Source organism: Eleutherodactylus coqui, chromosome 13, assembly GCF_035609145.1.
Source record: "Eleutherodactylus coqui strain aEleCoq1 chromosome 13, aEleCoq1.hap1, whole genome shotgun sequence".
Lineage (NCBI taxonomy): Eukaryota > Metazoa > Chordata > Amphibia > Anura > Eleutherodactylidae > Eleutherodactylus > Eleutherodactylus coqui.
In genome coordinates, this window is record NC_089849.1 from 66,017,568 (window position 1) to 66,161,746 (window position 144,179).

The 144,179-nt window shown below is 45.0% G+C and overlaps 1 protein-coding gene and 1 pseudogene across 3 annotated transcripts; one reads left to right on the forward strand and one right to left on the reverse strand.

The window, feature by feature from the left end:
• The first annotated feature begins 561 nt into the window (after positions 1–561).
• Positions 562–108,723, forward strand: TNRC6C (trinucleotide repeat containing adaptor 6C). 3 transcript variants are annotated; one of them, XM_066587460.1, is made up of 22 exons: positions 562–1,000; positions 16,516–16,615; positions 17,050–17,071; positions 42,110–42,427; positions 72,839–75,382; positions 83,918–84,124; positions 89,423–89,583; positions 89,680–89,760; positions 90,353–90,410; positions 90,770–90,915; positions 93,536–93,709; positions 93,896–94,042; positions 95,036–95,155; positions 95,527–95,610; positions 96,551–96,782; positions 99,875–100,045; positions 100,448–100,639; positions 100,783–100,926; positions 101,030–101,224; positions 101,446–101,516; positions 102,624–102,763; positions 104,226–108,723. In XM_066587460.1, the coding sequence occupies exons 2-22, from the start codon at positions 16,553–16,555 to the stop codon at positions 104,584–104,586; spliced, it is 5,631 nt and encodes a 1,876-aa protein (XP_066443557.1). In that variant the 5' UTR covers positions 562–1,000; positions 16,516–16,552; the 3' UTR covers positions 104,587–108,723. The 3 variants fall into 3 exon arrangements, with proteins under 3 accessions (XP_066443557.1, XP_066443558.1, XP_066443559.1); XM_066587461.1 differs by having other exon boundaries at positions 93,560–93,709; XM_066587462.1 differs by lacking the exon at positions 83,918–84,124.
• A 23,409-nt stretch (positions 108,724–132,132) lies between these two features.
• LOC136587791 (ras-related protein Rap-1b pseudogene) lies at positions 132,133–133,170 on the reverse strand (annotated as a pseudogene).
• Positions 133,171–144,179: the final 11,009 nt, after the last annotated feature.

The window sequence follows — 144,179 nt, forward strand, 5'->3', positions numbered from 1 at the left end:
CAAAGCCCAGGATCACTCATTCAACTCATTTACAACCAGTTTCCACATGACATTTAGACTGTTAGGTCAATTGTGATTGGTTACTACCAACAGCTCAACTATGATGGGTTGTTACAAACTCGCTTCTCATTTGAGACCCTATTAGACGCCCAAGTCTGCGGCCAGCTTTATTAGACGTCGGCGGTCCAATTCTTCCAGTGATGAGCTTTCATTCCCCCCTCCCTCGCTGAATTGTTATGCGCATGCGCGCTGCGCCATCTGTTAAAGCTGTCAACTGGAAAAAAACATAAACAACCCCAGAGCCCGCCCTTTTTTAGGCGGGAATTGGGAGGCGCCGAACAGTCCCCACTTCACAACCTCCTCTCTCGTCACCGCCCACATTCTGACTGTACTTGTCAATCATCCGGACACGCCTCCTCAGGCTCTAGCATGGAGTCAGCGACGAAGACACGCCCCACTGAGAACCTTCCACCCAATGAACGCTTAGAACGACCTGGCAGCCCAGCAACTCATTTGCGTGGCCGCGCCCCCTCTCTTGGCTTCTTGTCAGTTACCAACAAAATGGCCGCGGCTGCCCGTTTTCTGCCTCCCGTCAGCGGAACCGCGCGAGCGCTCTGAGGAGGGAAGAGGAGCCGAGGAGAAGAGCGAGCAGCTGCCGCCCTTCCCGGAGAGGAAGCCCTCCCCCCTGTGCGCCGCCGGGCCCCGCACACCCCTGGAGGAGGTGACAGCGCCCTGTGGAGGGAGCCTGGCCGTGTCCCGGGGGAGAGGCGCGCACTCCCTGTCACCATCCGAGCCCAAGACAGTCCGTGTCCTGGCGCCGCTCCCCGCCCGTCCTGCCTCCCTGGAGACTGCCCGGTGTCCCCGGAGCCGCCGCCTCATCAGCCGCCTGTGTCCTCTGAGACTGACGGTACAGCAGCCGGCGAGTGACAGGAGGGAGTCGGTGGACGAGCCGCCTCCGGTACCAACACTGCCAGCAGGAGCCGGGGGGAGAGGAGAGCAGGTACCGGAGGATGGGGGCGGTGGGCACTGGGGGGTCATCGGGTGTGCAGGATGGGGGCAGTGGGCACTGGGGGGTCATCGGGTGTGCAGGATGGGGGCAGTGGGCACTGCGGGGTCACCGGGTGTGCAGGATGGGGGCAGTGGGCACTGGGGGGGGGTCACCGGGTGTGCAGGATGGGGGCAGTGGGCACTGCGGGGTCACCGGGTGTGCAGGATGGGGGCAGTGGGAACTGCGGGGTCACCGGGTGTGCAGGATAGGGGGCAGTGGGCACTGCGGGGTCACCGGGTGTGCAGGATGGCGGCAGTAGTACAGTCACTGTGGGGTCATCGGGTGTGCAGGATGGGGGTAGTGGGCACTGCGGGGTCACTGGGTGTGCAGGTGGGCGTAGTAGTATAGTCACTGCGGGGTCATCGGGTGTGCAGGATGGGGGCAGTGGACATGTGGGGTCACTGAGTATGCAGGATGGGGGTAGTAGTGCAGTCATTGCGGGGTTACCGGGTGTGCAGGATGGGTGTAGTAATGCAGTCAGTGCAGGGTCACCGGATGTGAAGGATGGGGGCAGTGCAGGGTCACCGGGTCTGGAGAATGGGGGTTATAGTACTGTAACTGCAGGGCCACCGGGTGTGCAGGATATGGACAGTGGGCACTCGGGGGGTCCCTGGGTGTGCAGAATGGGGGTTGTGCGCACTATGGGGACAGTGGGTCCTGCAGGATCACTGGGTGTGCAGGATGGGGGCTGTAGTACAGTCACTGCAGGGTCACTGGGTGTGCAGGATATGGACAGTGGGCACTGCGGGGTCACTGGGTGTGCAGGATGGGGGTTGTAGTCACTGCGGGGTCACGGGGTGATCAGGATGGGGGTTGTAGTACAGTCGCCCTGTTTGTGTGTAGTCACTACAGACGCCACGACCATTTTTCTTTTTTACAAAAATCGTTAATGATATTGTTGGGATTGGCGCCGGTTTCCCCTTAAACAGTGCAAAAATCGAATACGTATTGCGTTCCTTCCGACCATTTGTTGTCGCCCGTTGCGTTTGTTACAATCTTAAAGGGGTTGTCTCGCGGCAGCAAGTGGGGTTAAGCACTTCTGTATGGCCATATTAATGCACTTTGTAATATACATGGTGCATTAAATATGAGCCATACAGAAGTTATTCACTTACCTTCCCTGCGCTGGCGTCCCCGTCTCCGTCTAATTTCAGCGTCTAATCGCCCAATTAGACGCGCTTGTGCAGAAGGGTCTTTTCCCTTCGGCTCGGTCCGGCAGCAGCTGCGTTCTGGCTCCGCCCCATCACGTGTGCCGATTCCAGCCAATCAGGAGGCTGCAAGTACGCCCCTCATTCCGTATTTGCTGTGTGCTCCTGTGCTGCAGAAACAACCTCCCGCTACAATGTAACTGCTGCGCTCCAGAGAAAGTAGCACATTTCCTACTGTGTCAATGTTTTTCCGGTGGCCACAAGATTGCAGACGGCTTTCTGTCTGCATTGTGGTATAGAAAATCTATGTTCTGATGGCCTGATGGTGATTCTTGATTCAGTCGCGGACACCGCTGTCCCTGAAGGTGTCGCACGAACCAACGAGCGTCCAGATTACAGGCGTTCGTTAGTTGTCTGATGAGATGTCATTCATAAGGGCATCTCCATGCTGATGTGCTTGCTAGTTGTTGATGTCACGTTAGATGACTTTTGACCAACCAGTGGCTATTTTTTGTGTATTGCCCGCCCCCTGTTGGTGGCCATTTGAGTTGGCTCTTTCAGGCAATTATTCGGCCCGTGTGAAGGTCCCTTTCCTCAGAGTGCTTACAAAGAGCTGCTGCCTGGAGGACCCGACATGTAGACAGAATATTTCAGTACTATTTTTCTATAACTTCACCCGTAGTAGTTCTCTACTTAAAGGGAAAGTCCAGTTTAGCAAATCCATTTTTACATATACTATTAGGGAATTGTGAGCCATGTCCAGGACCCCTTTATCTTCTGGCTGGGGTGGACAGCGGTCCTCTAGAGGTCCTGTCCATACAACATGGAGAAGCCATGCTACATTTTCCCTGCGGTGGTTGGAGAAAAACTGAGCACTTGCTGCCGGGTTTCCTCGCGGATTACTGTCCGCCTGATCCACCAGTTAATAGTGATGGGACTCCTCTAACAACAGGGATTGTGAGAAGAGAACTTTTTTTTTCCTCCCCCCCCCCCCCCCCCCAGCCGTTCATCACTGCATCGTTTTTGTAAATCCTAATGTAAATGTTGTGCCGGAATGAGTATATTACCTCCTAATGCTCCTTAAAGATGCCGTATAGACCTGTATGTCCATGTAGGAGCTCCCCCTCTAAGATCCGCCCTCCCCGGATGGTTTATCTGTGGTGTCTGCGGGGGATGTGACTGTTTGGATCTTAATCCCAGCATTATTGGGTTAAAGGTTAATGGGCATTGTACTCTCACATAAACCCGCACTGAATGGATTGGCGTGACGGGGTAAGGGTGGCGTAGATTTCACTCTAGCCGTGATCTTCCAATGTGACCTGTGCTCTTCATTATAATCATTTTTGAACCTAATTGAAAAATCAGATTAATATAATCTGACGGATCGCTCTTGTAATTGCATGATTAATTCTGCGTCTTTTGGGTGTTTGTCTCCTGCTTTTCATGATCCCCCACCCCGACGGAAAACTTCCTAGTTTGTAGAGTTTGTTCGCAGGTACTGAGCGGTGTCCTTTTTAAGTATAAACTAGGGGCAGGTGAGGTCTGTACTCGTCTCGCCCCAATGCAATAAGTGACCCTCGTCTGCCTGCTGGTAAATCTATCACTGACTACATGAAGAATCTCCGCTCGGTCTATGACTGAGCCGGCATAAGACGTCAGCTACTTATCAGGAACTGGCACTGGAAACCTATGCCGAAAATGTAACCAAAGGAACAGCAGAGCTTTCCCATAGCAACCAATCAGATTCAACCTCTTTCAGAAGCATGCTTGAAAATAAAAGAAGGGATCTGATTGGTTGCTGTAAGAGCTTCTCCACTTTGCGTTTATGATAAATCTCCTCTATTTGTATTGAGGGGGGAGGGGGGTCAGAGGATAATTCACTCTAGTACAGTAGTTCCTCAAGAATTAACTAATCCCAAGGATGTGGGTGCCTGAGATGTCATAGGAGACTAGACCACCTGTGGGAATCTGGCCAGGGACCCCCCCAGCTAGAAGAAAGGGGCGCAAGATGCTCTTAGAAATATGTCCTGTTCTGCTGGACTCTCCATTGACTTTCAGTTAGTTTTCAGTATTGTGGCTTTTGGGATGTGGGGATGGAACAAACCAGGTAGTTCCTGTGTTGAGATGTAACGTCCTCCCTTATCCTGTGGATAGGGGATAACTCTCTGATCACAGTGGGGCGGACCGGTAGTACCCCTACGATCCCGAGAATGGGGGTCCCGAAGGTGCCAGCATGAATGAAGCGGAGGTTGCGCATGTGCGTTGCTGCTTCGTTCATTTCACTGGGAGCGCTGGAAACTGCAAGGTGCTCGTACTTGACCATTTTGTGCGCTTTCTTTCATGCGGGGCCCTTGTGCCCCTGGGTACAACTTTATATCTTGGCATAACCCCTCTTGATGTATTTTACGGTCTAGTCCTCTCTCTGTAGTGAAAGGCTTGTCATGAGCCAGTTTGTGATCCTTGCAGCTACCCTACAACCCCCGGGCGGTTCAGCGGGCTTACAACCTATACTGACAGGCAGGGCTGTAGATCGCGATCTCTCCCAAGCTTTGGGCCTCATACTTTATACACTGTTGCTGGCTGAATCAATCTGCTGCATCCGCTTTGGCTGCAGTATAGACTTTGGCTTGGACACAGTCAGTCCTCCCTTCCTGGTTTGGACGCAGAACTTTAGGAATAATAGTAGTTTGTGCTTTGTGTTGTTGTTAACCTAATTGATTCCATGTCTGATGTGGTAGTCTGTTGGAGGCCACTTTCAGTAATTAAGGCTGACAAATGTTTATAGGGATGTTGTGTTTCTTTCAGCCTTTTGCGGATGCACATGAAAACGGAGCGCCTGTCCGCAGCATTAATGGATCTCGGGGTAGTTGTAGTATTTACTATGGGAGGACTTGGTTACTGAGATCTGCTGTGAGACGCAGCTCTCCGCTTCATGTAGGTCTTGGCGAGAGAGCTTTTCATTAGCGGTGTGGTTTGTGCCATCTCAGCCAAACCTCCCATACACTTACATGCTGGGTTCAGTTGTGAAGTCTGTTGGCAAACGCTTCTAGCAGCAGCTTATCTCCTTGAAAACCCCAAAAATTGATGAATTGCAACTTGTCCTATGCTCATCTCCCCCAACATCTATCATTGTGGGAAGGTCAGTAGGCTTCCCCCCACACATTAGACAATAGGTGGGATTGGCCAATATATGACTAAAGGCCCTTTTAGACACAATGATTTTCGCTCAGCCATCTGTTGAGCGATAATCGTTGTGTGCGCTGACATTGTACGGTTTTCGTTAAGCCGTCGCTGATCGCTCATCTTTCAGTATGCTGAAGGATCAGTGATTCGTTATCAGGAATTCACAGCGGGACATAGTTGATACTGTTTTTCCGCTGTATCCCGCTCCCTGAAGACAGGCGGGTTATGAGGAACACAGCTGTGTTCTTCATTCCCCGCTCATAGAGCTCGGTTGTATAACAGCCGGGCGCTCTTTGAGGTGGACAGCTGGTTGCAGAAGACAAGCGGCCCCGCTGGTCTTCTGCATCCCCCGCTTGAAGCGCTTGCCTATATAACAGCCGTTTCTGCGGGCGGGGAACAACTGCTGTATAACAGTCAGGCACTCTGAGCAGAGAACAGCTGAATGCAGAAGACAAGCGGCCCGCTTGTCTTCTGCATACCCCACTCGGAGTGCTCGGTTGTATAACAGCCGGGCGCTCCGAGTGGGGGACAGCTGGCTGCAGAAGACAAGCGGCCCCACCTGTCTTCTGCATACCCCACTCGGAGTGCTCGGTTGTATAACAGCCGGGCGCTCCGAGTGGGGGACAGCTGGCTGCAGAAGACAAGCGGCCCCACTTGTCTTCTGTATCCCCCACTTGGAGCGCAAGGTGATCGCTCAACGTTTGAGCGATCACCTTGCGCTGTAAAAAAAAGCATGCAAAAGATTTTTTGAGCGATAATCGTTGTGTCTAAAGCAAGCTTAAGGGCGGCTGCACACGGCTGGATTTGCATCGCGTTATCTGTAGTGGGGGTCTGCCTCTGGATTCTGCAGCAAATGCTGCCCGTAGCATGCTACGGAAAAGTGTTTTTTACTCCATACGGGTGGAAATCGATTGCTTTTTCCGCTCGCAGAAGAAAAATCGCAGCATGCTCTTCTTCAGTGCGGGTTCCGCACAGACTGCTTCCATTGAAGTCAATGGAAGCTGTCCAACCCGCAGCCCTTCCGCAATGATATTGTGAAAGGTCGTGTATATCCGCGTCATCACCTAGCGATGACGCAGGAAAAGCAGGGATTTAAAAAAAAAAAAAAGCCAAAAACTGAACTGCGCATGTCTGACGGCTCGCCATGTGGACCATCCGCAGTACAGAAAAAGAATGCCAGGTATACCCGGATGCCGGCCAGGCACAGGGTCAGATTTCACTTCAGGCTCCTGCATGCAGAATCCGACATGGTGGCGTGCAGCCGGCCTAATGTGTATAGCTGGCCGTAGGTAAGATATTCCAGCTTCAGCAAAGACAGCTAATTTATTGTAGAATGAAAGATTAGGAAATGTTGTCATCCTTTCACCTGCAGACATACAGCGTGAGCAGGCGGGTAATGACCTGTATGATGAAACGGGGTTCACAGGAAACCACTTATTCAGTGCATCAGTTCTGACTTGGGGCTCATTCACATGGGTGCGTATTTCAGAGCCGTTTATGCGACTGAAATATGCATATTCTTTGATGTTTTTTTTTTTTCTTGTTCTCCTTAAATCAATGACCCCGTTGATTTCAGTGGGCAATTGATTTTTAATATGAGCTCTTGTAGTGCGTAATCTGCACCAAAGCAGGGCATGATGTGTTTTGTTTTGTGCAAAAATATGCACTTTGAATAAATCAGTGGATCCTGTTCACTGCGTATTACGTGGCGTATTTGTGCCTCATTGAATGAGCCCTCAGTCCTGTTATAACCTAGTCAGGGAAAGGGACTAGAGATGAGCGAACCTACTCGTTTCGAGTAATTACTCGATCGAGCACCGCGATTTTCGAGTACTTCCGTACTCGGGTGAAAAGATTCGGGGAGCGGGGGGAGGTGTGGCGGAGCGGGGGTAGCAGCGGGGAACAGGGGGGAGCCCTCTCTCTCTCCCTCTTCCCCCCCCACTCCCCGCTGCAACCCCCCACTCACCCACGGCGCCCCCGAAGCTTTTCGCCCGAGTACGGAAGTACTCGAAAATCGCGGTGCTCGGGCGAAAAAGGGGCGTGGCCGAGTAGGTTCGCTCATCTCTAAAAGGGACCTTTCACACTGAACAATCATGGGTTAGATTCTCGCTGGCTCGTGAGGATCTGAACAATCCTTTGGTGTAAATGCTGGCGGCAACTAAACAATAATTTGCGCGTCGTTCAGGTTAGGCAGGCATAAAAGGCAAATGATGATTGGCCTCTGTAGGAATGACTGCTTGTTTACTGAATGGAGGTGGGTGATCAGGAGTAGTGACTGGCCTGTTCTGCCTCCGTTCATGGATTATCGCTTTTGTGCGAAAACATAGTAGTGATAATCGTTGGGACGCTTGTTGGGCGCTTTAAGGGAATCCTACGCCTACTTCTAGCCCTATAAGCTTGACCTACTGGCTGAAAGTAGGTGACCCGTGGAGTCTGGGGATGTAAGTGTTAAGCTAATTTCCCAAGGAGAATGCGATATCGTGCTCACCAACATGCGATTTCCCCACTGTGTCAAAGACGCCTCACATCACTTCAGGGAAGCAGCGATCCGTCGGCCCAGCAGACGGGATCAGCAAGTATTTCCCATTGTTTTCAATAGGAAACCTCGCTTTGCACTTGTGTGCACCTCGTACTACACTTTGCCTGCCCCATTGAAAACAATGGGTGATGCCTTCCGAGGGAACACCCAAAGATAAGACATGCCGTGATGCGGGGATAAATCACTCATGTATATGACCCCATTCAAAAGAATAGGGTTCATATTGGTGTGTCTTGTAACTCACAAATCTCGTGTGACTTTTCGCGGCTGTCTGAAAGCGGTCTTATATTTGCCTCCCCTGTCATTCCTGCGGTGTCTTTGCTGAAAACGCCACTCAATGCATTGATCAGCGCTACAAAGTTGGTGCAGAATGGACCCCATTGACCATTACTGTACTATTTATGCTTGCAGGGCATGGGAGCCCCCCTGCCCATGGGATTTAAAAGGCTATTTAGCCTAATGAGGTCCAGATGTGTTCTTTTCCCAGCGGTTTTGAGCAATATTGCGTGTGCATTTGCACACTCCCCATAGACTTCAATGGGACCCTTTGATGTGTAATTGCTACAGATAATTTTTTTGCGCATGCACAAAAAGGAAATGAGAACAAACCCATTGCAATCAAGGAGTACAATTCTCTGCATCTTGCGTAAATACATCAGTGTATTAAGGAGTTGTCTCATCGCTGCTCCTGGAACCAATGGCAGACAGCTGTTTTTCACAGAGGAAGCCACAACCATCCTACAGAGCGAATCCTTGTTCCAACTCAAGAAGGCAGGGCCCAATGTGAACAGGGATGATGCTCCTAAGACGACTTGTATAATGTCAGGCGTTCTGATGAGGGTCTAGAAGCTACATGGTAGTACGGACTAGTTTGTAGGACTTTACTGTAGTGAACCACTTTCATGCTTTTATTCCATAAGTACATTGTGCCCATAGAAGCCTCATCACATTGAAAATGCCCTCCAAGCTACAAGCAACATATGATGGAGCAGGAAGAGCTGAGCAGATGGATATATACTGGTGGGAAAATAAATAATTCTACAACATGGACACCCTCCTTTTATCAGTCTGCTTTTGTTTGATTGACCCTTTGGGCTCAGTACAAAATTCTGTCCTTGGACCGGATGGGGAATATCTGTAAACTTTGACAGCTCTCCAGTCTGCTGCTTATGGGTCCAGTTTTACAAGTTGGCAGCTGCAATTTTTGAATTGCCCAATGCCCACTGCTCTCTGATTGGTCAGCACTGATCACGTGAGCAGCCTTGGCAAATCAGAGAATAGGTAACGTGCATTGGTAGTCTAACAATACCAAACTAGCAATGCTTGTCTTTCCCTGTAAGCAGTCTATGTTAGGAGCCATGTAACAGTGTCATACAGACCCGAGAAACTGGGCAAGTAACCGCACAAAGCCCCCTCCACTTTTTAGAAAAGTGAGGCTGTTTTCACACCTGCATTGGGGCTCAGTTCAGGGTTTCAGTCTCTACGCTCCATTTTTTTTGAAGAGCGAAACTGAAATAAAATGGATTTTTTTTTTTCTATTGACTTCAATGGAGTTTCAAATTGAGGTTTTATTTTTATTTTTTTTTTATTTTTACTGGGAAAATAGCGCAGTCTGCAGCATTACTTTTCTGTTCTAAAACAACTGAAATGTGACGGAATGGAAGCGAACAGAAGCTGTTGAAATTGACGAATTTGACAAAATCAAACTGATCTTTTTTATTTTGGTTTCTTTCCTCCAAAAATGGAGCAGAGAGATGGAAACCCTGAGCCGAGCCCACGTGGCGGAATTGGGTCGGTTCCGTACCAAGATCTGCAGCAGGTTTTTGTGCTAATGCTCGCCAGGATCCATGTCAAAATACGCACCAATGGCGTGGGCTTTGATCTTGGTGTGGATTTTCGTGGTGGAGTATTCGCACTCATTCCTTTGCGTATGAACTCTCTGAACTCTCACTTGAGCTTAATGCCAATTTTATTATATTTTTTTCCTAAGTAGATTTTTAAAACCGCCCTGCCTGAATACACCCTCCGTCTGTAGTTGCTGAAAGGATGTTGTCCACCAGCTTGTCGACAACCATGTTTGCGTTGCGACATCTTGCCATCCGTTAATGGACGACAGCTATTTAGTGATGCCAGCTTTACATTTCTTGCTCTTTGGAAGCCACTGTCTTTACACCGGAGTGGATGGTTTTGGCCTCCGGGTATTGAGGGGTTGGAAGAGTCTTCATACGCAGATTTTGAGGTGTTCAGTATACAGAGAAGCACTTTGGGTAACAATGGGGTAACTGTTTTTTCTTCTAGTACATGGGGCGACTCTTATCCCCAGTCAGCATGTTAACAATGGCGCAGCTGGATTATTGAACGGTTTGATGAGATTCCAGGACAGAAGATGAGAACCAGATGAGGCACGAAGACTCTGACAACTCGGCACTGGATGTTACAGAATCCAGTGGACACTGTAGTCCAGCACGGTGCATGGGACGTATTTTCCCAGAAGTCTTTGTAATGTGCTGCATTGTCTCCCTATCTCTGGATTTTTATTTTCTGCTATTGACCACTAAGGCAGCCCCCAAAGTATATGTCAAATGTATCCATAGGCTGTCATTTGCCCAGCGGTGGCCAGGAGAGTGTCCTTTTGGCCCACATTGGGTGGGTGGATGTCGGTATACCCAATTTCTATTTCCTTTTTTTTTTTTTTTTTTTTTTAAATTCAGCTTTGCATCGAAAATTGTAACTTTTTATTTTTTTTTTAATTTTTGGACTCTAGTGCCCCAAAAAGACAAACGAGAAGATATAAAATTGCAATAATTGCTGTTCCTCTATAGGGGGTTGTCTGCAGGGCCACTGTTGTAGTATTTACTTGATATATACAGGTCATTTTTAAAATGGGACATTACCAATGGAGGGAATATGAATGAGTTTCTACCAAAAGCTTCCCCTGTTCATACATGGAATTTTTGCCTGTAGGAGAACGTGCTGTAATTAAACCCTCAAACAAGATGCCTAATGGTCCAATACTTTTTAGTTATGCCCTTTTTATACAGGCCAATTTCAGCAAGCGATGTTCAATGAGATACAAGTTGATTGGAACTCATTTTAAGGGGCCTTCACGTAGGTCGATACAAACTGTGAGGGGGCCGGAGTATTGTTAGTCGTGCCCCCACCCAGACACTGTCAGTATTGTCAGCTGCACTTCCCCCATTTAACACTGGGTGCGCTGCTGACAAGTGATTTTTCTGGCCCCATAAAAGATGTCATAAGCCAGCAAATGGAGCATTTGCTTGTCTGTTTCTCTGCCCCGTTTACACAGCGAAGTGTAAACAAGCATTTGTAGGAACCTTCATAGAGTGGATTCCTGAATGTGGTTGCCCGGCCTTGGCCCTACTGTGTGCGTTACTGACTCCTAGACCCGGCTAAGATTTGTCTAGGCCTGCTAATCTGATTGCGTGGATAAAGCACATTGCAGGACTGAGAATCCAGTATCCGTCCATAAGCAGCTAGTATTTGGATTGTAGCGAGGGCTGGGATTAGGAGGCTGGCTCTTTCTGTGCTGGTTTACAAGCACGAAGTACCTTTGAGAGCAGGAGAAAGCTATTTGAGCGGCCTTATGGCATTTTTATGGCTCGCTGCCCAGATTGGATTCCCCATATACTGCACTGTAGTCTGCTGATTGCTCTGGAGGGTTGCAGAAGGTGCAACTTATTTCTTACCCTTTATTAGAAGCAAAGACAACAAAAGCATTGTGGGGCGGTGTACCACATGACTCTACTCATGATGTGCGGCTGATGCGTTTTTTTTTTTTTTTTTTTTCATATCGCCATGTTACATATTATGCTTTAATCCCTAAAATGTTGCAAAATTACAAGTTGCATAGAATTGGCTTCAATGCAATATGCACCGTATACCTGGTTACTAAATGCCACAGGAGGACTTGTCCTTTGGCACGGCACAGATTGCAGTGTAGCTCTGGCTTCATTGGGTTTTCTAAAATGCTGCAGATTGATTTTAATGCTTTCCCATTTGCCGGAGATGGCTGATTGCTTATTTATGTATCTTCTATACTGCTAACATATTGTACATCACTGCATACACTGCCATCACTGTAGTGAGCTTCATATGCCGAATCCCCTCTCTCAAGCACGTAGATGCAGTGTGGGAGGAAACCGGAGTACACAGAGGAAACCCACAGACGGCACATATAATCCACACAGATGTTCCTAGGACCGTGTATAGTCCTTCCTATAGACAGTGGCTCATATGTCAGACAGCTATGCCTTTGTCGCCTCCGCTGGTCCCTCCAAAGACCTGGCTGGGATGTATTGGGTAATTAAAAGTTGCACACCATTGTTCTTACCGTTTAATTAAATTCCAGGACCCCTTCAGGACAACCTCTGTCCATATGTCAGGGAGCGTCCCGCTCTGGATCCCCTTCAGCAACAAGCGGCTGTAGCTCCGGCACACTTCAGTGGTTCATCTATTATATGGATGGCTACTCGTCTGTATAACCGCCATGTAGTGCTACAATTCTCCTGCAGGAGACGTCTGGCAGGCAGCAGCATCTCCATAGCGATATTTATTTTTTTTTTCGTCATGAGCTCCCTTTAAGACCTCATGGTACAGTCTGAAGCGTTTGCAGGTCCATGGTTAATTTTAAGGTTGTGCAAGATCGGTCAGTGTCCGAAATGGGCAGAACTTGTACAGAAAAAGAACCTGCATGTTTTAATTCGCACATGCAATTTTTTTTTCACTCCGATTGGATGGTTTGAAAAATCGCTGCATGTTCTATTGAATCGCTCATTATATTCTATGGGAGAGTTCAAAAAAACAGATCGCGCTCGCATGCCGTGCAAGGGTTACCCTTGACTAACCCAAGTTACTATGGAAATCGCATGCAAAAAAAGAACAAGTACCTTGCAAAATTTCTCTTTTACACATGTAAGACTACCTCCACACGGGCAAGCAAGATATCGGGCCGAGAAACTCAGCCCAATACCGCGCTCCTGAATGTGCGTCTTACCCGCGGATGTGAGACTACAGTCAAATCTCATTGCATCTGTGACATTTCGATCCTCCTGTGAGTTTCACACACAATGGAGGATCACAGTGTTTCCCATTAATTTCAATGGGAGACCTCGCATGCAAGAACCATGCGATGCATTAAAGGTCCCATTGGAATCAATGGGCGATGCGTTCCGAGGGAATTCATTGCTCATGTATATGACTCCATTCAAAAGAATGGGGTTCAAATTTGCGTAAGATTTGTGCGTCGCGTGAGTTTCTCGACCATGTGAAAGTGGCCTAAGACTGGAATATTTGGTAGTGGACCGGGTACATCTGATTGGCGTTTTCTGCTGCATGTGTGTGAATTTCTGCAAGCCCCATTCGGATAAATAAGCCAGTTGCATCTGCTTCCCATCCGATTGACACATGCCCCAAGCATCCTCCTGATCTCGCCCAAAATCCTTGGTGTAACGTCATCACACCAGCCTGATGTGTAGTTCTACAATGAAGCCAGAGGGGGACTTGTGGGCACGGATATTTGCCAAATGGTGCGCTGAATGCGCCTGCACAGTGCGGGTAACTGTGACTGGCAGGAGAGTGCCAGATTTCTCTGTAGTCAATAATGCTCCGCGGACTCATCTCTGCTCATTACCATGCTGCACAGGGAATCTTCAGGGACACATTGGAGAGGTACAAAGGCTCCTTTACACACGATTGGGGATCTGAGGCTTAGTATGGGGATTTACACTTAATATATTTGATCTGGGTGTTAAATCTCGGTGGCAAGTTCTCTTTACATGCATACATCATATATCTAACATTCTTAAAAGGCAAAGTGTCAAACTGCTCTAAAATGTCACAACACTTTACCAGTATGCATTGTTGCAGTCCAAAAGGGCCACTCCAGCAAGAACACATTTTTCCATCCCTAGCCCCCTCACATGATTGCCGACCTCACTCTTAGGTCTCCTATGTGTATTGCAGTTACTTCATGCAGTGCAGCATCCTGTCTGATGCTTAACAGGCACCATCTTGATATTGAGATTTCTCCCTTGCTTTCTCTTTCACTTTTCTGTGATTTTTCAGACCCATTTGCATCAGCACTTCATGAGCAGCTAGAGCTTGTGCCATCTGTGTCTGCTGGGAGGACACTGTAATTATCACTAGCCTTTATACTTGTCAAAATAAGCTACAGATGCTAAGTATACAGTCATGAAGCTGAAATATTCATTATAGCTGTGTGACGAGAGCCTCTATTCAGTAATTGTGATTAGGAGTGTTGTGTCCCCCCCCCTCTAAAGAGCTTGCGTGGTAGGGTCCATCACACAGGAGTTATGAAAAACTGACCTTTTTGAGAACACATAAAGCCAAGTAAATCTTAGCTCGTCAGAATGAGCTCACAACACAGATCACATGATACCCCCGAGGATGAGGCCTTCAGGAGGTTGCAGATGAGATGGAATGGAATACTAACCTAAGTAACCATAGCTAAATTATATACACTGATTGGCAAAAAAGAAACTATCCCTCCTCTAGAAGTAGTTGTTTAAATGAAACTTTCTCTGTGTGATTATAACACTGATATAAGTAAGTGATCACAATATCAGAGCAAAAGGAGAATTTATTGTGGAAAACTGAACACTTGAAGGAGGCTCTAGTACCCTGTTGGGTCGTCTCTAGCTTGGATACATGATGTGTGATACGGGTGGGCATGGAGGCGCTAGTACTCTGTTGGGCCGCCTCTAGCTTGGATACATGATATGATACGGGTGGGCATGGAGGCTCTAGTACCCTGTTGGGCCGCCTCTAGCTTGGATACATGATATGATACGGGTGGGCATGGAGGCTCTAGTACCCTGTTGGGCTGCCTCTAGCTTGGATACAAGATGTGATACGGGCGAGCATGAAGGCTCTAGTACCCTGTTGGGCCGCCTCTAGCTTGGATACAAGATGTGAAACGGACAGGCATGAAGGCTCTAGTACCCTGTTGGGCCGCCTCTAGCTTGGATACATGATGTGATACGGGTGGGCATGGAGGCGCTAGTACCCTGTTGGGCCGCCTCTAGCTTGGATACATGATATGATACGGGTGGGCATGGAGGCTCTAGTACCCTGTTGGGCCGCCTCTAGCTTGGATACAAGATGTGATACGGGCGAGCATGAAGGCTCTAGTACCCTGTTGGGCCGCCTCTAGCTTGGATACAAGATGTGATACGGACAGGCATGAAGGCTCTAGTACCCTGTTGGGCCGCCTCTAGCTTGGATACATGATGTGATACGGGTGGGCATGAAGGCTCTAGTACCCTGTTGGGCCGCCTCCAGCTTGGGTACATGATCTGATACGGGTGAGCATGGAGGCTCCATTAGCCTGTTGTACCCCCTCTAGCTTGGATACAAGATGTGATATGCGGGGCATGGAGGCATACAGGTTCTATATGGTATCTTGTTGGCATATCGGTCCACATTTGTTGTAACTGAGCTTCCAGATCACGTAAACCCATAGGCTGTTGAAGTTGGTGTCCCAGAAGGTCCTAGTCATATTCTATTGACAAGAAATCTGGCTGCAGGATGTACTTAACGTATTGCTGAGCTGTCATTGTCCCCCGTACCACTACTACGGTAGAGGTGACCGACTGTCGTCTGTGATGGTTCCCCAGACCAGCACACCAGCAGTTGGGGTAGTGTGCTGCTCCACAGCAAAAGCAGGATTAAGACGCTCACCCCTAGGTCTCCAGACACAAACACGCCCGTCAACAGTGGCCAAACCTTTCCTCTGGATTCGTCGCTGAAGACAACCCGTTTTCAATCCGTAGCAGTCCATTTTTGTCATTCATGACACTATTGAAAACACTGGTGATGGTGGATATCAATGTGCCTGAAAAATGGTTCTGACATACATGGGGGCCTGTATCGGTGGTGTAATCCTCTCTACTGGTGGTCTGTCAAGGGCACCCTGCGCCCGGTCGCCTGTGTGCAATCACGCATCCACTGGTCCCAGCACCTCCTAACAATCTGGTCCGAACGGTCCAGGTCGTGGGTAGTTCGTCTACACAACCATCAACTTCTCGCATCCCAATAATGCCCCCTCTCAGACTTTGTTAACCGCGTTAAATCTCTGATTGCGTCAGAGGCGTCTAGTGGTCAACAAGCTCTACACAAGTGGGAAAGTGAGGTCACTACCCACAAGGAGCCTCTGGGAGCCTTTATAAGCCAAGGGTGAAACCTCTTTTAGGACCTCACCGTTCATCTAATCATGCCACAACTCTCCATTTGTCTATCTGCCTGAGATGTAACTGCATGCCGAGTTTTGCATCAAAACAATAACTCTTTTTAGGCGCGGGATTTTTTTTTTCTGTAAAATAAAAAAAAGGTGTATTCTGGGGTCTAGTTACCAAATAAATGGGGAAAAAGTGGCATTTTAAATACTTAAAATGATATTTGTAAAGTAATAACTCTTGTAAGAACTTTTTTGTGCTTCCCTATTCACATGAGCTCAGTCTCATGGGTATGAGTGTAATCCCTTTTAATATACCTATTAAAGCAGTTGTATGGCCTTTGCTCTTCATGGTAGATGTACAATTATATTTTTCTCTTCTCAGGGACATAGAGCCAGAGACTCAAAAAGAGGAACATTTGATGGAAGAAAAGAAAAAGAAAAAGCAGGAAGAAAAGAAGAAGAAGGAAGGTGCCCAGAAAAAGGTCAGAGTATTTTCTTTTTGGACATTGTATGTGACAAGATTTGCCTCTAATTAAAATCCCACTTGGCTGATGGCGGAGGCCTGGACCTGCGAGGAATTTGTGGGAAACGCTCTCAAGATGCTGTGAATGTTTAAAGTTCTTGAATTTATAAAGCAGCTAGGAGGCAATTAGCAGCAAAGTGGTCATTGTCTGCCCTCTGAGTTGGACTGGACGGTTTTATCTCTCCTGCTCGCTCCTGTCAGTCTGTTCTTCTTTTTACATGTTTTATGTCTTTTCCATATTCCCTTTTCTGTTTCTCTCCTGGTCTTTCCTCTTATTCTCCCTCATTCTCTTCTCATTCTTGTGCTCTTTCGTGTTTTCTCTTTTGCACTTTTTCCCATAGTGCGTTTTTGACCTTTTTAATTAAACACTTTCTTTTTTTTTTCTTGTTTCAGGCTGCTGAACAAAAAACCAAAGGTTAGTGAGAATCTGCCTCCTTCAACATTCATATCGATGTCTTGTGAGTTCCCTAGCTGCTGGATTTCAATCTTGCTGCCTGCTTGTCTGACACTGCTGAGAATGGGGTCCCTGCCCTCATTGAAATTCAGTGCCAGTGTGCGGATGGTGAGGGTGCCTGCAGCCTTCATGCTTGTGTGGCTGCCATCCCCTCCTGTACGAGGCCATCCATCTTCCTACACAGTTCATTCACAATGAACTTCGGGCCCTATGTTTATTCTTACCGGCTATTGCAAAATATCTGTCTACATCTACCGTAACGATCGGCTGGAGAATTAATGTTTGCCGCAGTTTGCTAAAAATTTAGTTTAGATCAGAAATTGATACATTATGTTAATCCACATTTTGTAAACGAAATTTTTATCCTTGTAGTTTCCCTTAAAATCTATTAGTGTTTGTTTTTAGCAGTATGGATTTTTCACTACAGAATGCAATGAAAGATGCGTTTTCGATGTAGTAATATACTGAATACATTTCTATAACGCTATTAATGGCTTTCACAAATAGAATCTTAGTTTTAGGACCTTCAGCATAGATCAGCGTTAATCTTGATGAATCGGTTGTTGGCTTAAAGGGACAGCACTACTTAATAAAGGGAAAACATACCGGCAACACCCATGCAAATCCTATTTTCCCTTACGTGTTTTTAGGGTTAGACGGGTACTGGATTTAAAACTTAAAATACATTTAAAAAGACCTGTAAGATTTAATTTTTTGGGTAAATTTGCTCTTTATGAAATATCAGTTCTGGGGCAGCTGTACTTATATTATCGCTTTGTGGTGGTCTGCTGGTATTCCTCCTGTAAATGTATGAATTAATTGACACATGAGTTCTCCTATTCCTCTTATTAGTTGGGTACATCTTCTTACTCTATTGACAAGTAGAATGGTAACGTCCAGTTGTGAATTTATTCATATATTTACAGGAGGATAACAGAGGAACAACACAACGTAGAATTCTAAGAAAAGGTGTCACTTTCATGGGGACTGTACGAGCTGTCGAATCCTTGTCAAGGGGGTATTGCAGGACTTTGCTAACTTTCTCTATTGATGACTGACAGGTCAATCAATAGATCAGTGAGGAACCCCCAACTCTGATCCTCGCTGATCACCTGATTCCTGGTGCCACTGACTCTGTCAGCGGAGGAACTAAAAAGTGCGGACTATAACAGTGGTCCGAGTTTGTATTGCAGCGCAGCTACCATCAGCTGATTGAGGGAGATCCGAGCAGCGTGTCCTTGACAGATCATATAGTGATGGCCACAGCCATCGATACGGAAAGTAAGCAAAGTCCCGGAATATCCCTTTAATAGACTCGCCTTATTAATTATGCACTTTTGGCTTGCCACTTCTTACCGATCCACAGTATTGGGTTGATATTGCTGGTGCAGCTCCCTCTCATTGCAGGCAGAACCAGAAGCAGACAATCAAGTCTGTATTGCAGCGACCCGGTTTGGTAATACAGGCGTAGTTGCCATTGAATTCACAATCCTCTTAAAGTCGTCTCTCACACACACAACGCAGGGGTTCCATCCCAGTTTGCGTCCCTGTGCAGTTTTCTGCATAGAATATGTAACCCCAGACTGAACTAGTACTGGAGAAAAAAGCCCATTTGAAAAAGAGCCTTACGTGCAGCTGACATTGTGCATTAAACCCTTTAGATGCCATAGTCAACAGCGATGGTTACTTGCCTCCTCAACCCACTCCTGCCCCCCCAATGTATGTGATTGTCGTGCGTTGATTGGTTGCAGGGCCCATGGGATGCTATCGGTGGGTACCTTACAGCGAAAAACTGATGAATGAGTGTGCTTACATGTAAATGGGAGTATAGGCTTTTGTATTTACTTTGTTTTACGTGTTTCTTTTTGCTGCAGTGAAAATGGCAACTGGAATAACCTCTTTTGTATCGTACAGTGAATTGCGGAAACACAAATTAAACACAAAAAGCTAAATTGGGGGTTTCTAAGCACTACCCCCTCCCCCCATCCTCCAAGAAAAAATAATATATTTAAAAAATGGTATTTTTCAAGAAATACTCAGTAGTTTTAATAGAAGAGAAAAGTTATGGATGTGGCAATGTGTTGAGTCAAATGAACAATTTCCTATTTCAGTAACTACTTGCTTTTCATGCAAGAACAATTCTGGAGCATTTTCTATTAGAGACCCTACTATGTATATTCTGTTCCTCCTCCTAGAAATGGATGAATAAACTAGGATACCTTTTATCTCCCAGTTCCTGTTGCTCACTCCTGTCATTTCACACACCTTCTGATAAGTTATTGAGACATTAGATTGATTTTCAACCGAATAGTTGCGCTGATCAGAAATTTGACAGGCCCTATTGTTCTAGCCATTGGTAAGGATGTTAGTGGGAACTCTCCTTTCTACTTTGCTAGGTGATCCTTTATCCATCACACAAGCTGCTTCCACTTGGGGCTTTTTTATTTCATGATACTAAAGACAAAGACAGCTGTACCCCTGGTGTACCCTGTTAACCAAGTGCCTACTTAAAGCAAATGCCCTGGAAGGCGGTGGCCACAACTTCTAAACTACCTCTACATGCCTCTCATTTTGCCCTAGATGCAAGGTCACATGATTACTGCCGCAGTTTCCCCCAAATAAGACACTGTCTTATATTAATTTTTGCGCCAAAAGAGGCACAGTGTCTTATTTTCGCAGGTTAGGTTACACTCACCTGGCCCGCAGCAGCTGAGTCCCTCGCTCTGGTCTCCGGTGCTGCGTCAGACTTCGGTGTCATCTGCGCTGACATATCAATGTTTCTGGTGACGGGGCTTTGAATACTCCGCCTCCAGCAAGCAAGTGCTGTGATTGGATCATGAGCGCTATTTCTCAGCCAATCGGAGCTGGCGCTCGATGAACCAATCGCAGCCATTCAGTGATGTTATCTACTGAATGGCTGTGAATGATCGAGCATCTGCTCTGACTGTCTGGCGCTCGATCCAATCACAGCACTCGCTTGCTGGAGGCAGAGTATTCAAAGCCCCATCACCAGAAAGAGAGTGATATGTCAGTGCAGAGGACACGGCAGTCTGCCGGAGACCAGTGCGAGGGACTCGGACACCACAGGGGTAAGTATTGATGTGGTGTTTTTTTTCATTCAGTGTAGCTAGGGCTTTTTTTTTTTTTTCTTTTGGGGGTGGGGGGCTTATATTTCAAGCGCCCTGAAAATCGGGGGGTAGGGCTTATTTTTGGGGAAGGGATTATTTTCAGGGAAACACAGTAAATGGAATAGCTAGATATAGAGAAAAAAAATGGGCAATAGATCTACCACCAAAAGAAAGAAAAGGAAAGAGACCACATGAAAAAGGTCTGTATTATTTCTACAAGAAGTGGCAGCGCTGGTCAGAGGCATCAAGATAACAATGCCAAGTAATTGGGGTCAAAAGGGTGCTGATTTCCTTTCATTAGTTAACATTTTGAGCACCCCTCGAGTGTAATCACAGGCGCACAGTACCGAAAATCACTATCGTACCGTCAAAACATTGGTAGTCACAGACTAATCTTAATGCCCGATGTGACACAAGATTAATGTAAGGTCAAATCCTAACACAAGAACTATCAGATAAAGATGAGTAGTGAGATGATGTAACCCACAAGCTCCACTGCTACTACAGACCAAGCTTCTGTGAACACCTCAACCTCAATGTGGTGAGCGCTAATAAAGTGTAGCTCCCTGGTGGTAGCACCCGTAATGGTGCATGGTACTTTATAAATAGGTGCAAGATGTTTACTCCTAGTTCCTTTCCTTCTGGCCATGTGAGATGCCAGTGTTGTAGGCAATTGATAATACTTCTTCCTCTTCACATGGCATAATGATGGCATTGTAGCAATATGCCCAATAGCCCAAGATGGAGGCGGCAGCATAATAAAATCTGATGCATTCGCACATTGCCAAATCGGGTTGCACAAACTATGTCACCGCATGCACCCCTTTCATCTGAGGCAAAATTAAGGGGTATTTAGGAGTAGTTTGGACGTTGGCGTTGACCATTTTGGGGTGAGTGCTGTGAATAAGTAGTTGGTCATTGGGGCACACCAGGGTAAAATTGTGTTCTCCTTCTAGCACACAGGTGAGCAACACAACCCCCCCTTATCTCCGCCATCTGTATGCACTGACCTGTACGCATTATAGACAGCGAGGGCAGAGGTCAGCAGACTGCACTGCCACCACTGGACTGGATCTGCAGGCTAGGTGAAGGGAATGCCTGCCTGGCCCAAGGCCAATGGGGAGGTTGCTATCACTTTTGGGAATACTGTGGGGGGTCACATTTTTCACTATGGGGGGGTCACAATTTGGGTTTGTTCACACAGGAGTGACCGCATTTTGGTCACGCAAATAGATGGCGTATTTGTGTGACTAAAAATTGCTTACGCCTGCGTTTTTCAGCAGCACCGGTATGAATCTATGTCCTCAAATACACTGTATATTGATGCACGCAAAAAAAAAATGCAGATGGGCCTATTCACGGTGTATGTGTTGGTCCATTCACTGCAATGACCTATTGCCATGTGTAATTCACATCAAAATAGGTCATGCCATGTATTTTTTCACGAGAATGTACATTACGTGAAAATATAGATGCACTCGTAAACAAAGTAATTGAAATCAATGGGTTCTGTTCAATGCGTATTGCGCACGAAAAAATTGGTTTGTGTGAATAAGCCCTTACTATACAGTTTCCCAATGTGCCCTCTGAAGGCAGCCATAAGCATGATGTGGCCCTTGCACACTCCTCTTTTAGTGTCACGGTGGTATCTGGTCTTAAGGCCCTTTTACACATAACGAGCGTCGTGCAAACGCTGCCCGACACTCGTCCCCGCATGCACTCGCTCCCATGCTGTTACACAGGAGCGAGGATTGCTGACAGCAGGGAGGCGGAGCGGCTGGAGGAGAGTTCTGTCCCCGCTCTCCCCCGCCCCTCTCCATTCACTGTAAGCAGTACTGAACGACTGCTGTTTACACTGAGCGGTGTGTCGTTTAACATGATTAAAACTGAACGACTGGACGATTCTCCTCCATCTATTCAGTTTCTGCATGCTGCTACACGGCACGATTATCGGGAGCGCGGGCTTTTGAATGACCAGAATGATAATCGTCCCATGTAAAAGGGCCTTTATGCTGGGGTTTCCATGAAAGCTTTGGCCAGTTGGTAAACTGCAGTGATATAATGGCTTATTTTCATCTGTGCCATCCGATCGCTGTAAGTGTAATGGAAACAAACCATAGAAACATGGTGCCCTTCTCTGATTATTTCCATGGTTACAGATCTTCGCTCCTGGAGGTCAGCCCTCAATCTGTGAAATATAGTTTCCTTCTCAACAAGTTTACCAACCGTGGGTTCTTTTCTGAACAACTTGGAAAAAAATCATGAATGGGCAAATTATGATAACATGACCTTTGCAATCGCCCCAATATTAACTTTTTATTTTTAAATAAAGGAGAACTTTTATGTATTTTATAAAAGTCTGAAGATTTTAGATTTAGGCAACTTGATTGCATTACCTGCCGCAGTGCATATCACAAGAGTGCTTCTACTGCTGCCCGTGATGCCATCCTGTGCTGCCATCTGGACACAAATGCTTGTTTATGTTCAGGAGTTGTTCAGGAGTTGACAGACAAGTACAGCTATCTCTTGGTCCCCCAGATATCAGGAGAATACAGTCCATGATCTGTTTGGCAAGCCAAGGAGTATAAGGCTGGGTTCACACGGGATGGATTTGCCGTGGAGTTTCTGTGCCGCAAATCCACCTGCGGCTCCTAATCCGGGATTAGCCCGCCATGTGGACAAGATTTTGCAAAAACCTGGGCGGAACCAGTGATTCGCCGTGGAATTGAAAGCGGCAGCATGTCAATTTTTTTTATTATTTTTTATTTTCGTTGCAGCCTCACTCCTCTTTATGGGAAGAGAAAGCCGCAATGGAATGCTGGCGGCCGAACCCCTCCAAAGCCCGCGGCGAAATGTCGCGGGTTTTGAAGCTGCAGTTCTCCTCTGCAAATCATGCGGCCAAGCCACGGGATTTCCGTCCCGTGGGAACCCAGCCTAAGGGTTGTATATGCATGCTGCTCTCTCCATTGTAGTTCATGGGAACTACAATACCCATAATCCTCAGTGAGGAGAGTTGCACACATGCATGCTGATCTCCTCTGACATGCTGACTGGGGGAGAAGGGTGATCCCATACTAGGTGGGTGGGAGTCTGGAAAATGGAACCTATGTTTTATATTAACACATGTCTTTATATACTGTAAATGTCTCGGATGATGATGCCCCTTTAGACTTTATTGCAGGTCTCTGGAGTTGTTCAGTATGGTAATGGGGCCCTGGAGACAAAAGGTTGTTCACCTCTGAGCTACATCACCAGATACAGCCACTGATGTCATTGTGCTGCTGTAGTAAAGGGGCTGTGGTGCTCTCACAGATCACACAATGATGGACTATCCTAAAGATGGACCCTCAATTGGGTATCACAGAAATTCACTTCATGGCCCTAAGAATGAAGGTTCCTGCAGGCAAATCCCTTTACAGTAGCCAAAAAGTTGAGTAAGCTTTAAAGAGTAGTTCTCATTTTCAAGGGTGGCTTGCAGTATGTATTTTATGGACCTTGGTTGTTTCCAATGTAGTGATTTATTTCTCCCCCAGTATGTGAGCTGTGTTCTGGCAATAACCGCTGTTCTCTTGTGATGTAGGTGGTGGGACCCCTTGTAATCTGCCAAGCATATGGGATGCTTACTCCAAAAACTTTTGCAAAAGTAGCCAAACCCTTTTTACAGATTGACTCCTCCTCATAAGTGTCCTGAAACTATTGCTGATGTACTAGTCTGATTGAAATCACTCCCGTTATGAGCTGGATCTAAGATATAATCTGTATCCTCATCATCCTGTCATTTTTTAATGAAGTTGTCTGGTTAAAGAAAAACTATGAATATTCTGTAAGCACATTCTGAATCAATTTGGGGGGACTCCTTCCTGACCTCTAGCAATTAGCTGGAGTGCTTCTTCTGGAAGAACCAACACACAAATACACTAGACACTGCGTAATTTTAATTGGAACAGTGTAATACTTCATTTAGCAAGGGAGAGAGGGTCTTAAAGGACCAGTCTGGCGAAAACACGTTTTCCATCTTTGCATCCTGGACCTAATTGTCACACTCTGGAGGTTTCCTATGTATATTGCAGTCTCTTCCGTGCAGTGCAGCCACCTGTCTGATGATTATCAGGCACCATCTTGATGTTGACATTTCTCTGCTGGTCTGATTCTTCCCGGCTTTGAATTACAATGCTGCAGTGCTGATGTGCCTACATACCATGTGACAGCTGCAGTCCATCACTGCCCTTAATAGTCTTGTGCTGTATACCGATTAGCAGAGGTCGGTGATTGGCTGAGCAGTTACGGGGATATGACCACTGCAATTTGGAAATCTAGCCTAGTAGGGAGGACTTTTCTTCAACGCTCGGCAGGAAAAATTGATGGTGAAAAGAAGAAATAATGTGTGACAACCCTTTTGAAGTGCAACTCCAGGGATTTTTTTTTTTTTTTTACATTTTCATTCATAATGTAGCTATGCCCCCTAGTGTTACCTACATTGGTTGGTTCTTTCAATCTAAAACTGCTGGCCACTTTCTCCTCAAACGGTCACGTGATCTCAATTCTGAGCTGCTCAGATTTGTTTGAGTTTATGCTGTCTGAAACTAGTCAGTTTCTCAGGCTCTGTGATGCTGTTACATGGACCCCACCACAGAAACTGCCTAGAGGGGGTGACTAACACTCCTACCACAGTTACTGATGATGATCGTGCAGCTTCTGCCACACAGTTATAATTGAAGAGATCCCAGCTCAAACTGTTGTGTGTGTGTGTGTATGTATATGCCTTTAAACTGTCCGCCTAGCAGACAGAAATGGTATAACCTCTAGCTAATGTGCTGATGCATCATGAGATTTTGTGGAAGCAAAATTTTCACCATAAAGATGGTGCCAGATAAGTATCCGACAGGAGGCTGCACTGCATGCAAGTGACTTATAATACATAGAAGAGACCTCCAGAGTGTGACGGCCAACTAGGTGAGGGGAGCTGGGATGGGAAAAATGTGTTTTTGTTTTTTTTTTTTGTTAGTGACCTTATAATTTGCAGTGAAGGATCTCCTATGTCAAAATAGTTTAGTGGAGAAAAATGGTTATCTGTCCAAACTGGGTGAAGCTTTAATTTAGTTGTACCACAGATTAAGAATGAAAGCTGAGCTCTCATTGCTTTTCGGTAACGAGTATTTTTTTTCTATTTGCTAAATTGATATGCCATGTGTGTATATTCTGTATATCCGGTGACACTCCGGGTGCCTTGTGCTGCCGGGCAGATAAGGGGAGTAATAAAGGCTACTTCCCATCGTTAGTCGCCTCCTCTAATTCCCTATAACAGTGGTCATAATGAAGTGTGATTGACTGGGAGTGGCGTTTAATTAGTAGGATTCAATTTGGAGATGTAACCATATTAGACATTCGCACATAAAATCGCCCTCTCCCAGTCATTCCTCATTGGTGACACGCAATAAGTTAATTTAGCTCTGCTTTTGTGGAGACATTTGTGAGTGGTGGCTTAGAGGTTGCCATAGCGACGGGCTGACGAACGAGGGCTGTCAAGCAAGGCAACGAATACTGGAGCATAGCTTAGCACACGAAGAGGACGCCCGTCACTCTGCAAACACTGACAGATGGGTCTTGTTTGTCAGACGTCTGTATTCCAGGCTCTGCTATCTCAAGAACCTTGCCCTAGACTCCTCGGGCACCTGAGCGCCAGCTTTATAGGGTGGTAGACCGTGCTCGCGCCTGATCTGCCTCCTTATCCCAGCACTAGATTTAGTTTTGTGTTGCAGTAATTACAGTTTTTCTTGGCAGATGTGTAGTTGACCTCCAGCCTCTTTATGCGGCCGCTGTAGAGTCTATTACATGGAGGCAGTATTGGGGTCTTTTATCCGAGACCTCGCATGTAAGTCTCTCCAAGAATGCCCGTACATGGCCAGTCTTCGAAGCCAAATGTAGGCGTGGATCCGAAAGGTGGTCAAGTGCATCGTTTTTTTTTTTTTTTTTTTTTCTTGAGCTGATGGTTATCTTGTTGAAGACATGGACGACTATCGCTCAAAATTTGTTCAAACTAATAAAATTGAGCCATAATCCTTCCGTGTAAACACAAAAAAAATCGTTTACTATTTAGCGGTGACATCGCCATTTGCGCAGTCGTTCAGATGACTCGTTCTGGCTAAATGAGACATTAGGCCGGGTTAACATTTGAGGAAGGTCTACTGATAGCAATGATTGAAGTTGCTGTTTTAACCCATGAAGGACACGGCTAGTTTTAGCCGTATGTTGACACGTACCAGAAATGCTGAGCACTTTCTGTGTGGATTTGCGCATAAATAAATCTCAGCAAATTCAGTACCAGTTTGAACAAATCTCATCCACATGCTGCACAGTTTTTCCTATGTGCAAATTGATCTAGAGAGTAGATTTTGAAGTCTGTAAAATGTTATAGGGGTAGTGCAGTTGTAAACTATTGATAGCCTATCAGCAGGGGTCTGTCATCCCAGACCCTGCCAATCAGCTGTTCACCAGACCAATGCGTTTATGTACGGAGCTGATTTCTGCAGCAAGCAGACAGCTCTGTTCCCTTTGCAGTGACCAGGCTTGATATTGCAGGCAAAGATCTCATTGTCAGGAATGGGCACTTTGTGTGTAATACCAAGCCTGGCCACTGCAGTGGGAACAGAGCTGTCTGCTTCCTGCAGAAATCAGCTCAGTGCACAAAGCCTACCGGCCTGGTGAACAGCTGATCAGTGGGGGTCCTGGGTGGCAGACCCCCTGCCGATCTACTATTGATAGCCTATCCTCAGGTTAGGCTGTCAATAGTTGACAACTGGACAAATCCTTTTAAATTCTGATGCTGAATTTTATAACTGATTTCACACTCTTAATGTAGAGGGAATGAATATGTAGATGTTTGGACCAGGCCTAAGGACGCAGTGATACCTCCCTGTTCATTGCATTCCAAGAGCCATAATGTTTTAATCTTTCTATTTACATAACTTCACAATGGCATGTGTTTTGCTGAGTGGGTTGTATTTTTATTTACATTTTTTTTTTTTTTTAAGAATTGCATTTTTTAGATGATGGGTGGGAAAAACATTCCTCCACATTTTTGTGTTCTATTTTTACGGCGTTCATTGTGCGATATAAACTACGTATAAAAATGGCACCCCATTCAAAGGTTCATAACTAGTCTGTTTCCGTTACTGGGGCTGCATGGGGGCTTGTTTCTTGCAGGTTGACCTATGGTTTTCATTAGGACAACTTTGGGCTGCACACACATTTTTTTTAAATTTTTTTTTTTTTTTTTGGAGGTGGGGAGGAGGCGACATGAGCGGTGCAATTCTGGCAACCTTTTTTTTTTTTTTTTGTTTCACGGTGTTCACTGTATGGGATAAATGTTATCAGAAATCTTAGGCTGGGTTCACACAGGGCGGATTTGCCGCAGGAGATCCGCCCGCGGCCGATAATCTTGGGATTAGCCAGCCATGTAGATGAAATTTCTCAGAAATCTCGTCCACACGGGACGGCTAATCCACTGCGGTAAATCCGGTTGAAGCTGCGGCCGCCGCAGCCGCGGTTTCAAAAGATGCAGCATGTCTATTTACTTTTTTTTATTTTCGTCGCGGCCGCGCTCTCCTCTATGGAGCGCCTGCCGCAACGGAAAAGCAAGCGGCCGGACTGCTTCAAAGCCTGCGGCGGTTCTCGCGGTTTTTGCTGCGGCCAAACCGCGACATTTCCGACGGGAATCCGCCCAGTGTGAACCCAGCCTTATAGTTGTTAGCAGTGCTGTGATATAAACATATAGTGTATTTTTTTTACAGAATAAACAAGTTGCTCTTTTTAGCCCGGACTCAGACGGCCTAATTTGCTACATGCTGCCCATAAGAAACATGCATGTGGCACGCAGCAAGTACACAATGACATTGCATACTTGCTGTGTGCCGCCAATCGCCATGCGCTAACTTGGCGTGTATGTGCGTGTAATACACTCCAAGATAAAACCTCCTAGATTGTTCTTGCGTGTGTATTTCGGCTGAGCGACAACCTGGCTGCCTATATCAGATTGATACAGCATATTCCGTGTGCGGAATACACTGCAACAATATGTTTATGTGAACTCTGCATTAGGGCTCTTTCACACGAGCGTATATCGGCCGCCGTTTTCACGGCCAACTGATATACGCTACGATCTGATGCATTGAATTCCAATGCATCAGATCACATGGCCGTATTCCCCGCGGCATGAAAGTGCCTGGCCGGGCCAATATAGTGCCGGGTGCTTTCATGCCAGCCTGGAAAGATAGTCCTGGAACTATCTTTCAGGCTGGAATACGTCGGCTGCTGCAGGAAATCCTGTGGGAGCCAATGACAGCGGCTGGAGAAGGGAATTGGGAGGGAGTTTAGCAGCGTGACTGCTAAACTCCCTTTCTCTTCTCTCCTCCCCTCCGGTTGTTTACAAGGGGAGGGGGTGGAGCTAGGCTCCGCCCCCTTCCATTGCTAGCTGCGGACAAGGGGTGGGAGCTTGGCTCTGCCCCCTCTCATTGCACACAGCCAGACGGGAGGAGAGAGGAAGTGAGCCGGTGAGGGAAGGGAGGCCCAACGGAATTGTGGGTTCGTCATTGTGGGCACAGGGTCCATGCTGTCTGAACGGGTGCACAAACATTACATTTGTGTGCCCGTTCACGCGTTTTTACAGTGCTGACGGGCGCACATAAAAACACGTACGGCGTGTGAAAGAGCCTTTAGGCTGGTCTGACACGACTTGATTTTAATTGCGGATTGAGGCATTAATGGCATATGTGGGTATTGAATGGCATGTAGTTTCAAAAGTTTGCTATACACCTGCGGGTATGAATTGTGTATTCCGCAAGCGGAAGAAAAATCACAGCGCGCTCTATTTAAGCCAGATGGGCTTCTTGATGTGTGTGCATATGGGCTGTGGGTCGCATGCATCCAATTTACACAGAGAATATGAATGAATGAATGAAAAATGCATGCATACATGACAATTCACAGTTCATTTTCACCATCACTTCAAGGTCTTCCGCTGCACATATCCGCAAGCTGAATCCGCCCTGTTTGTGTGAGCCCGGCCTCACTCTGATCTTTAGTTATTTATACATCGAAAACCTTTTTTTTTTTTATTAGGGCTCATGTCCACGGGCAAAATGTGATTTAAAATCCGCAGCGGATCTCCCGCGCGCGGATCCGCACCCCATAGGGATGCATTGACCACCCGCGGGTAGATAAATACCCGCGGATCGTCAATAAAAGGCATTTTAAAAAAAATGGAGCATGAAAAAATCTGGACCATGCTCCATTTTCGTGCGGGTCTCCCGCGGGGACGGCTCCCGCGGGCTTCTATTGAAGCCTATGGAAGCCGTCCGGATCCGCGGGAGACCAAAAATAGGAATTTTAAAGAATTACTCACCCGCAGCGGGCCGTGAAGCTCTTCTCTTCCTCACGGCCGTATCTCCCTTGCTTCGGCTCGGCGGATGTGCCCGGCGCATGCGCGCGGCACGTCGACGACGTGCCGGCGACGTGCCGCCGGCGTGAGGAATTCATCCGCCGGCCGAAAATGAAGATCCGGCCGTGAGGAAGAGCAGAGCGTCCCCGCCCGCTACGGATAGGTAAATGCTTTTAAATTGCTATTTTCAGCGCCCATGTCCGCGGGGCAGGAGGGACCCGCTGCAGATTCTACATGGAGAATCTGCAGCGGATCTGATTTTCCCCGTGGACATGAGGCCTTAATCTTTTAGTTTCTCAGGGGGACTTGAGCCTGCGACCCTTTGATCCCATACATAACACACTGCACTACTTCTGTAATGCAACGTGTTATGATTGCCTGTCACAGGCTTTCATCCATGGCAGATGATGATGTGTAGACAACATATTCTACTAGATGGAATCACCTTGTTGGTGCTCGTCACACAGCACTTTTACATTAAGGAAGGTAATGCCGTGGGTAGCTAGATATTGCAGATCTGTCACAGGAAATCTGGTCTAGATAAGGGAGCGGCCTTTTGGAGAGGTGTGACTGTATATTGTATACTGTAGTATTCAACATTTGGATGAGATTTGATACAATAAACATGATTTATTTCGCTATCTGTAGTAAAGAAACCTTAGGATATCCTGGCCTTGGCGGCTGCGTATCCCCAGATACAGGGTGATTCATGTAGCACCACTGCCCCTCGGTGGCCATCTGCATTCATCGCTCCATATCGGCAGTTGCTAGGTCATGCTAAAAATAACTGCTGTAAACCAGTTGTGAGTACATAATCTACATATAATGTAACCAGAAATGTGTGACCCCGCTCATCTTCCCCTCGCCCACCGTGTTTGTCCCTTGCAGAGATTCGGCTGGTAGATATTCCACGGGTGCGACTTTGCAATGGAGGGTGCGTTTAATAGCGTTTGTCAGCTATTACTACTTCTGAATTCAGTTGTCTTACAGTTTTATCACAGAGTTGTGAGGAGGGGGTAAATGGCTCATCTCTTGGGGCACATATAGAGGAACCCAATAAAGCATTCCCAGTTTTGATTGTGTTTTGCCTTACTGCGAAGGAGGGGGAAGCTAAAGGAACAACACCTATAGCAACAGTGTTACCATGACATGGCCTAAAGAATGAGTCCGTTTCCCAATGCTTTACATGTAATGTAATATATTTTGTGCTAATATAGGAGCGCTTACACAGGGTATTAAATGGGAAAAACTATTGTATCCCCATTTTTCTCAGTATCTGCCTTTTGTGACCCTACATGCATTGGTGAGATGGCCTTTTTACAGATCAGTCCCATATAAGTGAACTAAATGAACAGTGCTGTGCCTGGTATAGAATTAAGAGGCTGCGATGCTTGCCAAATTACAAGCAGCCTCTTCAAACAGCTGATTGAGGCGCTTATTATTTAGAAGAAAAAAGAAAAAAATATATATGTGCACATTTAAAGTCTGGTGCTGAGTAATTTTCCTGGTCTACTTCTTGTAGCATTTGAAGTGCAGTCAGTGTTAAATGATACAATTTTGTCACCACTAGAGGGAGCTAAGGTGCTGTGTACGGTTGATATGTTAAAGGTGTATTCCCATCTTGGGAACCCCATTCCAGTGTGCTGCAAATGGGGTTACACATAATTGGCAAGTGCTCTATTTTTGCATTTGCAGCGCATTTGGAATGGGGTTCCCAAATGGGAATACACCTTTAATATATCAACCGTACAGTCAGCACCTTAGCTCCCTCTAGTGGTGACAACATTTTTAAACTCCGTAATAACACTCTATGCCTGATGGCAATACAATGTTGTCATCTCACACCGTGGCTGTGCAGAGGATTTGGAGCTCTGTATCAGAAACGCTTTGTAGTGTTAGGCCTCATGTCCACGGGGAAAATCGGGCCCGCTACGGATTCTACATGGAGAATCCGCAGCGGGTCCCTCCTGCCCCGTGGACATGAGCGCTGAAAATAAGAATAAATAAGAATTTACCTATCCGTAGCGGGCGGCGAAGCTCTGCTCTTCCTCACGGCCGGATCTACTTTTTCGGCCGGCGGATGAATTCCTCACGCCGGCGGCACGTCGGCGACGTGCCGCGCGCATGCGCCGGGCACATCCGCCGAGCCGAAGCAAGGGAGATGCGGCCGTGAGGAAGAGAAGAGCTTCACGGCCCGCTGCGGGTGAGTAAATTCTTTAAATTCCTATTTTAGGTCTCCCGCGGATCCGGACGGCTTCCATAGGCTTCAATAGAAGCCCGCGGGAGCCGTCCCCGCGGGAGACCCGCACGAAAATGGAGCATGGTCCAGATTTTTTCATGCTCCATTTTTTTTTAAATGCCTTTTATTGACGATCCGCGGGTATTTATCTACCCGCGGGTGGTCAATGCATCCCTATGGGGTGCGGATCCGCGTGCAGGTAATCCGCTGCGGATCCTAAATCATATTTTCCCCGTGGACATGAGGCCTTAAGGTGAACATTCAGCTGGCAGTTGGCGCTGTTCTGGAACAAGTGCCCTTCACCCTCCCATCGTGGTATATTGGATGGTTTAATTCCATCTGCTTCTCTCCTACAAGGCCTTGTGACTCCAGAATGGGATGTTTTAGAAGCAGAGCTATTTCAGCTTCTCCAGTGAATGACTGAGCGTGTTTATAATAGCGAGCGCGGAGACGGCGCGTTTCATAGCCGGTTATTTATAGATCGCTTTGGAATGGATTTCTGCAAGAATGTCTCAATTGACACTGACGTATCTCACATATGGAAAAGGACAGTCGCTTGCCAGTAGGAAAATCCCAGTCGAAAATGACAAGTGTGACCTCCAATATTCATCACTTTGTATGATTTAAGCCATCAATAATGCTAAATTACATACACTATTCACTTGTGTGGGGATTCTAGTTGATGCTCCAGGATATATTCCATCCCCTGTGACAGTGGCTGATTGTTATACCAAGGCTTTTGCTATATGCTGAGGGCTGGCTCACATAAAGTGTAGCTAAATAAGCCCAAAACAACTTTATATAATGCGTATGACTGCCTTAACAGTACTAGTACTAGATTGCATTAGTACTATGTTGGTTCTTTTAATAAAGTTAAAAAAAACAAATATATATATATATATATATATATATATATATATATATATATATATATATATATATATATATATATATATATATATATATATATATATATATATATATATATAAAATTTTTTTTTTTTTTTTTTTTCATATGCAAGTTAGACAAGGCCTGTGCTGTAGCTTCTCCTTTAAACACCAGCACTGTTTCTCCGCCAGATGTATTCAGTCTGCCATATTAATGTATGACATGAGTGGTATACAGATGTTTGGAATATATGCAGAATATACTATAAAAATGGGTCTTAACAAAACCTTGTGTCTCTGGTGATTTCCTGATGACATCCAACCCTCATTTGAAATGTTACGGTATATCCGCAGTGCAGGTCAGTTTATGCTGTGGCTTTTCTCCACAGCTTGTGGCCAGGATGTCTTAAAATCACGCACACAATGCTTGGACTGTAAATGCTGCAGACCTGCTGATGATGATGATTTCACTGCAGAAGATCCTCAGCATTCCTGTCCCTTCTAGTCCTACCCTTATTGTTTTAGGGTATATACATAATTTGGTTATGGAACTTTAACCTCTTTGTGACCGCAGTATACCTTTTTACTGACCTCACTGACGGGCTTTAAACCTGCACATACATCTTTTTAACCCCTTCATGACATGGCCTATTTTGGGCTTAAGGACCAAGCCTTATTTTTCCAATCGGACATCTGTCACTTTATGTGCTAATAACTTTTGAATGCTTTTACTTATCAATGTGATTCTGAGATTGTTTTTTCGTGACATATTGTACTTTATGTTTGTGTAAAAATTGCATCAATAAATTTTGTCTTAACTAGGAAAACAAATCGAAATTTACAGAAAATTTGGAAAAATTGACAATTTTCAAACTTTGAATTAAACTTTCTGTAAGACAGATAGTCAAACACCACAAAATAGTTAATAATTAACATTTCCCGTATGCCTGCTTTATACTGCAATAATTTTTTAAGCGTTATTTTATTTTTTTTAGACTCCACAAAGTATATAAATTTAGCAGTCATTTTTCAAATTTGCTAGCAAATTTCAAAATCTGAATTTTTAAGGGCCAACTCAGTTTAGACGTGGATTTTAAGAGCCTGTATACCAGAAAACCCCCACAAATCACCACATTTTAAAAACTGCACCTTTCAAAGTATTTAAAATGGCATTTAGAAAGTTTATTAACGCTTTAGATGCTTCACAGGAATTAAACAAATGTGCATCAGAAATTAGAAAAATTCAATTTTTCTACAGATTTTCAATTTAAAACCATTTTTTCCTATAAAACAGCAGGAGTTAACAGAGAAACAAAACTCGGGATTTATTACCAGGATTCTGCAGTTTTTAGAAATGCCCCATATGTGGGCGTAAACTGTTGTTCACGCACATGGCAGGGCTCAGAAGAGAGGGAGCGATATTTGGCTTTTTGAATGCAGATTTTGCTGGAATAATTTTCAGACCCCATGTAGTGTTTGCAGTGCCCCCGAGGTACCAGTACATTTGAAACCCCCAAGAATTGACCCCATTTTGGAAACTAGACCCCTCAGGAAATTTATTAAGGGGTGTAGTGAGAGGTTTGAACCCACAGGTGCTTGAGGAATTTTTTTAACAATTTGAGTTGAATACGAAAAATTCCATTTTTTCACATAATGTTTAGCTTTAGGCCCAGATTTATAGTTTTTACCAGGAGCAGAAGGAGAAAAGGTACCCCATGATGCGTTACCCAATTGCTCCCGAGCACGGAAATGCCCCATATGTGGGCGTAAACTGTTGTTCACGCACATGGCAGGGCTCAGAAGAGAAGGAGCGATATTTGGCTTTTTGAATGCAGATTTTGCTGGAATAATTTTCAGACCCCATGTAGTGTTTGCAGTGCCCCCGAGGTACCAGTACATTTGAAACCCCCAAGAATTGACCCCATTTTGGAAACTAGACCCCTCAGGAAATTTATTAAGGGGTGTAGTGAGAGGTTTGAACCCACAGGTGCTTGAGGAATTTTTTTAACAATTTGAGTTGAATACGAAAAATTCCATTTTTTCACATAATGTTTAGCTTTAGGCCCAGATTTATAGTTTTTACCAGGAGCAGAAGGAGAAAAGGTACCCCATGATGCGTTACCCAATTGCTCCCGAGCACGGAAATGCCCCATATGTGGGCGTAAACTGTTGTTCACGCACATGGCAGGGCTCAGAAGAGAAGGAGCGATATTTGGCTTTTTGAATGCAGATTTTGCTGGAATAATTTTCAGACCCCATGTAGTGTTTGCAGTGCCCCCGAGGTACCAGTACATTTGAAACCCCCAAGAATTGACCCCATTTTGGAAACTAGACCCCTCAGGAAATTTATTAAGGGGTGTAGTGAGAGGTTTGAACCCACAGGTGCTTGAGGAATTTTTTTAACAATTTGAGTTGAATACGAAAAATTCCATTTTTTCACATAATGTTTAGCTTTAGGCCCAGATTTATAGTTTTTACCAGGAGCAGAAGGAGAAAAGGTACCCCATGATGCGTTACCCAATTGCTCCCGAGCACGGAAATGCCCCATATGTGGGCGTAAACTGTTGTTCACGCACATGGCAGGGCTCAGAAGAGAAGGAGCGATATTTGGCTTTTTGAATGCAGATTTTGCTGGAATAATTTTCAGACCCCATGTAGTGTTTGCAGTGCCCCCGAGGTACCAGTACATTTGAAACCCCCAAGAATTGACCCCATTTTGGAAACTAGACCCCTCAGGAAATTTATTAAGGGGTGTAGTGAGAGGTTTGAACCCACAGGTGCTTGAGGAATTTTTTTAACAATTTGAGTTGAATACGAAAAATTCCATTTTTTCACATAATGTTTAGCTTTAGGCCCAGATTTATAGTTTTTACCAGGAGCAGAAGGAGAAAAGGTACCCCATGATGCGTTACCCAATTGCTCCCGAGCACGGAAATGCCCCATATGTGGGCGTAAACTGTTGTTCACGCACATGGCAGGGCTCAGAAGAGAAGGAGCGATATTTGGCTTTTTGAATGCAGATTTTGCTGGAATAATTTTCAGACCCCATGTAGTGTTTGCAGTGCCCCCGAGGTACCAGTACATTTGAAACCCCCAAGAATTGACCCCATTTTGGAAACTAGACCCCTCAGGAAATTTATTAAGGGGTGTAGTGAGAGGTTTGAACCCACAGGTGCTTGAGGAATTTTTTTAACAATTTGAGTTGAATACGAAAAATTCCATTTTTTCACATAATGTTTAGCTTTAGGCCCAGATTTATAGTTTTTACCAGGAGCAGAAGGAGAAAAGGTACCCCATGATGCGTGGCGCAATTTCTCCCGGGCACGGAAATGCCCCATATGTGGGCATAAATCGTTGTTTGGGCACATGGCAGTGCTCAGAAGGAAAGGAGCACTTTTGAATGCAGATTTTGCTGGAATCATTTTCAGCCCCCATGTAGTGTCTGCAGTGCCCCTGACGTACCAGTACATTTGAAACCCCAAAGAATTGACCCCATTTTGGAAACTTGTCCCCTCAGGGAATTTATTAAGGGGTGCAGTGAGCGTTTTGAACTCATAGGTTTTTCAGGAATTTTTTCAACAGTTTGAGTTGAATACGAAAAATTCAAATTTTTCCTGTAATGTTTAGCTTTAGGCCCAGATTTATAGCTTTTACCAGGAGCAGAAGGAGAAAAGGTACCCCATGATGCATTACCCAATTTCTCCCGGGCACGGAAATGCCCCATATGTGGGCGTAAACTGTTGTTTGGGCACATAGCAGGGCTCAGAAGGAAAGGAGCACCTTTTGAATGCAGATTTTGCTGGAATAATTTTCAGACCCCATATAGTGTTTGCAGTGCCCCTGAGGTACCAGTACATTTGAAACCCCAAAGAATTGACCCCATTTTGGAAACTTGTCCCCTCAGGGAATTTAGTAAGGGGTGCAGTGAGCATTTTGAACTCATAGATGTTTCAGGAATTTTTTTAACAGTTTGAGTTGAATACAAAAAAATTCTAATTTTTCCAGCAATGTTTAGCTTTAGGCCCAGATTTATATTTTTTACCAGGAGCAGAAGGAAAAAAGGTACCCCATGATGCGTTACCCAATTGCTCCTATGTGCAGAAATGCCCCATATCTGGGCGTAAACTGTTTGGGCACATGGCAGGGCCCAGAAGGGAAGGACTTGGCATGTGGGTTTATGTACAAGCTGTGCGAAGTACATCGGGGTAAAACGTCAGGGCAACAGTCAAATTAAAATTTCAGGGATGTGTGGTATGTCTTAAAACAATTTTTTATACACAGGCCGGGTTGTGTGGGGCACGTTTCGCAATGATGTATGGTGTCCTTTCTTATCCCTTGTTTATAGCACACTCTGCACTTTTTTTGGGTCCTTCCCTTCTTCCCAGTGGAGGGAATTTCACTGGGAAAGTGCTGCCCTGGTACAATCCTCGTGGCCTCGCTTCCAGAAGTACTGGGCTGCTCTCCCACCTCCTGTTCCCCAAATATTAGGGCCTTGATAACGTCTTCCTGAAACTCGAGGAAGGTGCCCCTCTGGCCTGCACCCCGATACAGCACGTAGGCATTGTACATTGCCATCTGTACGAGGTGCACAGCCAGTTTTTTGTACCACACCCGTGTTTTCCGCATGGCATTATACGGCTCCAGTACCTGGTCTGATAGGTCCACACCTCCCATGTTCTTATTGTAGTCAAGGACACAGTCTGGTTTGGGGGTTTCTGTACTGGTACCTCGTACTGGGCAGGGGGTACTACTGTGGCCGTGGATTGTGGTCAATATAAGGACATCCCTCTTGTCCTTATACTTGACACACAACATATTGTTGCTGCATTGGGCCCGGCTCTCACCCCTTCTGAGCAGTTGCCCAAGCAGCGTTTTAGGGAGGCTTCTCTGATTTTTTCGGATGGTACCACATGCCACTGTTCCTCTGGAAGCGAGGCACTGAAACAGGGGGACACTGGTATAAAAGTTGTCCACGTATAGATGGTAACCCTGGTCTAATAGTGGGTGCACTAGTTCCCACACTATTTTCCCTGTTACTCCCAGCACGGGGGGGCATTCTGGGGGCTCAATTTTGGTGTCCTTTCCCTCATAAATGCGGAATTTATGCGTGTACCCCGATGCACTTTCGCACAGTTTGTACAATTTCACGCCATACCGTGCCCGCTTACTGGGCAGGTACTGGCGGAATTTAAGCCTCCCCTTGAAGTGCACCAGGGACTCGTCTACTGCAATATTTTTTTGGGGGATATATGCCTGGGCAAATTTAAAATTAAAATGTTCCACTACTGGCCTGATTTTATATAAACGATCATAATTGGGATGATCACTTGGGGGGCACTCTGCATTATTGTTATAGTGCAAAAATTTTTGGATCATCTCAAACCGTGTCCTTGACATTGCCATGCGGAACATAGGAGTGTGATACAAAATGTCAGTACTCCAGTACGCCCGGATGGTCGGCTTTTTCACTAGACCCATGGTTAACACAAGACCCCAAAATTTTTTTATTTCTAGTGGATCCACAGGGGTCCACATATCGGGTCTTGCGTAGCTGGAGGTGGGATTTTGCTGTATAAAATGCTGGGCATACAAATTCGTTTGGGTCACTATGTGTGCAATAAAATCATCGGGAAAAAAAAACATAAAAAAGTCCCTCGCTCTGAGCCCTTCAGTATCAAACTGAATCCCTGGGTTGCCATGGAAGTCAGGGATCTGGGGTCTAAAATTTTCAGGAGTACCCCAACTAACATCAGGTGTATTGGGGTCCACAGTAGTGGCGGTCCTTGGACGCCTTCTTGGGGGTACAGGTAGTTCAGATTCACTAGATGAGGATGAAGATGAGGAGGAGGAGAATGCGAGAAAAGTCGCGTCATCCCCACTAGCAGAATCTGAGTCAGAGGCAATAATTGCGTACACCTCCTCAGCAGTATATCTCCTGCGGGCCATTATAAAAGTGTAATATGCACTTCAGAAAAAAAAATTTATTGTATAGGACACTGCGGGTTCACTGGGATGGGGTGACCAGCGAACGGGGGCAGAAATGCAGAACAAACTTTATTTTTATTTTTTTTTTTTAGACTGACAGATATGCTGACAATACACGAACACACTACGCTGACAAACTATACACTACGCTGACTAACTTCACACTACGCTGACTGATGACGGGAAGGGGACTATAAAATGGGAACACAAAAGGAACTTTTTTTTTCTTTTCTTTTTTTTTTTACACCGACAGATACACTGACTACCTACACACTACGCTGACAAACTATACACTACACTACACTGACTAATGACGGGAAGGGGGACTATAAAATGGGAACACAAAAGGAACTTTTTTTTTTCTTTTTTTTCTTTTTTCTTTTTACACGGACAGATACACTGACAAACTGCACACTACGCTGACAAACTATACACTACACTACACTGACTAATGACAGGAAGGGGGACTATAAAATGGGAACACAAAAGGAACTTTTTTTTTTCTTTTTTTTCTTTTTTTTTTTTACACGGACAGATACACTGACAAACTGCACACTACGCTGACAAACTATACACTACACTACACTGACAAATGACGGGAAGGGGACTATAAAATGGGAACACAAAAGGAACTTTTTTTTTTCTTTTTTTTCTTTTTTTTTTTTACACGGACAGATACACTGACAAACTGCACACTACGCTGACAAACTATACACTACACTACACTGACAAATGACGGGAAGGGGACTATAAAATGGGAACACAAAAGGTTTTTTTTTTTTTTACACAGACAGATACACTGACAAACTAATGACGGGAAGGGAGACTACAAAATGCGCTACACTACTATACTAATCACACTGCACTTCAAATCCCAGCTACACTACACTACAGATCACACACTGCACTACAAATCCCAGCTACACTACACTACTGATCACACACTACAGATCACACACTACACTACAAATCCCAGCTACACTACACTACTGATCACACACTACAGATCACACACTACACTACAAATCCCAGCTACACTACACTACTGATCACACACTACAGATCACACACTACACTACAAATCCCAGCTACACTACACTACTGATCACACACTGCACTACAAATCCCAGCTACACTACAGATCACACCTCACTACACTACACACTACTGATTACACTCTCACTACACTGCTTATTACACTCTCACTACACTGCTTATTACACCTCACTACACTCTCACTACACTACACTACAGATCACACCTCACTACACTCTCCCTACACTACAGATCGCTATGATATTTTATTTTTTACACTGCTATATCGCTCTCTACAACCGCCGGAAGCACTGTGAGGCGATTGCAGAGAGAGACTACACTATAAACAGCGGGCTTTCTGCTGCCGAGCTGTGATTGGTCAGTGAGTTCTTCACTGACCAATCACAGCGATCGCTGGGGCGGGACCACTGTGATTGGTCCCTGGCCCGCACGTAGTGATTGTCTGCTAACGATGTTAGCAAACGTCACTACTGTGTCGCCGCGATAGTCACCGCGGCGACAATGTAAGTGCAGGACGTAAGTTTACGTCCAATTGCGGGAAGTATCCCGCTGCCAGGACGTAAACTTACGCCCTGCAGCGGGAAGGGGTTAAGGCAATGGCTTGAATGACTGACAGCCAGGCTCCTGCTCTAACTGCCAGGAGCAGAGAAACCTCAGATCCTGGCAGTTTAACCCCTTACATGCCACAATAAATAGCTTCAGCATGTAGGCAGATGACGGGAGGAGGAGTGCTCAGTCAGCCATCAGCACACTGCAGGGCGATCCCAAGGTACTATGGCAGCAGGAAGCCTGACAAAGGCCTCTGTCTGCCATGTAACTCAGCCTGCTATGCTCTGCCTCCTACAGAGCCTGATAGGCTGCTGTCATAGGCTTAGTAGAATGCACTATATAAGTAATGCAGTGTCCTAGCGAAGCGATTGAATGTGGGACTAAAAAATAGTGTTAAAGTTTAACTGAAAGAAGGGAAAAAAATTCTCTACAAAATCCTGTCTTAAATAGATAAAATACAAAAAAAATTAAGCAAGCAACATTAAGTATTACCTTGTTTGTAAGAACCCAGACAATGAAAATATTTTATCGCACATGGTGAACGCCGTAAAAACTTCTAAAAGTGATGGCTGAAATGCTATTTTTCTTGTTTGCCTCCTAAAGAGAAACGCAACAAAAGAAGAACCCAAAAGTCATATCTACCCCGAAATCGTACCAATAAAAAATACAAATCTTCCTGCAAAAAAAAAAACAAGGCCTCACATAGCAACTTACTGCGGTGTGGATCCGCGTATAGTAGCAATTTTTGTCTGCGTATGACAGCGTATCTCACGCATGCTGCCATGCACGGGCTTCCGGGTTCAATTTTTTTTTTTTTCTAAGCTGCTGGCTCTGTCGCTTAGCGACGTTGCATATGTGCGGCGTTGATATGCAACATTATTGCGTATGTACAGCGCTTTGTCCGCACCCATACAGAAGTCATATAGAACATGCTGCATTTTAGTGATAGTGTAACTGCGATATCAGTTTGAATTACAGTGATGTACTGTGTATATCGTGCATTTAAAACGCAATTCAAATACGCTAGTGTGAGCCTGGCCTTCGAAGGTGCGAAGCAGATTCAATTGTTTATTTTTAAAAATGTGTTTTGTGCAAAAGTAGTAAAAAAAAAGGATTTAAACCTGGTATCGCAGTAATCATGATGATCCAGCTAGGTTATGCCTATTTTTACCAAATGGTGAACGCTGTAAAAGCAGCCCCCACCCCAAAAAATGTAATAAATGTTGGGCTGGGTTCACATGGGATAGAATTGCACAAAATAGGCTGGTCACAAAGAGGTTAAAGACTGGAAGACAGGGTTAAATGGTTTATCCAGATATAAACTTTGATGGCCTATTCACAGTATAGGCTATTGGTAGTAGATCAGCCTGGGGTCCCCACCAATCAGGTGATTGCTCTCGTACTGAGCTAATTTCTGCAAGAAGCTGACAGCTGCTATCCCACTGCGGTGGCCAGGCTTGGTATAGTTCCTATAGGAGAGAGCTGCAATACCAAGTCTGACCACTGCAGTAAGAACAGAGCTTATGTGTTTTCTGCAGACATTGTCTCAGCGCATGAGTGCAACGACACGGCAAACAACTGATTTGTGGAGGTTCCAGGTGGTGCTAATCTACCACTGATGGCTTGTCCTGAGGATAGGCTAACCCCTTTAAAAGAAGAAAAAATAGTAGCTTTTTTTGTTTCTTTTCCAGAAATTAATGCCTTTCTTTTGTCTTTAGTGCCAGAACCAATCAAGATCAGTTCCAACCAGCCCCAGTCTGCTGCTCTCAGTACTTCCACCAGCACTGTCCAAAACAGCAATGGCAAGCGAGCACCTGCCAATGGCCAGCAAACCGCGGCCTCCCGTTACCTGCCACGAGAGGTGCCTCCTCGCTTCCGCCAGCAAGAACAAAAGCAATTATTAAAAAGAGGACAGCCACTGCCAACTGGGACACTGACCAGTGCTAATACAGGACAGGATACTGGACAAACTGGGGCAAGCCCACCTCCACAGCAGGGGGCCGGTGGAGCTCACCACCCCACAAAGACACACTCTGGTAAGAATTACCTGGTTCTCCCACAAAAACAGATGCTTGCGTAATGTGCAGTTAAATAAGTGCCCCGGTAAGCACTTTGCCTTGACACATTCTTAACTTGCACATCCAGATCTTCCTTCATCTAACGCCTTAAAGATGAGGAGGAGGAGGATGATTATATTGGAGAATTGCATAAATAATAGTTGCCTTTTATAATGTTGTTATCGCTCTGCTCAGCTTAGCTGCTGGAGGGATCAAATAACCTGCTGGGATGCAGGCAGCTCCAGCTTCTCTGTTCTTACCCCAAAGGACCTCTCTGCAGAATAGTCTTATGACAGCTTGGCATTGCAGTCTGTCAGTATATGTTCTACAATAAGTGGCAGCTTGTATTCAGCTGATCGTTTTCTCCTTTGATATGACAGAAGTTCTCAAGTTCTAACCAGAAAGCTCCTGCAGACGCTCTTAGCAGTAACATTGTAATGGGTAATGCTATATATATAACTTACTAATATACCTTTTAACCCATTTAGAATGTATGGCCTTGTATACCATATTTTGTGGACTACAGAAGCACTAATAATTAGACGTATGAAGGCTTCAGTGTCCCATCACTATCGGAGAGCCTTGCGGTAGCCCCTTCCCTGAACTTACAAGACGGTAGCAGTATGAAGAGGCAGGATTTATTGGGGATGGATCTGCTCTTTGTCAGCACTTTAGAGAAGAGCTGCTTGGCTACTCCTCATCCAAACATGGGGGCCTGGCTGGAGGGTCCTGTCCTGGCAAAAAAACTGCAGAAATCTGCTATCTGTTCTTTGGAAGCCAGAGATCTGACTGTTCAGTAGATGCAACCACAGTCCATGCTGTTCCCCAGCACTATCTTAGGCTGGACTCACACAGGCAGACCGGATTCCACATGCAGGCCTGCGGTGGATTCCGGCTGTGAGCCTGGCCGGCGACCCTGCATGCCTTTTCTTGTAATGCGAATTACTGCGGCGGCTCGCCATTGGTCATGCGCAGTACGGTGTTTTTTTTTGTTTTTTGTTTTACATAGTTTTTCCCAGGTCGTCACTTAGCGAGGACATGGGTATCCGCACCCCAAGACTCAATGTTAATTGCATATGGGCTGCAGGTCGGACGGCTTCTATGGACTTCAATGGAGACTGTCCGTGCAGAATCCTTGGCAAAATAGAGAATGCTGAGATTCTTTTTTTTTTCTCCTCTGCTCGCGGAATACGCAATTCGTATCTGCGAGTGTGAACGAAAAAACAAATTTACATGCTTTTGACTGTCTGCGTTTTGCTGTGGATGCCGATCGCGGATTCCGCAATTGTAATCCGCCCATGTGCGCCATGTGACAGATCTTCCTGCATTTGGACAATTTGAGGCCAGTTTACACTGGATGAATGTCGGACAAACGATGCCCAACACTCATCCCCACATATACTTGCTACCGTGCGATCACACAGCAGTGAGTATCTCTGGCTTGCTCACAGAGTGACCAGCAGGGACCCGGGGTGGCTGGAGGAGATATCCCCCCTCGCTCTCCCCCGCCCTGCTCCATTCACTTAACACAACGGCCACTGTGTTAAGTGAATGGAGAGGGGCGGGGGAGAGTGGGGAGAGAAATCTCCTCCAGTCAAACCGGCCCCCTGCTGGCCGCTCTGAGCAAGCCAGCAAAACTCGCTCCTATATGACAGCATGGGAGCGAGTATATGCCGGGACGAGTGTTGAGCATAATTTGCCTGACATTCGTGCAGTGTAAATGGGCCTTTAGACATGCTAGCAGATTGTTGAACAGGGATAAAAAAAAGTGCATCTAATAGTGAAAAATACAGAATGTCCTAAAACAGGATTATTTCACATAGGTGTGTGTGTGTGTGTGTGTGTGTGTGTGTGTGTGTGTGTGTGTGTGTGTGTGTGTGTGTGTGTGTGTGTGTGTGTGTGTGTGTGTGTGTGTGTGTGTGTGTGTGTGTGTGTGTGTGTGTGTGTGTGTGTGTGTGTGTGTGTGTGTGTGTGTGTGTGTGTGTGTGTGTGTGTGTGTGTGTGTGTGTGTGTGTTTTATTCTTTTTAACAAAATAGCCAATTGTAAAGCAAGTAAGTGTAAACTGTGACACATGGAGTTTAGGCCCATTTAGACACAACGATTATCGCATAAAAGATGTCTTTTGAGTGATAATCGTTGTCATTTACAGCGCAGGATGATCGCACAAATGTTAAGAGATCACCTTGCGCTGCGAGCGGAGGATGCAGAAGATAAGTGGGGCCGCTTGTCTTCTGCATCCAGCTGTTCCACGCTCCGAGCACCCAGCTGTTAAACAGCCAAGCGCACTGAGCAGGGTATGGAGAACACAGCTGGACCGCTCTGTCCTTCATACCCAGCCTGTCATCAGAGAGCGGGATACAGCTGAAACAATAGTATCAGATGTATTCCGCTGTGAATCCCTAATAATTAACGATGAGCAGCGGCTTAACGAAAACTGCACGATTTCAGTGCAGTTACAGACAACGATTATCGCTCAAAAGATGGATTTTGAGCGATAATCGTTGTCTAAGGCCTCATGTCCACAGGGAAAATCAGGCCCGCTACAGATTCTCCATGGAGAATCCGCAGCGGGTCCCTCCTGCCCCGCGGACATGAGCGCTGAAAATAATAACTTACCTGCAGCGGACCAGGCAGGTCTTCTCTTCTTCACAGCCGGATCTCCTTTCTTCGGCCGGCGGATGTACTTGACACGCCGTTAGCGTGCCGCGCGCATGTGCCGGGCACATCCGCCAGGCCGAAGAGAGAAGATCCGGCCGTGAAGAAGACAAGACGTGCCCGACCCGCTGCGGGTAAGTTATTCTTATTTAGGGAGACCCGCATGAAAATGGAGCATGTCACGTTTATTTATTTATTTTTTTTCATGCTTCATTTTTTTAAAATTCCCTTTTATTGACCATCCGGGGGTACTTATCTACCCGCGGGTGGTCAATGCATCCCTATGGGATGCGGATCCGCATGTGGGTGATCCGCTGCGGATTTAAAATCATATTTTGCTCGTGGACATGAGGCCTAAATGGGCCTTTTAACGTGAGTTGTAACAAGTTATAATAACTTTGATGCATCTGTACATCTACCTTAGTTCCAAGAGCACTGAAAATGTGGTTGGTAAAATTGACCTGTGACATTCACTGAGGAGGATTGCTGCTAGTTTGATATCACTGAAGCAGATCACCTGGAAACTCCATTCATTCTGAGAAGTGTATATATCACTTATGTTTATATTCCCCTGGGCTGCCTGTAAGCAAAGCCCTGCAGTGCCTGTTCAGCCCTGGCTTTTTTTTTTTTTTTTACATGATCATACAATTTTGGCCCTAGATGTTGGGATACATGTAATACTCTAACGTTAGATGTCAACAATAAATATAGGTCATTCTAAATCACTTATCACACTACCAAGTACAGGAGAAAAGGAATAAATGTTTTTTGGATTCTAAATCCAGTTTCTTAGGCCGCCCTCTCACATGGCGGTATCGCTGCGGATCTTCTGCGCACAGCAATTCCAAGGTAGCCAAATCTGCACCAATATGGTGCAGATTTCGTTATGTTTTATTTGCGGAACATGTGCGCAATTCAACCCTCGTATAGACAAGATGTGAACTTATTGCACAAAATATCTGCATAATGTAAAAGTTTTTTTTTTAATCCCTTCCCCCATGCTTTGTACTCTAAATACGATGGCATTTCCACAGCAATTTTGCAAGCGAAATTTTTGCAGCAGATCCTATATGTGTGAAGGCGGCGTATAGAGGATTCTTGGCCAATGTATTTAAGGCTGGTCATGTAGTCCAAATGGTGTCTGAAAGATACAGTAGGTTGCACAGCAGATCAGACTAAACTGACTATAAGTTACATGTCCGGTTTAGACAACAGAAAACAGGAAAAAATATTTCATACGACATGAAATGTCTCTGGGGATTTACCAAAGTGGAGGGGCTACCTTCATTAACTTCAGGTTTAATAGGAGATGACTGTTAACTATTAACCCCTTTTTTCCTATACTAATTTGTCTATTCAAACAATGGCCGAAGCACATACGTTGACATTATACGCACACACGCCTCAGCTGGCATGTTAAACACTGATTTTATTACCAGTAAATCCCAACACACATACATGATCCCCTCTGCCTGCTTCCTGTTCACATGGTTGGGACATCATTAAATGTACTGCTACTTCTGTACATACAAGGACAGACACTAGCAAAGATCAAAGGTCTTGCAGTAAGAAGAGCACCTGCACCCCGGGGAGACGTGTGATCTACTGAAGGGGGCTGATCCGGTAGGGAGAGGGAGGACACTGCCGCCACTATCAGCCCACTGCTGGATCATTAAAGCAGCGATCAGGGGTCTCTGGATCTGTCAGACCCCTGCCTCTGGGCTATAAGGTGCGGACACTTTTCAGCAAGCTTTTATCTTGATGAAAACTGCATCTTGTCAGAAAAATACAGTATCTTTTGCTTCAGAATTCAGGGCTACTTGGGGATGGCACATCGGCTTGGTAAAGTGGAGTGACAAATGGGCCTGGCATGCTGCTTGTCCAGGCTGTCTACACAGCCATGAAATGCACATTTCCCTCCGACATCATGACAGCATACACCTGGAGGTTGCTCACCTGCTGACCTGATGGGACAGGAAGAGGCAGAACATAAAAGGCACCTCCCCTCCACCAAACACCAGTGCTTTTCCTGTCCCTCCAGGACAGCAGCGGCAGAGCTCCAGCGATGCTGTCCCATGCCGGAGGTTCCAGGACTTACCGGTGAGCGGCGGCATCTCTTCTGGCAGCCCTAGTTGCCCCAGTGGGAAGTACCTCATCTGGGAGCTAACCGGGGACTGCGTGGGCCTGGGTCCAAGGACGGGCTTTCCGGCACCACTGCGGCCGTCAACCAGGCGGTGGCCGCCATCTCTGGGTCCTGGCTGTAGTGTGACGCGAGACGCTCTGCAGGAGGGCGTGGCCTCGACGGGGCACACAAAGGGGGCGTGGCCTAGTGCGGCTTGGCGCCAGATTGAAAATTTAAAGCCCCTGCACCAGGAGAAGTCGGCTGGTGTGTTTTCTTTTCACACTGGGAATCAATTCTAAGGACAGGAATGGATCCCAAAAGCGCAGGATGTCGGCCAAAAGAGGACCCAGAGAATCTCCAAACTGTAAGTGGTCCTGTGGGCCAACCTACAGACACCTGCACTACACTTCCCTTACTAACAGAGCTCTCCCTTGTCATGTACGACAGGGATACTCAAAAACCTAGGGAGGCTAGGAGGAGAAGTAAAAAGCGTCCAGTATGCTTAGCAAAACTTGACGACTCCTATTCTAAAACGTTATGCGCTTCCTGCTCAGCGAAAATGCTGCAGGAAGAAAAATCTTCCCCCATGTCCGAAATCCAGTCGGTTGTCAGTGAAGAAACAGTCCTACCTCTCGGACCTCCAACCAGGGCCCTTAGGGGCCACAAGAAGGTCTGCTCCGGCAGTGTTAGAGTCCGACTCTGACATGGCGGAAGAATTCGATCTTGAAGATCTTGGGGAAGTGTCGCAGGGGGAGAAAAAATATCTTGTTTTCGAAAAAACACTAACAGAGAAACCTTGCACTGTGCAGGACGTCATGTTGCGAGTCTGCTTCCACAACGTAAATCTACATTCCCTGTAAATGCCACACTTAAACAATTAATCCTTAATGATTGGAATTGTGTGGATCAAGCTCCGTTAATTTCTAAAGAATTTTCGGAGCGTGCTTTATTTGCAGACAATGAAGTGGCTATCCTTGAGGAGACGCCAAATGTTGACACAGCTATCTCTATGGTGTCTAAAAGAACTGGGTACCATCTGAGGATACGTCCCACTTAAAGGACTCCATGGACAACAAAGTAGACATGACCATGCGTAAGGCTTGGTCCATGTCCAGTCTCATTATAAAGCTAATATTGCGGCCACCTTGGTGGCTCGCTCTATGGCGGTTTGACTGGGTCAGCTTCTACGGTCCGCTTCGGAGCCCGCGGGGCGGCTAGTCATCAGACTCCGCAAAAAGCGACTTTATTCCATGTACCTCGTCTACAACGTACGTGGGGAAAGGAAAGACCGGAGGAAGGGGTAAGGCTCTTACTGTTGTCCCTCAACCTGCATCTTCATGCCCGGTGAGCAGAAGATTAGTTCATTTGTGCACTAGTTGGAGAAACATAGCTACTGACGGTGCCTACCACACGCTGGGAAATGATCCTAAGGACAGGAATCGATAGATTCATTTTAACCTCAGGGGACTGTGTGGGCCTGGGTCCAAGTATGGGCTTCCGATTCCACCACGGCAGTCATCCAGGCACCAACCCTAGAGCAGGCTCTACTTAAGGGTGAACAGATCATACTGGATCTCGGTGCAGTTATCCCCATCCCTAAGGGGGAATGGGGGGAAAGGGTTTTTACTCCCCTCTCTTTCTGGCTCCCAACCAGATGGCTCCTACCGATGGAGACTATCAGAACCCCAACCCCCCAGATTGGTAGGGATAACGTTATGGCTACGATTGACGTAAAGGATGAGTATTATCACATCCCCAATTATGTCAACTCACAAAAAGTTCCTAAATTTGCGCTGAGAATGGCGCCTTCCCTTTGCAATCTCCTCTGCTCCACGGATCTTTTCCAAAGGGGTGATTGTGCAGAAAGGCTACCATTTCAATCGCGGGATTATCATCGTCCCCCATCTGAAAGGGAGCACAGCTCAGTAGATGGTTCCCTGCTGGTGGCAGATTCCCTCACTATTCTGAGGTCACACTTGGGGTCCACGCTTCAGCTATTTAAGAGTCTGAGCTGGATCACTAATGATTTGAAATCCAACATGGATCCGGACACCAGGAAAAATTCCTGGGAGTCATTTTGGATTTTTGTCTCCAATGTCCGTCCCTTCCTCCTCTAAGGAAACAGCTCATTCTAGAGAATGTTCTGCTCTTTATAAAAAAATCTACAGTTTCAATAAGAGGCGATGCGGATCCTGGGGATAATGACTTCATGCATTGGAGTGGTCCCCTGGGCCCAGTTCCACAGCTGTGATCTCCAGACACTTATCCTCCAAAATGGGGACGTCAGTCCTCACTTGACAGGACAATCCCTATTTCCACTAGGGCTAGATCCTCACTCCGCTGGCAGTTGTCCTCAGACAACCTTTTAATGGGGACCCCGCGATATCGGATGCCAGCGCCAGAGGGGTCACCTTTGAAGGTGGCCATATACAGGGTACATAGGACCCTCATGAGAGATCCAGGTTATCTAACGTTAGAGAACGTAATGAGGTTTGGGAAACCCGACGTAGCCTGCAAACCGTTTAGGGATGAAGCATGTGAGGATCTTCTCCGATAACATGATGGCAGTGCCACTGATTCACCACCAGGGTACCACCAGGAATACTCTACTTCAGCATTTGGCGGGGAGGATCCTTCAATGGGCGGAACTCACAACTACGTCACTGTCGGCCTTCCATATAAAAGGAGCCGAGAATTCAGCCGCGGGCTTTCTAAGCAAGAAGAAAGTGGACGCAGGAGAGTGGGGACTCCATCCCGAAGTGTTTAGCCTACTCGGGACAAATAGGGGGTACCAGAAATAGTTTTGTTTGCGTGAAGCGCAAATACCAAGTGCCGTCTTCCCTTTTCCCGAGACTCGGAGAAACAAGCCTTAGGCCCCCTCTCACCCCTGGGTTTGGGACTTAGCTTACGCTTTTTCCCCTTTACCCCTGATTCCGCTCCTCCTAAGAAAATTACTGCGGCCAAGGCTGTCAGTAACTTTAGTAGCGCCTTATTGGCCCAAAAGACCTTGGTTTCCTCTCCTGAGATTTGTCAGTGGGAGAGCCTCTCCATCTTCCGCCAAGACTGGACCTATTGCTGCAGGGTCCTCTCCTCTACCCGGAGGTTCACAAGTTCAGGCTTAGAGTCTGGATTTGAATGGGTAAAATTCTTAGAAAAGGGTCTATCATCTAACGGGGTTTCCACTAATTGCGAGAGCCTTATGCCCTCGACGGAAAAGATTTATTTCAAAGTCAGGAAAAAATTCTCAGAATGGATGGGTCAGGACATCCAATCAGACATTCGTAAAAATTTTAAATTTCGTCCAGGCAGGCCCGGATAAGGGTTGAGTCCAGATTCCCTCAAAGCCCAAGTAGTGGCTTTGAGGGCATTCTTTGATCTCGCGCTTGCTGAGCACAAGGGGATCAGGAAATTTCCTAGAAGGGCGAGTAGAATGCATCCATTTTTAAGGCTTACGGCGCCCACACTGGGATCTGACTAGAGTCCTTCAGGTCTAAAAACCTATCCATCGCCTTGCTGATGTACAAGGTAGCCCACCTTGTGGCAGTTATGTCGGCTATGTGTGTGGGTGAAATCCAGGCCCTTTCTCAAAGGGCCCCATATATGACTATGCACCCTGATGAGATCATATTCTCCTTAGACCCTTCCCTCCAACCCAAAGTCTTGTCAGACTTCCACGGAGGCGAGCCAATAGTCATTCCAGCCTTTGTCTAAATTTAAAAAAAGAAAAGGAGCAGATGCTCCATAATCTTGACGTTAAAAGAGCTGCACTAGCGTACTTTGAGGCAACGGAAAGTTGCAGAAAGACTGACAAACTTTCGTTCAGTTTCAGGGGCAGGCCAAAGGGAAGGCCACTTCTAGAGATTCAAAAGCCAGGTGGCTCAGAAGAGCCATCCAGGAGGCTTACAAGGCCAAGGGCATTCCTCCCCCAGAAGGTTTGAAAGCCCACTCTACTTGGGCGGTGGCATTTTCCTGGGCAGAAAGAGCGCACGCCTCAATCGAACAGATTTGTAATGTAGCCACGTGGACTTCTAGTCATACATTTATTAAACCTTATAGGCTGGACATTAAAATCTAGTGAGGATGCAACCTTCGGGAGGAAGGTGCTTCAAGCAGTAATCCCTCCCTAAAAAAGCCCATGCCAGTTATTTGGTATTCCTCCAGCGTATGCTGTCATGATGTCGGAGGGAAAACGGGAATTTTTCTTACCGATAATTCCCTTTCTTGAAGGCATCATGACAGCATACGGGCTTTTTTCCCCCCTACCGACATGGTTACCCTTGTTTGTCTAGCAAATGAGGTAATGTGTATGCTTATGATTTCTTTGTCTAAGGTGTGTGGTGCCAATAAAAACACACCTTCTGGTTAAGTATACTGTCACTGTGGTTATTTGGAACGCACTGGTGTTTGGTGGAGGGGAGGTGCCTTTTATGTTCTGCCTCTTCCTGTCCCATCAGGTCAGCAGGTGGGCAACCTCCAGGTGTATGCTGTCATGATGCCTTCAAGAAAGGGAATTATTGGGAAGAAAAATTCCCGTTTTTAATTTAAAAAGTAAAAAAACAAAAAAAACTCTACACACGCAAGTAAAAGAAGGAAAAAAAACCTCAATTTTGCCATCCCAGAAATGGCACCACTCCAGTCCATGGATTTGTCACTAGTACCGCATTGCAAGAAAGTGAATGGGACAGAGCTGCACTACCACACATGACCTGTGCATACATATGGCACTCTTTTCTAGTATAAAGTAGTCCTTTTTTTTTCTAATCTTGGCCACACCTTTAGGGTGAATGCACAGGGGTGGATTTGAATTGCAAAATCTGCAGTGGGCGACCGCCTCCGGATTCCGCAGCAAATACCACCTATAGCATGCAATGCAAAAGTGATTCTTTATGCACACGAGCGGAAACCAATTGCAGTTTCCGCTCATGGATAGGAAAATCACAGCATGCTCCATTCCTGTGCAGGCTCCGCACGGACGGCTTCCGTTGAAGTTGTCGCCTAGCTCTGGTGCGGGAAATTCTGTACTGCTCATGTGAGATGGCACGACGGCCAGCCCGTTTGCAGGACACCGGTCGCGGTCAGGGCCGGATTCCGCTGACTGAATCTGGACCTGCCATGTGCATTTGGCCTTAATTTAGACAAGAATGAAGAATAGAGACCCTGTGAGCCAATATCAGTATTACAAATGTGTATACTATTGCACATTACATAGCTTGCAGATTCGTACATGTCTCTAAACGCTGACTACAGCTATTCCTGAAAAAAGGCCATCCTGCCGCTAGTCGTGGCTTGTAACCTATTGGTTGTCCTGTCCGTACAGAGACGTTGGAGCACAACATATGTACTGCAGCTGTCTGTACAGATCAAGACTATCCCAGGCCACAGACCAAGTGCATGGGGAAGCCAACGTTTGCTGTCTGTTCCGCTCCATGTATATTCTCTCAACATTAAGTACTGTTTCTGAAGTAATTCCATGTAAATCTATTCTTCTCCTCATCTGTTCGCAGGGCAGTTTTGCACTTTTTGCATGATACGGATTTAAAGAACCCCTTTCACATGTAAAAAAGGCTACTTTGTCCTAATTTTCTGTTTACCCTAGGGTACAATGGTTAATATTGAGGAGGAGGATGGGAGGGGGCCGCGTGCCGCCTGTTGGGTCTCTCTGACTGCTGATGGTAGTGAAATATAAATCTGTATCTGGGGACGTCTGTCCTTGCCAGGATACTGCCTGACATTCTGTCAGAAAGCAATACCAGCCTGTTGGATGGAGCATTATTAGTTCTTTTACTGCCCACATATAGAAAAATACAATTCTACAAAAGCTAGTTTTTTATGGGAAGAGTAACATTTGTTAAAGTAATACTAAAAGTGGAAAAAGCATGCACAGCAAAAGTAACAGCGCTTCTATAGCCTTCCCTTGTGTTACTTATATGCTTACATAGACAGGGGGAATACAGAAAGACAAAAAATTACAGAACCACGGTTACAATCGTAATCAGTTGATGGAAACAATAGGGGTGCGGGTCCTGCTCCAAACGAGCTTACATACTACAAGTAATGGGGTGATACAGAAAATAAAATGACTGGAGATGTGCGCGGTATGGCGAGGTGGAGAGTGAGGGATGCTATATACAGACAATGGTCAGACATTTAGCCATGTGACGGCAGGATCAGTATGACTGCAGGAGCCGTTTATGACGGCTAGCAGGGATTGCAGTCAGTAGGTCAGGAAGCATGTTATCAGGCGGAGTACCGAGGAGTTTGTTTAGAGAATGCGGTATGCCTCCCTGAAGAGGTGCGTTTTTGGAGCACGCCTGAAGTTTTTCGAGTCCTGGATTGCCCGGGTATCCTTTGGTAGTGCGTTCCAGAGGACTGGTGCTGCTCTGGAGAATTCTTGGAGGCGGGAGTGACCTGCACCAGCATCCACATGTGCAAAGCCTTTTGCCCTTTGGGCAACCTATGGCCCTAGGTTGGATATAGGATCCGGATGAAAGGGAAATGTTTTTTTTTGTTAGGTAGTTGTGTGGCACTGCCTGTAAAACTTTATTATAACCACTGGAAGGGTTAGATAGGATAGAAAACCACCTGGAACACCATCAAGGGGGAGCACAATTTAAGGGACGAAAAATATATTTTTTGCCTTTTTTTTTTAGTACATACAGTTGAAGTAGTTGATGTAGTGATTTGGTTAGTGTCCTCTGCACTCTTCCTTTGTCGCCTGTCACGCAGAAATGGGTTAATTTGGCTCAATATTGACAAATGCACGTGTGCAACGGACTGGAGGGGAACGCGGTCAGTGTGTTATAAGTAACGCTGCAGATTTGAGGGGGAGGATAGTGGGCACGGGGGCAATTGATAATCCAGCAGCTGTCATGCTGAATTTCAGGAACAATGGGGTGAGGGGAGCGACCCTTCTGCAAGTTGTAACTGGGGCACGAAGTAAGCTTGTCCCACCCTGGCGTGGAACGGCGGTGGATAATGTTCTGCACCGCTCTTACTAGAAAGGTGTCACTTGGCCAGGAAGTGAAGCTGTTGGTAGGCATCATAAACTAAAGGGCAGCTGTAAGCTATAAAGTGGGCGGAGGTCCCGAAAAGGCATGTGACGCAGAGGGTGCCATGAAGTTGGCCGTTATAAATGAGGCTGGCAATGTGCGCAGTTGGTAGTTTCTACTGACGGTATTTCAGCCTCCTTTTTCCGAATCCACTTTTACTTATTTATAAGCCTGTCGGCGTTCAGCTTTCATTTCATCTTTTGCTAAATCGAGTACAAAAGCCAAACAATGGAGTGCAGTCATGAAGAGGTTCATAAAACGTACCGCTCGCTCTCATTTGGCACCAAACCTGCCACTTTTATCCTGGTCACAAGGCTATTATTATTTGAGGAAATAGCTGACTTTCCCACTTTTTTTTTTTTTCTGAAGAGGCTGAAAAGAGATGGAAATTCTGACAGGACTGCAAATAAAAAGGCCAAGGCAAACAAAGGAGGCCGTGGCGATGGTTTTTATTAGAAAGTCTCGCTCCAGCAGCCTTGCAGAAAAGGCAGAGGCCGGCCTGCAGCGACTTTAACGGAGCAGTCTGGAGGCTGATTACCCCGAGACACTCGCAGCATCCTCCAAATACTGATAGGAAGTGTGTCAGCGACGAGGGGGCCCGCTGGGTGGGCCCAAATTATTAATACTTCATTGACTAGTTTCCCTAAATGTGTTATACATGTTATATTTCTGTATATACAATATATAGTATATAAAGGATAACTTCATAGGTTGCAATTAGCAGCGCAGCGTTGCTTATTAAAGGGCCACTCCGGTGATTGATTTTTTTTTATTCATTTATTATGTAGCTATTCCCCAGTGTATATTGGCTAGTGTTAACTTGGTTAGCAATTTCTTACTCTCTGAAACTATTAGCCTGTTTTTCCTTGGATGGTCATGTGATCCAAGTTCTGACCAGCTCAGGTGTGTGTGTGTGTGTGTGTGTGTGTGTGTGTGTGTGTGTGTGTGTGTGTGTGTGTTATGGATTCATTTTCTAGTCAGTTTGTGTGATACATGGATTGCTTAGAGGGGGACACAGGCACTCCTGTCACAGTTACTAATGATCACACCGGTATAATTGAGGAGATCACAGCTCATTCTCCTGACTTGACTGTATACTTGTGCTCTGCAGCTTATTTAAGTGAGAATAGATGGTGGTGATTATTAAACTGTACCCTTGCAGGCATATAGGGTATAATCTTAAGGTGCGTTTAGACACACAGATGATCGCTCAAAAGATGGCTTTTGACCGATCACTTTGCATAATCTACAAATCGGTACTAATGCCTATTAGTACCAATTAGCAGTGTGTGAGCTGCTGGGAGCTGAATTTATTCAGATGACCACCCGCTTTTCTATGAGTAAATTCCTTTTGTTCTGCCAGTGGGGCTGGCAGCTGAGAACAGCTGAGACCATGCAATCAGCTGTAATCAGCTCTCCCTGGGCAGAGCACAATGTGCGGTCCATCTTATCAACTGTTCTGCTGAACCACGGTTTTCAAGCCGAACTGAAGTCCATCGTTCTGCAGAAAATGGGCACATTTACACGCAACGATTATCGCTCAAAAGATGGCTTTTGAACGAATTTTGAGCAATTATCGTTGTCAAAATGGGCCTTTAGTTAATGCTGGTAGATCACTAACTTTTTATCACGTGACCAGGGATCATTAAGCGAGGCCACCGGTCACTGCTCCTGGCGACCAAAGGACATTTTAAATTTCCCTGGCTCTTGGGGATATGTCCGGCATCTTGCTGGCGGGCATATGCACAGAAGCTGGGAGGTCCACGTAGGTAGATCGCGTCATGTTTCAACTTTTTTTTTTTTTTTTTTTTAACGTGATCGCCATTATCCATACCGCGGCCCCACAAGACATCTCCAGGCTCTCAACTACCTTTGGTAGCCAGAAGCAGGGGGATTTTAAATTTACTGGACAATTCTTGACTTTTGCGCATGCGTCTGCTGTTTTGCTGACCGCATAAGCTAAAAAAGATCCGTGGATAAACATCCAATCGCGGGACAAATCTGGGGATCTTAAGTATGTAATTTCATATGATCCGTAAGGGGAGATGGAACTTTTAACTTTTTAAACTTCTTTTTTTTTTTTACACTTTTTAACTTAACATAATCACTGTTATCCGATGGATAACCAGGATCATGTGACCGGGAACCGCATACAGCGGTCCCCGTTGACCCCTTCCATTGGATAGCGCCGATCGCATGACTGGGGAGCGGGGTTCCGTGGCCCGGGATGGCAGCTCCAGGATGTCTGCTACCTCCTGGAGCCAGCAGCATGGAGCTGTCACGTCCAGAGCCTGCAGGGTGTTAATCCTAGTAGGCTCGAACTTAAAAAGGCAATGGGGTGGTCACTAAGGGGTTAAAGGGGTTGTTCCTAGAAGGCAACCCTTGTTCATATGTCTTATTCAAGTATATGGATGACAGAGAGAGGTTACCTGCTCAGGATCCCCTCTGTGAGCCAGAATGGAGAGCCAATGTGGTGGTCTTCATCTGTATTACAAGGACGGCAATTCAAGTAAATGGCCATCATGTAATGCTGCATCCCTGCAGGAGACATGTCTGGCTGGCTGCAGTTTCCCTCAACTAAATCAGCTGTTTAACAGGGATGGTGAAAGCGGTTTCTGATTGGACGACCCGTCGTAAAGGACATGTTCAGCTTAGAGCTCTATTTTACTGTTTATACAGATATGATCTACATAAAGTGAAGTAACTTTCTGTGTTACTTACCTTGTACTGTTCATGACTTACATCCTGTAGTAAATTTTAGAACACAATTTAACTTTTCCCCTTGTTTGTACACAGTTAACAAGTTTCTTGTGAACGATTCCCAGAACTCCTTATATAATGCAACTAAACATTAAAACGTTCTACAGCAGGTTCTTGTATATAGCCTAATGTAAAGTCTATACTGGCCAAGTGCAAATCGCCACAAAATAGGAGATTTCTGCTCTGAAGCTTGCAACATTATGATTGCTGCTCTGAACTATACTTAGCTTGTACTGAGCCTGACTTAGTCTTCTGTATTAATGTCAAGTATCATGTTTTTACCATACAGCTGAGGCATACTTTATTTTTTTTGTAACTGTTCTCTGCAAAAAAAATTACACTACTAAACAGGATGCAACTGTATGCATATATAGTCTGCCGTTGACCTTTTTCTACAAAAACAGAAAGCCACAGTCTGTTTTTCTGTCCTGTCAAAAAAAAAAAACAGTAGCTAGATGTTTCGAGGTCTCTTTGTCTTTTAAATTGCCGCCCCAGAAAAGTTTTTCATTCATTGTGTAACTAATGGAGATGACAGTTAACTCTCCTAACTGTATACATATGGTCTGTAAATTATTAAGGTGATTATAGAGAGTAGTAATAATTAGTGTCCTCCCAGCAGACAGAGATGGTACGGGCCTTAGCTGCTCATGTGATGCTGTGTTGTTGTATCATGGAATTGAAAGCACAGAATAGTGAAAGAAAAAGCAGGTAGAAATATCAAGATGGTGTCTGAGCATCAAATACAAAGCTGCATTGCATGGAAGGGACTGCAATATAAAGGGGAGACCTCCAGAGTGGGACAGGGATAGAAAAATAGTTTTTCGGAGTGGCCCTTTAAAGAATAGAAGTCAATGGCTTGGGATCCAGCCATATAGGCATACAGTTGCATCCTGGTTTAGCAGTGTACATCTTGTTTTGCAGTGAACAGTAAAAATGTACACTCTAATGTTCACATCTGTGTCATTCGGTGCATTTGTGGCATACATTCCTGGATGAAGTAGCAAAATCCCGGGTGGCATGACGGAAGCCCAATAGACCTCATTGTAGTCAATGGGTTTGTCCAGTGCCGTTGTCAATGGGGTTGTGTTTTTGACTGATATTTCATTTTCCTGTCCCAAAGGCAGAAAAGGAAAGCAGAACGCTGAACATATGTGAGAACCCAGACTCAGCTGTATGGTAAAAGTCTGCTTTGAACCTGAGTTTACTTACATCACTTACACATTATGAACTTGATATTCCCTCTTCTATTAACAGCAATTTGGGTAGTAAAGGAAAACAGGCACAAGGAAATGAAATCCCTCAGAGCTACGTTCCCTTGTGCCACTTGAGAACGTGTTCTCTGAATAGGGGAGGGAGAGGGGCTAAAAGTTACAATGCACCATAAAGAGTGGCGCTGAGAAAAGCCATTGTGGAGAATATGATTTCCCCGTACCTGCGTTCCTCTACGACCCAAATTGCCCCTACAGCGGTTTGGATAATGGGAAGACTACTATAAAGGCAGTTTTCTAGCATTGCGTTTGTTCACAAAAAGTGTTTCTTTAATGGAAAGAATTGATCAGCAGGTGAATACTTCATATATACAGGGTGATTCAAAAAGAATGGTGCAAGAATAAAGCTGGTTTATTCCTACAGGTATTGACCTACAGCAGCCAGAATGATGTGAAAAGATAGAAGAACTCCATGTTTTTAATGCACCTTACAGATGTTCAATGTGGGCGCTGTTGGTGACACTAGACCAGTGGTTCTCAACCTTTTTTCAGCCCAGCGCCCCTTTTGGGTATTGGGATGGTGGCCAGCGCCCCCCAAGCCTTACTAGTTTTAACTTTGTAAACAATATAAACTTTGACTGGGTTTAAAGTACAAATTAAAATACCAAATACTTTTTTTGGAAAGTTTGATGGTGTTTAACAGATTAGAATTAATTGTGAAGACGTCTATAAAAATTACCAAAGACTTATGTTAGTCAGCTAAATTGTAGGTGCGAAATATTTAAAACCGGGTTAATTGTGGATACAATAATAGGTTTTATTGCGGGAGATCATTTTTATTTTTTTTTTGGAAGCAAGCAGTAATGCCATCTTTAATTCATTCGATAGAAAGTTACAATGTATAAAGAAAATGCTAGATGCACCTTAATCCTTAACCCCTTGAGTGGCACGCCCGGAAATTTTCCGGGACGAGCTCCACTGCTCATAGTGACATAGCCCGGAAGGTTTCCGGGCTATGTATCGCTATGGGAGCTGCAGAGCACAATGCCACAAGCTGTGACAGTGTGCTCTGCCTGCACAGACCCACAGAGAACAAAGCAAGGGCTTTGAACAACAGAAGCAGAAGATATTGCCCATATGCCGGCAACCTCCTGCACTGGTTTGTTTACAGGTTGCCATAGAGACCATCGGCTTGTCAGAAGCAAGCCGATGGTCTCTGTGGCAGGGAGAGCTGGTTGTTAGCTGTCAGAGGACAGCTAGGTACCAGCTCTTACAGCAGAGATCAGAGAAAACCTCCGATCTCTGCTGTGTTAACCCTTTACATGCTGCAGTCTGTGACTGTAGCATGTAAAGGGCTGTCACTGCAGCATGTAAAGGGCTGTCACCATCGGACCCCTGGAATGTGATCAGGGGTCCTGATGGGTCCCTGTGGAAGTCCCCTAAAGGGACAAAAAATTAAAATTAAAAAAAAAATTAAAAAAAAAAAAGTTTAAAAATTATAAAAAAAATAATAAAAACACTTGTCTCCCTTTACTTAGTAAAAAATCAAAAATACAATCACACATGTGGTATCCATGCGTCGTAATGACCCAGAGAAGGAAGTTGATACATTATTTAACCCCTTAATGACATGGCCCCGTTTTTTCTTTTTTCCCCATTTTTTTTTCCTCCCCCGTTTAAAAAAAAATCACAACTTGTCCCGCAAAAAACAAGCCCTTATATGGCCATGTCAATGGAAAAATGAAAAAGTTATGGCTCTTGAGACGCAACTGCAAAATTAGTTGAAATTCAATGATTAGACCATTTTAAAAAACCTGCCCTGGTGGGCACGACAGGGTGGTAGGAAACCTGCCACTCAAGGGGTTAATGGTCAGAGGACTAATTAAAATGCAAGAACAATGAAATTCGACTAATAATAATAATGTTTGCCACAATCTTTATCATTAATGGCTGCCATGGGCCTGACGAGCGGACGCCAATTTCGCGATATCTGGTTCCATCTTCGTCAACCACAGTCTCAAGTCGCCCCTTACACATATCTGAAGTTTGTTTTTCCTTTTTGTCAGGCGCTGCTGAAGCCCGTCTCCACTAAGTGCGTAGATGGAAAAGCTAACACGAGCAACTTAACTTCCTGCCACAGGATAGGATAGGAATTCTTCACTTTCACCCAAAAACATTCATAGCCACATTGTTGGAAAAAGTGCTTGGGCTTTTACTATTGTGTTTCAAGTCGATCAACTGTTCTTGTAATCTGGGATGAAATTCTCCTGCCTCTGCTGAAAATGGATTGAGTACCCATGTTGGTATTTCAAGGGTGCATAGATCATGAAACCTAGTTTGCGTGTCTTCTTTGGCTTGTTTGAGGTGTGAGCAAAAAACTTATAAATCTGCATCTTGAAGTTGTCTTGCAATTTTTTAAAGACTCGGAAACTGACAGAGCTCACGTCAACTCAGGTTATTGGTATGAAGGTCTAGTTTGGCAATGAAGGAAGAGATTATAACTTGAGCCTTAATGAAATTCATTGACTCCTTGCAGCTTTGTGTTGACCTCATTGAGTTTGTCAAATATGTCTGCGAGATGGGCAACGTCAAAACGTCGTAGTTGGATTGCATCACAAAGGCTTGAGTCAATCGGCCCAAAACTCGACGACTGTGTCAAAACGTTTGTAGAAGCGTCGTAAGCACTTTCCTCTTGACAACCACCTCACCTTGGTGTGTAGGAGTAAACGTGCAAATTCTTTGTCATGGTCTTGACAGAGCTTGCGGAAAAGACGTTTGTTCAGAGTGCGCTTTTATCTTGTAAACAGCATTAATTACATAGCGCAGAGAATCATGCAATCTCTCACATAAATGTTCAGCAGCCATCTAGTCAATTCTTCTTAAAACAGTATAATTACTCAAAGGAATCTATTTCACAATGGCACACGTCAGGCCCCAGCATTGTACTGACAATCTCTTTAACTGCGGGTAACACAAGTGTTTCCCCAATAGTGTGTGATTTGCCACATTGCGCTGTTAATAAAGAGATTTAATAGGAAGCAAGGAGGCCTTTGTCAACATTGAGAGCAGATTTTCCAGATAGCTTGCCTACAGCGCTGCGGTTCTCAAACTTTGGCTTTTAACCTTGGAAAAATAAAATAGGCTTACCCACTTCGAATGCATTTTTGCAAGGGGATCACTCAGTCTCGAAGGCTTCATAGCTTCATTTGAAAATGCCTTTTCATAAATCGGGCACAAGGGAAGCTGTCCGTTTGTAAGAGAAGGGATGAATCCGTATTTCAAGTATTCATTTGAATATTGATGGCATTTCTTCTCAGCCATTTTTATAAAGTCTGCTTCAAGAATGCACGGCTTATGTCGCTCTATCATATAATGATGTATGACTTTTGTAACTCCTTGACTTCACTACAGATCAATCCTACTGATTTGCTGCAACTTTCAATTGTGTGGGTCTCTGGGAGTTGTAGTTTATATCCGTGTTTTGAAAAGACACTTGGCGTCCACTAAGACTACAACTCCCAGAGACCCACACAAGTGAAAGTTTGAAGCAGGTCCAGCCAATAAGCGGCATTCTGGAATACAGCGGGTTAGGATGTGCTGTAGGTTATCCAGTGTTATGAAGTGTGATTGATCTGTAGCGGAGTCATGGAGATATAAAAGTCATACATTATATGATAGAGGCGCACAGGCTGCACACAACACCCGTTACTTGTAAGTGATTTATATGGAAATAATTTCCTCAGTTTTCGTTGGTTTCGGATTTGGCTGATTGTTTTCGGATGGATTATCGACCTAAACCGAGGTATCATCGCTAACTTTTAGAAAAAAGTAGTTACTAGACGAAAAAAAAAAAATCAACAAAGTAAACACAGAATTACCCCCCTACCGCCCCCTTCAGAAGTAAAAACGCCCCCCAGGGGGCAATAACTCCCACGGCGAGAACCACTGAACTAGACTACCTAAACCAGTACATCTCCTGCAATGGAATCCATAACGGACATATGCCGGGATGCATGTGGGCAGAACATCATTTAAAAACTTGGAGTTCTTCTGTCTTCATGTCATTCTGGTTATTATAGGAATAAATCGGCCTTACTTTTGCACCGTGGTTTTTGATCACTGTGTATAAGCCAAAGAATATGACCATTATCCTAGGAAAGGGCAATAAGTGATGAGTGAGGTCCTGGAGGCAGCTGCCTGGGATTGAGCACAACTAAGGCTCAGTTCACATCAGCATTAGGGCTTCAGTCATAATTTAGTTTCTGTTCTCCATTTTTGGCGAAAATAAATTTTTTTTTAAAAAACTGAAAGTTTCCAGTTTGTTCTGACCACCCCCAGCTTGTTCTGTCCACCCCCAGCTCCTCCCATCTTTGCTGCAGTGCATTGTAGAAGTAGTGTTTTCATCAGAAAGCTTCATGAATCCAACCTTGCAATGGCTTTACATAATACTGTATTCTTGGTTCTCAGACGTGAGGTTAGAAGTATGTTGATGGATGCTTGGTGGCACTTGCCATAGTTTTCAATGCAGAATTGACTGTGTAACTCAATATAGCACTGCTTTCAGACTTGCTTGACATTACATTTAGACTTTACCTATGACCTTCTCATTGAAAGTGGAGTTCCGTGTTTAGATGTTTCATAAGAAAATAGATGCAAAGTTAAGCATTGAAAGAAACCACTAAATATGCAACAGTAATTTGGGGGCGATAGCTGGGAGTTTGGACATACAGGAAATCTATGTTCAATTTTTTTGTAATTCACTCATTGTCAAAATCTCGGCGCTACAAGTTGTTGTTTTTGCTGCAAAACTCAGCATGCAGTTACAGGCAGATATGCAAATGAGTTGTGGCTTTTAGATGAACGGTCTTACCACCTGAGGGCCTAAGTGTGGTTCCATCTTTGCCTATAAAAAGTCCTCGGAGGCTCCTTGTATGTAGTGAGCTCTTTTTCCACTTGCATAGGGCTTGTTGCCCACTAGACGCCTCTACAACACAATAGAAGAGCTTTCGTCTAGCTAACAGAGGTTGAGAGGGCACATTATTGTGTTGTGAGAAGCAGAAAGGTCAAAGCAATGAATTGCCGCCACTTGGGCCGTTCTGACCAGACTGTTAGAAAAAGGTTCGGACCAGTGGATGCATGAGGGGGCACAATAAGGCAACAGGGCTCAGGACGCTCTCCATAGGCCACCAGTAGAGCTGATCGTCCGACAAGCACAAGCAGCTCCAAATGTTCTGTTGTCCGCTGTTCATAGACAAGTAACCCCATCGTAACAAGCCCCTGTGTCTGTCAGAACCTTCAGCCAAGCACCTAGAAATGGACATTTGGCTTCATAGCCCCCATTACATGTACTGCCTTTGACTACCATCGTCTCCTTCATTTGCATTGGTGTTGTGAATGCTGAAATTGGACTGCTATAGAGTGGAACTGGGTTGTCTTCAATGACGAATCCAGGTTTAGTTTGGTCACTGACGACGGCCGTGGTCATGCCTGGAGACCAGGTGTGAGCGCCTCAATCTTGCTTTTGCTGTGGAGCGGCACACTGCCCCCACTGCTGGTGTGATGGTCGGTATTAGTGTATCTTATCGCTACTGAAAGCTAGGAGTTTGACAGGGCTTGGATGAAGAACACCCTCTGTCACACCCCTACCTTCTGATTGGCTCAAGAGCTAAAGGTCCTGCTACCTTGCTTTTCTTATACAAGCGGCCGCCGCTCAGCTGTAGTGCTCTGACTGCAGGTACCCGGCTGTTCCCCTCCTGCGCACTGCCCTCGGCCAGCGCTCAGCTCCAGTGCTCTGACTGCAAGTACCTGGCTGTGTCCCTCCCCCCCCCCCCCCTTCCCCACCTGCACTCTGCTCTACCTGCTGTCCTCCTGCTGCTGTCTGTGCCTGGTGCCTACCAGTGACAGTCCCCCTGCCGCACTTGCCTACAGCTGTCTGCTGGGGTGGCATGTCAGCGAGTGTCCCGTGCCACTGTGGTCTCCCCGCACTCACAGCCTGCAGTCTGGGCCCCCGGCGTTGGTCACTGTCTCTTCCCCTATGCTGCCGGCACAGATTTCTCCCTTACATGTCTTTGGAGGAGGGAGCCACACTTGTTGACCTACTGCCGCAGGGAAAGTCGCCTCAGTCTGGTCTGGCCTCCCTGCTAGCGACCGCACTCTGTGCCTTAACATTGAGGTGCGTGGCGCATTCGGAGGCGGAGAGTGCTGTTGCACTGGCGGATGCGGCAATATAGCCGGCGCCGCAGCTTCCATGTAAAACATATTCTGCCGTCTGCTACTGGCCTGCTAGGATCTCCAAACGAGCAAACTGTCACACCAAGCAGGTGCAGGGGGCGTCACACCCCCCCCCCCCCCCCACCCTGTCAACTTTCAAGAATTCCTGGTGGCGTCAAGATACACTAAGGCCGTGATGGTCTCGATGGCCATCGCATATGACAGTCAGCCCTAGTACTGGTACAAGTGTCAATGACAGCTCAGCGGTATGTTCAGGACATCTTGCAGCCACATGTGTTGCCTCTCATAGTGGCGTTCAAGAGGCATTTTCCAGCAGTATCATGTTTGGCTGCACACAGCAAGGATGTCTGCATGATCTAGAGGCCCAGTTACAGCAAATGTAGAGCAATATGCCGCAGGAAACCATATGGAAGCTGTATGCCTTCATGCCCATCCGTATCACATCTTGTATCCAAGCTAGAGGCGGTACAACATGGTCCTAGAGCCACCATGCCCGCCCGTATTACATCTTGTATCCAAGTTCCCGTATCACCTCTTGTATACAAGTAGTCGACTCGGGAGTGCATGAGGGCAACAACCAGTGTCTTTAGCGTGTCCGTGGTGAGGAACGGATGGATTTTAGCAATATTTCTAAGGCGCAGGTGGCATGTTCGGGCTAGAGATTGGATGTGGGGAGGGGGTAAAGGAAAGGTCAGAGTCCAGTGTGAGGCAGTACAGCAGGGTACTAGAACCACCATGCCCGTCCGTATCACAACTTGCACCGCCTCTAGCTTGGATGCAAGATGTGATATGGACGGGCATGGAGGCTCTAGTACCCTGTGGGCACCACCTCTAGCTTGGATACAAGTTGTGATATGGGAGGGCATGGAGGCTCTAGTACCCTGTTGTACTCCCTTTAGCTTGGATTTCACATCTTGTATACAAGCTAGAGGCGGTAGAAGAGGATACTAGAGCCTCCATGCCCACCTGCATCACATCATGTATCCAAGCTAGAGGCGGTACAGCAGGGTACTAGAACCTCCATGCCCGCCTGTATCACATCTTGTATCCAAGCTAGAGGCGGTACAGCAGGGTACTAGAGCCTCCATGCCTGCTGGTATCACATCTTGTATCCAAGCTAGAGGCGGTACAGCAGGGTACTAGAGCCTCCATGCCCACCCGTATCACATCTTGTATCCAAGCTAGAGGCGGTACAACAGGGTGCTAGAGCCTCTATGCCCACCCGTATCACATCTTGTATCCAAGCTAGAGGTGGTACAACAGGGTACTAGAGCCTCCATGCCAGCCCGTATCACATCTTGTATCCAAGCTAGAGGCGGTACAGCAGGGTACTAGAACCTCCATGCCCGCCTGTATCACATCTTGTATCCAAGCTAGAGGCGGTACAGCAGGGTACTAGAGCCTCCATGCCTGCTGGTATCACATCTTGTATCCAAGCTAGAGGCGGTACAGCAGGGTACTAGAGCCTCCATGCCCACCCGTATCACATCTTGTATCCAAGCTAGAGGCGGTACAACAGGGTGCTAGAGCCTCTATGCCCACCCGTATCACATCTTGTATCCAAGCTAGAGGTGGTACAACAGGGTACTAGAGCCTCCATGCCAGCCCGTATCACATCTTGTATCCAAGCTAGAGGCGGTACAGCAGGGTACTAGAGCCTCCATGCCCGCCTGTATCACATCTTGTATCCAAGCTAGAGGCGGTACAACAGGGTGCTAGAGCCTCCATGCCCTCCTGTATCACATCTTGTATCCAAGCTAGAGGCGGTACAGCAGGGTACTAGAGCCTCCATGCCCACCCGTATCACATCTTGTATCCAAGCTAGAGGCGGTACAACAGGGTACTAGAGCTTCACTTCAAGTGTTCAGTTTTCCGCAATAAATCCTTTTGCTCTGATGTTGTAATCACTTATATCCACGTTACAATCACACAAAGTTTCATTTAATTCCGACAACTCCTTCTAGGGGGGGGATCTGTCTGTTTTCTTTTTACAATGTGTGCTTTGCATATATAATCTAGTTCATGGCTATCGTATATTATTCAGATCTTCATGATTTGTAGAGCCTTTCCACATAAAATGGAAAAAAAATCTAATTTAAAAACTGTTTCCCAGTGGTTTCCCGGTGTATGTGTTTCTGGTTAGTTTCCCAGGGGTTGGCACCCAGCTTTTACAGGCTCCTGAATAGTAAATCTGTTTAATTGCACAGTGAAATCTGTTACTAGATCTCGCTAGGATACCAACAGTATTTTGCACGCTATAGACGAAACAAAATAAGGAACAAGTATTTCTAATGGCCTGTTGCGGTCCTATTTCTGGCCATGTATTTCACAGACAGCACATGGAGCCATTCTGGCCATCCTGGCTAGTCACACAGACTTGTTCACATGGACCGATAGTTTGTGTGACTACAGCTGCAGGATGTCCTTGTCTATATCGTGTTCCATGGTCCGACATGTGATGTCCATTGGACAACACATGGACATATGTCTGTGCTGTCTGAGAGTTTGGTTCCCCGGTGGTCCGCATCACGGTGATGGAACTTGCCCCGCATCGTGATTTCTGCTATAAACGTTGCAGCCTCCAACGTAAATGTGAACAAAGCCTTATATAATGATGATAATTCTCAAATTAATGTAGATGACGTCATTTTTGGATTTTACCAAAATATCCCAGTTTCTATATGTGTAGCAAATTCTATGAAGGGTTAATTTATGCGTTGTGTATTCCTACGAGCTAGTTGACCCATACATTTATTATCGTGACGAGGTCGTCATGATTGACACTGATGAACGTTGCTGTAATAATGGGTTTTGTTGACGGCCTGCGACATATTGCAGTCAGATGCCATTGTACTTTCCCGTCCCTGTCGTTTGGCGTACGCAGGCTGCTATGCGTTGTTTGGGGCCCTCTGCGTTGCACATGTATAAACAACCCTGGCTTTGATTAATGCACTCGTGTTGTGCTGCTCCAGGCTTTGGGAGATGGAGGCTGGGAAGTAATTAAAGCGGCTGGCGCGCCGCCAGTGTGCGTATACATGTGGGTCTTGTTCCCAATGTTAGAGCTGGAATTGCTGCGTTTGACTCTGCGGCTGCTTGGAAGGAAGGAGGGGGCACAGCGGAGGGGGAGATGAAGCCGAGCGAGGAGCATGTTAGCAAGACGCCAATCGCCAACATACCTCTGTTGATTTGGCTGACTCTCTCTCAAAAAGGAGGGGGGGATGAAACGCAGAGTTAATTGTAACGGGGGTCCTGAAGTGAGAATCTTATGTGACACATGAAAGAATTTAGAAGGAAGGAAGATCGGTTTAGTGTCAGATACAATTACATAATCAAAGCCTAAGGAGGCTGTTGATACCTTCACCCAATCTGGGGAGGGGGGGAGTGACCGTGTATGTGTGTTGTGTGTGTGCGAGAGAGCAAGGGGGAGAGAGGGAACCTCCCTGTAAGGGCATTTCCAAATCCAGTGCAGCGAAGGCCCAAATGAGCTTGCAAGTTGTCCGGTCCCAGGCTTGCAGCGAGGTTTTCTTGGCAGCGCTACAGGATGAGGCTTACGCTGTGCACAAGCGACATATTGGAGCCGAGAGGCTGGTTGCAGAGAGAGGCGGCTCTGCACACAATGTAGCGTTTCCTAGGATGGTTGGGCGGCACCTTTCCTCAGGTATTTCACTCCCTGTCAGCTTTCCCTACCCGCTCCTCCCTTCCTCTGCCCCAAGGCCTCACCAATATTGTTAGCAAATTGCTTGAAATCTGTAGATTACATAATGTGTCTCAGAGGCAGCCGCCGCCGCGTTCACAGCTCTTTTTTTTTGGCTCCGGTTCAGGTCTGAGAAAATGGCGTCTTCACAAGCTGAGCTGCTGCTTTCCACTCGTACGCCGCTAAGGAAGGAAAGGGGGGGGAGAGAAAAAGGAAAAAAAAAGGAAAATCAACCAGATTATGTGCCGCGTTCAGAGCTAGTTTAATAAGCCGCTGCGGATTTAATTGGTTATGGCTTTCACCGTTCTTTCCCCTATAACATGAATGTCGTATTTGTTTACTCATGCTTCAGGCTTTTGTGACAGAGGAAAGCGAGTGTTTATTTTCCTCCGCTCTCAAACGTGTGCGTCTGAGACACCGGGGGTTAATGGGAATGTCTGATGTTTCCCCGGATCGCCGGCTGCATCAGGTTTTTTGTTTCCCTCTTCTGAAAGCTTCCAACATTAGTAAGTTTGTATTTGTGTTTATAGCGGTCACCGTGGGCGTCCCTGCGTTATGGAGTGGGAACGTAGATTACTAGGAAGGAGGTAATTAGGGCGCACAAAATAATTAGCGTCATGTGCTCGCTGGAATGTCAGCCTATGCACCTGACTTGGGATTCCTGCTCATGTTTATCGGCTTTAATGACACAATTCAGTAGAAAAATTATTTTAATAGTTAATTTTCTTTTATTGAAATTAGGGATTGGGGGGGGGGGGTTTACTTGAGATTTGTTTTCACCCCTGTGTAATAGTTATTTATTTAATGGGTCCCTGTTCCTGGAGTAGTTTAGCAGACATAAGAGAACACGTACGATGGCCGTTTCATAGGAAGCCAATAGTGTAGTTGGGGGCTTTACCGTCCAGCGTATGCACTTCAATTACAAAACCAAGAAAAAAAAAAGCTGGATGTGTCCATAGGCTGCAGTTGGTCCAACATAGTTCAGAGGTGCAAACTTTTCACTACATATGACCCCCTCCACTTGTATGTGTTCTTTTTATTTTTGTTTTCTAGGGAAAGCATAATAAGCTTTTCCATCCTTTAAAAAAAACAAAAAACTTTTTTTGGTTTTTGTTTTTTTTTTCTGATTTTCTTAACATCAATCAGATACTGATGGAAATGTGAAGCTTTGCCTTCTTATATGTTTAATTTGCACATTTTTTGTTTTTTTTAAGAAAAAAAGGGTTCAGTTACAAAGCTTTATAATAGACATTATAGTAAAAACAACTATATATATATACTGAATGCAAAAATGGGAGCTCATTTAACGTGTAAGTGCATACGTTTGCATACTTTTTTTGTTTTCATGTTTTAATGTACCTTTTTAACATTATATGCTAAATGCACATTTTAACATAAGACTGGGTTCACACGGGGCGGAATTTCGCCTCGGCAAATCTGCATGCGGCCGCTAATCCCTGGATTAGCCAGCCATGTGGACAAGATTCAGAAATCTTGTCCACACGGGACGGCAAATCCGTTGCAGCTAAACTGGCAGAAGCCGCCGCTGCGGCGCGGATTTGCCGACCGCACGATGTTCCTTCCCCCCCCGCTGTGACCGTGCTCTCCTCTATGGCAGCGCCTGCCGCAGCAGAGAGCCAGCGGCAGGGCCGTTTCAAAACCGCCGCGGGTTTTGAAGCAGCTGTTTTCCCAGCGAAAATCTCGCGGTTTTTCGCTGCGGCCAAACCGCGAGATTTCCGTCGGGAATCTGCCCTGTGTGGTTCCAGCCTAAGTGTTTATAAAGCTCTTCTTGGCCATATATTTTAGACTAACAAACCATTGTACCTGGAGAAAGCCATACAAACGCTGGATGAACCTAAAACTCTGGACCCTCTAAAAAAAAAAATGATTTGATATTTCCGGTACAACATGTCTGATTCACGGAGGTCTGACTGCTCCCACTTTCACCAATAGTCCGAGATCAAAAGATTGCAGCATGTCACATTTTTCGGCAATTCTGCTTCGAGAATTGTCTTCGCATGACATGTGATTTGTCACGAGTGCAATTCGCTTCTTTCATTTGAACTACTGTAACAGGAATTTCTATTTTTTTTTTTCTCCATGCGCACGAACTACGGTGCAAATTGTGTGTTTTTTAACTCTGAATCACAGAAACATGACAATCGCAGGTGAAACGACAGTGCTATACATTCGATTTTCTCGGGCCTATATTGCGCTCAGCCGTGTAAATACAGCCTAATCCTCATTGAATCCAGTTGCGGATATAGGCAGAGCAGCTAAGGGGCATGTAACATTGTATATATTGTACATAGTATAACTTTTCAGAGGGCCTTGCCTCAGGGGGAACATGGATTGCTGGTTTTGAAGAATGATGCCACCTTTTTCGCTTTAGGTGGCTGCCTACTTCTCATCAAAGCCCGGCCACTAAGGGCACTTTTATGTTCAAAGTCTATTGTTCAGATTCTCTCTTGATCGTTCAGATCTGAACTATATGGCTGGGTTCACACAGGGCTGACTTTCCGTCTGGACGCTCCACACGGAAACTCCACTGCATTTACAGTAGCAGCAACGTGGACTGGTTTTAAAAACTCTCATCCACATGCTGCGAAAATAAGCCACACAAAACCCGTGCGGAGACGGACTTACAGTGCGGAAATCAAATCCGCGACCTGTCAATTATGTCTGTGTCTGCTGCAGAATTCACCGCCTCTCCATGACGGGATGAATTCTGCAAAGGAATTTGCGCTGAAACCTGCTTCAAAGCCTGCATCAAATAGTGCGGGTATGGAGGCAGGGATTCCACGGCTCATCTGTAACGGAATGCCCGCTGTGGACATTCCGCTGGAAATCAGCCCCGTGTGAGCACAGCCTATTCATTCAGAGTAAATGCTGCCAACAACGTGACGAACGATTATTCATTCGCTTATCGTTCGCCTCTCAGTTTCTGCAGGCATGAACTTCAAGCGACGACCAGCCCGTGTAAAGTGGCTATATTTCATCTATGAACGACTGCCTCTTTACTTTAGGGATGGGCAGAAGTGGTCTCTTGCGCACTCCGCCACCATTCATGGAGAAAGTACAGGAGCAATTATCGCTGGGATGACAGTCGGGCGTATAAGCTGAAGTGCCCAACAATCATCCCCTGTAAAAAGGGCCATTAGGCCACACTCACACATGGTCTTTACCACGATGACCGTGGCGTTCAAAACGCCGCAGTAATCACGATAAGCCACTCCCCTTGATGTCAATGTGGCCTCGCAGACCTGCGCTCGAGCATGGTGTCTTCTAACTATGATTTTTGAGTGCTGTCTACTCAATTTTGCACTTTTTAATGCAGCCATGGGGTGCGTTTTAAAAAGCACGGTGAACACTGATATACGTTCGAAAACCGTGGTAAAAATCACGGCGTTTTGCCGATGCCGTATGAGAGTGGCCTTAGAAGAATTTTTTCCCCCTGTACAGCTTGTTATAATGCTCTTAAGTCACATGTATTCTTATAGATTGATATTTAGTCCTGCTGCACAGGAACGGGTCGGATTCCGGATGCAGAAGTCCTTGCGTACCTGCTTAAATGTTTCTTTTCTTCCACTTCGGATGGCCCACACGGTTCGCCGTCAGTCATGCGCAGTACAGTTTGTGTGTTTGTTTTTTTAAATCCCTGCTTTTTACGGCCATTGCTAGGCGATTGATGTGGATGCCCGCACACTTTCCGCAATGTCATTGCAGAAGGGATGCAGTTCGGATGGCTTCCATTGAGTTCAATGGAAGCTGTCTGTGCGGAGCCCACACAAAAATAGAGCATACTGCAATTTATTTATTTTATTTTATTTTTTTCCCCCCTCCGCGACCAAAAAAAAGGAAGTGGATTTCCGCTCGTGTATGGGAAAAAGCGCTTTTCCATAGCATGCTATAAGACAGTATTTTCTGCAAAATTCGGAGGCGGATGCCTGCTCCAGATTCCGCGATGCAAATCTGTCCGTGTGCAGCTGGCCTTAGTAAGATTCACTAGACCATTTGGTAACTTTTTATAACTTAGACCCTTTATTTGTACATCTTAGTTTTAAAAAAAGGTTTTCTCAAAAAAAGTTCAGTAACCAAAAATATTAGTGACACTATTTTCTGTATGTAGTGAGCAGGATGCTGCAGTGTATACCTGCTTGAGAACGGAAGACACAACAATAGCCTGGCTTATTGCCAACTTGTGTTGTGGCGCTTTGAGAAGTGAGGGGCTCTCAAAGTTCTTAACATGAACTTCTCAGATGCGTACTAGAAGAGAGCTGTTAAAATAAACCTTCTAATACAGTTGTTTAGTAGTACACGCCAGTAGAATATTACACACACATGTAATTCAATGTCCTTGCCATGTGGCCCCCAGAACTGATTGGGATATGCCACGCTGATATCGGCCGGTGTAGAAAGTGCATTAGGACAGTGCTGAACAGCTTCACACACTTAGAGAGCTCCAATTGATATACATGCCCTTATGTATGGGCTGAAAACCTAAAGAACTACCGGGATTTGATACGTTAAATATTGTAGTGCCTAACCATACCAAGTTTTCATTCTATTGTTCATGTAAGGAAGTAGGTTTTTGCAAAATATCCTCTGATGTTGTGTTTTTGCCGCCTCTTGTGTAGGTTTTCTGACACTTTTCCTTTTCTATTTTCTAGATCTCGGTCACAGTGGTCTTGGAGACCATTATGAAAATTCCCATTGGGGACCGCAGCCTACACTCAGAGGTGAAACCAGTTATAGCTGGGATAAAGTGATAATAGACAGGACTGACAAGGAAGCGTGGCCTTCCATTACAGGAACTGAGACTGAATCTGCCTCAGAATGTACTACAGACACTGACTCTGCCTCCAACTGTGGCTCAGAGAAAAGTAGCATGGCTACAACGAGTGCTCAAGGCAACTTCACTGGACATACAAAGAAATCAAATGGCAATAATGGCGCCAATGGAGCACTCATCCAAAGCACTTCTAACCAGAGTGCCATTGGAGCTGGTGGAGCAAATGGGAATGGAAACTTGGCAAGGGTTTGGGGTTCAGCGTCTGGCTCCGGCTCTAGCATTACACACTGCTCCTCCAGTAGTGGGGAAGGAAAGGTGGACAGCATGATTGGAGAGGGTAGGAGTCAGAACTGCTGGGGTTCTTCCAACTCAAATACCGGCATTAATCTTAACCTTAACCCTAATGCCAATCCAGCTGCCTGGCCTGTGCTTGGACATGAAGGAACTTTAAGTGGAGGTAATCCTTCAAATATTTGCAGTCCAGTCAGTGCCATAGGTCAGAATATCAGCAACCAGAATGGAAACACAGCAGGTACCTTAGGTGCTTGGAGAAATTTGCAGTCACAAGAGAGCACAGAACCACAAACGTCCACTTCTCAGAATGTGTCTTTCAGCATACAACCTCAGAACCTTAACACTGATGGACCAAATAACACTAACCCCATGAATTCTTCACCAAACCCCATTAATGCAATGCAGACAAATGGACTGCCCAACTGGGGAATGGCTGTTGGAATGGGGAGCATCATCCCACCACACCTGCAAAGCCTTCCTGGTGCTAATGGTTCAGTTTCTCAAGTAAGTGGCGTTGGTGGTGACAGCACAGGCAATTCTGTGTGGGGTTTATCACCAGGTGTCCCTGCTACTGGAAACTGCAGTTCTGGGTTCAATCAGGAAACTGGAGATACTGCTAGTACAGCAGTAAATGCTAAACAGAATGGATCAGGATGTGTGGCTCAGAAGGATGGAGCAGGTGTTAATGCATGGGATTCAGGACCACCTACCAGCCCAGGAGTACTGGCATGGGGTAGAGGGAGAAGCAATGGAAATATGCATTCTGGACCTTGGGGTCAACCAAACCGTGGCACAAGCAACAACATGAATGGTGAATGGGTTAAGGCTCCAAACCAGCATTCCAGTAGTGACATCAATGGAAAAGGATCAACAGGGTGGGATAGTATTACCATTCAGAATCCTCCTCAGCAGGGAAGTGATCAAATTAACTCAAGGGCCAAATCTGTATCGTCTGGGACATCATCAAATGATAGTGCTGGAAATCCAAATGAAGGAAGGGCGGGAGAATCTCAGCGAGGGGACAAAGGTTTGCCAGAGCAGGGGCAGATGCAGTTGCCAAGACAAGACCTTGATCCAAGAGTCCTCTCAAACACAGGTTGGGGACAGGTCCCGGTAAAGCAAAATATTGCATGGGAATTTGATGAATTTCAGCGGCCTGACAAGAAGACTATTGGGACTGAAGCTTGGGGCTGTGCAAACCCACAACCCTCAAACTCAGGGGGGAAGAGTGAAGGGTCCATCATGAACAGTACAAATACCTCTTCAGTATCAGGATGGGTCGGCCCCCAACCTATATCTGCTCCTGTAAATGCAAGTTGGGTAGAAAAACAAGCGCCAAATGGTCCAGGGGGGTGGGGAGATACTGCAAGCTCTACTGTTGTCAATGCTGCTGCCAAAAGTGGTCACGCTTGGAGCGGGTCCACTAATCAAGAGGACAAGTCTCCAACCTGGAGTGAGCCTCACAAGTCCAAACCCCAAGGCTGGGGAGACGGACAGAAATCAAATCCCAGCTGGCCAGCTGGTGGGGGAGACTGGAATGATGTGCCGCCTGTTCCAACACACGTGACTGATGGGAAGAAAAATGCACCTGGGTGGGACACTGATGGAAAGCCTGGAACAGGGTGGAGTGAAAATTCACGGTCTGGGACCAGCGGGTGGGGAAATGGCACAAGCACTAAGGCAAATCCGGGTACAGGCTGGGGGGAATCTTTGAAAACTCCTCAGCAAAACTGGGGCAACAAACCCCAAGACAACAATGTGAGTGGTTGGGGAGGGCCTGCATCTGTAAAACAGGCTGGATCCGGGTGGGTTGGCGGACCAGTGCCATCACCACCATCTGCCAAGCAGAAGGATGCAAATGCTGAGCCCAGTGGCTGGGAAGAGCCTTCACCACCGTCCATACGCCGTAAAATGGAAATTGATGATGGTACCTCAGCTTGGGGAGACCCAAACAATTACAGCAGTAAGACTGTAAATATGTGGGATAGAAATAGTACCGTGGTTCAGACTGTCCCGTCGCCCAACGCCAACACAACCCCAATCACTCCTCCAAGTAATAGTTTGGTTGAACCACAGCCACCTCATCAGTCAAGTGCCCAGCAAAACCGATCCCCGTTACTTGGTCCAGGTTAGTGTCTCATTTTGTCTTATCTGTATTGTAAATTCATTCTTCTAGTATATAATGGTACTTTTTCTATAGCCGCTTTTAAAAGTTTTTAGTAGTGGTGTTCTTTGTTAATATATGTATTTGTGTTTAGTAGATGTGTATGTGAGATTTCTAGGGGTAAACCGATGATTTTAGAATGGCCTAACAAATTAAATGTTATGTAAGAGTATCTTTGTGATCCTTTTTGAATTTTAGCTGTGCTTCAACCAATATAATCTGAAGATGAATAAATATAGCATATCTTGGTGATGTATTTTTACTAACATTCCACCTACCGTGTTTCCCCAAAAATAGGACCTACCCTGATTATAAGACCTCACATTTTTGGAGGAGACCTGAAATATAAAACCTCCCGAAAATAAGACCTAGCTAACCTGCATTTAAAAAAAATCTATACTCCCGTTGTCCACGGCAACCCGATGCCTCCCGATGGTCTCCGGCCGCGCTGCAGCAAACTGTGTCCTCCCCGTCTCACAGCTGAGCTTCTTCTGGTGACGGGGCTTTGAATACCCTGCCTCCAGAAAAGCGTGCGCTGTGATTGGCTCATCAAGCCCCGGCCAGCCAATCACAGCCACTCAGTGATGTCATTCACTGAGTGGCTGTGATTGGCTCATCAAGCGCCCACTGTGATTGGCTGGCTGGGGCTCGATCAGCCAATCACAGCACAAGTCTTTTAGTTCTGTTTTATGGGAGATAAGATGAGGTTTAGAGGGTCCTCGTTCTCAGCATAAGTCCTGATCACAGAGCTGGGATCTGTATCTTAGGTGTTTATGGCATATCCAGTGGTATGGCATGAATGTGGGAGATGGAAATGCCGCATTTCTCTAGAACATTTCACTTTTATGATCTATTTTTAAGAGTATTCCCCTCATGGCCTAGATGAGAATAGCCTTCTGTACGCCATGGATCTGCGAGTACGGAAACAGCCGAGGGGATAGTGGGAGTTGGATCTTGAGATAGGTGGGGTCTGCATATATCAGACTTTTATAGAGAGTGGAGTACACCTGTAGGAGCTTTTGAGGTGTGTTTAGAATGGCTCCGAGGAGTTAAGGTCTATATAGCAAAATTGTATAGATATGTAAATCTATACTCTCTAGTTCCCATGCTTAGATATTTGCTATTAATTGAAGGGAAAGCAAGTTAGCTGCCGTTTCATCCCGAGGAGAGACGGCCTGCAGTTTGCTTTTTTTGGATTGCTGGTCAGGAAGTTGGTAGGAAAATCTCTCCCCACAGACACAGCATTCTTACATATTTCCAATTTAATATATTCTTCAATCGTCTATATTTCTACTTACATTGTGGAAAATGTTAGAACTCTTTTGGGGCTTCAGTATATAAAGACTACAAAAATAGTGTGGCTGAAAAAATTGTAGCAATGTAATATAGTTTCTACAAGCAACCAGGAGGAGCTTGAGGGACCTCGCTGATATTCTTGGATTGAGTGCTAATGCTTGGACTGCCTGAGATGACGCAACAAAGGTGACCGCCTCCTTTTTAACTATCTTGTCTCTCGCTGTCCGTTACATCAGTGTTTGACGGCAATTTAATGTCTATCAGCAGTCCAATTCTCTCCTGATCCTTTGGTCCTCTACAAGAGATGTGGTTTAAGAGGTATCTGGCAACCGCTTATCCCTGTTTGATATAAGCACACATGCTCTGCTCATCCTCCTGTGGGGAGGACAGGAAAGTTGTCAATAATGACTAACTATTCACACCAAAAAAAAAAAATCATAGGTCGACAGAGAAACTACTGAACTGTAACCGTAGGTTTGTGAGGCATATGGGCCTACGTTTATTAACCAGTTTATGGTAGTAAATATAAATGATTGCGCACACCATTTTTGCGTAAAGATGATAAAGCTAGGAAATGGCACAGATTTTATTTTCTGACTAACCTAATCAGAAATGCACTAAATGTATTAGGAGGCATGTGCTTCACTTTCTTTGCCTCTTCCCCATTTTCTGTTGTGCTGCTATCAGGCAGGGGACGTGTCACAAGCCTCTCATTCTGCCAGTAGTTCACTGTCCTATACTTTCTTTCCCTGACTTCCCACTCTGCGTTGTTCTGTCTCTGGCCAATCCGCAGTGGTGCACTATACAAATGCCCACTCCTCTGCTTTCCCAGGACTAACTGGGCATTTGGAGAGCTTCTGACCAAATGGTTAGTAAAACCCAAAGTAATATATACACATACCATGCTGTAACAGCAGGAGAGGCAGAGATGGTGAAGATTGTAGACACTATCAGCAAATATGAGAGCAGTGAGCCTATGAAGTTATCCTCTCCCCCCACATCTTGGCATCACATTAACTACAGAAGCTCAATACCTAGCAACGGGCAGTGGATTGCAGGGGGGCTGAAAGGGAGACCGCTACCGTGTTTCCACGAAAATAACCTCTATACTGATTTTTCAGGATTTTCGGGGAGGCTTGAAATTTAAACCCTACACCAAAAAAAGCCCTAGTTACATAACATTAAAAAAAAAAAATGCATTACATAGCAGGCTCGATCCAGGTCCCTCCCACTGCTCTCCAGAGCCCCAACACTGTTCCTACAATCCCCGGCTGCTCACATAAGATCACTTTCTGGTTACAGGATTTATAAATCTCGCCTCCAGAGGCGATGGCTGTTATTGGTTCACCGAGTGCTGCATTGATTGGTTGAGCAGCGCTCGAAGAACTAATTGCAGCCATCGCGTCGTAGAGGCAAAATTTATAAATTGGGTAAGCCACAGCGCTCGAACAACCAATCACAGCCACTGCTTTGTGGAGGTGAGATTTACGAATCCCGTAGCCTGGAAGTGATCTTGTTTGGGCGGCTGAGAACTGCAGGAAACGTGTTAGGGGTTTAGAGAGAGAGAGAGCAGTGAGAGGGACTTGGACCAAGCCTGCTAAGTAAAATAAGACCTCCCCAAAAATAAGCCCCAGCACCTCTTTTGGGGGTAAACATTAATATAAAACAGTGTCTTATTTTCAAAGAAAGACGGTAGTGAGTATATTACAAGATTGATGAGACGCACACCACACAGGCTATTACATGGGCATAAGTTGTCTGAAAGCTTGCTGCCCCCTTTAAGCTAGTTATTGGCTTGTAGGAGCTGACACTTTAAGTAAGAGAAGCTGAGTATTGGGCCCAATGTCCATGGGTGGATTTCATTTGCGGAAGATCCGCAGTTCAAGCCGCCCCTATGCGTCAACACCTCAATTAACACATGCGGATTTGATTTCCGGATTCTGCATGCCAAAAACAAATTGCAGCATGCTCCATTTTAGCGCGTATTCTGTTCGGACGGCTTCCATTGAAGTCAACAGATGCCATCAGATCTGCAGGAAATGCGGGAGATTAGAAAAAAACAAACCATACTGCGCATGTCTGACGGTGAGTCGTGCGGACCATCCGCAGTACAGAAAATGTGAGGTACGCCGCTGCCATCACGATCTGCTTCCGCTGTGGGTTCCTGCATGTGGAATCCGACCCATCCATGGACATAAGGCCTTTTAAACTTGCCTTTCCTGCAGTCCCCTCATTGTGTGTTGCCAAAGCTGCTGCTGAAAGTCAGACTACTTCTGTATGCGCATAGATTGAGAACTAGTCAGGAAAGGGTAGGCATGAGGCTCGCCTCCCCAGACTCTGTCAGCTCCTATAATCCCATACGTTTTCCTCACAGGGCTCAGAGATGCTGACATTGGGTTTAATAAATGTAGGCCCTTGACTTCTATAGGGGGAAGGTGGATCCCTGCTACAGATCTGTATTCTCTGAAAAGTCAGCGGAGCCTAAAAATATCCATCTGTAATGCGACTCTGTTGACATCTCTGATGAAAATCCATATCTCTAGTCTTAGACCCCGTTGACTTCTGTGTAAAGAATACGAATCTCTAGTTCATGTTTTACAGTTTTTTTTATTCCCAAGCAAATTTAATTCTGTAAATTACAGTATTTTTCTATTGGCTGACTCACTTTAATTAAATGTAAGGCAACACTGAATGAAACAAGCTAATGAACTGCGCACTAAGGCCTTATTCACACTGCTGGATTCTGCCAGCCGTGGGATTGGATCCAAACCCAGAGCTTTCCATGCTAAATTTTTCTCTATTTTTCCACTCCATGTTTTGGCTTAATGAGCAAAACATACAAGTGTGAAAGGGGTCAAACTGATGAGAAAGTTTGTAGCAAGTCATTATGGGTTCACTCGCTCTTTATCCCTATGAGGAAACATGCAGCGGAGTTCTTATAGACCTGCTACAGGACGACATGTAGCCTTTACCGGGCATGTCTGTCTGTAGTGGAATCATCTCGGACATAAGTCAGTAAGGTCGGGATGGCCAGTGTATCAATGTCACCTCCATAGTGACACACCGGCTGTTTGTTCCCTCCTGAAAGCACTGGCAGGATTAGAGAAAGGTAGATCTGCTTATTAAGATGCTACCTCTTTGTTCTTAGCCGGCTTAAGTGTCCTTCCCAAGCTGTTCTAAACAGTCTCGGCATCCATGCATCTCCGAAGACGTAAGGATCCCGTTGTTCTGTCCCACCTATCCGGTGTAGGACTCGCTGTCCAGTGCTAGAGTTTACAGTAAATTCCACAGTTGTTCTAGATGGCGGGGTACCTAATCTAAAATAATAGCTGACGGTGTTTGTTAGTCATTGGATCTCCATAACTAGACCAAGTGGTTTACAAGAAATACTGCCGCCGGCAGGAGCAGCTATCTGTGGCAGGATCTTTACATATACAAACGCTTCCCTGTTCTGATTGGTCTTATTTGCGCTAAGGCTGCTTTTACACAGGCAGACTTTCTGTCTGGAACCAGTGTTGATCAACGGTATTGGCAGGACGATTGGTGCTTGCTCTTTCCGTTTATATGCAGTAAGGCCGGTTTTACATCTGCCAGTTGTCCCGTGTAAAAGTCCCCTTACGTGGTCGGCGGTACATTTCCGGTTTACACAAGGGAGATGCGCTGTCCATAAATGGTGATTATAAAGGAGTGTTTTCATCTTGTACATTTGTGATATAATCACAGGATATGCCATAAATGTCTGAAAGATACCAGTCCCACCTCTAAGACCCTCACCTATGGCAAGTACCTCTCCAGATTTACTGCTGCGGTTAACTGGTGGTCAGGACTAAGGAAACGGCTGTATTGGCTATTCAATCGGAGTTACAGAAACGGTGTACGGTAGTTATTGTGCAGCCCAGCAAGCTGCACTGATCTCCGAACTCGGAGAGCTGGGAAAACGGCGTAGATAGTTTTGCTACACGGCTTCAATAACTCCTACTCACGTCTATGGGAGTTACGGAAACCGTGTAGAACAAACAGCACAGCTGCTTCCAGCCACTGGTAGCCATGTTGTATGGACTGCTCCCATCCCTGCCATGCTTGGCTGCAGTGGAAATATCCCTTCAATGTTGGCATAAAAGATGCAATCGGCCAACCGCATTTACTCGTTTGTCAGCTGACCACTGGGACGTTTACATGGGGCCATGAATAGGAGCGAGCATTCATACGATTAACGGCCAGTTTCTGGCGTAAATGATACATAAATGTATTGGTCCAGGCCGTCCTTACACCCTTTTCAGGAAACTAGTGGATGGCAGCGCAAAGGACCAAAAGTTAAAAACGTTTTGTGCAAGCCTTGCACACAAATTTGCAACTTTTTTAAATACCAAAAACTGGCGTAAAATGTTTTATAAACTGCCCCCGTAGTTTTAAGAATTTCATCGTTCATATGGCTACACAGAAAAATGCAACAGTTGCTGCTAGATGACATTTTAGTCAATGGCTATAGACCAAATATTGGACCTCTTTAAGCTGAAGGGCAGCCTAGATTTGTATACGTCAGATGTGGAGATAAGGGAGGACCGAGTTCTCTTTCTGGGGATATACTATAGTAGGCAAGTGGTTAGGAGGGGGTCTTGGGCCGGGCTACGTTGGTCGGCATAGGTCCGATTCTATTAGGTTTGTAGGGCTGGTGAGAGGCAGATGGCATAGGGAAGGAAATGTGAGCGTGAGGAGGTGATTAGAGGGGTAGAGAGAAGGTCACGCACAGAGCACAGGTCATGTGCTAGCCGAAGATTAGTGATCAACGCTGTCCTGGAGGCTGAGCCGTGCCCACAGCTGATGTCTTAAACACCATTGAAATGCTGGTTTGTTACAGAGGCGTACAACGCATATATCTACAGCAATCAGGATTTTTTTTTTGCCTTGCGAAGAATCTGCAGGTTCTATTCCCGTACGAAACTCTCACAAAAACAGAACATGCGGTGACTTTTAAATCGCCCGTGTAAATACATCCTTTACAAATAATTGTATTTTGTGCATCTCAAAACACACAAAACTTGCATGATTTCCGGCGCCATCTGCACTACAGATCTGGACAGGTACACAGGGGTCACCGGCTGGGCACAGGGTCAGATTCCGCAGCAGAATCAGACCCGGCTGTGTGCAGGTGACTTAAGGCCTGTCTCGCATGAACGTATTTGCGCCGCATTTGCAAGCGCGATACTCAGTGAATAGATCCCATTGATTTCATTGGGTTTGTTTTACAGAAGTGTATCTTATGTGCACATCTTGTTCACACAAAAAATACACACCATTGTCTGGCTGACTGCATATCTTTAGGGCTTATGGCAGTTGCGCCTGCCCTACGGCGATTGTGCCGGTGGCAATTGTGCCTGCCTTATGGCGATCGTGCCTATGGTGACCATGTCTGCTTTGCAGACTATCCGGTATTGCATTTTTGGCTTTTTCGGTGAATAATGTCTTCGTTGTTTTCCTCATCTCTGTGATTTTCCAACATTTTGATTTGCACATTTAGGCAGTGCGGAGCGAGGCGAAGTGGATTTATTTAAGCATTAAGTTCATAAATAGATCTAAAAATGTACTTGTTGACATGTGCCGGAAATGGGCCCCATTTTGGCATGTTTTACAACAAGGTCAAGGCGCAATCACATTAGTATATCTGCTCCATTGTAGTAATGTCCGTTTTTCCTGCACAGTTGAAGTTCTTGATCTACCACAAAGCTAGAGAAAAAGCATAACCAAGTACGGCTCGTAGGCTAGACTTTATAACTTGGGGCTAAAGATGTGCATCTTTCTAGTTCTTGAGTTAAGAAAGAGAAAATGCCAAGAAAATATCTTACTTACAAAGTGTTTTGTTTTTGCTTTCCTTCATTTATGTGGTCTAATTTTGTACATGACAGTAGATTTCCTGGAAATGTGTGACACAAAAATGAAATTATTGTTAATATTGGTAAAAATGTAAGTGCACTTGAATGTAAATGTTTTTTTTTTGTTTAGATGGCTAACCATCTTAGTATGCAAGTAACTAGGCTGAAAAAAGGCAAATGTCCATCCAGTTCAGCCTGTTTCCACCCCCTCTTGTTGATCCAGAGGAAGCCAATTTACCTCATTGGGGGGATGGGGGGTGGAATTCCTTCCCGACTCCATAATGGCAGGCAGAATAATCCCTGGTGGCTTTTTGCAGAGCTTGGAATCATGCCTAGAAAATGTGGTCTTCTCAAAGGCTGCTGGTTCTTTTTTTCTTGCCAGGCTTCTAAAGGCTGTCGACTTCAAATCTGCAATCTGTATATTTAAAACAGCCCTCCAGTCAGGGGCTCAAAGTTTTGATACTTCAGTACCATCACCGGATGATTACCGGTTATTTATTTTTCCTCAAATCTTGCTCCTTGGTTGATATTTTAATTCTTCTATATTAGGACAGAGCTGTGATCTGTGACTAGTTTAGCTACAGGGCCTAGTTTGAGGTAGTCTAGGACACACCCCCTGTCTCATCATTGGTTTAGGCTGCAGAGGAGGCAGTCTGAACCAGTGATGAGATGGGTGTGTCTCAGACTACAGACTTGGCATTGTAACTAAACTAGTCCCAGACCTCTGAATAGTGAGGAGCTAAAAATCTGCAAAAGACCAGGATTGAAAGAAAAATAAGTAGCAGGTAATCATCCTGTGGTGGTACTGACTTGTATATCAATTTTGCGCTTCTGACTTAAGGGTTGCTTTAGGTCCTGAGTAGAATGGCAGGTTATGCATAATGACACTGCCATAGTGACTTGACCCTACTAATGAAACCTAGAAAATGATTATCTAGGCACTAAACACTGCCTCCGTTCCTGAATATAGAAGTAAACTAAAGAAAAACCCTAAAATCAAATCAAAATGAGACAAAGTCCATCTGTGCCGTCACTATATATACTGCATAGAGCAGATTCACTATACAGGACATTCTTATGTAAGGTGTCCTTTATAAGCCCTGCAGAATGTAGCTTCTCCAAGCTCATAAAAATGGCTTATTTGTTCCAATCTTGAGCAGATGTTGCATACATAATGGCGTAAAGGGGCTGTCCATGATTAAACCCCTCCCCTAAGAAACCACTTCATGAGTTACGTTTGGTATTGCAGTTTAGTGTTCGTGATAAAGGACATTGTAATATTTGATATATTCATGTTGCTGCCATTAAATGAAATATTTTGTACGATTTGCAGGCTGGGGAGATATGCCCCCTGTCCACTCAAAGACTGAAGCCTCTTGGGGGGAACCTCCATCTCCATCTGCTGCAGTTGATAATGGGACTTCAGCATGGGGCAAGCCTCATAATAGTGGTTCGGGTTGGGTGGATGGCTCTGCGGAATCTCCTGGATCTTATGGAAGGACAAGTGCTCAGACTGCTGCCCCTGTGCTGTGCAAACCAGGTGCAAAGGACAGATATATATATTTAATTTTCATGTTAATGAAAAATTCAAGCTGCTATTTAAGTTTAGACTTCAAGGCTATTTTATTCAGCTAGTGTAACTACTTGGCAAGGGGCACAGTGCCTACATGCTTGGTATGTGTGCATACTGGGGATTCACTACAATAGACTTGTTTTTTATTTCTTTCATATATTAGCCAAACCCACCTCAGGGATGAGCGAGTATACTCGCTAAGGCACTACTCGCTCGAGTAATGTGCCTTAGCCGAGTATCTCCTGGCTCGTCCCTAAAGATTCGGGGGCCGCCGTGGAGCTGCGTGGGAGAGCGGGGAGGAACGGATGGGAGATCTCTCTCTCCCTCTCTCTCTCCCTCTCTCTCTCCCTCTCTCTCTCCCTCTCTCTCTCCCTCTCTCCCGCCCGCTGCGACTCACCTGTCAGCCGCGGCGGCTCCCGAATCTTCAGGGACGAGCAGGGAGATACTCGGCTAAGGCACATTACTCGAGCGAGTAGTGCATTAGCGAGTATACTCACTCATCCCTATTCACTAATAGTTTAACCCTTTCTTTCCTGAAACCTTTTTCGTTTTTACGTTGGAGTTCTTTTAACTTTGCCTTCCAAAAGTTATATAACTTTTTTTTTATTTTATATTTTTATTATATTTAAAGTTACCTGTAATGTAAAAAAAACAAAAATGTAATTGCAGAGTACTACTTTGGGTTTTGTTTTTGTGTCATTCATTGTGTGGTAAAAATAACTTGTTGACTTCATTGCAGGGGTCAATGCAGTTACAGTGATGACTAGTTTTTATAGTGTTTTTTTTTCTCTTCTTTTATTTTTGATACTTAAAGTTTTTTGTTGCTTTCTGCCGCTATAAAAAAAGGCCCTGATGATGGTATTAAAAAAAAAAATTGTGCATGCTCATATAAATGGATATTTGTTCACTTATTTCGTAGACATAAGTTCAGAAGTCAACACTATCCCTCAACAATTGTACGAAAAATACTTTTGGGAAGTAACCAACATTAAGCCTTCTTGGGTCACCCTAACAGTTGCTAGCAATCTGCCTATTGATGTAACAAGACTCATACGGTTAAATATTGAAGTGTTGAGCTTAGTGATTGCTGAAGTCTATACCGTACAATCACACAGGGTGAAGAATCTTTGTTTCTGGTGCAGAAAAGAATGTAGATCAAGCAAATACGGAGGACAACTCTTGGTTATGGGAATTGGTGAGATCAGATAGAGTTGCCCCTTCTCCTGCTTTAGAGGAAGAATTAAGAAGCCTACAGTGGGATTGACAAGATTTTTGCAGGTCATGAGGAAGATTTTGGTTATACTGGAGCAATTGAGCATCAGAACTATACTAGAGATCCATTTCCAGTTAGAGAGAGAGATCGGCATATTTTGTCAGACCTTTTTGAGGAGGTTAAGGAACTGATAGAGAAATTATTACATGGGTAAGTTATAAGAGAGCAACAGTCCATAGGCATTTCATTGGTTAGAGGGGGAAAAAAAAGATGGATCTTTTTTCGATTTTTGCATTGACTACAAACTGCTACATGGTTGCACTCATAGGGATGCCTATTCTCTTCCAAGTGTAGAACTATCACTTAGGCTAATTTCTTCACTACTTTAGACTTGGCCAGCGAATATTGGCAAGTACTAGTTAAACCAGAAGATATGAAGAAAACAGCCTTATCACCCCCATGGGACTATTTTAATGTATCCACATTTCACTTGGTTTAATGAATCCCATTGGTACATTTCAGAGACTAATGGAGCGTTCTTTGGATGATTTAAATTTTGAAATTTGATTTATCTGGATGATGTGATTGTATTCCCCTTTACGTTTGAGGAACACCTCCGTTTGGAAGCATTGCTGACTCGTTTGCTGAAATTTAGACTTCAATTGAAACCTAGCAAATGTCCTATTGCTCGAACAGAGATCTGTTACCTTCCGTGTTGATAACCTGACCCAGATATGTCTCTAGAGCCGGACAAAATGCAGGCTGTAACAGAGTGAACTTCAGGCAGTCACAGAATTGAGGGCTTTTCTAGGACTTGTCGGGTATTATCGAAGATACATCTGTAACTTATCCAATATTGCATCTACTTTTGAACTAACTGTTATGCGGACATCCTACTACTTGCAGAAAAGCTAATTCTTCTTGAATAGATGAGAAATGGGGTGAAACATAAAAACAAGCCTATAGAGAATTAAAAGAATGTCTCATCATTGCACCTATTCTTGCATTTGCGGACCATAACTTTCCATTTCATTTATACGCTGATCCTAGTCTGAAGGAACTAGGAGCCATCCTTGCGCGAAGAAGAAAGGGTTATTGCCGATGGTAGTTGAAGTTTTTGACCATCTCAAAGAAACCCAGCAAACTATAGTTTTTGTTTTGTTTTTTGTTGGAACTCTTGGTATTGGTATGGGCTATGACAGTACGTTTTGCTAAATATTTCACTGGCAGTTCAGTTGACATTCATACAGATGGCCCACTGGCATACTTAAGAGTAAACACAGTCCTATTAGAAGCTTTAGAACCGTGATGGATGGCACACTTAGCTGGAGTTGACCAACGTATCAAACTTTATTAACCTGGACACGCAAACGCTAATGCTGATGCCCTTTTCAAGAAATCCCTGTAGTAATCGAATGGGAGATCCATATACCAAGCTGGAAGAAATAAAAATCCCCAATTGCGCATTATGTCATCGGACAGTGTGAAAACCCATTGCAAATCTATACACCTATCAGAATGGATCCCTAAATAACAATAGAATAGTACCTTCCACTATTGAATCGATGGCTAAGAAAGCCAATCCATCCTAATGCAGATGAAGAATCTCAACTCACAAATGGAAAACTAACCATTTAGCGACAATAAGTCCAAACTGTTCATCAAGAATGGCCTCTTGGTCTCAAGGAGAATGTACTTTTTGATACATCATGAGATCTGAAAACTGTTACCAAAAATGGTTTTTCTGCTGTCTGTCTATTACAAAATGAGATTATGTTTGTACAGACAAAACTACAGCTCAAGTTCGAGATTACTTTTACTCTCCTTATCACGACAACCATGTGATACTAATGTACAAAACGGGTCCTAATTGGGTCCTAAATAAAGCCACTGAACAATTTCAACTCCAACAAGTGATTTGAAACTGGAGAACCTTTTTGAGCTAATGACTATTGGCTTTTTGACTGTACACAATTGACTATGGCCATAAATATGCTACGGTCTGTGTGGATCACTTCCCAAAATTTGCTATACTACTTCCTACCATTGAACAAACAGCAAAAACTACAGTACAGCATCTCTCGGTTAATGTAATCAGGTCCTATGGATGTCCTTGATTGGATACTTTCCAATCAAGGTCCAAACTTTCAGTCACAATTTATACAAGAACTATGTATATAGCACGGAATTCTGAAAATCGCACAGCTCTCCCGATCATTCTCAGGAAAACGTGAGTTTGTGAAAGATTTAAACAAACCCATTTAAATCTCATCAGGATATTGGTTGAAGAGGATCATGAACGTTGGCCTGACATCCCATACCAGTTGTTGTTTGGGCATTCGTCTCAGTTACCACTACCATAACTTATAGAACAACCAGAAAGTAATGACTGCCAGACAGTCCATCAGACTGGATTCAAGAACATCAAATAATAAAACAGGACACTAATCTTATTAAATGACGACTATTACCAAAGACGCATTTATTACCAGGTAAACAAGTCCTCATACTGAATAGGAGTGCCCAAAGGGCAGGTACGCTAGAAACTGGATGGGAAAAGGACCCATACATTATCGTACATCAGATGGATTAAAACTTGCCAGTATATGAAATTCGACTAGTGTGGAGACGAACCTACTCTCAGGGTACATAAAAACCTATTATGGCATCATACCCTACCATTAGAGATGTCAAAGGAACTTTATTTCACAGAAGCTCCCTCCAGTTTGCCTGAACAACATTTGTAGGAGGACCGGTGGGTTGTATTACCTACAGAGGGAGATTCGAGAACAGGTTCGTCAGCAGTTCTGCCAGCACCTCCCTTGGAATCTCTCGATCCAGCTAGAAGTACACGAGGTCTGCTACCAAGTAGCCTTCAGGTCTATGAACTCTAGTGCATAGGACTGTACTTCTTAAATGTATGGGAAGAAATGTAATGGGTGGTTATATTTATAATCTCCATGATCAATACATAGTGTCACTGATTAATGTACTGATCTTACTAAGCTACAAGTTACCTGATAGCTGGAAAGATGGCTACAGGTAGCTAGTACGGGTGGAGAAGTGGAGAGTAGTGCTGTGGAGCGAGAGAAGCCTTCTCCCAGCGCAGCCAGATAGTCTTGCTGACAGGCTGAGCTATAAGCTAGCGGGAGGGTGAGCTTCTGCAGTGCCGATGAAGGTCCTGCGCTCTCTGATGTACAGAAGAGACCTGTTGGCACTGCTGGACATCGGGGTCTCTGGCTGACAGCCAAGTGGTGTGATTAATTGCCTCTGACTGCTGGCTCTTCGTATTGGTTCAGAGCAGACGATCTCCTAGGGCCTCTGTCCCCAGACAGGAGAGGTGGGGTTCATGAAGTGATGTCAGCTGAGGCAGCGCTGTGAGGAAGAGGTTCTGGGGTGAGGAGTACCTTGGGAGAGGAAGAGAAAGCTATGGCATGCTGTAGTATCAGTGACGTTCCTGGCAAATTGTAACACTAACATTTATTCTGCTGCCCTCTGAGGAATTCTATGAGAGAGACTTCACCCCATTGTAGTTACCAGTACTGAAGGCTATACATTCTGAGAGGGAGAGTTTATCCTATTAAAACTGTTTATAGTCAAATCTGACCAAGACCACCATCAAAATATCTGTTCACCATCATCTGGAGTCCCTTGCATTATGATTAGTAGTAACAGTCACACGCCACGTCAACAAGTCATCACAGTAGTTCTGTGAACGATCAGACAGGGACCCGGGAAGGGTTGGCATGAAAGTGGTGGGGATTGGTGAGGTATTACTCATTTTCCTATTTTATAGCATTGTAAGCTGTTGGTAAGAAACTATTTTTTTTTTTTTTTTTTTGTTCCATGATGTCAACAGCAACTCTAATTACTAGGATTAGGCGGAGTCCAGGCCCTTTATGGTGGTTGTATATGTACTAGCTAGATTCATTTACATGTAGACTTTATTTTTTGTTTTTCTTAAATGCATCATTATCTAATAGTCATTATATTAGACAGACCCTAGAAAAAATATACATGTCTTATGTTTGATTTTGGTTCCCCAATTGTAGCTCCAAAATCTATGCAAGAAAGCTGGGGAAGTGGAGGAGAGGAAGTTGGCCTCAGTCAGTGGGAGGATGAAGAAAATGATATGTGGAATAATGCTGCTTCCCAAGACAGTAACTCCTCCTGCAATTCTTGGGGCAATGGTCCCAAGAAAGGACTTTCAAAGGTGTGTTTGCAAGCACTTTAGCAACACTTTTTTTTTTTTGTTAAAACCTCCTTTTGCGAATTTAAGTTACCTTTTTTGTCATTTCTACTAAAACAGGGCATGAAGACCCCAAATAAGTCTGATGAGGCCTGGATTATGAACCGATTGACTAAACAGCTCACTGATATGGGCTTTCCGGTGAGTTTTGCTAGAAATTTCTAACATTTAAAGCTGGAGAATGCTTGAAGGGGTTGTCCCACCAGTAGAAGTCATACCTTATCCAATTGGTCAAGCTACTGACTAGCTTCTGGTTGCTGTGGCAAACTATCGCCCCTCCCTCCCCCCGCGCGATTATGCCGATGTTGCAGAGGGAGTCTGCTCACTTTACACGGCGTGTTATACTTTGATCGTGGAATATAAGAGGTTAATGTCAGGGATCAGTGTTCTCACCAATCAGCAGGAGGCTAGCTGTCAGTCACAGCCGGCTTCCACAGCGGATTGGTGCGTACTCTGTGCCATCCATAGGACATAAGTTTATGTCCTGTTACGCTAAGTATAACCCAACCAGGAGGTAAACTTGCATGGTGTGGCACTAAGGGGTTAACACAAGGTGTTGGTCAGCTCAGGGGTTTTCTAGCATTAGCTTCCTACTAGAAAGCCTAATCTAACCTTTCAGAATTGGTTTTAAAAAAAAGAAACTTTTTTTTGTCTCTTTTGACTTGATGGAATTGAACATTGTTTAACATTTTGCTGTTTATTGGTTGCTGAAGTTTAGTTTTATCCTTCACAGAAAGAGCCTGCGGAAGAGGCCTTGAAGAGTAACAACATGAACCTGGACCAGGCCATGAGTGAGTATTCCTAAATGATGAGGTGTGGTCATATAAACAGCTGCCTACTAAATGAGGGAGCTAATTGCAGAATGGTCTGGCACTTTGTATCCACAATATGTGGGAGTATACGCCAAGCAGCCACCCCCATCTATATCAAGAGGCAGTGTGAGTGTCTGTCTCATCGGTGTCCTGCACAGGTGTAATTAGCTCTCTCATTTGGTAGTCAGCTACCTGCATGGTGAGAGTAACGGCCGTTTTCTGTGATTGTTTTTAATTTTCTATATTTCCCCTTCTGTGATGTAACCCTGCAGCAAGTAACATTTTGAGAGATCTTGGTACTGCTGTGACTGTAGCTCTCGATATCCCTTACTTTCTAGGTGCTCTCCTGGAAAAGAAGGTGGAAATGGACAAGCGTGGATTGGGAATGGCTGACTATAATGCTATGGTCACCAAGCCCTTGAGCTGCCGCCCACCACCGATCTCCAAAGAGTCTTCCATGGACCGCCCCACTTTCCTAGACAAGGTAGTTGGAGAAAGGAGTCTTTGTTTTACAGTATAATCCAAACATAAGAAAAGAGGATGTATTTTTATTCTTGTCAAGTCAGAAGAAGATGAAGTTTGTAGTTTCTGAGGGAAAACGATGGTGTCCTTATCGCCACAAACAAATCCTCCTCATTATGGGATGGTAGATCGCAAACTAAGGTGGTATGTTAACAAGTCAGATCTTTTATTTTCTAACTGCCCTAAGGGGTGGGGGGGGGGGGCAGACTAGATTTTTATTGGCTACTTTAAAGGGGTTTTCCAGGCAAAATACTATTGATTGACCTATCAATAGTTGATAGGCCAAGGTCCCGAGTAGCAGATCCCAGGCAATCAGCGGATGAGGCGCCTGCTGTCAGCACAACAATACACACAGGGGTATGTAGCAGAAGCTGCTGCTCCGACCTGTGTAGTGGTCAGTGCTTGTTACTGCAGATATAGCTCTCATTGAAATAAGCAACAGTAGTTACAAGTGCTGACCACTACACAGATCAGAGCAGCAACTTCCACTCCTTACCCCTATGTGTAGTGGTGCTGACAGCGAATACGCAATTTAACTGATGGGCCAGGGTCCTGAGCGGCAAACCCCTGCGAATCAACTTCGGGATATGTCGTCAATAGTCTTTTGCATGGAAAACCACTTTTAAAAAGTTTTCATTTTGCTAGCTCCCCTTTAAAACCACAATAAACCCTTCTATTCTCTTTATCAGTGTACTGGCAATAAGGGCAGCATTCATTTTCCCTTCTCTTTTGCTTAACCAAAGACCTAAAGTATCAAGTAGCGCGTGATGTTGCCTCGGCAGCACGTCCTCCTCATTCCGTGCCAGCTTACAACTAGAATCCGCCAGCAATGAAAACATCCAGAGGACAATCTGTTTATAAATTTTTGATATTTTTTTTTTCAGGATGTTTTCATATTTTTTTGTATTTGGGGATGGGGGGGGGGGGGGTAGCAATATGTCTCCTGCAAATGCCACAGTACCCACCGCGTTCTCTTGTGTCATCCGGGCCGCTACATTCTGTAGGAATGGCTGCTAGGGATATTATTGGCCGGTGCTGTTTGTGCATTTGGCTGTGTCACAGACACTTGAGTTGGCTTCACAGTCTGATAAGACTTGATGTCTGCTGTCCTGCAGAATCTAGGTTGTGGGGGTGAAGCAAAGGATTAATGTTCTGCACAGTGAACAGCTGAGCAGCAGAAAAACACAAACTTCTGGCCATGTGCTTGTCTTCTCCTAAATGTCAGCAAAGCTATTAGGTCATGAGAAATCTCTGGTGACAGACCGATGCCGACTCTCCGAGTTGCAGTTAACGCTTTCTTGTATTCAGAGAGTAAGGAGGAGCTTGAAGATTGCAATTAAATAAAATGGATGATCTCAATCATGTGTCATCTGACATAATGAGATCCTTTTTTAGAATTCTAAATAGAAGCACAGTTACTTGTCTATGGCATGTCTAGTGCAGTGCTGTTAAACTATGGGAAGGTCATTTTAAAAACTTATGAAGGGTTCTTGGAGTGTGTTATAAATACTGAGGTGCCGCCTTTCATACTTAAGATTAGCCATTGTTGATATTTTAATGTTTAGTGTGATTAAAAAAAAAACATAGGGTGGGGTAATATCTCTCCTTAGAGGGAGCATCAAGAAGGTGAGTGAGGACTTATAAGGCTATCCATGCTCCTCTGGGTAAGATGCAAATAAGACAGATGGAACAATACCTCTGCAGCGCCACCTATTGGATGGCAGCATTCCTATAAAATCAATTCTTGACTTTTTATACAGGTCTGTAATGATTGGGAATTGAAAACCAAGCCACAATCCATACAGACAGTAGTTTCGGGGCTTTTGCCCCTCATCAGTGTGCAGTTGGGTGGTGCTGCAGAGGTATTGTTCCATCTCCCTTACTTAGGTAAAGTATATAAACATATGTTTAAGGCTGTTTTGCCATACTGCAAATAGTTTTAAGTTTTGTTATATCTTATTAGGCAAATCTGACCCTCACCTACCAACAGCCTAATTTAGCTTACTATGTTTAGAGACCTCTGTCCCCCAAAAATCTATCCGGTTAAAACCCTAGACAAGGAGATAAAGGATGCAGCTGAAGTTTATTATAGTCTTCTTGGCATTCTTTTATGCACTGGTTGTACTATATTTGAGCTGCAGTACTTTAGTACTATGGGAGCCTTGGCCCTAAAGGGTAACTAGACTGTTAAAAGGAAATTTTTGGCATGTCTGTACGTCCATCTTCAGGTGCCGAGAGGAATAGACAGGACGAGCAGGCAACTAGTTGGTCACAACAGACCCTTCATGTGAGTGATCAAGGGGGGTCTTTGTACCCGCACTCCCGCTGATCGAGATGTTTGACATGATACTCTGGCACATCAAGTTTTTTAAAAGTGCAGTTAAACTTTTGTTTTATTTGTTGCCCTGAAACCTCCTTGGCTCTTTAAAAGATTCCTGGACGTATTCTTATGGTAATAAATATTGGAAAGCTTTGTCTAAACACTTTGCTTTCTTTTTCTTTGTCAGTGACTGACTGTCTTGCTGCTTATTCAACTAATTTAATTTTGCCTCCTTTCTCTGGTGCTGATGGACCACCTCCAGCTCACCATCTCTCTCTCCAATCAGGATGGCGGCCTAATGGAAGAGCCCACTACTTCACCATTTTTGCCTTCACCAAGCCTGAAGCTCCCCCATCCAAATAGTGCACTCCCTAACCAGGCCATTGGTGGCATGACACCAGGCCTAAACATGCAGAACTTGAATTCCTCTAGACAGGTAATCTTAAGCCGTGGGTCAGTTTTTTTGTTGCATAACTTTTCCTTAACATTACAAAAGATTACAGAGCTGAATGGGCCCAAGGCTGAGGATTTACGCTTACCATTTAGGTGGAATTCTTGTGTATAATGATATCATCTGTATATACAATGCTCATATCTGACTAACTCTTTAAACTCCATATAGATACAGAGTGGCAATCTGGGCATGTTTGGCAATAGTGGAGCAGCACAAGCCAGGTCCATGCAACAGCCACAGCAGCCACCAGTGCAACCTCTCAACTCATCCCAGCCTAGTCTTCGTGCTCAAGTGCCTCAGTTTTTATCCCCTCAGGTTTGTCTGTTTTATTATACTTTTTTTTTTTTTAATCCCTGATTTTCTTAGTATCTTTAGATACAAACAGTCGACAACAGGTAATGGGATGTATTGTGGATATTTAAGGGTGCCCACAGGCAAATTTTATCTTAAATTGCCAGATTTGGCAGCATCGACTGACCATCTGATGTGTATGCGTGTCACAAAACTCTCACTAGAAGGCAGATGCCTGGGGAATGAATGATCAGGTATGTTAGATTTCAGCATGCCCTATCCATTTTGTTATGGAGGATACTGCGCCACTAGAGGGAACTTACTCCCTATTGATAACACATGCGTTCTCAACCAAGTGTGTACGGTGGAGTCGGGCGGAATAGTTGTTGGCTGAATGAGTATGACCGCTGAGAAACTCCAGCTCCATTCCTTTTCCTCCCATAACTCTGTAAGTATACAGTTAAATGTTAATACAGCAAAATCCACCTTGTGAAACCCTCTTCTTACATTCCACAAGTCTAGCAGCCTAAGATTTTCCTTAGTTTTCTTGGATTATTATTATAACCAGAGGCACCAGAAGAGATGAGAACTTGACGGTTCTGTGTGAATTGGCAATCGCCGATCATAGTGGCCAATGACCTCAATGACTGCTGATTGTCTTTCTCCTAAAAATATGGAGCCGAAGCGAACTCTGCTACTATCTATCCACTTGAGTTTGCAGTTCAGACGTAGTTTGTCTCTGGAATATCCCAGAGTCTAACAGGGTGTTCAGAATAATCATGTTCTATATTACACTTAATTGCTCTTTTCTTTTGACCCGTCTTTACTGATGATTGACAGTTCTGCTCATTGAATATGATTTATAAAGCTGCGAGTATTACTAGAAGCGACATCCTAATACTTTACACTCGATGTAAATCCTCCTCGCCAACTGTTAAGTAGTAACATATGGCAAGGACTTGTATTAATAAAGTACAAGTAAATCAAATGTTAGTTGTTCTCTTTATTACTCCGCAGGTTCAAGCACAGCTTTTGCAGTTTGCAGCAAAAAACATTGGTCTCAACCCTGCACTATTAACCTCGCCAATTAATCCTCAGCATATGACCATGTTGAACCAGCTCTACCAGCTGCAGCTGGTGAGTACTTATCATCATAATCATTGATGTTGACTAAAATATATCCTTTAGGGCGCTATTATACAAGCACCGCTTACGTTTGCCATTTACCCTTAATTGCCGGGCTGCACCTGGACTTGCAACTGCAGCCTTTAGTACACTTTGACATGAAAATCCCTCTTTACCCATGGGCAAATTGGAATACTGATACCAGGCAAAGTGTGCGATCTTCATATCCACACAAGGAAACGTAATTTACATATATTTCTAGAATTTGATTATTGGTTATTGAATCCATTTCTGAGACATGTGCCACTATTGAACAGTGCAGTGTATAAGCCCAATGTTTTCTGTGTTTTCTCCGCCCTGACCCATTTCTCATGCACCTGCAGGCGTATCAGCGTTTACAACTCCAGCAGCAGATGTTACAGGCTCAGCGTAATGTTTCCGGACCCATGAGACAACAGGAGCAGCAAGTAGGTCAAACCTGCTTATCTCTGTCCAGCTCTGTCTGTAAACTTGAGAGTAGGTTTTGATTGCCTATAGCTACAGATGCCTGTCTTGGCTCAGTCATTGCCATTTCCAATGAAATGTTCTTCCTACCTCAGTTTTTCTAAACTTGCCAAGTGAAAAGCAGACTCGTTATGAATAGAAGAGAAAGTAGTCTACTTCACTTTGTTTGAAGCTGGCCATGCTCGTTGCTGTTGGAAGAATGAACTTTTTGCTGCCAGCTGTCTCTCCCGACTCCCTCAATGTAAATGCATGCTCGACTTGGGATGAAGTGAGAAGTGACATCAGATTGTCAGCGGGTCCTACAATTATCAAATGGCTGTGGCCATTTATATAAGTTGTCAAACCTAATCATGTCCCTTTTATTAACTTGCTTTAGAACCGCCACTGCGAAGGGAAAAACTAAAATGCAGCCTTTTATTCCCAGGATCATTGGACACCACCTTTTTTAAAGGAGCTCTCTCATCACAGACAACCCCATTAATACGAGGGCGGTGGGGCTAATGCAGTACTACCTGGTAGCAGTTCAGACAAATTGCTGTCCATGATCCATTAGTATGGCCCTAGTCATATAGATTTAGCAAAAAAAAAATCTCTCGATGGGGATAATTTGCATGTTTTTTCTGGGGACGGGGAAGACCAGTGATTGGTTTCTCAGTCCTTAGTTATTCGGGGTGGTGGGTCTGCTGATGTCTGTATTGTCTACATACCCCAGAAAAAAGAGGGTTTTCCCATAGAGATAACACATTTGTATCAACAGCTGAATCTTCATCGTAGCAAAAATTTTAAAAATTTTACATTGCATTATAATCGTATTGCATGAACTTGTATCTGTTCAGACTTGTATATGTATTATCTTTCCTTGCATCGGTTGATACATTGTGCATCTCACTTTCTTTGTCATAGGTTGCACGTACAATCAATAACATGCAGCAGCAGATACAGCAACATCAGCGCCAGCTAGCCCAGGCCCTGCTTATGAAGCAGCAGCCTCCTCATCCTCATCCACCATTACATCCTCCTGCCGGCAAGTCAGCACTGGACAGCTTCACACCCCACCCAGCTGGCTCAAGTATGACTGACTTGCACACCAAAGAACAGCAGCCTTCTTCTAATACCTTCTCTCCATACCCAATTGGTATGAACTAAAATACAAGAACTGTTTTATATAGAGTTAGTTATTTTTTAAGTTGTCAGTTCTGCATGTTGTAGCCTTTAATTCCCCCTGAAGTAGGACTAAATGGTCTGTCAGAGTGCCGTTCAGGGGGGCTTGAAAAGCCGATCTGGTTCCCTAGATACTGGGACCTTCTGTTATGCTAAATAACTGAAAGGTTTCATTGATGGGACGGCCATGCTTTTGGAGGCTAGTGTTTCAAACAACACATTGGCAATTTCATGACCGTTTAGTTATTAGGACATTTTTATGATGCTCCAGTGTAAGGGGAAGCATCATGCATCACTTTACTTTAACCCCTTCCCGCTCTGTGTCAGAGGTGAGTATGAAGCAGGCTTGCAGGCTGAGCCCGCTTATAGGGGTTGTCTCGCGAAAGCAAGTGGGGTTAAGCACTTCTGTATGGCCATATTAATGCACTTTGTAATATACATCGTGCATTAAATATGAGCCATACAGAAGTTATTCACTTACCTTCCCTGCGCTGGCGTCCCCGTCTCCATGGCTCCGTCTAACTTCAGCATCTAATCGCCCGATTAGACGCGCTTGCGCAGAAGGGTCTTCTGCCTTCGGGTCTGTCCGGCAGCAGCGGTGTTCTGGCTACGCCCCCTTCTATGCATCATCGCGTAGCTCCGCCCCATCACGAGTGCCGATTCCAGCCTCCGATTAGACACTGAAGTTAGACGGAGCCATGGAGACAGGGACGCCAGCGCAGGGAAGGTAAGTGAATAACTTCTGTATGGCTCATATTTAATGCACGATGTATATTACAAAGTGCATTAATATGGCCATACAGAAGTGCTTAACCCCACTTGCTTTCGCGAGACAACCCCTTTAATACTAAGCGGGTACCGGCTGTTTCTGACAGCTGCTGATGGCTATGATCACAGCTGTTTGAGAGCTTACATGTGTGGCTAATTCTGCCCACTGCATGTAAACTCTCAGCAGGGGGCCACTAATTTACCATCAGCCCCCCTCATGATGTGATTGTGCAGTGCGATGGTTGCCGTGGCAACCCTGGGCCCAACCCTGCTGGAGAAATGCAAAAAATACTATATACAGCAGTACTGAAGTACTGCAGTATATTGTAAAAGTGATCACAGGTTCAAGTCCACTAAAGGGACTGAAAACAATAAAAAAAAAAAAAATAAACACAATTGCTATTACCACGTCCGAAAAAGCCCAAAGCAACACATGGTTTATTTCATAAGGGGGAATTCTGTAAAGACACAAAAAAAAAAAACACAATGCCAAAAAAACAAACTACAGCTCACCCTGCAAAAAATGAGTCCTCACACAGCTCCAGCAGCAGAGAAATAAAGTTATGGAGCACTTAATAGGACGACAAAAAGCCTTTTTTTTTTTTAATTTTAATGAAAGGGTTTTTTAACTTGACCATAAATATCGCAAAATCAAAACTCCCCAAATTGGCGCATTTGTCTTTTTCTATTACTTAAGTTTCCCAGTATATTATGGGGTACATTAAATGGTATTTAAAAATACAGCACATCCTGCAAAAAACAAGCCCTCATATGGCATTAAGAAAAAATGCGAGACTAAAGAAAACAAAAGCTAAAATTAAAAAAAATTGGCCGGTAGCTTAAAAGAATTGTTTCATCAGAAAATCGCATGTTGTATCAGTTTTTGTTAGTTTTTAGGAATTTAGGGTGTTTTTTTCAATTTTCCATTTCTTAATGTATATTTTAAAAAAACAAAAACTTAATGCTGCATTTTTATACTGAACTCCCCCTCATCCCAAGTCTTATAATAGACACTACCTGTTCTGTAGAGATCACTCTTTCAGTAGTCCTCTCATTATCACAGGGAGAATTATATAGAAAGTTAATAACTATATATTGATAACACAAAGGCACTGTCCGCAGTCTGTCATGGTAACAGCTCACCTCCTTCCACTTCCCTGCACAATGAGTTCAGCACAGTTCACAGAACATGCCTAGAAAAATCTCCCATAAGTCAATGGGTTCACTCCTGTCCATTGTGTGAATGACCCATATCTGCTGTAAAGCATATCCCTGAAGTTCAGACAAGATGGCCACCCCCATAATCATGTGCATGACAGTAGAATAAAAAGTTTAAAATCAGAAAATAAAGACACATTAGAAAAATAGAAAATGTTTCACTGGTATTCATTAGTAAAAAAAAATACTTGGTGATAAGGACGTGGCCTAGTTTAACTTTTAACATGTTAAGATGGCTTTCTGTGCCACAGCTAATTTGCCCTTTCAATGGCTTTTGCTGTTTTTAGGTAAGTGTTTCAGTGATGACCTTTCATGAAAAATGTTCACACTTAAAGGGTATCTATCTATCCTATCTATCCCATGTATCCCATCTATCCATCTTCTCGATACTTGCCTATTCCTCTCCAGGCAGTCTACTTACCGCACCTTCTCCCCATCGATCTTCTTCTGTCTCCTGCAGTCCACCTGGGTCACCTCACCTTCAGCTGGACGATTCTTCGTCTGCCGGTGACGAAGCGTCCATTAGAGAGTCTTCTTCCTGCAGGTCATTGTACGCTACATCACTAGCTGTTTCGCGGCGTTATTATAGGATCCCTCACAACGAGACTGCACGCATGCGCAGTCTCTGCATTAGCCAGACATAGCATCCGGCACTTCCTGCTAGGCAGTGAACGCTACCTCACCAGGACGTAGCCTAACGTAGCCTGTCGGAAGAAGACTGCAGTTGCATAACAGAAGAAGAAGAATCCAGCTGGCTTGCAGTGAGGTGACCCGGGGGACTGCAGCAGCCAGGAGAAGATCAGAAAGTAGACTGCCTGGGGAGGAATAGGTAAGTATTGATTTTTTTTTTGATTTTTTTTCTTTTTAAATGACAGAACCCCTTTAAGTTAAGATAAACTTGGCTACATCTGTATATTCCCTTTTGAGTATGTTTTTGGAAGAAAGCAGCCATGTTTGTTTGTTCATGTAAACCCCTTTAAATGCTGACCTTTTCAATAAGTTTAAAGCGAATAACTGCCTCCTAAGATGTCATAATTAAAGTACACTGCCTAATATAGAAACTGTTATCCTTCCATTCAGTTCCTGGATTAAATCCCACCATGAATGTAAGCAGTATGGACATGTCTAGCGGTCTGTCAGTGAAGGATACATCCCAATCTCAGTCACGTCTGCCTCAATGGACTCACCCCAACTCTATGGATAGCCTGGCAAACTCTTCTTCACCTCTTGACCCTAGCCCTGGCAAACCAAGTAAGACTACATTCATAATCTATATTCTGAGTTTAGATCAGCATTTTATTTTAACTGTTCTAGGTTTTCTGCAGTCTGTAAACGTGGAGCACACTTATCAGAACAAGTCCACAATACGTCATCATGGAATGATTAACAATTCAGTGTTTAACACCGCTCAATGTGTTGATTCCCATGTCATGTAATCGGTCCATTGAGCCATTTTTGCCTAATTGTCTTGGTGTAGTCACACATTGCAGACAACATGTACATCTGTGTAGTGATAAATAGGGAGACCTTCATATTGGAATAAGCATATACAGACATATGTTTGACCTACTTAGCAGTGTTTTAATATATTTCTACTGTAAGTAAATCTGGTTCCATGTTAATCCTTCTACCTTTTTTGGATTTTCTAATCAGGTAATCTGCCAGGGAACCTGAGCATTGGCCCTCCTGTAAAGCCATCTATAGAGGACTCCTACAGTCGGTACGATCTTCTCCCAAGCAGTGAATCGCCAACAAGTCCTCCTGTTGCTGTTCCTGATAGTTGGTCACGTGCCAAATCTGAAAATGAGAAAATCTCAAATGGATCCAGTATTAACTGGCCTCCTGGTGGGTATCTGGTGCCACAATACCAGGGTAGAGCAATGTTGTGCGTTTGAATAGTACATCCGTAAAATCTCAGTATATGGTATGGTGAATTGAGTGTGTGTATGTATTGTTTTAATTAAGCTAAAATGCTTATGTACCTGCAGAATTTCATCCGGGAGTGCCTTGGAAAGGACTGCAAAATATTGACCCTGAGAATGATCCAGATGTGACCCCTGGAAGTGTCCCTACTGGACCCACCATTAACACTACGATCCAGGATGTAAACCGCTATCTGCTGAAGAGTGGAGGTATCACAATATTTTTCTGCATCACTAGATACATTTACAACATATTTGCAAGGCGTAACCCTTGATTCAAGGTCTAAAGTGAAAACCTTTTATCCTTCCGTAGCAAAACTGTCTGATATGAAGTCCACATGGTCATCGAGCCCCATTTCCCACACTCAAGCGTCCTTGTCTCATGAGCTGTGGAAAGTACCTAGAAACACTACAGCCCCAACAAGACCGCCACCCGGGCTGACCAATGCCAAGCCTTCCTCTGCCTGGGGTTCAAACCAACTGGGCTGGACCAGCTCATACTCAACAGGTACAGATATGCCTTTGTTAGGTGTTTAGTGGATTTGAGTTCTCACTCACCTCCCATAATAATGTAGCAGCACTTTAAATTATCACACCATCATAAATCACAATCTCCAAATTGGATACTTTGGTACTGTATCTCACCGATTTGCCCTGGCTATCAATCGTAAACACTTCTTTCTTATTTTAATGTTCTAGCACTACTGACTTGTAAATTCACTATTTTAGGTTCAACTTGGAGCACAGACAGTTCGGGAAGAACTAGTAGCTGGCTGGTTCTGCGCAATCTTACACCACAGGTACCGAAATACAACAAATTAAAATGTGTAATGCTGTGTATGGTGAAGTGTTGCAGTAAAGATATAGGTATACAGCGTGTAATGGAATATAAAATATAATATAGAGCTTTGGCTGTATGGCTTGCTGTCAGTCAAGTCACTATATTTGTGGTAATTTTACGCATCATTACAACCTTCCTGCTGAAATACTTATGAATTGTACAGGTATTACAGAACCTCCTTAAATTGCCATATAGTGGCACCATAGAAGCAATTTGATGGGGCATGCCACAGTCCTGTGTATATATATTTGTTTCCACCTTCGTGGATTCACCCTAGGTTCATCAGGAAAAAACCTTCAATGTATCTCCATATAAAATGGATTCCAGTCAGATACAATTATGGCCCCATGTCAGGCTATAGTTGCTACTACTTGGATCTGTAAGTGTATGTTCATACATCAGATTTTTGATTGGTAATCGTAGTTCAATCTGCATCCCATTACTCTCAGTGGGAATCTGCATTGTAGTCTTTGCACAGTTTTTTTTGTTTTGTTTTTTTAAAACCTGTGTGCAGAAAATATATTCACCTGTCACTACTTGATTCGGATTCTGTGTCTTTTCCACATAGATTCCACATCAGGAATTCTGCACACAGTTTTGCCCATTGAAAAGGGCTAAATCCACGCGCCAAATATTTGCCTCGGCTCCGTTACAGACTTCTGCCACTGTTCTTAGTGGAATTTGATGCAGAGTTTTTCATATGGCTTCCGCCTATATGTGAATATACCCTAATACAGGCATTTAGAGCAGGCCTGTTTGGATCCTGTCTTATGAAAGCCGGGACACCTTTCACAAAATTTTTTTTTTTTTTTTTAAACCTGAGGTTTTAAAGCTACATATACAGCTTGCATACAGAGCCATGAGTACGGAGCTATCCTACAGACTGATACTTGGTTATTGTGCCATGGGATTATATTCCAGGATGTAGACTGCATAAAGAATGCATTCCATGGAGTGAAAAGTTGTGACAGCGATCTCTAATGGTTTAATACTGAGAGAGCTATTAGGGGTTGGTTAGTTCCTAATTCAGGCACCCCAAATCTGATGATGCTCTCTTATAAAACAGATTGATGGTTCTACACTGAGGACGCTCTGCCTGCAGCACGGCCCTCTGATAACATTCCATCTGAACCTTACTCAAGGCAACGCTGTGGTCAGGTACAGCTCAAAGGAGGAAGCTGCAAAAGCCCAGAAGTCCCTACATATGTAAGTGTGTGATTATTAGTTTTCTTTTGTAATGATGTTTTGTTAAAGGGGTTTTTCTACGACATCAGTATTGATGACCTCATTCTTGGAATAGGTCATGTTTATCAAATTGGTGGGGTCCGACGCTTAGGATCCCTGTCGATCAGCTGCCTGAAACGCCCACAGTGCTTGGGTGAGCGCCCATGTCATTTCACTGTTTTCTATATTCCAGGCACAGTGCTGTACACTTTCATAGTGGCTGTGCCTGGTATAGCAGCTCAGTCCTATTCACTTGAATGAGACTGAATTGCTATCAGGCTATGTGACCAATGAATGGGAAGGTATAGTCTGAAAAGTGCCGTAGGTTCTTCAGTCAGCTGATCAGTGAGGGTCACAAGCAGTCACTGATCAGATATTGATGAAATATCCTTAGGATGGTCATTAATACTTTTAGTCCTGCTTATAAATGTATTCTCTGAAGGCATGTCTTTTATAACTGTCATCTTGGAGAGATTATTGGGTCATGATTTCGATTTATTCTTCAGGGTTTTATGTGGTCCAGACAGTCCTTAATTAAGAGTGCCACTGTTTCTGGGAGGGAAAAAACAATTTTCTTTCTTTTCTAATCCAGCACAGTCCCTTTTTAAAGGGGCCTATGGTTAACACCTTTGAGCCCTATAAACTAAGTTATGAGGTTCAAAGGTGAGAGAACGGGATGGGATCTTTCATACTTGCTGAGCACCCCTTTCAGCTCTGTGTGACCGCCAGCAGCTTGACTGTTCCTGCACGCACACTCAGCTCTATGGGAGGTGCACGCGCAGAATAAGTCAAGCTGCTAGTTCACAAGGCTGGAACGAGGCAATCAGTGAGTATGAAAAATGCCTCCCCGGACTCTCCATTTCCTCATTTATAGGACTTAAAGGTGATGACAGGTTCCCTTTAAAGACCTACATACATCCTTGAAGTACCCCACACCATGTCATGATAGCATGCTGTGGTGAGTGAGTCATTTCCCCAAACCACTGTCTTATTGAGAAGAGGGGGCATGTGCACAGGAGTGGTGCCATAACTTGTGAATGCCAGAAGAATTCTACCGCCATGTCTTTCAATTCTGGCATTTATTTTTTAAAGTATTTTTTCATCCCCTCTTCTTGAGATAGAAATCTAAGTTATTGAAGAAGTCCTCTTTACCACTGGAAACTTTAAACTTTTTTCTCAAAAAAAATACAGGTTCGTTATGGTTAAAGAAAATTAAGACTTTTGGAGTTGGGTGGCACAAAAATTGTTTAATGATATTTAAACAAAAAAAAATAGCCCCCCTTAATGCCCAGACTAGACCGGGTCCACAAGGGGTTTCTGAATATGCTAACTCAACTATTGATAGTGTGGTTTTACCATTGTTCACCTTCAATATAGCAAACCTTATAAACATTTTTATCTTCACGCTAACCTAAATGGCTGAATCTGATTTTCTTCTGCACAGGTGCGTCCTGAGTAACACTACCATTCTGGCAGAGTTTGCTGGTGAAGAAGAAGTGAATCGTTTCTTGGCACAAGGGCAGTGTTTGCCCCCCACTTCCAGCTGGCAGTCTAACACTGGGAATAGTCAACCTCGACTAGGTGGAGGTGGGGGCTCTCACAACATGGTGCGCAATGACACCGCCCACTGGAATCCGCCTTGTTTAAGTGGCAAGGGAAGCAATGACCTTCTTTGGGGCAGTGTCCCCCAATACTCCAACAGTTTGTGGGGCCCATCTGGATCAGACGATGCGAGGATCATTCGCAGTCCGACACCTCTTAACACTTTGCTGCCGGGAGACTTGTTGAGCGGGGAATCCATCTGAAGAAATGTTGCACTTGGATGCTATGAATTTCTAAATCATCAGCACTAACTGAAAACTTCAAAACAAATAATATCCAGTCCTTTCCAGTCCAGGCTTTGTGAAGACTTCATCTTCTTCAGACCCAAGTCTTCTCTCCATGCAGTATCTTCTCCTTCTCATCCTCCCCACTGCACCCTTGTGAACTGTTTAGAGAAACAGTATGGGGGCATGGGAGGGAAGGGGATAGGAAGGGTTCAGGAGGAAGGGAAGGGTCTGTTTCTCCTTTAGTACAAGTGGTCAAGCAATTTTTCTTAAGTTTTTAAAGTGTTCAAAAAAGAAAAATGATCAACGCTGCTTTTGCTGGATCTTGAAAGTAAGGGCACTTTTTCATACGACGGGGCTGGAAGAGGGTTGCTTTGAGAGCAAGGGGAATAGTAGGGTGGGATTTAAAAGCCTATTTTGAAACAAGCCTTGGTCTTTTATGCACATCAGATGGGGCCCGTCAAGTAAGAGGGGCAGAAGCAAGATCTGCATATTCTTGTCATTCTGTATGAAGTTAATATTGGTACGGAAACAATTAAATGAAGGCTCTAGTTTAACATCCCCCTTGAATCTGCCTATGCACATAACCTTTGTCCAGAGCCTTTGCGGTTTTTTTGTTTTTGTTTTTTTTTTAGTTTTTTTTTTTGTTTGTTTGATCCCTCTAAAACGTGTTCTAAAGCTTCATATCAGTCATTAGATATACTTGAATCCAGCAGATCTACTCCATGTTTGCTTCTGTCAGGGTTTTGGGCCTCAGCTATACTGTTTGTGCAAGTGTCTATGCACTTTCAAAGGGGCATGTCACGTGATTTCCAAGAAGTGACAAAATATAAATGTGCGCACAGGTTCCTTTCTGAAATCCATCCCTCTTTTTTTTTTTTTTTTTCTATATGACTGTTTGCTATTACCACCCACAATTCTGTGCACAATAATATGAGCAGTTCAGGGGGGATTTTTTTTTTCTTTTTTTCGTTTTTTTTTTTTTCCTTTTTGTTGGGTTTATTATTGCTTTTATGCTTTTTAGGTCAGTTTAAATAGATTTATCTTGTACTTATATACTTTTATCTTCACCTTTTGACTTTGCACTGAAATTTTCAACGCCGCATACAGACCTTGCGGTTAACCAATTGGTTAAAAAAAAAACATATGTATGATCATATGTATGTATGCATATATATCTAATATATATACATACACACGTATATATACTCTCTACGAGCGTGGAAAGAGGGACAGAGTTAACACGTATCTATGTTTACTCAAGGACTTATTTTTCAAAAAAGAAAAAAAAAATTGCAGCGTGCTTATCTCTGAAGAAAAACTCACAAACATTTGTCTACCTTTCCAATGATTCATCTTTGGGGAGTAATGCATATTTATGGACACTTGGATCTATTCGGGATATTTGCTTTGGCTCTTGGACTTACAAACTGGAGCAACCGCCATGAGCAGATCCCTGAAAAGAACACTGCAGAATGCAGGTTTTGAACTGCGTCTAAATGCAGAAGCCTCTCCTGGCTCTAACCTGTTTACAAAACTCTTCGTTTTATGTTACTCTGTGTTTTCTGCTTTTCTCCAAAAACAAGTACAACTGAAAAAAAAAATGAAAAAAAAAGTAAAAAAAATGTAAAATCAAATAAGTGAAAAAAAGAAACTTCCATTGAATTTCAAAACTCTATTTTCAAATAGCTATTCCTTTACATCTCGGGGAAAGTACCAGTGTTTTATTAAAGAAAAAAAAAGAATAACTTTAGCCATTGCTGTGCAACATTTTATTTTTCCCCCTTTTTATATTTTACATTTTTGTCAGTTTTTTTTTTCCGTTGGTGAACTAAAATACAAAAAAAAAAATTCTTTTTTTTGATCACTATCTTGCACATCGTGGATATCTTTCTCAGGAAAATGTGACATTTCCAGAGGAGTAGAACACCACAAAAACCATTTCATTGTATTTTTAAGAAAAAGGAAAAAAAAAAGATATTTACAAAAAAAAAAAAATTACATAAATGAAAAATAAAATGAAAAAAAAAAAGAAAAAAATAGATTACCCAGCTTCAAGCACTGAAAATATAAAGGGGAAAGAACTGAATAAGTACAAGAGGAAGGCAAACAATCCCTGTTTGTAGCAGTTACATATTTACCAAATAATGGACTCGAAGTGTTTCAAGAGTGCTTTATATGTTTAAAAAATTGCTTTATGTTGAATCAAAAACCATGATTTTTCTTGGCTCTTTAAGTTAGAAAAAGAAACAAGAACGAACAAGATACTTTTCCAGAGAGCTGATGGAAAGACCTTCTTTTATTACAAATGCAGCCTGTTATGTAAGTTAGGCTGAACCTTTCCCGGTTTCAAGTTTTTTGGGGGGTCCATTTCGGTGGTGTTGAACAAGCAGAATGGACTGTGAGAAGTAGATAGGCTTTAATTGGTTTTATAACATGTATGGTTTGGATCTCTGCAATGGCTGGTGCCATCTCTATTTGCTAAAACGGCCCATGAATTGTTCTGCCTTGTGGGCTGTTTCAACAGGGTTGGTATTACATGCCTGCAGTATCCCTTGGGGTACTGGAGTGGTTTATAGGATCCTGATCTATGCACAAGCCAAGTTTTGAGACAGAACTACCGTTGTTTGTTTATTTTTATTTTGTTTTTTTTTAATTTTAGTCTACTAGATTTTAATCCAAACTAATTTTGCCTGTGCAAATATTTGAACGTCCCTTTTCTCACCCTTCTGGCAAAGTAGATGGGGGAAATGACTTCAAGACAGTACAACCTGTGTATTGTAACCCCCATTTTATGTGTTGAGGGTGGGGGTTTCTTCATCAATAATATTGTACATGTTACTTCATAATGCTACCTCTGTCTGCCATACACTGCCCTTAGATGGGCGGAGGAACAGACTGTGACATGGGAGGGCTCTTCTCCTCTCTCATCTTACTTCACAATTAGAATTTGTCTGTTACAGGCACTGGGACAATCCTTAAAACTTTGTGGCACTCCAAATGGGTTAGTTTTTTTTTTGTTTGGTTTTTTTTTTGCTTTTTGACTCTGTGCATTACGTTGCTGATCTTTCCAGCGCTTTTTGTGCTTTCTTTATTTTTTTTTTGTGTGTGTAAGACAAGAAGGTTAAACGGTTTACAAACAAAGTGAGCGGAGTGTCTGACAAGGCTTCTTTCTGTGAAGAATGTTTGTTTCACTCATTTCTGTTGGATGCAATATTGTCCCAAAGATTTAGCGGAAAAAAAACAAAAACATACGTTTTTACTACCCTTTATCTCTCGAGCTGCAAAAGGGTTATTTGTTTAATACACAAGTTCTACTGTACTAGCAAGGCAGGTTGCAAGATGTAGGCACACAGCGGGAAAGTGCATGACGCTATTGATTGTGTACAAGCAAATGTTAACTGTTCCTATGTGTGACATGCATCAATCTGCAGTTCCTCTTTCCTCTGTATTCGTCTGCAGGAATTTTGTATAAAAAGAGGTCTTTTTTTTTTTTTTTTTTAAAGTCTGCTAATCACTTTTCTGCCAGTGTGACCAACAACATAGTGCACTACTAATGTATTATATTGTGCCCCTCCCTGACAGAAAAGAGGATAAAGAGCACTTTTTGTCATGTATTGTGGGGAGTTGTTAAGAAAAAAACACAATTGAATGCAAAAATGCCACTACACAGCAGTTCTCCTACCAGAAGAGCGCCACCAACGCTTGGCACGTTGGATGCCCATAGAGCATCATTATACTCGGCTTCTTACAGGCTGGTGGAGAGTTCTGTGTACAGAAACACAAGGCATTTGAAACATTTCTTCCATGTGAAAAGATTTATATAAATATATATAAAAGAATATATAGTATTGAAGGACACACGAATCTCTCCAAATGTTATTGAATTTAAAACGAAAAAAAGCGTTTGTGTAATTTTTTTTTTTCTTTTATGTTGACGTCTTACCATGTCTGTAACTGAAATTTAAAGGACAAGAGGACGTTTGTGGCTTATTAATGTTTTTGTTTTATTTTTTTTTTCTCTCCTAGAATGTGTTTGTTAATGAATTGCACCAAAAGATGCTTTCAAAAATGTTGAAGCTTCTTAAAAACTTAATAAACTGCAGTTTTGTTTGTTTTGGTTTTTTAGGGGGGTTTTTTTGCGATTTGCCTGTTGCTTACATTGAGGCATTGGTATTTACTAAGTTCACTTGAACCATTACTGAAAACACTGCTTGACATACAAGAGATGACGAATCCTTTTCAATGGTTGTCACTGTTTTAGTATATATTTGCCATTGTCTGCAAAATAATGCTCGAACATCTAATGGATAGATCCCCTACACACCAAAAGTCCAGTTCAGCCTTATTCAGGTGAGTCACATTACTGGATCCCTGTACTTTGGTGATAGGGAGAGCATCAGCTGGATACTTGGGGTAAGCTCGCACCACGGTTGGAGTGATAAATATAACCATGTGTAAAGAAAAGCTGCACTTCTAGGTAAAAGTGAAGAGGTTAATGTAATGGTACAGGAAGAAATCTGAAGTATTTACTGCTGGGAGGAGACTATTTGTATATGGCAGAACTCCTCTTTGTCCAAATTTGCTTGTGATGACCATTAATTAGGGGCCCATGACGCAGTTAGTTGGTCTAGAGATTCTTTCTTCCAAAAGATAGTAGGTTAGGGATGATCCTTCAAAATGGCTCTGCAGTGTGTTACGGAGGTGTAACTACCTTCTTTTTTAAGCAGGTAGGGTGTTTGATCGGCGTACTTTTAAATTGTAAGTACCCCAATCACACACCCCATGTGCTTGGAAAAGTAAGTAGTACGCCTCCGAAATGCATTTCAGAGGTATCTTGAAGGATCCCCCTCTAACATACTATCCTTTGGAATAAAGTCTCTAGATCAACTACCTACATCATGGGCACCTAATTAAGGGTTATCTCAAGCAAACTTGGACATCAAGGAGTTCTGCCATATACAAACAAACTCCTCACAAAAATGAGTACTGTATATACTCTAGTATAAGCCGAGTTTTTTAGCACAAAAAAATGTGCTCAATAATCGAATGGCTGTGATTGGTTTATCAAGTGCTGGCTGGCGCTTGATCCAATCACAGCGCTGACGGTGGGGGATTTCAAAACCAAGCCATGCCGATGACAGTGGGGAGAAGACTGAGGCAGCTTGCTGCACCGCCGGGACAAGCATTGCGCCGGGGACATAGAAGCCGGCTGAGAGGTGAGTATTGCGGGGTTTTTTTTTACCTAGTATATACTCGAGATATAGCTAGGCTTATACTTGAGTTAATAAGTTTTACCAGTTTTTTGTGGTAAAACTTATTGACTCGGCTAATACTCGAGTATATATGGTACTTCAGATTTCTTCCTATGCCATTACATTAACCTCTTCACAATTACATAGAAGTGCAACTTTTTGTTTCAAATTGTTATGCATATTTGTAAGGCGAAGGCTTGGCTGATTACTGAGAGCCAGGCTCCTGCTCTAACTGCCAGGAGCAGAGAAACCTCAGATTCTGGCACTTTAAACCCTTGCAGGCCAACAAGCAATAGCAACTGCAACATGTAAGCAGATGACGGGGCTCATTTTGTGATGCATTGGCACAGTCTAATTGCAAAGTACCAATGGGTTCCCATGGCAGCTGGACGAAGGCCTTCATGTCTACCATGTAGTTCAACCTCCCGTGTATCTCCAAACATGGAGATGGGGAGGTCTTATTATACTTAGCAAGCTCAGTTTACGTCCCCCCGCTGCTCTCCACGGCTCTGACGCATTTCCCGCATTCTTCGGCCGCTCGCACATCACTTAAAACAGTTTTTTGTGGGGAAATAATGTATTAAATAATGTATTAAAGTGGATAAGATACTGAACAAAATTTCAAAAACGCGACATGTTTGGTATGAAGGCGTTTCTAACGACACAGACAATTAAAATATTTTATTTATGTCGCTTGGTGAACATTGTAAAAATTGTTTTTAAAAGTAATGCCAGAATTGTTGTAATAAAACTGACACATCACATTCTATGTACCCCAGAGTGGTCCCTTTTAAAAAATACATCTCGTCGTCCCGTCTCTTCCCCACCCCCCCCCCCCCCCCCCCAAAAAAAAGCCCTCATATGACTATGTCAATGAGTTATGTGTCTTGCAGTGTGATGATGAAAATCACTTGGTCCTTACGCGTAAAAGAGGCAGGCCTCTAAGGGGTTAATCTTTCTTTTTTTTTTTTAAATCCGTTTTTATTGATAATTTCCAATATATGATAGACATTTAATACATGAAAGCAATACAAAACAACTCGGTCAGATGAAAAGGGACTACTCGTTCAACATGTCAGGTCGAAGCCAAGTCGTCTTGCTAATAAGCTTAACAGTGAACTTGTTAAAGATGGTTGGGGTGACTCACAGACAAGATGTACAGGTTCGGGGGGGGGGGGGGGGGGGATAGCTAATAGATTCATACAGTAAGCAAAATCCTATAAGTTAGCGCTTCTGATCAGTGCGTGAGTAACGCCAGGCTGGGGTGCTCGGTCTCCGCCTCGTCCCACCTCCAAGCACAGACTGGGCGTAACCGCCTCGTCCGTCTCTCCCGGACAAGACAATGAAAGGACTACAGCTCAAGGCGCAATCTACGCCAAGGGCTCCATAGTTCCAGGTATTTGTCATGGTTACCTTTGGACCAGCTAGAGAGTTCCTCCAAATTGCAGGACAAATCCATTTTATCTCTCCATTGAGATAGTGAGGGAGGTAGTTTTTGCATCCATAAAGAAGGGATAAGTGCCTTTGCTGCGTCAAGTGCCTGTGCCAATAGTTTCTGCTTTAAAGGGTGAAAGCACCCAGATGGTCTCCATAGAAAGATAATCTCCGGGGTCAGTGTAAAATTACGTGCTAGCTTCCTAAGATTTCTCTCCACTTCGTGCCAGAAGGGGATCAAGATCTGGCATTCCCACCAAATGTGTAAGTAAGAGCCTGTGCCCGTCCCACATCTCCAGCATTTATCGCATGTAGTTAGTTTGTGGTCAGAGAGCCACTGAGGTGTCCTGTACCATCTAACAAAGTAGTTTGTAATGGGCCTCCTGTGAGAGAATGCATTGGTGCAGGCCATATGCCAACTTCAAGATTAGTTGGATGTCAGAGGGAGATAAAGCGATATGTAGTTCCTTCTCCCAAGAGGAGAGGAATGCGCGCTTCGAAGTTAGAGAGGGTGAAATAAAGTGCTTCTGAAGGAAAGCTATTTTCCTGTGGTTAGGTCTGTTCTCATCCACTGTTTTCTCAAAAGGAGTGAGAGGTCTTGTGGAAGGATGTGTCTTAAGAAAGTCCCCAATTATTCCTCTTACGTGCGCTAAATGTAAGAATGACATAGGCTGGTCGGGCAGAAGGGAACGCACAGTTTAACTCGGGCCCAGGTGGGCCATAGCCTGTAACTCCCTAATGGGTCTGTTCTTGAATTTAGCCCAAATCTTACTGAGGCATGGGTTTGAAGGGGTCCCCATAAGGCTAGGCAGCACGCATAGGGGAACGATCGGGGAGGGCGTTGGAGCCAGCGTCTCCCTTCGTAGATACCAAATCTCACACGACCCCCGCAGGAGGGGGTTGAATTTCTTATTTCTGTAGAGATTTTTCCTAGGAAACCACAGATCCTCCGCCAGGGAAGCGCCGTAGGTCTCACCGACTAAGTGCTGCGGTAGTGGGTCTCTTGTAGGAGTGGTCGACTCCAGCCAGTAGCTGAGGTGAGATGCTAAGTAGAAATCGTGGATGCAAGGCAGGCCAATCCCCCCTTCTTCTCTTCTCCGTATCATAAGGCTATACGCTAACCTTTGTCTTTTCAATCTCCATATGAAATTAGTGAATAATGAGCGAAAGGTATGGAAGAAAATGGGGGGAAGATAGATCGGAAGGGTTCGGATCTGGTACAGGATTATTGGGAAGATATAGGATTTTAGTATGTTTTTCTTTCCAAACCACGAGATATATGGGTGGTCGTAGCTCTGTAAGAGGGTCTTTATTTTAGCAATAAGCAGAGGAAAATTGAAGAGATACAAATCCCCAGTTTTCTTTGTGAGTTTTATCCCAAGAAAGTCAATTGCAGAATTGGACCAGGAGAATGGAGAACCCGTCACCAAGTTTTTACAGCGTATAGTGGGGATAGAGACATTTAACACCGTCGATTTTGTTAAAATTAGACAGGGTCCCAAACTGTTCCAAGCTGCGGGTGAGCTCGGGAAGGCCCTTCTCTGGATTGGTAATAAGGAATATGATGACAACCGCAAATGCTGCTGTCGACAGTTCATGACTCCCTACTGAGAGGCCTCGTATCTCCTGGTCTAACCTATTACACTGGAGCAGGGGTTCCAAGGCTAGAATAAATAGGGTGGGGGAGAGAGGACAGCCCTGGCGCGTGCCATTCTTTATATCGAATGGCGGCGATAGGGTATTATTGATTTTCAGTCTGGCGTAGGGTTCGGAATATAATGAAAAGATAGCTGTGACAAAGGCAGGAGGAAAGTTGAAGTGGAAGAGAACAGAGTTCATGTATAGCCAATCAACCCTGTTGAAAGCCTTTGCAGCATCTGTGCTTACTAAGGCCAGGGGTAGTCCTTTCGATTGGGCATGGTACATTGCGTGGAGGATGCGTGCACAATTGTCTCTTCCCTCTCTGCCTCTTACAGAGCCCGCTTGCTCTCTGTTCATCAAGTTTGGGATGAAAGATTCTATTCGCTTTGCGAGAAGTTTGGCCCAGAGTTTTATGTCTAGATTAATTAAAGAGATGGACCTATAGCTGCCACACATCTCCGGATCTTTATTATACTTATGGATGAGGGTGATGTGCACTTCTTGGGTCTGTTTTGGAAGTTCACCACCCTGGAGGAGAGAATTGAAGGCTTTCTCTATCTCTGATTCCATTACCGGATACAGTAGTGAGTTTGCCGCCTCCTCGTCTAGCCCGGGTAGTTGTAGGTTTTTTAGGAAGTGGTTGATTTGCTTTCTAGTATGACTAATACCTTCTTGGGGTGCACGTGGGCGCAGCTTGTACAGCTGAGAGTAATAGTTCTTGAATTCGATAGCTATGTCCGGGGTGGACGAGACTTGCGAACCCGACTGGGATCTAATTGAGTTGATATGGTTCTTAGAGTGGGCCTTCTTAATCAATGCAGACATGTATTTACTGCCGCCGTTCCCCTGAACAAAGACCACGTGTTTAAGGTGGAGGCATTTCTTATTAAATCTCGACTCAAGGCTGAGTTTTAGTTCTTTTTTAAGGGCGGTCAGCTTAGAAAGATTTTCTTTGGAGGTGAAAAGCTTGGTGACATATTCTAGTTTTGCAATCTGTTGCAAGCGCTCATCTATATCTTTTTGTTGTGTTTTTTTCTTCGTAGAGCTGAGCGTGATCCAAATGCCTCTTATGAAGGCCTTATGTGCCTCCCAGACCAGAGGTGCTGTTAGGTCTTTGTTCATGTTTAGGTTAAAGAATTCTTCTAGGAGTTTGGAGAGGGAGGCCTTGTCCTCCGCAGAGTCTAGGGGTGAAGCATTAAGTCGCCATCTCCATTCCCGATGGACGTTACATAGTGGGAGGAGGTCTACGTGTAGTGGAGCGTGATCTGAAATGGTAGTGGCAGCAATGTTTGAGCTGGATAAGGAGGGTAGGAGGTGTGAGGGATTAGCGTTTAGGATCGGTAGCAACCTGGGCATAAGCAGTCAGAGACAGTGACACTTGCGATAAAGTCTTTAGTCCAGGCTTTGCCTGGGTTTATTTCCAAGCAAACAAAGCAAAATACAGGCCTTAACATCAGGCAAACATAAAGGAAATCCTGCTCGTCTGAGCACTTACTAAACATGTAGCGTTCCTGTCTGCACACTGCTAATCAAAATGGCTCCTGCACACAGCCAGCCAGGACTCTCAGACCTGCAGAGGTCTCAGCTCTCCCCCTAGGCCTTGTAGGCCCAGGCTTATAAGGCCTGGTACCAGCCCCACCTGGTACGTGGGAGTGACCATCCCACCCTTCACTTTGGTCACTCCAGGAAAAGCCGGCCCGGATTATGCGGCTTGGAGCCACTTACATACTACAACGTGTTAGTAGCTTAATGCTACTAACACTATACTGCCGGCTTCCTCCACCGAGCCCAGGCTGCTCGGTGGCACGTATCTGCCCAAGCGCTCCCCAAAGCAGCATAGGAGAGCATCCTAGGCGATATATACCTGCCCTCCAGCACCTTGCCGGTCACCGTCTCACATACCCTCCCCCTCTGTTCGAGCCTGTGGGGTCGGACACCTTTCGCCGTCATGCAATGCGTCCTTGATAAGGCATCGGCATTGCCCTGTTGCTTTCCGGCCCTGTGCTCTACCGAAAAACTAAAATTTTGAAGGGTCAGGAACCACCTAGTGACTCTGGCATTTCTTTCTTTTGCCTGTGACATCCAGGTTAAGGGGAAGTGGTCTGTGATCAGCCTGAAGTGCCGACCTAGCAGGTAGTATTTTAGGGATTCCAGGGCCCACTTGATGGCTAGGCACTCCCGCTCAACGATACTGTAATTTTTTTCCGGGGGCGTGAGCTTCCTGCTCAGATATATCACGGGATGTTCCTCTCCCTCTACTTTTTGGGACAGAACTGCTCCCAGTCCCACATCGGACGCATCTGTTTGGACAATAAATTCTCTTTTAAAATTGGGTGTGACTAACACTGGACGTCTACAGAGGGCCCGTTTTAACTCTTGGAACGCCTTTTCTGCGTCAGGGTTCCACTTGACCATGACTGACTTACTGTTCTTGGTCAACTCTGTTAGGGGCGCTGCTATGCTAGCAAAGTTTTGCACGAACCGCCTATAGTACCCTACAATGCCTAAAAAGGCTCTCACCTGCTTTTTAGTTGTGGGTTGTGGCCAGTTCTGAACGGCTTCAACTTTATTGACCTGGGGTTTTATAATACCCCTACCTATTATATACCCCAGGTATCGTGCTTCTTCAAGACCCAGGGCGCACTTCTTTGGGTTTGAGTATGATATCCATCAATCTTTGGAAGGTTGCTGGGGCTCCATGCAAACCGAAGGGTAGGCAGATGTACTGAAACAACCCTTCTGGTGTGGCAAACGCAGTCTTTTCTTTCGCGCTCTCTGTAAGGGGAACCTGCCAGTAGCCTTTAGTAAGGTCGAGAGTGGAAAAGTACCGGGCATGACCCAGTCTCTCAATTAACTCGTCCACTCTCGGCATTGGGTATGCGTCAAATTTTGACACGTCATTTAGCTTCCGGAAGTCGTTACAGAAGCGCAGAGAGCCATCAGGTTTTAGTATCAGCACGATAGGGCTTGACCATTCGCTTTTCGACTCCTCGATTACTCCGAGGTCGAGCATTTTCTTGACCTCCTCTGAGATGGCTCGTCTGCGGGCTTCTGGAACCCTGTACGGTTTCAACTGAACCTTTACCCCTGGTTCAGTTATAATGTCGTGTTTTATGACACCAGTACGCCCTGGTATATCGGAGAACACATCTGAATTATGTTGTATAAATTCCCTCGACTCTTGTTGTTGGGATTTGGACAGGGACCCTGATACACACACCTCTGGGACCTCACCATGGGGGGTGCTCACTGCAGTCAGGGCTTCTCTGTCCTTCCATGGCTTAATTAGGTTTACATGGTACAACTGTTCTGGTTTCCGCCTACCTGGCTGGTATACCTTATAATTTACCTCTCCGACTTTCTCAATTATTTCATAGGGCCCTTGCCATTTTGCTAGGAATTTAGTTTCTAGGGTGGGCACCAACACTAGTACCCGATCCCCAGGGTTGAAGGTTCTCACCTTGGCGGACCGGTTATATACCCGGCTTTGGGCTTCTTGAGCCTGCTGTACATGTTCTCTAACAATGGGCATGACCGCCGCAATTCGATCTTGCATGAGGGAGATGTGTTCAATAACACTCCTGTAGGGGGTGGACTCGTGCCCCCAGGTCTCCTTAGCTACATCAAGGAGCCCTCGGGGATGTCTACCATAAACTAATTCAAAGGGAGAGAACCCAGTGGAGGATTATGGGACTTCACGGATTGAGAACATTAAATATGGCAGCAGACAGTCCCAGTCCTTCCCATCCTTATTGACTACCTTTTTGAGCATGCTTTTTAGGGTCTTATTAAATCTCTCAACCAGACCATCCGTCAGTGGGTGGTACACAGACGTCCGTAAGTGCTTAATATTCAGCGGCTTACACAATTCCTTCATGACCTTTGACATAAAGGGGGTTCCTTGGTCCGTCAGGATCTCTTTTGGTATGCCCGTGCGGGAGAACATGTGAAGTAGTTCCTTTGCAATACCCTTGGATGACGTATTGCGTAAAGGAACGGCTTCGGGGTAACGGGTGGCATAGTCTACAACCACTAATATATGTTGGTGACCCCGGGCAGACTTTACCAAGGGCCCAACTAGGTCCATAGCGATCCGCTCAAACGGCACCTCTATGATGGGCAAGGGCAGGAAGGGGCTCCGGTAATGGGGCATAGGAGCTGTTATTTGACACTCCGGGCACGACTCACAGTAACGTTTTACATCACCATGTACCCCAGGCCAGAAAAACCGCTGAAGGATGCGTTCCTTAGTCTTTTCGGTCCCGAGATGACCTCCCAGCACATGCTTGTGCGCCAGGTCTAAGACCATCCTACGATCAGACTGAGGTACCACCAGCTGTTCCACAACCTCCCCACGGACCTTGTCAACCTGATACAACAATTCTTGGTTGACTGCAAGGTGTGGAAACACAGTATCAGCCCCTGGAAATTGAGGCTCCCCATTTATCACTTTAACATTTTCCCTGGCTTTTACTAAGGTGGGGTCTCGGAGCTGCTCAGTTCCGAAATTGGCACGTGAGACCTCTAAGTCAGGCATAGCAACTACTTCATCCTGTACCTCTGTCTCACCCGCCAATACTGTTAAGGGAACGTTATCCCCATTCTCTTGGGTCACCCCTACTGCTGGAACCGTAGCCTCAGGGTCAAACGGTTCTGGACACACATCATGCACATTTGCATTATCATGAACCTTATTTGCAGACGACCCTCGGTGTCGCCACAAGTCCCAAAATAGGGGAAAGTCTCTCCCGAGGATCACGGTGTGCATTAAGGTTTTCACGACGCCCACCTCATGGGTGGCAAGTCCACACGGAATATCAAGTCTTACAAGGGCAATAGGGTACTCCTTGGTGTCCCCATGCACACAAACAACCCCCATGCGACGGCCGGTGACGGTTGTGGGATCGACCAGGCTGGAGTGCACCAGCGTAACCAAGCTCCCTGAGTCCAGTAGAGCTGTCACCGCAAAGTCATTCACCTTTAGGTGACATAATGGTCAATCAGTCTCTGACACAGTCTCTGCAGAACATACTGGCTGTGCGAACATCGACCTCCGCCGGGCAGAGTCACAGTCCATGGGTTCCACGGTACGTGGACAGTTGGCGGCAATATGCCCGGGCTCACGACAGTGCCAACATAGTATGGGGCTCCGGTCCCCTTGGGGTTCTACCCGGGACCGGACTGTCCAGTTGGGACTCCTCTTCTGTCCCACATGATCCCCCTCTGAGCCGCCTCCCTTTGGGACACTTTTGACACCCCTTGCATACGGAACAATCTTACCAGGTGCTCCGGCCGACTTGCTGTTCCCGGGGTTGGAACGTCGAGGAGGCACGGCTTGCAGTAAGTCCTCCGTGCCTTTATACCTCTCGACGAGGCTCACGAGTTGGTCCACATCCTGGGGACCTCCTTGTCCCACCCAGCGCTGGATTGCGGGGCGCAACGAGCGTATAAACTTATCCAGAACCACTTTCTGTACGATCTCTGCCGGGGACGACTCCTCCGGCTGCAGCCACTTTCTCACCAGGTGGAACAGGTCGTACATTTGGGAGCGAGCTGGTAGGTCGTCCGTGAAAGTCCAGGCGTGTACACGTCGGGCCCGCACATGGGTGTCCATGCCCAAGCGTGCCAGGATCTCACCTTTGAGCCTATTATAGTCCTTGGCATCCTGCTCACCGAGGTCAAAGTAAGCCTTTTGGGGTTCTCCCGTCAGGAAAGGCGCTACTACCTCAGCCCACTGAGGCGCCGGTAACTTCTCCCTCTCGGCCACTCTCTCAAAGACTGCGAGATAGGCCTCGATGTCATCGGTGGGTGTCATCTTTTGTAAGGCCGCCTGTACCGCGGTACGGGTGGTGGGGAGCGAACCAGCCGATCTCTGCACACTTTGCGCCACCGCCAGGAGTTGCTCTTGCAGCTGTTGGTTAACCCGCTGTTGCTCCTGCAAGGCTAAACGATTGGCTTCCACCAGTAGAGCATTAGTCTCGGCCTGAGCTCTCATGGCCTCCTCATGGACTTTTTGCTGGGTCGCCGTCATTAGCGTCAGCTGTTTCATCAGATCCTCCATCTTGGCTATATCTGATGGCTGTGCCGTTGCAGCTTTCACCCAGGACATGGGGGGGGGGGGGTTACAGCACTCTCCAGTCAATCTCTCTTGGGCGGTTGCCCTTAGCAACGGTTCTCCAGCTGCTGCAGCAAAATGTCCGTTAATTGGTGTATGTCTCTTTAAGACCGCTGCCCGCATCCTCCACCATATGTGAGGGATTAGCGTTTAGGATCGGTAGCAACCTGGGCATAAGCAGTCAGAGACAGTGACACTTGCGATAAAGTCTTTAGTCCAGGCTTTGCCTGGGTTTATTTCCAAGCAAACAAAGCAAAATACAGGTCTTAACATCAGGCAAACATAAAGGAAATCCTGCTCGTCTGAGCACTTACTAAACATGTAGCGTTCCTGTCTACACACTGGTAATCAAAATGGCTCCTGCACCCAGCCAGCCAGGACTCTCAGACCTGCAGAGGTCTCAGCTCTCCCCCTAGGCCCAGGCTTTATAAGGCCTGGTACCAGCCCCACCTGGTATGTGGGAGTGACCATCCCACCCTTCACTTTGGTCACTCCAGGAAAAGCCGGCCCGGATTATGCGGCTTGGAGCCACTTACATACTACAACGTGTTAGTAGCTTAATGCTACTAACACTATACTGCCGGCTTCCTCCACCGAGCCCAGGCTGCTCGGTGGCACGTATCTGCCCTGCCCAAGCGCTCCCCAAAGCAGCATAGGAGAGCATCCTAGGCGATATATACCTGCCCTCCAGCACCTTGCCGGTCACCGTCTCACAGAGGGTAGAAGAAATGAAAATGTAGTCTAGCCTTTGAAACGCTGTATGGACCTGGGAGAAGTATGTGTAATCTTTTACTGTAGGAGAGAGTTGGCGCCATGCATCCACCATTCCCAACTCCGATAAGCTGTGAATAAGTTTCCTCAGTTTAGTTTGAGAGACTTGGGAGCGACCTACTGACGAGTCCAGCAGAGAGGGTTCATTGTGAGATTAAAGTCGCCCCCTATAATGATGGGGCCATCCGCAAATTCTTTAAGTGTCTCCAACTGCCCGACCAGCCAGGCAACTTGGTTAGAATTAGGGGAGTATAAATTAGCTAATGTGATCTTAAAGTTATTGATGCGGCCCCTTAAAAAAAGGGCTCTACCTTCCCCATCGGAAATCTGGGCCTCACAGTTAAATGTGATGGAGCTATGAAAGAGAATTGATACCCCTTTAGAGGCCAATGTCGGGTGGGGGTTTTGAATTCCCTGAGAATATTGTTTGCCCGGCAGAGAAAGGCACTTACCCCTCTTGAAATGTGTTTCTTGTAGGAACACGATTTTGGAACCATATTTTCTTAGGAGTTGTGCCACATTGTGTCTCTTGAAGGGTGAATTTAAGCCCCTTACGGTGAAGGAAGTAAGGCGGAGACAGTCCCCCATGTTAGGTCGTGCCGAGAAAGGTGGAGCAAACCAGAGGGTTAACCTGAGGAGAAAAGAGTCTAAAACTTAAATAGAGCACTCTGGCTCTAAAAAGCAGTGTGGGTTGCTTTCAGGGGAAAATGGGAAAAGACAGAAGGGGGGAGGTGGGATACACAAGGGTATGGGTAGACAGCAATAGATAAGAACTTGGTAGTAGAAAGACCAAAAGTCCTAAGACAGTCAGTGGGGGGTGTTGTGTAGAAGGGGTCAGCCCACACAGGAGGGGCAACTGGTGCACAGGGGTAAACCAGGCAGAGAACCCAAATACACGAAGCCTACCCTGACAGACACCATTGGGACCTAAATAAAACAAGGTAAGGTAATGTTATAAGATAGGTTTGGGAGGAGATAGAAAGAACACGAAAACGGCAGAGTAAGGCAAGAGGTCAAGGCCCAGGCGGGTGAGGCCTATGTCATTCACGGCTGTGCAGGTGAGGGATGATGGTCATCTCGGGGTCAAAGCCAGAACCCCGTTTAGAAAGCGTACAGTCCAGGGAACAGTCACCTGATCTTAACTCGGCAGGAGGAAGTTCCTCGCACAGCCCAACGCAATTTCGGAGGAGGTTCCTCAGAAGAGAAAAATAAAGAGCTGCCTCTGGTTTCTTTATTCGCCCCCAGGGGTAGTGTCTCTGCTCTTTTTCTTCTTACCCCTAGGTGATTTTGAATTTCCTGCTGTATTCCATTCAGTTGGGAGTAGCAGCTTGGGGAACTTCGGTAATTCTGGGAGTGGGAGCCAGCAGGGCAGGTCTATAGGCTCAAGCTCCAAAAACTGCCAGCATGCCTGCAGGTCCTCAGGGGCCTGGATGTTCAATCTTCAGCCCTTGTGCAAGATACCCAGGCCAAACGGAAAGAGCCATGCTTAATACGGCGAATGCATCTTGGAAAGAGAGTAACTTGCATATCACATCTCTGGGTGGTTCTAAGTTCACCGGGGAGGGGGGGTCCCCGGGGGGGGGGGGGGTCCCCTATGTATCCGCTCGATGGTAATGGAGGAGGCTCGGAGCCTAGTATAAGTGAGAATATTTCTCTGGCTACTTTCGGTAAACAGTCCACAGCCCATGATTCCGGCAGTCCTTTAATACGGACATTGCAGCGCCTGTTTCTATTCTTCAAATCCTCCTGCATTATCAGGGCTCTATTTAAATGGTTGTGTTGCTCCTGTAAGACCTGCACCATTTCCTTGGCATGGGTCGTTAATGATGCTGCAGAGGACTCCAGATCTTCTACCCGCCTCCCCATATGCCTGATATCCTCCTTAATTTCTGACAATTCAGACATTATAGGGTGGAGGGCTTTCATAATTAAGTCCTTCATAAACCCCCCTGGACACTGTCTCGCTAACTTCACCCTCAGATAGAGCCTCCTCCTCCCCCTCCCTACTGAGTGTTGCAGCAGAGGACTGAGCCGGTGCGATCTTGGAGGGGAACAGCGGTGAGCGGGAGCTCTTTTCTTTCAGGTACCGCCGCATGTCAGCCTGTCCGCTGTTCGTCCTCGGGGTCCCCGCAGATTCTGAGCCTCTCTCCCTCCCGATTCTCTTCATTTTGGAGCCTGAAGAAGCAGCTGAGGGTCCGCTATGGGTGTCGTGCCGACGGAGCTCTGCACTCAGGCGGCCATTCAGAACAGCAGTCAGGCTCCGCCCCCTCTAAGGGGTTAATCTAACATAACTTCTATCAGTTGATTGCTGTTTGCAATGTAGCATGGTATAGGTCACAGATTAAGGCCTCTTTCACACGACCGTATGTGTTATTACCCTCGGCCCTTCACATCTACAAAATCACATGAATGAAGAATAGCCGCGGTCAAGTCCCGAGCTTTAGCTGCGGTTTCTCGTCTGTTCACATGGGTCACTGTGGTGTATGCTGCAGCACAGCAATCCTCAAATGACTGCTTAAATAGACCCAGCTGTCTGTTTGCCTGTGTTGGATGCAACTAAATTCCCTCCCCCTCCCTTTTTCTTTTTCAGCTCCCACAGAAGCCTAGGGGAGCCTCCAGACTATCTTGGCAAAAGATAGGGCATGACCTATCTTTTCACTCTCTGCCCTTGCCTGCAAAGGGAGGGGGCAGGAGACTAGCATAAGGATGGGAGTTTAGCAGACGCCCGACGGTATTCCAGGCTGGGCCGAATATACGCCGCAGCTTAGCCGTCTGCATGGGCGAAAAAAAAAGATGTTTCTGCAACTTGGTCACGGCTATCTTTCGTTCTTGCGGCCGTGATGCATATGGCTGAAAATCGCAGGGCTCGTGTGACGAAGCCCTAATACTGTGTAATGCATCTACACTTGCAAGAAAAAGATGACACAGCTGAAGCAAATTTTTCAGATAGAAATAACTAAAGGAGGTAATACTAACTGATTTATATACACTGGAGGGCTGGTTAAATAATCAGTGGGGGGGGGGATTCCCTGGCGTGTCTCTTTAATGAGATGAGTGAGCTTTATTTTCCCAACCCAAGGACAATATTGTCACAAACAGTTTGTACATGGTTAATCCAATCTTGTCCACTTGATGCATTACAGGCACATCCTTCTTTAGCTTCCGAGAATTAATCAGCAGTTAAAGCGTTCTCTGCAGCCTGGTAGCCGAACAACCTCCATTGTGCACATTTCACTATATAGCTTTTGTTCTACAATCAAGTTGCATGAGACTCGAAGGGTCCGCATAGACCCCTATAATGTGTTAAATGTAGCGATTCATTAGATCCAGGGTCAGGCCAGAATTCGCAGCCATAAATACAGATTCTAAAATATGGTCACATCGCTCCCGTCTGATTGAGGCTTTAACCGCTTACTGACCGGCCTATTTTGCACCTTAATGACCACAATATTGTCTTAGTTTTTTGATTATCGTATTAAAAGTGCTTTGACTTTTTTTTATATTTTGTGAGACAAGCTGTATTACCCACGTTGGGGTAAAAAAAAAAAATTTTTTTTATTTGAGAGCGGGGGAAAATATATATATAAACTGAAAAACAGTAGTGGTATTTTTTTCATTACTGTTCACCATGCAGTAAAAAAACAAAACAAAATCATGACAACCCTAATTCCCTGTAGTGAAACAAACTATATAAACCTGGCATCCCTATTATTGTGCTTCCTCATTTTGTGTACTAAAGGCAACAGGTGTCTCTGTCGTTGCATGCCAAGACCCAGAACATTTTACATTGTTTTTGTATAGAGATTTCTTTTTTTGCGGGACAACCTGTAAACCTGTAGGACCATTTTAAGCTATAGATAATTTTTTTTCATCACTTTTTATTCTGCTTTCTGGGAGGTAGAAGTAGCAAAAGACAGCAATTCTAGAATAGTTTTTAATTATTTTTTTTAAGGGGTACACTGTGCAGCATAAATGACCTTTTTCCTTCATTCTGCAAGTCAATACAATTTATGAGTCCGAATTTTATGGTTTTTTTTGGTTAACTACTTTTACACTAAGAGTGCTTTCAGACGACCGTATATCGGCTCGGTTTTCACGCCCAGCCGATATACGGCGTCTCTCTCTGCAGGGGGAGGAGGCTGGAAGAGCTGGGAGCAGGAACTGAGCTCCCGACCCCTCTCTGCCTCCTCTCCACCCCCCTGCACTATTTTCAATAAAGAGAGGTGGGACAGGGGCAGAGCTAATTCCCGGAACTTAGCCCCACCTCCATTCCACCTCCTCAAATAGTGCAGAGGGGGCGCGAGCTCACAACACTGCTCCCGGGTCTTCCAGCCACCTCCCCCTGCAGAGAAAGACAGCGTATATCGTCTGGGCATGAAAACCCAGCCGATATACGGTCGTCTAAATGCACCCTTACACTGTATTCAAAGACCCAGAACTTCTTTTATTTTGCATCTATGGAACTATGTAAGGTATTGTTTTTTTGTACTTATCATTGATACCATTTTGGAGTACACGTGACTTTATTGCCTTGTATTGAAGGTGTGATTGTTGGATTGCTAGCATAGTACACTGCGACTTCTAAGATACCTGACAGACATGGAGGTCTTTGTCAGGCCTCCTGCTGGGTTCACATGGGACGGAATTGCTGCGGACGTTCCCCATGGTAATTCTGCATGCATTTTTAAACGTGAGACTAAGCAGCAAAGTAGACGAAATTTGCAAAAATCTTGTATACACACTGCTGACAGTCTGCTGCTGACCCTCTTTTCTCTGTGGAGAGCGATTGCTGCAGTGCATACAGGCTCAAAAATGGCACTGGTTTTGAAGCAGCCTTTCTGCTGCGGAAATCTTGCAGAATTTCCATGTGGTCTCCCTGCGGATATTCCACAAGATTTCTGGCCTGTCTGAACCCAGCCTAAGAGCCCAGCTGTCAGACGGCAGAGCACCCGACCTGTTACTGTTACATTGCAGAAGCTTGGGTTTAAAGTCCAAGACTAAGCACTGTATATTTATGGTGCTTGGTCACTAAAGGGTTAAGGGATATGTCATGCATTATGTTAGACATTTGTGACATATCCTGTGGATACGGCATAACTGTCTAATAGTTGTGGTTCCCACCTGTGGGCACTGCACCTATTTCCAGAACCGGGGTCCCCAACCTGCCTGGGAGGTGACCATATTCCATTGGGGAACAACTTGAGAGGTGGGCAGACATGGGTGTTTACTTTCATGGCAGTCACAAACTCTGCTCTTAGGCCTCATGTTCACGGCACACACGGATGCACTGCGGGTTATATTAAAATTATTATTTTTTTTTTTTTTCCTTGCTGGACATTGCGGGAAAAATCCGCAACCCCACCTCCCAGCCTTTTCCCCAACTCCCAAATTACTTCTAACCTTCAAATCTGCAGCAGATCTGAAAATGCATTTAAATGTAGTTGTGGATGCACTGTGGATCCCAAGCTTCCATAGAGATGAATGGAGCCAGATCTGCGATTAAATATCCACATGTGACACCCGCAAATCATTTAAAGTCAAATCGGCAGGACTTAAATGAAGTGCGGATGCCCCATGCTCTCTATGGGTGGCTAGAGCTGCAGATCTCCCACGTGGACATTGGGCCTTACTGTGAATTGAGAGAGTGGCGCATGTGCATGGCTCCCTTTCCATTCTTTACCCACCACACCAGGCAGGATGGTGATTGGAGAAGCCTTGTTTTGTAAACAGGGGCGGGGCCCAGAGGTGCTATCTGAACCCATCAAGAAACTTAAAGGGGTATGCCATAAATGTAAGTTTTTATTTATCCACCAATAGTAGTCCATTCTGTATACAGCTCTATATAGGTTAAAGGGACTATGATAGGCCCTATGACCCCCATAACCCCCATAAACTATGCTCATAAGAGAGGGGGGAAGGCAAGTCAGAAAATTTTTATTTTTTGCTTGTTTTTCTTATATACCTACCTTCCTCCCCATCCCCACACTGCGCACCTGCAACTTTGCTGCTCACTGTACAGAGCGAACATACATAATAAAGAGTCTGAGTAGATTTTTCACAGCCGCCACCTACCGTGTACGGCGTGGGCTCATCTCCTGCTCAATACTGTCCCTTTCAATTTCGGCTTTATAGCAGGAACCCATTAAGGCCCCGTTGACATGTGCTCATAGCATCTGTGTTCTGTGCGATATCGCTGCATTTTCTCACGTTGAAATCGCGATTTTGCGTCTCTACACAGATGTGGAACGTTGTAGCGCTCTTTTGCCAGGATTTTGAGGGGATGTTATTTTTTTTATGCAGCCGAGGCTTACTTTAGGGCTTTTACTGTAGGATTTCCTACTGCAGAGAACAGACTTCTCTAAATACCAATGCTGTGCCTGTGGCCAAGTAATCCTGCCCAGCCATAAAGGATACTACTGCACTTATCATGGAAGAGGTAGTTTAACTTCTCCTACTGTCTAGTGCCTGGCGTAAAGACGACACATCCCACAGTACTAATGGCCAGAACATGACACTGCGGACAATGCCAAACACCTGTTGCTGCTTCAAACTTCATAGCAAACCAGAAGAACTGCGAATGTATTTTTGGTTGGGACAGGAATATAAGGCAAGAAGTAACTGGAAACCAGTTGCAGACAAGTAATACAAAGTATGTGCTTAATGCTGCACATAGATCTGAGTGAGATGTCAGCGATCAATCGTTAATAATAAATCGTTAACACATTAAGGGGTGCTTACCTTTTATAGCGTGGCTTTAACACATAAATCCATAATATATAGGAGCAGACGGTTTCCTAACTAGTCTGTATATAGTGCAATAGTAACAGTGTAGTGTACTATGTATTCCGGACCTCCAGAGGGCAGTATACCCACTCTGAGCTTTATGCTTATTTTATCCATTTAACGGCAATTATACATGCTATTTTTAAAACTGTCCAGAGAGCTAACAATTATAAGGATTTGTTACAAATTGTTCAGTAATGGCCAATTATCACACCGATGATTCTTCATGACTAAATGAGCATGAAGATGGAATAAGAATCAATAACCAATAAATTCATGACTAGAGATGGACGAGCACGCTCGGTAAGGGCAGTTACTTGAGCGAGCCTCGCTCATCTCAAGTAACTGCCTTCTCTTCTGAGCGTGCTCAGGGGGGGGGGGGGAGAGGGAGTGAGAGAGAGAGATCAGGCTGGTGGTTATTTCATACCAGTGTAGGGTGTGTTCTTATGGCATGGTTTCAGTCCACTTGTCATAGAGCTCCATTAACCCAACGTATAGGAAATGAGTGCCCTTTTGGCAAGCGTCCAGGAGATATGTCCATGTACTTTTTTCCTATTGTATAGAATAGCAAGGTAGACCACTATTCCATACAGAGGCATTGAGTGAAAAGAAAGTATGCTTTTTTTTTTTTTTTGCAATTGGATGCTATTGTCATTGTATGTCATTATATGCCTATACCATAGCATGCATTAGAACTTTCTGTCAAAGGTGCATATCAAGAAATGCCAACATATAAGGCCGCCTGCAGACGGCCAGGTCGGATCCCGCTGCAGAGGCCTGCGACTTACCCACTCCTGGCGCCCTCATTCTCTGCTATGCGCTGGGTACCAGCCAGCCAGCGCATGCGCAGAGAGGAGCCGGACAGTCACCAGTGACATTTCTGTGCGGGCCTCTGCGAGACCCGCACAGAAATAGAGCATGCCACGGTTTGTTTTCCGCATGTGATTTCATGCAAACTAATAACGGCCGCCTGCATAGGATTGCATTTTCTAATGCAATTTTATGGCAGCAGCCATGGGCGGAAATTCTGCGGGAAATCCTGCCGCAGAATTTCCGCCCGTGTGCAGGGGGCCTATCTCTGATAGAAAACTGTAACATGATGTGAAAACATCTAATAAATATTAACACACAGGACCTAATAATTAGTTGGTCTAGACAGGGCCAGATTATCATTGAAGCATTAGGAGCACTAGCTCTAGGCCCTGCAATATTCTGGGGGACCCCCAACAACTCACTTTCTGATAGACTGAGGGAGGCCCCTGACACTGGTTCTCACCCTTCTTTCTGTCTGTCTGCTGCTGAAAAAAAACAAGACACTTGTTGTACTCCACAAGCCGCTCCAGGCTGCTCCCTCCTACCTCCGGGTATGTGTATTTGCTGAGACACATGATGAGTGTTGGCCAGTCCCTGGCCTCAGACTGTAAGACCAGGGATTGGCCAGTGCCAGTCATGTGCCCGGCCCGTACTCACTATCCAAAAGTAAAAGGGAACAGCTTTGGCAGTGCCACAGGTGAGTATAGTTTGTTTTGTTTGTTTTTTTACCAGCACAAATTGAAGAAGAAAAAGACACATTATTGCAGATGGGACAGAAAGGGGGCATTATTAATAATGGGGGCAGAAAATGCAACATTATTACTAGAGATGAGCGAGCATTCTCGGTTAGGGCAGTTACTGGAACGAGCATCGCTTTTTTCGAGCAATTGCCTACTCGTCCGAAAAGATTCGGGGCATGGCAGGGGGGAGAACTCTTCCCCCCCACCCGAATCTTTTCGGACGAGTAGGCAGTTACTCGAAAAAAGCGATGCTCGTTCCAGTAACTGCCCTAACCGAGAATGCTGGCTCATCTCTAATTATTACCTAAGAGGGCAGAAAACAAGGCACTTTAATTGTGTGGAGGGCACTAAAAGCAGCACTTACTGTGTGGGGCCTAATTACTATCTGGTGCACTATGAAGTATGTAGAGGTGTGGAGGATGATGGGAAAAAAAGAGCCAAAGGTGTCTGTATATGAAATTCTGTGAGACAAGTTGTGGCCAGGAGGAGTTATCACAGTGGTCTGGGCCAGATAGAAAAGGGAATGACACCGATTGGAGATAACGCCACCTGTGAGCGCTAGAAGTAGTTTCACTGTAATCACTATCACTGTGTAGAGTTGGTATCTATCATTTAGAGATCTACTAGTACTGTAAGGGGGGTCACTAACGGAAAGTGTTATTGTGATGGGATGCAAAGGGCAAGACCAGGGGCGTTGCTAAAGGCTCAGGAGCCCAGGTGCAAACGTTTAGTTCTGCTGTCGGCTAGCGCCCAGGTAATGGTCTCTGCCTTCCCTGAGTGCCACCTACAGCCAGGCCGTGGTGGTGAAAAAATATGTACTGCAGTGAACATCAGTATATGGCGGGGGGCCCATGGGCCCCCCCTAGCTAAGAGCTTGGATCGCAATTGCAACCCCTAGTGGTACGCCAGGTGACGAGAACTAAAAAAAAGTGCAAGGTCCTATCCACTGTTGCTTTTGCAAAAGTTGGGAGGTATAATCTGGCTGCAGTTATATTTTTTGCCAAAAGGAAAAAGAAGAAAGCATGGCAAAATAATTTTTCATAACATGGTTGGAAATGTCACAACAGGGCCTTCATAATTGTACTGCTCTGTACTGTAGGCAGCCTTAATAGGGCCCATATCTAGGGCAGTGAACGAGTTAATGTCCATCTCCCTGATGATCCAGGGCAGTAGAGGGGTTAGTAATTCCTATCTAGGGTCCATTAGGTTACACCCCTCTCTAGGCTCCACAGTTTTCTCAGCTATCACATTGATGGTTCACTTTCCTATTTCCTCCATGAAAAAAATGATAGAGATTAGTGGAGGGAGGGAATGGAGAGGATGGAGAAGCAACTGTACTGCTAAACAGCTGCTCCATCTTCTCTGTGATTGGGCAGAGCATTCCAGGAATTCTCTGTCCGATCGTTAAAGGGGTTATGACTAGATAAGAAAGTTATCCCCTATTCTGTGGATGTGGGTAACTTTCTATTGGTAGGGGTTTGACCACTGGGACACTAACCAATTCCAAGAACAGGGGTCCTGAAAGTCCCTGCATGAATGATGTGGCAGTCATTTCAGTGGGAGTGCCGGAGATAGCTCAGTGCTTAAAAAGGGTTGCCCTGGGTTACAAAAACATGTCTGCTTTCTTCCAAACACAGTGCCACCCTTGTCCAAAGGGTTGTTTCTGGTATTGCAGCTCATCTCAATTAAAGTAAATGGGAAGTGAGCTGCAATACCAAACACAACCCACAGCCAAGGGTGGTGCTGTTTTTTGGAAAAGAAGCAGCTGCTTTTCTAACCCTGGACAACCCCTGTAAACTCGGTTATCTGCAGTGCGCCTATTGAAATGAATGGACTGGTGGTCCACATGCTCGACCTTCTCCCCATTCATGCAGGGGCCTTTGGGACACCCATTCTTAGGATCATTTGGTGTCCCATTGGTTGAACCCCACCAATCAGAAGGCTATTCCCTATCCTATTTCCCTGCCCCACCTCTTAAAGGGAATACTGGTGTAGACTAGCTGCTATGCATCTCATACACTGCATTTGGAGAAAACGGGAGATTCTTCTCTGTATCTCTCATACTCAGCAGCAGCACCACCACCTTCTCTCAGACCGAATGCACACGACTGGGTCGGAACCCCCCCACGTAACTGTCCGGATGGTTTCCGTCTGTGCTGCGGATGGGCCGGCTCGCACGCCAATGCACATATAGAGTACAGATGTGACTGTGCCACTGCTAGGCAATGACGTGGATCCCGCAGCCTTTCCGCAATGATGATTGCGGAAGGGCCGCTGGACGGACGGCTTCCATTTACTTCAATGGAAGCGGTCCGCATGGAATCTGACTAAAAAAAAATGCTATGTAGTACAGCTAAAGCCAGAATATCAAAAGTCATATAGGGGTGAAACCTACACTATGCAGAAAGGTCATGATGCTGCATGTTCAGGTCAATAGACCCAAGGTCCGTCCAGGGCACTAAAACAAAACCATCATACGATCATGTGAATGGAGCCTAAATCTACTCAAAACGTAAGCGCAATCATGCAGAATAAACTGTAGCCCAGAAACAAGAGAGGTCATCTCTCATGGAGATAACGAGGATCCGGGAAGAAGAGTTCTGAGATGTCCTCACATAGTCCTGGATGGAATAAGGGTTTTCATTTTCAATTTTAGAGCTACGATTTTGCTAGGTAAACAATATTCTCCATTAGCTGCCTCGTTTGCTTAGTGTTCGTTCATCAGGGGGGATAGATAAAGCAGCTCTTAAAGGGTATCCCTCATATTAGTTCCCTGTGATGTGACCGGTAGGGGAGATGCTGGAGAGAACATCTAGATCTGCTCCCTACATCGTGTAATACAGACAGATAACAGTTCCTCATTTGATCCATGCTCTGTCCGGTGTCAATAAAACACAGATGTTCTTTTATCTACAACTAAAATCAATATATTTGTGAAGAAAACAATGTGATGGGTGTAGGCGCAGCTGACCGAAACATAAAAATCAGTACAATACAAGAAGTAAGCTCAGCTTCTTTGTTTTATTTTAAACCGGCATAAAAAGACGCGTTTCGGGGCAAGTCCCTTCCTCAGTCATAGCTGGAGATACACCTTGTGTTGGCTATTGGCATGTGCATGTATACCAATAGCCAACACAAGGTGTATCCAGCTATGACTGAGGAAGGGGCGTTGCCCCGAAACGCGTCTTTTTATGCCGGTTTAAAATAAAACAAAGAAGCTGAGCTTGCTTTTTTTTTTCCTTCATTAATCCATCAGAATAGTCTCACCTGCCCGTGCGCCTATTATTGGGTCGGCTGCACCCGAACAACTAGGTCTTTCCCACGACCCACCATCTTAACGAGAGAGAAGAATCACATCTTCCGCACGTTTCTCTACCCATGATTTTTCCAAATCACTCACCCATTCAGGTAGCTCCACCCCAGGTGCCTGTGCAATCAGTCTCCATACTGTGTGAAGGGACTAGTGTGTTTCTGTCTGATCTCCTGGTATTTGACCCCTGCCCGAATCACTCAGCTTTCCCGAGCTCTGTAATCTTGATGTTGATTTGTTATTTGATCACGCTTTCCTTGTCTGTTGCCTGGCCTAACCCTTGGCCTGATCTACATTGTGAAAGTATTCCACCTGCCCTCACTTCTCTATTCTATGTCTATGTCCCTGTCTACACCCTCCGGCACCACATTACAGGAAACCTGACCGAATGTGTCAGCTGCGACTACTTCTAGGGTAACTGGGGGTCCCCACAGTGAAGACCAGCTCCGAATGGGTGGGGTGCAAGGGTAAAAACTAGTGAACCCTAGTTGCTGCCCCTGGATCTAGCTCCAAGTCAAGTCATTTCTGAGACACAGCAAAGCCACCTCCACTGCCGTGACAGCCACACTGCAATGTTACCTGTAGGATACAATGTTAAGGTAACAATGCTAGGTTAGGAAACAACGTTGCAATACCTTTATTATAAAGTACATGGTTCTTCAGCTAGAACAATGTGGTTACAGTGATAAGTAGCATTGCTCATATGCAAGATAACACCAACAACAATGAAACAATGCAGTTCCCATAGACTATAAAGTATGAGTTATCTAGGAATCTAGTTTGATCTGTCTAAGGACAAGTCATGGAATACGTTCTGACTGACATAGCTTTGAGCTAACCGTGCCTTCTTTAAGAAAGTGCTACTAGTTTCCCAGAGCCTCCCTCCCCTCTTGATAAATACTTTTCATGTTTTTATGACAATGAGCTTTTTTTCTCTTATGGATAGCTTTTCCTAGCTTTTCCCAGATATGTTTGTTACCCACCCATTCCACTGAGTCCTTTTTCCTCAGTCTTACAAGAGTCTAGTATCAACAGATGCTGCAGCTGTTGGTCTTATTCATTGGAGGTTTGAGGCTCTGCTCATTGTTAGGGATTGTCTCTCTCCTCCTTCTCAATGCAGGACTTAGTCGACCGGGAAGGTTGATCTCTCGTAACAGTTCTCGGAATACCTCAGTCACATTCAAGTTCTCCTTTGCTGAGGTCTCCAGTAGACGACAGTTCCATTCCAGCTCCACCGTGGCCATTGCATCATCCCGAAAAACCTTCTGAGCATCAACGTTATCTTTTTTGTTGCCCACTACCACCATAGGTGGACATTTCTCCTCCTTTACATCCAAGATCTCTTCTCGTAACCTTCTCACGATCTCAAAAGAGTCTGGGTTGTCCACAGAGTAAACCAGAGCAAAAGCATCTCCACTCCTCATACTTAGCTTTCTCATAGCTGGAAATTCATAGCTGCCAGTGGTGTCCAGGACTTCAATTTTCACTTCTTCCCCATCGGTGTTCTCGTACTCGGTGCTGTGCAACTCTTCCACTGTCCTCTTGTGTTTGGGTTCAAAGGTGTCTTGCAAAAACCGATGGATGAGTGAGGTCTTCCCCACACCTGCTGCTCCCAGGAACACCAGCCTGAAATGATTCTTCTCCTTGACAGATAGTGACATATCTGCAATGCACAGTGAACAGGCAGATAAGAGCAACCTGAGGTCCTGTGCCTTAGATCAGTGTGCCCAGATTCTCTGCACCTCTCAATATTTATCCATAATTTTACGAGGTAGCTGTGCCTTTATCCAATCAGACACCGCTGCCTGAAGCTGGATCCCAGGGAAGGAGGAGGACCTATCATTGTGCTGTGCTTCTAGTGTTTGTGATGCTGGTGTTAACCTTTTCACTACCACTAGGGATGCTGCTCGAGCTTATATTCTGGAAATTTTAGTATACGAAGCCGTTTGGTTTGATGTACAAAAACTTTTGACAGCCACATTGCTGTCAGAATAATAGAGCGTTGTTTTCTTCTAAGACAATTAATGTGACAGCTTTGTTCATGGAATTTCCGCCCATCAATATAATGTCATGTTAGCATTTCTGTAGACATTAAATCCATCAGACCGCTTGTTCTGCTTCTAGAGAAAGCAGTATAGTCTGCATTTAAACTAGACACTAAAAAAATTAGTTCTCCGCTGTTCTATGTCTAAACGGGAGATTTCGGACAGTGAAAAACTAACGGTTTTCCACTTTATTTTATTGCTATTTTCACATGTGGTTTTTATAATGCACTTTTCTCTGCGCTTCCTGGTTCTTTTTTTCATATGCACCCCATAGTAGCCTGCATTAAATACTTGCATCATAAATTACATGGCATGTGATTGCAATGTTTTTTCTTAACGCTCCCATAGAAAATAATAGGTTGTTTTTGAAGACGAATTGCACTAAAATAGGGCAAGCAGTGATTTTTATAACTCAGACTACTGGACTACCAGACTACACTCATGTGAATTAACCCATTCAAATGGTTGGGTTGTTTTCCTTTGCAAGTTCTGTCCATCTCGAAATCGGGCAGAACTCGCACGGGAAGATAATCCATATGAATACACTCTTAGGGCTTATTCACACAGGCGTATGTCAGCCGGTTTTTCACGCCCAGCCGATATACGCTGCCCCTCTGATGCATTGGTTAACAATGCATCAGTGTACGGGGACGTATTTCCGTGACGTAAAAGTGCTCGGTCGGGCGCTTTCATGCCAGCGGCTGCATAGACTCCTATGGGAGCCAATGTCAGCTGCCGGAGAAGGGAGGTGGGAGGGAGTTTAGCAGTGTGACTGCTAAACTGCTTCCCCCTTCTCCTCTCCACCCTTGCCGCTGTTTGCAATGGGGGACGGAGCTAAACTCTGCCCTGTCCCACCCCTCTCATTGCAGGGGGCAGGAGTTTAGCACACTAACCCCCGCCCCATCCCGCCTCCTCCCCATGCAGAGAGCCTGCAAATACAGCAAATACGCCATAGAAGCATATATCGGACGGGCGTTTTCACGGACGGACGATATACGCTCGTATGAATAAGCTCTTAGCCATAGACTATATTCAGTGAACAGGTTCCCGTTCTGGTGGGTGGCAGGCAGCACATGAGGGTATTAATCAATAACCGTGTATCACTGAGCAGTATGCAGTACACCCCTATAGCATCGAATGCAGCATGCGCCGTGCAGAGTTGATGAATGCGGTGCAGCTACTGAGCTGTGAACGGTTTCCCTGTGCTGTATCATATTCTTACCTGTCATAGCTAATCACCGCTCGTTACCGTCTCACCTGTCGTAGCTCATCAACCTCTGAAAAGCAGTGGTATTTTTCTATAATTTGCATTACCCTGGCTGCGACTATAAAACCGTGCGCCTTTTCTAACACTTTGCAAGTGTCGGAAAAAGGGATTTGAGGCTTAAAGCAATTCTCCAGTCAGGAGCTCAAAATTGATATGTAATAATTTCTGTACCTACAGAGGATGATTACCTGCTATTTATTTTTCCTCAGATCTTGCTCCTTGGCCGCTTTTTAGCTCAGCTCTGTTGGAACAGAGCTGTGACTATAGTTTAGTTACAGTGTCTAATCAGAGGTAGTCCGAGCCACACCCCTGTCTCATCATTGGTTGAGGCTGCCCCTTCTCATTAAACCTTATTAAGCAGAGGTGTGACACCTGTAATAGGCATTAGAACCCCCTTGGACACGGCTCGGAGGGGAGGACAGAGGGAGAGAGCTGGTGATGGAGAGGGAAGAGGGGGACTGCTCAGATGGAAGCGTATATATCGGCCGGCCATGAAAACACCGGCAGATAGACGCTCATGTAAATAAGCCCTTATTGTGACCGTTTCTGACTTTTGGCTTTATGTGCAATTGTGAGGATATGTACTTAACCCCATGAGGACTGGGCCCTTGTTTGCATTTTTTCGTTTTTGGATTTTCCTTCCCACTTTCAAAAATTGATAACCCTTGTATTCATCCCACAATGTCTGAGGCCTTTGTTTTTACGGTAAGAGTTGTAATCTCTAACGGTACTATTTAATGTGCCATCTAATATACTGAAAAACCTTTAACATTTTCTAAGTGCAGTGAAATGGAAAACAAACCAAATTCCACCACCTCTGGGGGAAGGAGGGGGGGGGGCTTGTTTTTATGGCATACACAATGCGGCAGAAATCACCTGATAACTTTATTCTATGGGAAAGAATGACTACAATGATACCAAGTCGTATATTATATCTTATAGAGTATAATGTAATGCAATAGCATTATATCATATCACGATCCGACAGGTAGTCTATCAAGCCGTGTTGTAGGCAATCAGCCATTGCAGCGCTAGGGACCTTCAGAAGGCACCAGGTTGCCATGGCAACCAAAAGGCACCTTGTGATCTAATCGCGGAGGAGGCTGTTCAGGACCCTACAAAACCGATCGGAGGATTTAAATGAAGCTGTCAGAACTGATAGCGGCATTTACAGGGTTAACAGCCGTGGTCAGGGTGAACGCTGATCGCGGGTGTCAGCTGTGTGAAACAGCCGGCACCTGCATTGTATGTAGCGCAATTGGCTCCTGATCACCCGCAATACATACCACGGACGCACAAGACGTAACTGTACGCCCTGTGTTGTTAAGGGGTTAAACATATTTTTAAATTTTAGATCCCAAATGATCGTGAAGGGTGGGCTTAATAAAGTGCTTTCCCTCAAAATCACACACCAGATTAAATGCAAGCAATTCAACTTTACTGAGCACAACCGCAGAAACAGTGTTACAAAAGCTGTATGATTGTAGTGTAGTCTCTTTAAGAAGGCACAATACTTCGTAGTTACAATACTTGGATGAGGCACAGAATCATACTGGTTCTGACTGCACACAAGGTGTGGTTCTAGCAATTAAAATATATCACAAAGAACAAAATTGTAACATCCTAAAGGCCCATTTACACGCAACGATTGTCAATTAAACAAACAACCAACTCAGCGACTTTTTTACTTTCACGCAAAGAGAATTGTTTGAAATCCTCGCCATTTCCTTCTTAAGCTGGTCCTTTAGTAGTGTTTACATGTAAACACTGTATATATTATTTGCGCAGGTGGGCTTGTGTTTCTGCAAATAATCAGCAGGAGCTTTTTAATTAGTGCAAAGAAAAATCCATTGTCTACTGTGGCAGGAGTCATTGTGTTTAGCTGGGCAAACAATCACCCCTCCCCTTGTTTGAAAGACTGAACAACTGCTGTTCAAACCGAAGGACAAGCAAACGAACTGATGACTATTTTTATGCAGGCCGAAACTCAGCGATCAATGACAAGTGAACGAATACTTCACGATGCCTTCGTGTTGACACGTATTATCGCTCGCTTTTCCGCTCGTTTGAACAAATTTTGGGCAATAATTGTTGCGTGTAAATGGGCCTTAACTCAGCATCCAGTTCACTTCACTAGAGTCCTATCCCATAATTGTGTTACTTCACACAGACCCAACTATTTTTTCAGCTCCCACTGACAGTTGTTCACCTCGTTTTAGAGCAGCTATCGGTCAGATCCTAAACACTCTATCTCCTCCTAGTCTCCTGAGTCCGCTCAGTTATGATACGCCTTGCCACTGAATTTCCTAAGCTGTACCTCATGCCTCTACTATAGTTTCTTTCCCAGTCCCCAAAGAGTTGGTACATGTCACAGCCCTGACAACACCAAACTATGGCCTCCACCAAGTTTGAGCCCAGCTTCACTCGTCCTACCTTGGCTCCCTTCAAGCTCCAAGTATGCCATGCTCCTTGAAGGTGGAATTGGCTCCAGGCCTAATTACAATATCAGCTGTAATAGGCACTGCCCAATGGCCATCCACGCTGTAGGCACTGCCCAATGGCCATCCACGCTGTCCCTATTGGTGCCAGACCTCCCCTTTTCATCTACAACTCACTGCTCCACCCAGCAGCTACCTACAACAGCATGGTGGCACATTGGCGTCAGGGCACACTTCTGCCCCATTAGGACCAGGCTTTTTCCTTCTCTGTGGCTAACAAAGAAGACAATCCTTCTCGCTGTAAGCCACGGCAGTTTGTCATAGCCGCACCACAAGACATTCCGTCCCGCTGTCCAGCACAACCTTCAAAGTAAAAGCATCAATACTACATACTATACATACAGTATTAACAAATACAATTATACATATGGCAAGCGAAGAAAATTCCAAGTAGTCTCTCAACTGACTAGTCAGTCTATTTAAAGAAACAGGCAACCATGTGTAAAGTATACAGCTGCACAAATGGAGTATATAGTTCACTCTCCTTACATACATTAATGTAATTTATGTATAAACTAAAGCCGGCCATGCACATAAAGCATACTGACAGCTTTCAGCCAACAGCCATCTCCACCAGCCTCCTCATAAACATGCACATCCCGCTTATGGGCTGCTGTAGCTATATATGAATCCTCTCATTCACTCTCTATGGTCATATATAACCTAACGCCATTATTCGACTTGAGACAGTCCAGTGACTTGACACATATCCTGCTGGCTATACTGACAGATAACCTAATTAGACAAGATCTAGCCCATCTAACAAATCCTCCATTCCAGGTCCTACCGTTGGAAAATTGCTGCATTTCATCATATCTGATGGACATGAACAGCCATCCTACACTGCACTGCATATCTTACCCAGTAGTGGTCTTTCTTCATTTTAAGGAGATTTTTTTTGGCATGAAGGTCATTTCAGATTAAAGTAATGTGGCAGCTGAAATAAGATAAATCATTAGGTTGACTTACAAAGTTGCAGTTCTATGGAAAAGCACTTAAAAGCATTCCTATATTTTTTTAAAGATTTCATTAGCGGCCCGGGTCTTCATTGGTCGCTGCTTTGCGGCTGTTTGCACCCAGTTTGAGTTCTGTCAATTCAGTTTTCCATGTGGATTTTCTTTTTTTTTCCTGCTGTCCTGCTGGTTACAATCCACCTACAAGCAGGGGCCATGTCTTAAGCCAGGCTTTCTGCCAGTATCGTATTGGTCAGGACTTCCATTCTCTCCCACTTCCCATGCTGCCTTGCACAGTCCGGCTCCAATCTGCTGCAAGGTAGCATCTAAATGCCTACCCCTCTGTTGTATAGTAACTATCATTGGGTATTAGTGTATCTTGACGCCACCAGGAATTCCTGGTGGAGTCAAGATTGACAGGGGGTGATGCCCCCTCAAAGTAATTGGCTGCTGTGCTTTTTATTCCTCAGGTCCTGCAAACGCAATAAAATTATTCACTGAAAGCATACAGGGTGTACAGCCGAGGCTTCCGCACAGGGCCTGGTGCAAAACCTTCCCTGGCGCTCGCACTGAAGGGGAGCGTCCATCAGCGACCAGCGCTGGCCCACAACGGCAAACCCCTGGAGGGAGGGCAATTTCTATATCTTATGCTTTCGCAGAAGCATCTTTTTATCTTCCCACCTGTCAGCGGGGAAGCGAGCATCACCTATCAAAGAGGCAGCCACCGTCTTCTCATGTTTCTGTGGTGGAGCGGCCGACCTCACCCACAACAGAGCCTCACCCCGTATTCTGAGCTGTCACTGGGGGAGCCGCCGTGAGCCAGCAGAGAGTTGGCCGGCGCAATACAGAGCAGTCACTCGGCCCCCGGCAGGGAGCATGCAGCCGGCGGCCCGTACAGAGGAGACAGGAGATGAACGGCACGCAACCGTGAGTCGCGGGCCAGGCGCTAAGCATGCCTTAAATTACGGCCGGCCCGCACACAGAGAGCAGCACACTGTGGATTGATTTTTGCGTGCCCTGCATGCAGAAATCAGTCCACAGTGTGCTGCTAGAACCTTACTACATTGACCCTATCAGGAGCTAGGGGTGTGACAGGGGCGTAACTCCTGTCAAACCCCTAACTTCCAGTGGCATCAAGATACACTAATACCCTATCATTGTCCCCATGTTCCTGTTACTAGAGAAAAGAAATGTCTAACAACAAGCAGTGGATTGTAAGGGTGCCTACCCACTTGCGATTTTTTTTCCTTTGCGTTTTTTCTGAAGAGCAATTAGGATAGAATGTGTTCTTGTCCATTTGTGTTTTTTTTTCCAGTCCGTTGCAATTTTTAACATAGGAACTGTCAGTTGCATATGTGTCCTTATTTTTCTCTTAATGCACCCATGAATGTCAATGGAAATTAACGGAAAAGGCGCGAAAAAGGCACCAAAAAAAATTTCACATCTGCACGTTGTTCGTATGAATGAGCCATCACAAGACCATTGAAAAACTGAACAACTTGTTTAGAAAAATAATTACTGGAGCCGAACGCAACAATGTTGGCTGGCATATTTGTAGATTCGCGAGAACACGAGTTCCATATCCTCTTTCCTTCTCACAGCACCCTGCCCCTATACTCTGCTTCTCTTCTGCAGTCCAGTAGAGTTGAGTGGCACGGCAGTGCCCACCACGCCATTGCAGCTCCTGTTCACTGTTCACTATGGGAGTGCATTAAGGAGGATTTGACATTTATAGCATATCCTGTGTATAGTTGCTAAATGTCAGTTTCGGAATATCCCTTTAAGTCCTGTAAATTGTGAGGTGCGGCCTGCATGGATTGGATTTGCTTTTCCAGCACATCTCCCAGATGCTAGATTTGATTGAGATCCGGAGAATTTGGAGTTCAAGCCCACCACATCTTGGAGTCTTTGTCATGTTCCTCAAACTATTCCTGCACACTTTCTGCAGTGTGGCAGGAACCATTGTTCTGCTGAAAGAGGCCACTGTTATTAGGGAATAGCAATGCCATGGGGAGTACTTGGTCTGCAACAATATTTATTTAGGTGGTATGTATCAAAGTAACATTCACATGAATGCCCAAAGTTTCTCAGCAGAACATTGCCCAGAGCATCACACCGATAATGTCGGCTTGTCTTCTTCCCACATTGTATCCTGCTGCCATCTCTTCCCAGGTAAGCAACACACATGCAGCGGCCATCGGCATTTACATGATGGACGAGAAAATGTGATGCAACTGACTAGGCCAATTCTGGTGCTCATAGGACCATTGTATGTCAACATGAGTACTCTAGCCAGTCTGTGGCTATGCGGCCCCACACACAGCAAGCTGTGATATACTGCATGTTCCAGTCCTGTTCCATCATAGCCGTAGTAACTTTTTTCAGGAATTTGTGCTACAGTCATTCTTTTGTGGGATTGGAACAGGCAAGGCTTGGGCGCTCATGACTCTGTCGTCGGTTCACTAGTTATCCTTGCTTGGACCACTTCTCGTAGGTACTAAACACTGTATACCAGGAAAACCCCCGCAAGTCCTGCTGTTTTAGAAATGCTCTGACTCAGTTGTCCAACCATCACACTTTGGCCCTTGTCAAAGTTGTTCAGATCCTTCCATTTGCCCAATTTTCCTGCTTCTAACATCTACTTCAGGAACGGCTTGTCCATATGCTACCAAATACATCCCACCCCTATACAGACACTGCTGTTAAAAGACCATCACTGCTATCGAGCTGAGCCTCCTACATACATTGTGGGTGTCAGCCGTCTTTAACAGAGAGAACTCCTATCGCCATATCCAATCAGAGAGGAACTCCTCTCGCCACTATTAACCATTTAAATGCCGCTGTCAATTTTGACAACAGCATTTAAATGTGCCAAACTGCATTTAAATGACTCGCCTGCAAACTCATTTATAGTGTTTGGGTATCATGGTAGCCTAGTAAATTGTGAAGGTCCCTAGGACTGCTATGAATATTTGCCTATTAAGCTGTGCATGTGGCACGGTTTAATAGAATGCCTGTCAAAATACAGTATAATGTAATACTGAAGTATTGCATTGTATTGTATTAGTTTAAAAAAAGTAAAAATAAGTAAAATAAGTTTTTTTTTATTATAATAAAAACAATTTGAAAAGTTTTTTTAAACCCTTTCCCAATCTTCACATTAAAAAAAAAAGATTTTTTTAAAATCATTATTGCTGTGCCATAACATTTCAATTTACTAAAATATCCCATTATTTGAATTTGTATCCTGAACTTTTAGCAACAAAAACCATAGTCTGCCCTGCAAAAAATGTGCCATTACACAGCTGTATTAACAGAACAATAAAAAATGGGGAGTCAAAAGATGGCAACAGAAGATATATATATATATATATATATATATATATATATATATATTTTTTTTTTTTTTCAGTTTTTATTTTTTTAAGCAGGTCAATACAAAAACTTATATAATTTTGGTATTACCGAAGTAAAGATAATATGTCAATTTCATCACAACTTGGACACTGTAAACCTCTCACCCCTCCCCCCCCCCAAAAAAAATTGTTGAAACGGTTTTCTTTTTCCATTTCAACCTACTGAAAAAGGTTTTGTTTTTTTAAATCTATATATTATGTGGTGCGTTACCACTGAAAAATAAACTTATCCCTCAAAAAACAAGATTTCATGCAGTTATATCACAGGAAACATAAAAAAGTTTCGCTTTTTTTAAAAACCGAAAAAGCAAGACGGGCTGCAGCAGGAAGGGGTTAAGTAGCGTTTTCATTAAAAAACTACTTTGTTCAACTGCCTTGGCTTGGATCTGCCACAATGTCTGTAAGCATCAGTGAAGGGATGGCCATTCTGTTACATTACTGTCATTTCTAAATGTTATATACGTTCTTCAATGACATTTGTATGGGTCGCCTTTTTAGATAACCGAGACCGAAGTAATGATGAAGCACAGAAGCTTCTAGATTTCATTACAACATGAGGAACTTTGATCCCTTCCCGATAAAGGAGGCAGAGAACACATATTGAATCCTCCTCTAATTCTCTTGCTCTACAGCCGCCACTCTCCTGTTATCTGGCTTCACATGCTAGAATGATAACGGTTTATCTGACACAAGCCTGCAGCTGCCTCATTATCCCAGAACAGTATGAAGCCCCAGATGTAAGCCACGTGGGGGAGGGGAGACCGAAAACGCTGATTTTATATTAAGATTTTTTTTTGCTTTTAAATCAACCATTGTCGGCACGGATACAATGTAATAGCAAGGTGCTACATATATAGTACATATAGTCGTAAGTACATCTATTATTTATAGTGTATACGTGGAAAATATTGAATCCCTCTGAACTATCACGGCCAAGAAAGGCAGTGAGAAAATGATCCGTGAGCTTCAAGTGCTGTGAAGATGCCTCCTTCTTCTTCTTCTTTCATCCGGAAACAAGCCGATGATTGGAATAACTCTTTATTCCTTACAGCGCCAGTGTTTGACATTTCACCCATTAACAAAGCCCTACAACAGATACCAGATCCGGCCCATCTGACAGGGTTGTACAATATAAATTGCTACTTTGTAAGTGAGGACTACTTCCTTTTGTCAGTTTTTCACAATATCCATATACAGTTTTGTACATGTAGGTTGGCCAGTTTGTTACCCCATGAATACTGCAATACCTAATCCAACAAATTAGGGCAGGGGTGCCAAACCCATTTTTACCGAAGGCCACAGCAGCCTTCAAAGGGCCGATTGTAATTGTATATTAAGGGCTTATTCACATGGGTGTATTTGAAGTGAATGGTCAGGAGCAAAAACCTGCATATTCGCGGCGTATTTGCGCACCATTTCCATGAGCCTGTATGTGTTCTTTTTGCTGTGCGCAAATACGTAGTGTATATAAAAACAAATTGGACCGGCCAAAAAATGCATATTTGCATGACCAAAATGCGCTTACACCTGTGTGAACGAGCTCTAAAAGTGACCCCCATAGTAATAGTGACCCCAGTAATAATAATGTCCCGCACAGTGGCCTCAGTACCCCTGTAGTAACAGTGACCCTCATAGTAGCTCCAGGGATGCTGTCTGGTCAGAGGCCAATAGCAACCAGCCTACTGGCCTCTGGCCCAGAATATTGCGCCGTCAGCCTTTTCTGGGACCAAGTCCCATGTGGAAAGGGAAACTACTTCTCCTTCCATGCTGAGTGTCAGCCCCCATGTCCTCAGGTCTCTTTTCACGGTATGCTACAGTCTTCTGCGCTGTCCTTCAAACAGTCCTGCGGAGCCCTGGCTTGTAACCCAGCCTCCACCACCTATTCTGGGATGCATTACTGAGCTCTGGATCAGTTGCTGCATCCTCATTCAACTCTGCGTTCTTGTCTGAGCTGTGGCGCAGCTGTTATTCCGTCTATATGGCCAAGGTGGATGGAGGGGGAGAGCTTGAGCTCCCTCCCCTGCACTTCCTAACAATACGTACATGGGTCCCAGCACCTCTTTACTGCCCCACTCCGTGCTGCTCATCTCTGACAGGGGAGCAGGGACCTTCCCTAGCGCTTCCATGTGTCCTCTGCACCCCCTGCCTCGTGCGGTGGCTCTGGCTGGTGGAAGGGAGCCTCACATACATCGCTATGAGCACTGTGGTTACTGCAATTGAGAGTCGCTGCTGAACTCTTCCCACAGCAGGGGGCGGAGCTTTACGACATGGCTGTCATAGTCGCCGATCTGAGTAGTTGAGCCACTGGATTCTGTAAGGGGTTTGCAGGGCACGGCTCACCCCCTTACACAAGATAGATGTGGAATGAACAGGACATACGTGTAGTTTACAGTGGAATGAATGCAGCCTTCAAACCAGCAGATGCCTAATAATTTTCTTGTGCAAGACAGGTGTGGAATGAACAGGATAAATGCGGAGTTAATGGTGAAATGGACCGATACTCCAACTAAGCAGATGCCAAATCATTTTCC

Excerpts from the sequence above, each read along its gene's own strand:
- TNRC6C (XM_066587460.1), top strand. The coding sequence starts at position 16,553 with ATGGAAGAAAAGAAAAAGAAAAAGCAGGAAGAAAAGAAGAAGAAGGAA. Across the intron at positions 75,383-83,917 it reads ATCCCCGTTACTTGGTCCAG|GCTGGGGAGATATGCCCCCT; the intron begins GTTAGTGTCTCA and ends TACGATTTGCAG. Across the intron at positions 84,125-89,422 it reads CCCTGTGCTGTGCAAACCAG|CTCCAAAATCTATGCAAGAA; the intron begins GTGCAAAGGACA and ends CCCCAATTGTAG.